General features: G+C 45.8%; 1 protein-coding gene across 1 annotated transcript; it reads left to right on the forward strand.

Moving 5' to 3' along the window:
- The first annotated feature begins 26956 nt into the window (after positions 1-26956).
- On the forward strand, positions 26957-116402 carry LOC127587579 (NACHT, LRR and PYD domains-containing protein 12-like). Its single transcript, XM_052045990.1, has 24 exons — positions 26957-27076; positions 28774-28936; positions 31381-31472; positions 34291-34457; positions 35559-35730; positions 35826-35891; positions 43345-44623; positions 44756-45079; positions 46040-46210; positions 48321-48477; positions 53409-53478; positions 74875-74955; positions 76696-76780; positions 77889-78061; positions 86378-86585; positions 88222-88308; positions 88466-88636; positions 88735-88745; positions 88829-88961; positions 93532-93702; positions 98203-98368; positions 100070-100152; positions 113092-113185; positions 116298-116402. Exons 3-24 carry the CDS (start codon positions 31463-31465, stop codon positions 116400-116402), a joined length of 3984 nt encoding a protein of 1327 aa, XP_051901950.1. The 5' UTR covers positions 26957-27076; positions 28774-28936; positions 31381-31462.
- The last annotated feature ends 27777 nt before the right edge of the window (positions 116403-144179 follow it).

A 144179-nucleotide genomic window follows, 5' to 3' on the forward strand; every position in this document is an offset into this window, starting at 1 on the left:
ACGTCTTTCTCCTGGGGGAGGAAACCACACTGATCCTGGTAAACTGATGATCTCCGCTGGGGCTCATGCAGTGGTGACCTGTGTAAATGTGTACAGAAAGGAAGGGCCTGAGGTGGGTTCATTATGAGCTGCCTTCATAGAATGACACACAACAATATTGTTGAACATCTGCTCATCTGGGATGTGCCCCTTGTTCAGTGCTCTCACGGCTTGCCATGATCCAGAGAATAGAACCCATCTTGAGAGTCCTGATGATGATGCACAAATTGGACAAACAGTCGGTGTTGTTTTTCTCCAGTGAAATCATTGACTGGAAATATTTGATGTGTACTCTGTCCCATCCATAGCGGAACTCACAGGTGTTGTCTGTCTGGGCCTTTTGAACGTATTTCACCACTCATCAAAGTCATGATTACTCTGCACTGTCCCCATAGTCCATCATTATTTTAAGATTAGAAGTCGATCAATCTCTGTGTGGAATGAACTCAATGTCTTGGCCCCAACAGCTATCTGGGGCAGAGATTTCCACAGATTTATCATTCTTTACATGGGAAGATTTTCCTTGTCTCTGGCCCACATGACCAACTCCTTATTCTGAGACTGACTTCTGAGTCCATCCTCTGCGGCCAAGACCACAGTCTGCTTGCGGTCTGCCTTTCAGTCCTGTAAGAATATTGTTTGTTTCTACAAGATCTCTCATTCAAACGTTTGATACTACAGGTGTAGTCAACTGAAATTCCTCATAATGCAAACCCACCATTCCTGGAACTTGTCTGGTGCATCTTTGCCGTATTCCCCCCATTGAAGGTATATCCTTAAAATTAAGGAAGAAGACCAATGTCACACACAATCCTCCAGGTGTGTTCTCTCAGCTTCTATAAAATTGCAGCAGGCCATCTTAACTCTGGTACTCAAATCATCTTGAAATAAATGCCAATATAGCACTTGGCTTCCTTGTGTACAAGGACTCGTGGGTTGCTCTCGATATCACATTATCAAGTCACACCATTTAAAAATCATGCCCTGATTTTCTGATTTGTAACAATGTGGCTCATCTCACATTTTTCCACATGATGTTCCATTTGCCTCACTTTTCCCACCTGACTCAAAGCCTCTTTACACTCTCCTCTCTCAGCTCAGCCCCAGTTAGTTTTGTATAATCGGCAAACATGGAAATATGACATAAGCTTAATCATTAATGTAGATCCTGAATGGCTGGGGCCCTAACTACTAACCCTGCAGGTCCCGTCAGTGACACAGTCAAAGTCGAGTGTATAGTGGCATGCACGACTGCATGAATGCACACGTGCAATGAAAATCACAGATGCAGCATTCACAAGAAAAAAAACATCAACATAAATTATCCACAAAATGCTGGAGGAGCTCAGCAGATCTCTGGAGGGCAACATCTATGGAGGGAAATGAACGGTCCATGTTTCGGCCCTGCATTTTGTGTGTTTGGCTCCAGCTTCCAGCATCTGCCGAATCCCTTGTATCATCATAAATTATACACAATTTTTACAAGAAAGAACACAAATTAAAACAAAAGCAAATACATTATAGTGCAAATTCATCATCGTGTTGCTAAACTGTAGTGATGAGGTTGTGCCAGTTGAATCAAGAGCCTGCCAACCTGAGACGTATCCTTCTGTTTTCAACTTTTGCGTTCTGTCCAGTGACTAATTTTCAATCCATGTAAGGAGAGAGTTAAATTTTTCCAGAAGTCATGTTTGATTCTTCTTAGTATGTGCAACAATGTATGAGGCAAAATGGTGTCAGCTCAGAATGTGGTGAATGTTTTGAGAACGTACCGGAGTCCTGGTACCCAACCTTGGGATGTAGATAATGTTGAATGGTGAAAAATATGTTTTTTCTGCAAAACCTGATGTCTCGATCTTTAAGTTATGTGCCCAGATATAAGAAGGTACCACCTGGTACCATGGCAAGGTACCAGGGTAAGGGGTTTTGAAGGGTATAAAAAAAGAAGCTGCCCCTTTTACTAAGCCGATTCTGCTTCAGGCTTGAGTTGAGACGAGTGCCGAGAGACTGACACCAGGAAGAGCGAGAGAACTGCAGAATAGTCTTCTAGATACCTGAGGTTCCCTCCTGCATTCCATCAGATCAATTCATTGACTGATGGATTGATAAGTATTCTTTCCTTCTGTATTGTCGTGAAATGGTTATTGAGTGGACTTTGTATAATCCAATAAAGTAGTTTATTTTTTACATGACGTTTAATGCGTGTACACTGCCTCCTTTGTTTCCGAATACCTCTTGCTGCTGAATAAGGTAATAACAAGGAAGGAATTTTAAAAATATTTCGTTACAAAACTGGCAAATTCCGTCGGATTCAGCAAAACTATTTGCAAACAGGAGGTACCCACTGGTGGGACTGAGTTTAGGTACCGGGGTGGACGGACAATACTCATGGTTTTATAGCAGTGGCCAATACATTGTCCGTGTGTTGCCTTCCCACGTATTGGAGAGCAGAGATGGAAAGCAGTCGTGATACATCCTGGGTACGGTAGTCACTCTGTTAAATAAGGCAGGGTTTCCCAAACAAAAGCGGAGTAAGGGTACGACCTCATGGATCTTGCTGTGCGCATGAATAAAGGAACAAACTGGTGTCAGTCGCCAGAGCAACGAGTGGCCACCCTTACGGGGAAAGTGGTAACCCTGGAACTGCAAAATGTCACTTTAACTGAATTGACTGTCGGTCCACGAACAGGCCGAAACCCAGCAAACTTCCCCAGCCTGAAAAACTCATTCAAGCATGCCAGGAACGTGGGAATGGCTGAGGGATCAGGATCCGGATGCAGTCAGATTAAGCGCCAAGGGTTGGGATCCCGATAGCCGGGATGGCAATATATGGTATCATCCCGACTCTTAGTGTGGCGATGGTCTCGAGGGTCTCCTGCCGAGGTATGAGCGGGGCACCACGGATGAGAAGCTGACCGTACAGGCTTATCCGATGACAATCCACAGGACTGAGACTGTGACCAGGGGCTGGACGCATGACGCAGGAAGAGAGACAGACGAGGGGGGTGGTGGTGGACAACTCAAGAAAAAGGGGCAATGTGGGTTAAATTTAAACTCAAACCCTTGTTTAAATTTACCCCACATTGAGTCCCTTGCCTTATGGTTAACACAGTTATGGGTTGTGGGTCATCGCTGGCGATGCAATAGCGTTCCTCAAACCGCCACACTACCGTGCCTTCCCTCATGATTCTAGGATGCAGAAAGCAGTCATTATGCGCATTGTGCCTGTGCGGGAAGGAAGGTTAAACAGCGGAATCGCACCTTCAGGGCGCAGCTCTACGTGTGTCGGTATTTCCCTCATTTGTCTGTTCAGGCAGAGCGGTGAAATCCGAAACTGTCATACGCTCTAGTTATGGGTGCGGGGGTGGGCAATTTGTTTCTTGATATCCTCTCCACTCCAACTAATTGCTGAAGTACAACCTATCATTCTTGGTATTTGAGCCCGTTCCTGCGGGAAATAGACCTTTTTGATTTACTGGGCACCTCGAAAAAAAATTGTACACTTCAATTTAGTCTCCGTCCAGGAGTTCCAAAGCAAGCAACCCAGGCTGTCTGCTCTTTCCACATAATTATTTTTTTTATGTTTGTTCTAGTCTTACTGTTTTAGGAGCTTTTTTTATATCGTAGTTATGTTCTAATATTCAGCATATGAATATTACTGGAAGGCTGACATTGATTGTCCTTGGGCTGGTTTTGTGAGCAGCCAATTCTAACCAGAACATATGGAAGCGATGTTGTTTAAGGAGGGAGTTTAAAACTTTGACCCAAAATGCAGAAGGAGTGGTGATATATTGCAGGTCTGGATAGTGTGCGACTTGAACAGCAGTGTGCCGATGGCGGCATCCCATGTAACTATTGCCATTGTCATCCCTGTAAATTTGTATCAAATCCTTTTTTTACTTTTATACTTCACATCCCTGAAATAGTGGCCAACGTTACATTAACCTTCCAAATTACTTGTTGTATGCACATGCCAGCTTTGTCTTTCGGTCACAGGAATCCTGGATATATTTGTACCGCAACATTGTACGCTTACTGCAAGTATAGACTTTCTCTTCCAAAGTGGATAACCTCACATTTTCCCACAGACTCTCCAACTTTCAATTTCTTGCCCTTTCACTTATCCCATCTGTAATCCCTCAGGCGGTTTTTGTCCTCACAAATTGCTCAGCCACCTATCGTACTGTTGTCAGCACATTTGGCAACAGTATATTCAGTCCCTTCATCCAAATCATGAACATAAATTCTAAGGTGCAGCAGTGATCCCTGTGGCACTCCACTAGTTACTGACAAATGATCCACAAAATGACCCATTTCTGCCATTGATGGGCTGCCAGTCAAGAGGTCTGCCTTGTTCTGGATTTGTGTTGAATTTAGCAGTTGTGAGAGCTGCACACATCAAGGCAAGTGGAGTGTCTTCCATTAGGTTCCTGACGTGTCCTTGTGCATGATAGAAAGCTTTGGAGGGTTTGGAGGTGAGTTCTTCATTGCAGAATGCCCAGCCTTTGTCCTATTCTTTTGATCGCAGCAACAATATATCTGGTTCAGTTTCTTTTCGAGGCTGAGCCCTAGCTGTTAATAGTGGGCAGCTTTGTGATGGTGTGCCACTGAATGGCAAGTGTTGGTGGTTTGACTCTTGTTGGAGATGGTCTTTATCTGAAACTTGTGTGAATGTTACTCACAGACGCCCGTGCCTGAATGTTACCTTGGTCTGGATATTACCGAGGGCTCCCATAGTTTCTCTCTCGTACCTGTTTACCACTGTGCTGCCACCACTGGTGGGTTTGTGGTTCGAGCCCCCAGAAGCCTGAGGGTAAGACTTAAATATGTCAAAGATGAAAAGACTGCAAATGCTGGAATCTGGACAATAAAAAACAGAACGCTTGGAAAACCCAGAAGCTCAAGGAGCATCTGTGGAGGTAAACGGTGCAAGATGAAGATTTGGGTCGTGGCCCTGCATCAGGATTGAGACAGGAGGAAAGTTTGCCAGCACATAGCTGTATGAAGGTGTGGGGCAGAGGCTACTAAGTGATAACTTGAACCAGATGGGGAGGGGATGATGGGCAGATGGCATCAGGTGGGAGAATGAAAAAGGAAACATCGAATTTTCCAGTTTCAGGTATCCCACACCCAGGTGTTCTCTTCCCACACTCACTCACCTGTTCACCTGGTATTCTTCTACCTTTGCTCACCTCTCCACCCCCTCCTTCACCCAGCTGGTCCCATCTTTCCATTCCTTGTCCACCTGTTTCCACCATCATCTTCCAGTCTCTTGTCCCACCACCCCACTGCTATATAACGGCGATCTTTCTTCTTCCCTTTGTCCTGATACAGGGTTTCAACTGAAATATTTACTTTAACCTTTTCCCCCTCTCTGATGCTTCTTGACTCACTGAGGTATTTCAGGTATTGGCCTTTATTGTCTGGAACTACCGGAGGATTCATTGAATCCATCGTGAGGCAGGGTAAAAACAATCATTGGAATTTTAGTTTCACCGTTACAAAATGCTGAATGTTATGTTTTAACCTTTATCATTAAGAAACTCGCAGCATGTGATGCTGAGTTTGTTATTTCCCTTTTTCAGTTATTTTTAGTGAGCCACTTCCCACATTACCAGGGTGACAGCCTGCAACAGCACATTTTTATCGTTCTCTGGTCACTGCCTCACAGTGGAGAGACAGTGGCCTCAGGAACAAGTGCAACAGAATTATAGCGGGAGGAAAGGATGTTTTGAGCAGTTGCAATGTGGAATGTATTTTGCCTGTATTCGAATGAACTGAGAACTTACGAATGGGTGGGAGTGGGGATGGCACTCACACAAATCTGTTGATAATTTCAGGATGTCCCAAACATTTTGCAATCAGTTAATATTAGTGCATCAAAAGAAAAAATGTGCTTTGATGACGTGTATCTGTGCCCTACAATGACCCACAGTCCGTTTTTCCAGCCTGAACCCTGACCCAGGTGGAGGATCATTAGGTTGCAGTTGCATCTTAGTTTGTGAACTGGAAATGGAAGGAACCCCGCAGAAAATTGCTGTCAGCAATGAGTCTTGGTGGTGTCTGTGTGAGAGATATAATTCTGGGGTGGTTCTTCCGAGAATACGGAACTGGCAGTTTACGGGTTTCAGTAATTATACAGCTGGGACTGGATACTCCTTCTTTCGCAATGAAGCAGAAGTCTCAGGCGGTTACACATTGATTGTGGGGAAATTACTGACTACAACACCATATGTGTAACACAGGTTAGCGGACAGTTTCTGACCCAGAGAGGATGGACCCCGGGGATCAGGCTGCCCGAATTGATGAGGTGCTGAGCGAACATTTTTTGGGGCTCAGATATTTGGGGCTGTAGTTTCTTTGGAAGCTATCAATGTTGCTGGGGGGAGCTCCCATCCCACCCTTCATTATGAGAGACCTTGAAGCGAATTGAGATGGGAAAATCCCCGGAGCCTGACCAAGTGCACCCCTGGGCCTTATGGGAGGCCAGGGTAGAAATCGTGGAGGACCTTGTGGACATACCGTATTTGCTTCGGCGTTAGCCACTGGTGAAGCTCCAGAAGACTGGATGGTGGGTAATGTTGTTCCATTGCTCAAGAAAGACAGCAAGGACAGGCCAGTGAGCCTGACCTCAGTTGTAGGGAAATTACTGGAGGGAAGTTTGACGGAAAAGAGCTACAATCACAAAGATAGTCAAGGCCTGATCAGGAACAGTCAGCATGATTTTGTTTGTGAGAGGTCATGTCTGACGAAGCATTTGGAGTTTTTCTTTCTTTTCCAATCTTTTTATTGAATTTAATTTTCAAATTAATAAACATAACAGTAGTAATTATACACATGATGCAAAGAGATCGGGATTACAATAATAACAGTTAACGTATACAGACACAAGGAGTAAGGGATATATTCTGAACCTCCCAATCTCTTGATAATTGAACATGAAAAAGGTTTTTAAAGAAATTTAATTCTATGAAAAAAATTAAATTAAACAAATGACAAAGCAAAAGAAAATAATGATAAACAAAAACTAACCAAGAACTAAACAAAAGCTGGGCTGTTGTATTCCTTTGGTTAAAAGCATTATTATGTCGTTAACTCCGCTCCCCTATTTTCAAATAAAAATATTGAAAAGTATTCGGATAACGTCTACTTTCATCATGTGAAAATTCTGGATAAATGGGCTCCAACTTTCTTCAAATTTAACCGAAGGATCAATAGTACTACTCTTTTTTTTCTAAGTCCAAACATGTTATAGTTGGAATGTAGCAGGAGGTTTAGGATCTTTCCATTTAAATAGAATGGATCTCCTGGCTATTAAAGTAACAAATTCAATCATACGACAAGCTGAGGCAGATAAATGGCCAGAATCCATCGTTGGTAATCCAAAAATTGTTGTAATAGGATGAGGTTGTAAATCAATAATTACCACTGAAATAATATCAAAAATGTCTTTCCAATATTTTCCAAAAAAAGGGCAGGACGAAAACATGTTTCAGGGAAGCCTCCTCCGAATTACATCTGTCACAGATAGGATTTATATGGTTATAAAAACGAGCTAACTGATCCTTATACATACGGGTCCTATGAACCACCTTAAACTGTATCAAAGAGTGTCTAGCACACATTAAACAGGTATTAACTAATTGCATAATTTTCTTCCATGTTCCTAAAAGTATCTGAAGTTCTCTTTACCATTTATTCTTAATTTTATCAGATGTCCCCAGACGCATTTTCATAATCATATTATAAATTATTGCTATCACGCCCTTCTGATAAGAGTTAAATCCTAATGTTTTTTTCTGTAATTTCAATTTGACGTGGTAACGGATAAGTAGGTAAAGTAACATTTAAAAATTTCTAATCTGTAAATGTCTAAAAAACATTGATCGAGGCAAATTGTATTTATTAGACAACTGTTCAAAAGACAAGGAAGTTAACAATTAATAGATCATGAAAACATGTTATTCATTTCGTTTGCCATATTAAAGCTAAATCAATTCTCGATGGTTGAAAAAAATGGATAGAATAGTACTTCATAATATATATTTATTCAATCCCAAAAAATTATGGAATTGAAATCATATTCGTATTGTATGTTTAGTTATTGGATTAATCACTTGTTTATTCCATTTATTAAGTGCAAAGGGAGCGAGGCCCCTCAAATTGAAGCCAATGAAAACCCTTTCACTCTCACGCTCGAGATTCACCAATAGTGCACATTAAATTACATCTAAATCTTGTTTTCAAAAAAAATTAATAGACTATTAATTGCCCAATAGTAAAATCTAAAGTTAGGCAAAGCCATACCGCCTTCCTTGTTTAATTTCTGTAAGTATTTCTTGATTAACCTTGGGATTTTATTCTGCCATATATATAAAATAATTTTAGAATCAACAATATCAAAAAAGGATTGATAGATAAAGGTTGCGGAGTTTTTCGAGAGGTAACTAAGTGGATAGATGAAGATAGAGCGATGGAAGTTGTCTATACGGACTTTAGTAAGGCCTTTGACAAGGTCCCGCATGGCAGGCTGATCTGACAAATGAGGTCGGAGAGAGCTAGTGAGGCGGATTCAGAATTGGCTCGATGATGGGAAGCAGAAGGTGATGGCTGAAGGTGGATTCTCCGACTGGAGGCCTGAGATGAGTGGGTTGCCTCGGGTCAGTGTAGGGACCTCTTATTAATTATTTATGTCAATGATTTGGATATGAATGTACATGGCACGATAAGCAAGTTTGTTGATGATACTAAATTGGGGGTCATAGAGAATGAAGCAGATAACAATGAATGTCAAAGAGATCTTGGTCAGTCAGGGACATGAGCTGAAGAATGGCAAATGGATTTCAACTTGGATTCGTGAGATGTGATGCATTTTGGATAGTCAAACCAGGGTAGGACTAGTACGATGAATGGTCAGAGTCTTTTCCCCAGGCTTGGGGAGTTCACAACTAGAGTGCACAGATACAAGAAAGAAGGGGAGAGATTTAGGAGGGTAGAGATTTAAGAGGGGAGAGATTTAAAGGAGACCTGAGTGGAAACTTCTTTACACGGAGCATAGTGAATCCCTGGAATCAGCTGTCAGAGGAAGTGGTCGAAGCGGGTACAATTAGAACATTTAAGAGGCATTTGGTTGGGTTTGATCATAGAATAATACAGTGTCACAAACCAGCAACAAAAGAAACACACTGAGCATGATTCAGTGTTAAAAACTATTTTATTAATCACTACTTATGATAATACGTAAAATAAAAGTAAAAATGTTAGTATGTTAGAATTCAAAAATGTTAAACCTCGAACGTTAACCCCAAAACTAAACTCTTCGTGTGTGTGTGTGACAAAGTCCAAAACTCCCAGTTCCTGAATGGTTCTTAAAGTTCAGTTCCGCAAGCCATAAGGTGAAACATGAGCAAGGGCTTCTTCAACAACCACCGTTGTCTGAAGATAAGATGTAGATGTAGAAAAACATAGAGAGAGAGTACATACGAAATCCAAATGTTCCACGATGGAACCCAAACGACACTTCAGTGTTTACTCGGTAGTGACTTCCTCACCCCGAAAAGCATCCGAACCGTGGTCGTCCACACACGAATACCTGTTTCCTTCTACAGGTCAGCAACAAAGTGAACTCCACCGGATTACTTCCAACTTCCATACATGGATTTCAGTGGCAAACACAGTTATTGTTTCTCATGCATCGATAGAGAAAACAAGCAGGCTGGTGTCTCTCTCCCTTCTCTCTCTCTCTTTCTTCTTCTTCTTCTTCTCCAACAACGTCATTACGTCCTTTATCTTCTATTGACGTAAGCACGCCCCACACACACATACACACACACTCTCTATCTTAAAGGGACTTTCACTGAGTCCGTAACACCTCCCACCTAAAAAAAAAATTTTCCCAAGAAAATTTTAACCGCGCATACAGTTAGTAATTTTAATAATTATCATGCTACACAACTACAGACTATCAGATGAATACAGATACATGTTTCCCATTTAACATCGGGAAAGACAATCAGCAATCACATTATCTTTGCCTTTAATGTGAGTTATCATGAGATCAAACTCTTGCAAAATTAAACTCCAGTTTAACAGCCTTCTGTTCTTGTTTTTGACTCGGCTCAGAAACACCAATGGGTTATGATCTGTATACACAGTCAATGGTTTCTGAGCGGTGCAAACATATACACTGAAATGTTGCAAGGCTAAAACAAGCGACAGTAATTCTTTCTCTATGGTGGAATAATTCTTTTGATGCTCATTAAATTTCTTTCAAAAGTAAGCTACAGGATGGTCAATATCATCAAGGTCACCCTTCTGCAACAACACAGCTCCTGCAGCTTCATCACTGGCATCTACTGCTAATGAAAATGGCTTTTCAAAGTCAGGTGTTCTGAGCACAGGATGGTAGCATAAAATGGCTTTCAGCTTCTTAAATGCTTCTTGACAAGAATCTGTCCAAACAAACTTTACTCCCTTCTTCAGAAGATTAGTTAGGGGAAGAGCAATATCAGCAGAATTTTTACAAAATTTTCGATAATATCCAACCATTCCCAAAAATATTCTAACAGTCCTCGTACCTGTGGGAATAGGGAACTCAGATATTGCTTGAACTTTTGCCTGAACAGGAGCTTGCTTGCCTTGACCTACAACATAACCAAGATACGTCACAGTGGCATGGCCAAATTCACTTTTAGCCAAGTTAACTGTAAGGTTAGCCTTGGAAAGTCTTTCAAACAACCTTTCTAACGCAGAGATGTGATCCTCCCATGTATCATTCCCAGTCACTAAGTCGTCAATGTAGGCATCTGTATGTTTTAACCCATGAATCAATGAATTAATCATTCTTTGAAATGTTGCCGGAGCATTTTTCATTCCAAATGGCAAAACATTGTATTCATACAATCCAGAAGGGGTTACAAAGGCTGAAATCTCCCTTCCTCTATCTGTTAATGGAACACACCAGTACCCTTTTAATAGGTCAATCTTTGTAAGAAATTTTGCCTTTCCCACTCTGTCTATGCAATCATCCACCCTAGGAATAGGGTAAGCATCTGACTTTGTTACAGCATTCACTTTCCTGTAATCTGTGCAAAATCTAACAGTTCCATCAGGTTTAGGTACAATAACACAGGGCGAACTCCAATTTGAAGTAGAATGTCTAATAATATCATTTTCCAACATGTATTTTATTTCCTGATCAACAAGTTTACTTTTTTCCACATTCATTCGATATGGGTGTTGTTTGATTGGTTTTGCATCCCCAACATCAACATCATGGGTAATTATCGATGTTCTGTTTGGAACATCTGGGAACAGATTTTTAAATTTTAAAATTAATTCTCTCATCTGTTGTTTTTGTGAAACTTATAAATGGTCCAACTTCGTTTCAAGGTTCTCCAGGATATTTTGTTTTTTTAGTTTCGATGGAACAATATTTGGTCTAAATTGGCCTTCCTCAACATCAACATCAGGCATTCTAGAAACAACCTTTACATCATCCACCAAGGCCACCACTGAATCCCTCTCATAATAAGGTTTTAGCATGTTTACATGACAGAGTTGTGTTTTCCTGCGTCTATCTGGTGTTTTGATTATATATGTTAGATCAGTCACTCGAGATTCAATAACATAGGGTCCAGAAAAACGAGCTTGCAAGGGATTATTTTGGCTAGGGAAAAATACCAACACCTTTTGCCCCACTGCGAATGTCCTAGGCCGAGCACACCTATCAAAATATGTCTTCATTCTTATCTGGCTTGTTTTCAGATTCTCTCTCGCTAGCTGGCAGACTCTCTCCAACCGAGTTTTAAATTTTTGGACATAGTCCAACAGACTCAAGTGAACTTCCTCATTAACCCATTGCTCTCTCAACAATTCTGTCAACTCAGGGTCTTTTGTCTGTTCCACCATAAACTCTTTCCTCGACAAAGACAAATCTTTAAATTCAGGCTCACTATAAGGATGTTGATCCTCCAGTGAAAACAGAAAAGTCTCAGATAAGGCATCATAATTTTCTTCCTGTTTAGGACTGTCACAAGGAACTACATCAGACTGCACCGGACTGTCTGTCTTGGCTAATTCTTTAGCTCTAGCTCGAGTCACCGCACATGATGGGTAAACATCTGGATCATCCTCAGACTCATCAATCCTTGGTTTGGTTGTTAACCGTACCACAGGATCACTTTCTCCATCTGCAAGGTCATTTCCCAATAACAAAGAAACTCCTTCCACTGGCAAACTAGGTCTTATCCCTATATCAACTGGTCCTTCTACGAACTTTGACTTTAAAATCACCCTGTGAAAGGGACAGACATGGTCTCACCTGTAACGCCTCGTATTAGATTTACTTCACCAGTGTCACTTTCTTCACCAAAATTTAAAACACTGTCCAGCAAGAGAGATTGACTAGCCCCAGTATCTCTAAGCATTTTCACTGGCACCTGGGGTGACTCATCATTCAGTGAAACAAAACCCTCTGATACATACGAACGGAATTCTTTTCTCACCTCCTCCAACTTTTCCGCTTTTACCTCTTGCAAGGACTGATCTTTAACAGCATCTCCTAAACCTTTTCGATTTTTAATTGCCTGAAAGCAAGCATTGGGCCCAGCTTCCTTCTTTTTCTTCAAAAGGGCACAATTTATATCACGTGGCCAGGTTTCCTACAGTAATAACAAGTACGCTCAACAGGTTTCTCCAGCCCTGGCTTCTTTTCATCCTTTCCTTTTTGATTACCTCCCAATTTACTCTCCGGTTTACCTGGATTGTCTTTGTAACTCTTTTGAAAGGTTTTAGGTTGTCCCCATTTGGATTTATGGGTTAAAGCATAATCATCTGCCAACCTAGCAGTTTCTTGTAAAGTTTCCACTGCCTTTTCATTTAAATATGTTGTTAATTCAGCTGGAACACATCTTTTAAAGTCTTCCACCAGTTTCAATTCTGTCAATTTATCGTAATCCCCATCTACATTTTTAGCCAGGCACCATCGTTCAAAACATATTCTCTTTCCATTGGCAAATTCCATATAAGTCTGATCTGCAGATTTCCTCAAGTCTCTGAATTTTTGTCTATAAGCCTCCGGGACCAATTCATAGGCCTTCAAAATAGCTTGTTTTACCTTGGTATAATCAGCTGCATCCTCAACAGACAAAGCAGAATAAGCTTTTTGAGCTTTACCTTTAATCACACTCTGTACCATAAGAGCCCATCCTTTCCTTGGCCAGTTTGAACTCACAGCAACCTTTTCAAAATGTTGGAAATACTGATCAACCTGATCTTCTTCAAACGGAGGGACTAATCGAACCTCCCTGCTGGCTGAAAGACCATCATCAGAATCAGATTCCGAACTCCTACGCTTCATTTGTAACTCATGCTGCCTCTTTTTCTCCTCGTTATCCAGCTCCATCTTCTTCAATTCCATCTGCTTCATTGCTAGATCAGCCTCTATCTTCATCTGAGTTAGCTTTTGTTCAGTCTCTAATTTCTTTTGTTCGGCCTCTAATCTCTTTTCCTCTCGTTCAGCTTCTATCTTTAACTGGGTTTGCTCTCGTTCGGCCTCTAATCTCTTTTGTTCTCGTTCAGCTTCTATCTTTAACTGGGTTTGCTCTCGTTCAGCTTCTATCTTTGCCAGCTGCACCTGTGCCTCAGAAATTGCTATTTCACTGCCAGGAAACTGTTTTAACACTTCCTTCTCAAACACCTTCTTTTCCACATAATGGCCAGCTATCAGTCTCTGAATATCTGCCTTTCTCATAGACTGCTTTACTTCTGTAAGGTTTAGCCTTATAGCAATCTTTATCAGATCATCCTTTTTCGCCACCTCCAATCCCTTTTGGGTTGGTGACTCCAAAAATGCCTTAATATCCATTGCTGCTGGTTTCCACACACACAAGCCAATTAAAAAGAATTTATCAGACCTCCCTCAAAAATCTTTGGATTGAATCCCGAACAAATCTCGTCAATCTGGGGAACGATCCCAGATGACACTCGTTAATCTTTGGATTGGATCCCATACGAATCTCGTTAACCTTGGGAACTATGCCGGACGAGCCCCCAATTTTGTCACAAACCAGCAACAAAAGAAACACACTGAGCATGATTCAGTGTTAAAAACTATTTTATTAATCACTACTTATGATAATACGTAAAATAAAAGTAAAAATGTTAGTATGTTAGAATTCAAAAATGTTAAACCTCGAACGTTAACCCCAAAACTAAACTCTTCGTGTGTGTGTGTGACAAAGTCCAAAACTCCCAGTTCCTGAATGGTTCTTAAAGTTCAGTTCCGCAAGCCATAAGGTGAAACATGAGCAAGGGCTTCTTCAACAACCACCGTTGTCTGAAGATAAGATGTAGATGTAGAAAAACATAGAGAGAGAGTACATACGAAATCCAAATGTTCCACGATGGAACCCAAACGACACTTCAGTGTTTACTCGGTAGTGACTTCCTCACCCCGAAAAGCATCCGAACCGTGGTCGTCCACACACAAATACCTGTTTCCTTCTACAGGTCAGCAACAAAGTGAACTCCACCGGATTACTTCCAACTTCCATACATGGATTTCAGTGGCAAACACAGTTATTGTTTCTCATGCATCGATAGAGAAAACAAGCAGGCTGGTGTCTCTCTCCCTTCTCTCTCTCTCTTTCTTCTTCTTCTTCTCCAACAACGTCATTACGTCCTTTATCTTCTATTGACGTAAGCACGCCCCACACACACATACACACACACTCTCTATCTTAAAGGGACTTTCACTGAGTCCGTAACATACAGCACGGATCCGTTGGACTGGAGGGTCTGTTTCCGTGCTATATTATTTTATTACTAATAAATGAGAAGTTTGGTGTTTGAACATTAGTTAGAGTATGTACCTGGGGTTCAGTTTTCTAACCGTGTTTGGAAAAAAAACCCTCACTGAAACCTGTGGTCGCAATGGATCTGTTCGGCCGAAGGGCCTGTTTCCATGTTGTATTCCATGACTAATCAATGAGCTGTTTAGTGTTTGCAACAGTAGTTAAGTACCTGGGGTTCAGTATCTAATTGTGTTTGAAAATTCCCCCTCACTGAAACCTGTCGGTGGAAGTCAAAGAACAACTCAGGATGCTGGAGATCTGAAATAAAATCAGAAATTGATTGGAGCCATTCTGACAAAGCGTCTTGGACCTGAAACATTAACTTTGTTCCCCTCTCCTCAGATGTTCTTTACCTGCTGAGCGTTTCTTGGATTTTTAGTTCTTTTTAATAGTTTTACCTTGGAATGGTTTGTCTCCTGAAAAATTGACGTGGAGACATACTCATTTCGTGATAGTTAATGGGGCAGTAAAGAAACCCATTTTTCATTGGGTTTTTACATTAAATTATCCTGCCTCCAGATTGCATGTTATTCCTGGAAATGTGCTCATTGTAATTCTTGCTTACAAGGTTCACAAGAATGAATCCAGGAATGAAAGACTTAACCTGCGGGGAGCGTTTGATGGCTGTGGGCCTGAACTCAGAGTTCAGAGGGATGGAAGAGGGGGGATCTTATTTAAACCTACCCAATACTGAGATGCCTGGATAGAGTGGACGTGGAGAGGATGTTTCCATTAGTGGGAGAGTCCAGGATCTGAGGGCAAAGCCTCAGTATATAGAACATAGAACACAGTACAGGTCCTTCAGCCCACGTTGTTGTGCCGACATATTATCCTGCTCTAAGAACGATCTAACCCTTCCCACCGACATAGCCCTCCATTTTTCTGTCATTAATGTGGCTATCTAAGAGTATATGTAATGTCCCTAATGTATCTGCCTCCACCACCTCTGCCGGCAGTGTGTTTCATGCATCCACTACTTACTGTATGGTGGTGGGGGGGGGGGGGGGGGTGGAGAAAAATTTGCCCCTGACGTTCCCTCTATACGTTCCTCCAATCACCTTAAAATTATACCCCCTCGTATAATAAGCCATTTTCGCCCTGGTAAAAAAAGTCTCTGACTGTCCACTCGACTTACGCCTCTTATCATCTTGTACACATCTACCAATTCGCCTCTCATCCTCCTTCGCTCCAAAGAGAAATCTCCTGGCTCGCTCAACCTATCCACATAAGACATGCTCTCCAATGCAGGCAGTATCCTGGTAAATCTCCTCTGCACCCTCTCTAAAGCTTTCACATCCTTCCTGTAATGAGGCGACCAGAACTGAACAATGCTCCAAGTGTGGTCTAACCAGAGTTTTAGAGCTGCAACATTACCTGGCAGCCCTTGAATTCAAAACCCCAGCGAATGAAGGCCAACACACTATATGCCTTCTTAACAACCCTATCACCCTGCGCGGCAACCTTGAGAGACCTATGGACGTAGAGCCCAAGATCCCTCTGTTCCTCATAACCGCTAAGAGTCCTAGCATAAACCTTGCATTCCGCCTTCAGATTCCATCTTCCAAAGTGTATCAGTTCACACTTTTATGGGTTGAAGTCCATCTGCCACTACTCAGCCCAGCTCTGCATCCTATCAATTCCCCTTGTAACCTAGAGCAACGTTTTACATGATCCTTAACACCACCAACCTTCGTGCCAGCTGCAGACTTACTCACCCACCGTATCACATCTTCATCCAAGTTATTTATAAAAGTCACAAAGGGCAGGGGTCCCAGAACAGATCCCTGCGGAACACCACTCGTCACCGACCTCCAGTCAGAATATGGTCCGTCTACAACCACCCTCTGTCTTCTAAGGGTGAGCCAATTCTGAATCCACAAAGCCAAGTTACTCTGGATCCCATGCCTCCTGACTTTGTGGATGAGCCTTCCATGAGGAACCTTATTCAAACACCTTACTGAAATCCATGTACACCACATCCAGTTCCTCCTTTATCAGTGTGCTTTGTCACATCCTCAAAGAATTCAATGAGGATCGTGATGCATGACCTGCCCCTCACAAAGCCATGCTGAGCATCCCTTATCAGCCTATGCTTCTCCAAATGCTCATAAACCCTGTCTCTGTGAATTTTCTCCAGTAATTTGCCAACCACTGAAGTAAGACTCAATGGTCTGTAATTTCCAGTGTTGTACCTACTCCGTTTCTTGAACAAAGGAACAACATTTGCCACCCTCCAATCATCTGGCACTACTGTGGCGAGTGACGAAGCAAAGTTAATCGCCAAACCCACAGCAATCTCCCCCTCCCCGCTTCCTGTAATAACCTTAGATATCTTCCGTCCGGCCCCGGTGACTTACCTATCCTAATGTTCTGCAAAAGTTGCACCACGTCCTCATTCTTCGCATTGACATCCCTAAGAGTATCAGCATATTTTAAGCCATCCTCAGAAACGTCGAGGTCCGTCTTAATGGTGAATACTGAAGCGAAGTATTCATTAAGGACCTCCCCTACCTCTTACGACTCCAGTACATGTTTCCTCTGTTATCCTTGATCGGTCCTACCTTCGCTCTTGTCGTCCTCCTGTTCGTCACATATGTGTGGAACGCCTTGGAGTTTACCTTAACCGTACCCGCCAAGGCCTCCTTCCAGCTCTCCCGTCTATTCTTAAGCTCCCTCCTGGCTACCTTGTAACTCTACAGGGCCCTGTCTGATCCTTGCTTTCTGAAATTTGGGTAAGCTTTTTTATTCCTCGTGACAAGATGTTCTCCGTCTCTTGTCAACCACGGTTCCTTCACTCGACCCTCATTATCCTGCCTCAATGGGATAAACCTATTGAGAACCCCATGGAAGTAATCCCTGAACAACATCCACATTTCCGTTGTGCACTTCACAAGAACATATGTTCCTAATTTACGCTCCCAAGGCCCTGCCTATTAGCATCATAATTCTCCCTCCCCCAATTAAATATCGTCGAATACTATCCTTCTCCAAGTCTATGGTAGAGGTTAAGGATTTATGGTCACTGTCTCCAAAATGCTCTCTCACCGACAGATCTGAAACCAGATTAGGCTCATAGCTTTGTACCAGGTCCAGTGTGGCCTCTCCTCCAGTCGGTCTGTCAGGAATCCTTCCTGGAAACAGCTAACCACTTTACGCTAAGGAGGTGCCAATTAATATTAGGGAAGTTGAAATAACCCATGAGAACACATCTGTTATTTTTGCATCTCTCCAAGGTCTGCCTTCAAATCTGCTCCTCAGTGTCTCTGCCGCTATTGTGGGTTCTGTAGAATACTCCAAATAGAGCGATCGCTCCCTTCCTGTTTCTGACTTCCACCCACACTGACTCAGTAGACGATTGCTCCAGGATTCAGTAGACGATTGCTCCCCCTTTCTACAGCTGTGACAACTGTCCCTTATCAGCAAAGCCCCTCCCCACCTCTTTTCCCTCCGTCACTGTCCCTTTTGAAGCATCTAATCCCCGGAAAATCCAGCAGCCATTCCTGCCCTTGTGACAGCCAATTCTCTGTCGTGGTCACAATGTTGTGGTTCTATGTAAAGGGACTTGCCTTTCAAAAACTGAGATGAGGAGGAATTTCTTCAGCCAAAGGGTTGTTAATGCGTGGAATTCGTTATCACAGCAGGTGGTGGAGGCCTACATCAGGTGTATTTATGGAAGAGATTGATAGGTTCTTGATTGTTAAGGAGCTTAAGGGTTACAGGAAGAAGGCGGGAGAATGGGGTTGAAATAAATATCAGCCAAGGTTGATTCTGCTTCTCCATTCATTGTGCCACATGGTCTAATTCTGCTCCTGTGTCTCATGGTCTTATTATGAACTGAACGATGACTCTGTGTCGTGAAGTGCAAACGACAATTGTACATTTGTTCACTTTGATCATTATATTTGTATTCAACATTTAAATTTCAGTGAATTTTGTTTTTAGGAACACTGACCAGAAAAAAGTTTTGTTTTCCTTTGTATTGTTCATTTGTCCCGTTAAAATTAGACCTACGGTGAGAAACTGATGGGAAAAAATACCACAGTTGGAAGTAAACAGCGGCTGAAGACTCGGGGACACCAAGGATTGAGAGCCAGTCCCAGAACTGATAGCGTCAACTGGACAGATACCTTTTGACTCAGGGTTTCCATTCTGTCAGCTGGGAGCAAGTGTGGTGAGTCTCGTTTACTCAAACACCTGGTCCTTTTTTGTTACATATCTGTAGAAAGGAAGGCTGAGTGTGCTGAGTGTGCTTGAGTGAAACTGAGTATGCCCAGAAGTGACACGTCATGCCTTTGGCAAACCCAGTTTCAATCGCTCCAGCTGTGGTTATGTGCTGTCAGCAGCCCACCCCTAAAATCACTCGCATTCCCTCCAAAAGTGTTTCCTCATTTCAACGCCTTGAGTGTTAAAGCAGATTTTGGTCAGTTGTTTTGATATTTCCTTGTGTGGAAGTGTTAAATCACAACCATATCAAGGTGCTTTGAAAATCCCCCATTTTAAGATGCCCCAAGTGCAGTAATCCTGTCGTTATTACCATGAGCTGCAACCACTTGTCATTGATTCCTGAGGCTACTGCAAGCTGCCAATAAATGCAGCTTGCAGTAAATTTTGCCCATTAGCAGTAGCTGTTTGCAATACATTCCACTGGAATTACCTCATGGCGCAGCATCATACATCCTTTCATCAAGGGCCCACTGATGTGTCACTGGGCTGTATTTCTGTGTGAGATGTTTGGACATAACTAACGCGAAAAAGTGGCAGCAGGTGGAGTCTTTTGATCACTTTCCTTTCCCAGGTTGTCTGTCATAGCCAGCTGGTACTCTTGATCATAACCATGACGGCCTTGCAGTGAAGGATAAATGACTGGGAAACAGACATACCTGAGGTGTAAACACTGGTGTAAGTTATTCGGTGCAAGCCCATCTGTGTGCAGATGGATAAAAAGGATCCCAGTGTTTTAGGGGAAGAAGACCTGGGGACAACACTATTTGTGGATTCACATTAAGAATTCATCAAAGAAAAATAGAACAATGTTAGTGCGCATCGCGTGTTAAATTTCTTCTGCCCAATCTTATACCCACAAGTTGATGAACGCTAAGCAGCGGAGCACGGGGGATGGGTGCAAGTCAATGGATCCCAGGTAAGCTTGTCAGCTGGCTCAGAAACAGAAGGTCTATGTACAGACTGCCTGTGGCTAATGGACAGAATGCCATCCGAAAAGTGTCCCCAATCTCCAGTGTGCACTGTCCACTGATCTATATCTCCCCACAGACTGTTTGTGCTTCCTGGGTAGACGCTCATGGGGAGAGTGTTCCCTGTACCCAGAGTGTTGTGTCTGCTGACCAGTCACCCCACAGACTACCAGTGGTTACCGGACATAATTCCACAGGTAGCATGTACTCAATCCCTAATGGAAGACTGGTAGTCTGCCTCCCCACAACCTTCCAGTGGTCAATGGAGAGAATATCACAGAGAAGGTACCTCCATCTGTAGTGTGGTGTCTGTCGGACGTTCTCCCTCAGGCAGACGCCTGAAAGAAGCTGACTTCATACTCACTGTAATATTAAGCTCTGGCATCTATGGACTGTTGCTGCACCGAGGACTCAAGGAAATGCGGTGTTGTGACCTTTTGTTCCAAATGGGTTTGTTTTCAGCTGAGGCTTGCACGGTGAAAGACTTGAAAGAAAGAGAGAAAGGCCTTTATTTATGCCCACGGAGCATCCGCAACTTTCTACAGGCAATGGAACATGGAATGTGGTCACTGTTGTCGTCTGGTAACAAAGAAGTTCAGTTGTTCTCAGTAGTATCCCATAGATCGGATTATCCCGATGTTACCACCCTGGTTCTTTGGCGCTGTCAGTAATTTCTAGTAGTTATTTAAGTTTCTGTCTTTATCGTCACTGGCGTGTCCTTAAGATGGGTGTGGCCTGCTACATTCATCACCTGCTGTGCATCTGGTAAAGCTGCTCTCACCGAGCTGCTGGGGAGGGAGTTCAGAAGTTAGACCATGTGATGGTGCAGAAATAGTGAAATAGTTCCAAATGACGTGTGAATTGGATGGGAACCTGCAGTTGATGATGTTGATATGGCAGCTGTGTTCTTTTTGGTCTTGGTGCTGGAGCTCTGGTGTTTGGCAGAAGTTGTCTGAGTATCCGGGACGAATAACTGCAGTGCATTTAATAGATGAGACGCACTGCATCCGCACTGTGTCAGTGGTGGATGGAGTGTGTGTTGTAGTTTTGGAAGGAGCACCGATAAAGTGGGCTGCTTTGTCCAGGGTGGTTGTCAGAGCAGTACACCCAGGTACGTGAGACTTTTCGATCACACTCCTGACTGTGCCTTGTAGATTATCCCAACATTTGTGGTGCCAGGATGAAAGTCACTCACCATATCTCTGATCTTCTCTTGTAGCCCCCATTGCAATGTTGCTATACCATTCGTGTTCATTGTCAGTGGTGACCACCCAGAATATTGATGGTGTGTTATTTGATGATAGTACCAGTGAATGTCCAAGTTAAACATTTCTCAGTTGTAGACGGTCATTACTTAACACTATTGTGGCAGAATGTTACTTGCGTCTTAGCCCATGCATGTAAGCTGTCTGAGTCATTCTGCAGGCATTGTATTCTGCCTTAGGGTTAGGGTTAGGGTTAGGCATCTAGTATTTTACATTTACACTCTGGGAATAAAGACTCTGACCATCCTGTCGATATCCCTCATAATTTCATGCACTGCTATTAGATCGTCCCTCAGCATCTGACTCTCTAGCGAAAATAATGCAGGCTGATACTTTTAAATGCAGGCAATATTCCGATACTCATCTTTGCAACGTCAACAAAGCCGCCAAATCCGTCCAGTAACTGACCAGAACTTCACAGAGTACCTCAAATGTGGCCTCACCGAAATTTTATGCAGCTGCAATATGACTTGCCAACTTGTACAATCAATGCGCTGACTGATGGAGGCAAGAACGCCGAACGTTGTCTTTACCATCACACGTTGTCTTTACCATCACACGTTGTCTTTACCACCCTATTCGCTTGTGTTGCCACTTTAAAGGAGTTTCACCACTGTATCTTTGCATCTCCCCCTCATTCCAATATCATTTCCTTTTCATTATTTGTCCTTCTTGCTTAGGTTCCGTTGGTTTTCCTTTTCTCCCACTCCCTTTCACTGTACCTTGGTCGATTACGTTTTTGAAAATGTGCCAAGCTTTCTCTTCCCTTAATTCTGTCCCATTTCCCACCTTCCCTCTTTTCATTCTCTCGATCTCGCTTCTGTTTTCTCATTCACTGACTCTCTCTGTTTTTGTGTTTTTAAATGTGAAAATGATGACGATCCTCTATGGCAGCATCAGATTCTGAACTGCAATCTCTTGTATTTGTTCTCTGAACCTTGTTAATGGTAGAAGTTGATTTCAGTGCAGATAATGGACGACGCCCACTGATAGTGTTTCCCATGGCACAATTACGGCGAGTGGCTGGATTGGGAACATGCCTTCCTTCCATTCCTACTTCTGCTTAATCGCAGGTTCATAGGTTCTGCAAATTTTCTTCGTAGAAAATAGAGGCCAGACTTTGCAAATATGATTTATCAGTTGGAAGACACATGACCTGCAAGTGGGGCTAATGCTCTGGGGGATGTGGGGGTAATTGGAGTTGGGGGAAAGGTTGGACTAGCTTTGATCTTATTGAATGGCAGGAAGGGCTGGATGGGCCAAGTTGCCTGCCCCTGTCTCTGGTGTCTGTGTGTTCAAGAGATCGAATAAACATGTCAAGAGAGTCAGGGTGATGTAGGCAAGGTGAGTGAGTGGGAACAACAGGTTAGCTCGAGTCCAGTGTGGAAAATGTGAGGTGACCCACATCTGCAGAAGGGAGAGCAGCGCTGAGTGTGTTTAAATGATGAGGGACTGGGGTGCAGCGGACAGTGAGGGAGGTCACATGTAAATTGTATATATTGCAAGAGTTATTGCGTATAAGAGTGAAAATGACCTCGCACATTATTTAGAGCTTTGTTGAGACTGCATCTGGAATATTGTGTAAATATTGGTCTGCTTGCCTAACAAGGGTTTTTTGTTCAAAGAACAACCTGCTGGAGGAACTCAGTGGGTCTTGCAGCAGCTGTGGTAGGAAATGTACACCCTTCATCTGGTATGAAAGAACAGAGGGGAGATAATCAGTGTAAGGAGGAAAATAGAAGGGGTGGGGCAAGATCTGGGAAGCGATAGGTGGGTCCAGGTGAGGAGAGGTGATAGGCAGAGGCAGGAGAGAAGGGTGGAAATGGTTTCAGGAGCTGGGAGGTGACAGGTGGGGGCAACACTAGGCTGCAGAAGATGGTAATTAATTGCGTAGTAATGCTGCAAAAATGTTTGAGTATTTATTATATAGAGTGCAGTGAAAACTCACCATACTGATCTGTGGAGTGGTGGGGTCGCCCTATGAAGAAAAGGTACATGCGATAACCCTTTCATTTCGTGTTTAGAAGACCAAGAGGTGAATTCATTAAGATGCACAACATCATTAACGGGTTTGACAGGTTGAACCAGCGGACACAGACTCAGAAAACCGGGTGGACTGTTGGGGACTGAGATGAGGGAAAATGTCTTCAGTCCGAGGCTGGTGAATCTTTGGAAATCCCCACCACAGAGGGCTGTGAATTCTCGGTCATCCTAAAAGCGATATCGTTAGCTCTGTGCAGACTGAAGGAAATGAGGATCGGGCAGAAACTTGCGACTGAGATGGGAGAGAAGCCGGCATCTTCTTGGTAGTTCGATGTTAGAGGGCCCACTGTCTGCGGGACCGGGACTGGGAGAAGACCCACTATCTGCGGGGCGAGGACGACAATTTTCAACCGGTTATTTATGTTCTACCGCTGCGGGGCGGACGAGGTTGATGGTGGGCTGGCGAAGACTGGGACCACAGTCATTCATTCAGTTGTATCTGGGTGCCTTTACCTCCATCACCATGTCCGGCAGCAGGATCCGAACTTCGCCTGAATCGATGCCTGGGGTCGACCATGGTTTTTACATGATTGCAGGAAGCGGCCATTCGGCTCATTGTGTCCACGAAGGAAGAAAAGTTTAAACAGAGTAATCGCACTTCGGGACACAGCTCCATGTGCATGACTATCTTCCTCCACCTGTTCAAGCAAGGCAGTGAGATTCAGATCTGTCGCATCCTCTCGTTATGCATGCGAGGGGGGCCAAGTCAGTTTTTTTTTATTATCCTCTCCACTCCTACCAACTGCCGAAGTATAACCTATAATTACTGGTATTGTACACTATTACTTCGCGAAATTGGCCTTTCCATTTATCTGGGCCCCTCAAAAATGTGTACACTTCAATTAAGTCTCCCTTCAGGAGTTCCAAAGCAAGCAGCCAGGCTGGTCTAATCTTTCCAAGTGATTATTTTTATTTTTTGTTCGAGCCTTGTGTTTTGGGAGCTTTTCATATAGTAGTTATGTACTAATATTTCAGCATTTGTGTATTGAGGGAAGATATCAGAGATTACTCCTCTGAGCATGTTTTATGAGCTTCCAATTCCAACCATGTGGTAATGGTGCTGCTTAAGGGGGAGTTCAAAACTCTGACCCAAAAATGCAGAAGGAACAGCAATATTCCTGGATGGTGCGCGATCCGGAGAGAAATGTGCAGGTGATAACATTCCATGTACCTGCTGCCGTTGTCATCACTGTAAAGTTGTATCAAAACGTTTCTACGTCCATACTCTATACCCTTGTAATAGTGGCCAAAGTTATATGAACCTTCCTAATTACTTGTTGAATACACATGCCAGCTTTGTCTTTCAGTCACAAGGATCCTGGGTACACTGCAACATTTTACTCTCACAGCATATAGTGACTTTCTCTTCCAAAGTAGATAACCGACTTTTCCCAGAGTATATTCCAACTGTCAATGTCTTGACCCATCACTTAACTTACCCATTTTCCTTTACAGGTTCTTTCTATCCTCCTCAAAAACTGTTAAACAATATTTCTTTTTGTTGTCAGCAAATCTATCCACAGTGCGTTCAGTCCCTTCATACAACTGATGAACATAGATTGTAAGTACCTGAGGTCTAACACTGATCTCAGCTAGTTACTTTCGGGTAATCGAAACATGACTTGTTTATCCCATTGGCTGATGGGCTGCCAGTCAAGAGGGATACCTTGTCCTCGGTATGTTTTGAACTTGGGGGTTGTTGGAGCTGCACTTATCCAGGCAAGTGGGATATCTTACATAAGGTTCCTGGCTTGTGTCCTGGTGGACGATGGGAAGATTTTGGTGCGTTTGGAGGCGAGTTATTCGTTGCAGTGATGCCCAACCCTCGAACTATTCGTGTAATCTCAACAACAATATGTCTGGTTCAGTTTCTCTTCTTCAATGCTGGTCCCTAGTTGTTGATTGTGGGCAGCTTTTTTGATGGCAGTGCCATGAATGGCAAGTGTGGTGGTTTGGCTCTTGTTGGAGATGGTCATTATCTGAAACTTGTGTGAACGTTACTCTCTGATACCTGTGCCTAAGTGTTACCTTGCTCTGGGCTCATTGTTGAGGACGCCCATCTTTTCTCCCTCGTAACCCTGTACCACTCTGCTGCCACCGCTGGTGGCTTCGTGGCTGGAGCCCCCAGATGCCTGAAGGGAAGATTTTAAAGGATAGAACATGAGGGAAACTGCATATGTTGGAATCCGCAGCAACAAAAAAGAACGCTGGGAAAATCCAGCAGGTCAAGGAGCATCTGTGGAGGCAAACTGTGTAAGTTGACGAGTTAGGTCGTGGCACTGCATCAGTACTGAGGGGGAAGAGGAAAATTTACCAGGACATAGCAGTATGAGATTGTGGGATGGAGGCTGGTTGGTGATGGGTGGAATGTGGAGGGGATGGTGGCTAAATGGAACTAGGCAGGGGAGGCAATGTAAAAAGAAACATTGAAACTCCAGTTACAGGAAGCCCACACCCCAGTGTTCTCTTCCCACACTCACTCACCTCCTTCACGTAGTTTTCTTCTACCTTCGTTCACTTTCCCAACCCCTTTCTTCCCACCAAACCTCGTTCCACCTGGCCTATTCTATGCCCATACGGTTCCAGCCTGTGTCCCACCACCCCCACTGCTGTATATCAGTGATCTTTCTTCTTCCTCTTGTGCTGATATAGCGTTTAACCTGAAATATTGAACTTGCACCTTTTGCCTCCGCAGATGCTCTTGACCCAGAGTCCTTTGAAGAATCGTTTTTTTTGTTACAAGACGACGGTGTGGAGCTAATTAGGACAATTTATTTCTTTGTTTAAAAATATTTTAAAAGCATTTTTAATGTTAGTTGGACAAAAAAGGAAACTTCATGGGTTTCTCTCCTGAATTCCTTGTGTGATTTTTAAATATACCCCATTGAGCATTCGGAACAGACAAGTCATTTCCAGCAATGTGTTTTGATGTTAGATCAGTTTCTGTAGAAATTGCACTTCTGAATGTTCATTGAAGCTGGAACTACCAGAAGATTTATTGAATGCACTGAGGGGCAGGTTAAATGCAACCACTGGAATTTTAGCTTTACTGTTGCAAAATGGCTGAATGTTCTGTGTTAATCTTTGTCACAATGAAACTCGGAGCATGTGATGATGAGATGTTATTTCCATTTTCATTTATTTTTGGTGAGCCACTTCCTCTATTACCAGGGTTACAGACCGCCAGAGCTGCAAGTAATGTTGTAATATGTTTGGGACGTCCTGAAATATTCAAACTGATTTGCGTAAATGCAATCACCCCCCCACCCCCCCCCCCCCCCGCACCTGTTCATTAGTTCTCATTTCATTCCAGCACAGGCATCATGCATTCCACAGGATTTTTGGTGAGCCACTTCCTCCATCACCGGGGTAACATCGCTTTCTGCTCATTGCCCCTCAGCAGAGAGGACAGCGGCCTCAGGAGCAGGTGAAACAGAATGATGGTGGGAAGAAATGATGCTTTTGGTCTTCTCCTGTGTGGAATGCATGATGCCTATGTTCGAATGAAGTGAGAACTGACGAACGGGGGGGGGGGGGGCTGGGGGTGAGGATGGCATTTGCACAAATTTGTTGATTATTTCAGGATGTCCGAAACATTTTGCAATTAATATTTGTGCATGAAAAAAATACTGCAGTTGCAGGACAGTTAAAATGAAGAGAAAATGCTGGAAACGCTTAGAAGGTCAGATAGCATCGTTGACGGTCCCCGTTCTGATATTAGGTCTCCCTGAATTTCTCTGAGTTTACTGAGTTTCTACTGAGTTTCCAGCGTTTTATGCTTTTAATTTGATATTGAATACATTTTGTTCCTATTACATTGCAATAAGTGTGGCAGCCAACTATATTTGTCAAGATCCCACTCAACAATAAGACAATGATCAAATTTGCTCAGTTTAGCTGCTGAAATTGAGTTGAAATTTATCTACGCCCTCCAGTGACCATGAGTTGAATTTCCAACCTAACCCTCGGTCCAGTTTGAGGACCATTAGGTTACAGTTCTGTCAGGGCGTGGTTTTTGTGGTGTTAGTTTGTGAACCAGGAATGATGGAGACACTGCAGCAGCTTTCCGGCAGCAAATATTCCTGGAAGAGTTTGTGCCTGGGGTATAATCCTGGGATGGAGACTTCGGGAATATGGAACTGAAAGTGTTCGGGCTACGGCCCAGGTCGGTGGTTCTACATTCGGACTGGATGTTCCTCCTTCCGCAATGAAGCAGAAGTTTCAGGGTTTCACATTGGCTGTGGGCAAGTCACTGACTACACCATACTGTGTGAGAAATGGAGACGACGTGTGATGCTATCGGGGTGGGTGAGTGGCAGGTCAGATTGTGTGTCCTGGGGAGGATGGGGCCCAGGGTATCAGACACTTTGTAACCCGGGGAGGATGGGCCCCCGGGGATCAGGTACCCCGGATTATATGAGGTGTTTGAGCGAACATTTCTGTTCTGGGCTCAGATGTTTGTGTCTGGCATTCTTTTGGAAGTTGTCAGTGTTACTATGTGGAGAGAATTAATTCCCATTCTATCCCTCACAGAGATAGGCCGTGAAGAACTGAGCAGTACCGCATTTGCAACATGAGAAATGGACCTGTTGTTCAGAATTTGAACGGTGTTTGGAAAGTCCCCCTCACTGTCACCTGTGAGCCGGTGGAAATCAAAGAAAATGTAAAGATGCTGTAAATCTGCAGTGAAACAGGAATTGTTTGAAGCTATTCTGACAAAGGGTCCTAGGACCTGAAACATTAACTTTGTTCCTCTCTCCATTATTGATCTTTACCTACTGAGAGTTCAGAAGGATTGGGGGAGGGATTTTATTTAAACCCACAGAATACTGAGAACCCCAGATTGTTTGGACGTGGAGGGGACGTTACCATCAGTAGAAGAGCCTGGGGCCTGAGGGCACAGCTCAGAATAAAGGAACTTCCCTTGAAAACTGGGATGAGGGGAATTTCTTAAGCCAAGGGGTGGTTAATTTGTGGAAACTGTTGCCACAGAGTGCCGTGCAGGCCGTAATTGTTGTATGTATGGCAGAGATTGATAGGTAATTGACTGCTAAGGAGCTTAATCTTTCCTAGGCAGGAAAATGGGGTTGGAAATAAAATCAGTCATGATTGAATGGCGGACTAGACTCAATGGGCTGAATGGCCTAATTCTGCTCGTATGTCTGATGATGTTATTCTGAATTTAATGATCATTCCATCATATTCCATGCCGAGAGTTGTGAAGTGAGAGGAGCAATTGTATATTAGTTAATTGAGATCATTATATTTGTATTCAACATTTAAATTTCAATGACTTTTGTTTTTAGGAACACTGACCAGAAATGTTTTGTTCTCCTTTGTATCGCTAACCTGCTTCGTTATTTGTCCTGTTAAATTTAGTCCAGCAGTGAGAGACTGATAGGAAAAATCTCCCAGCTGGAAGTGAACAGCAGCTGAAAACTCAGGAACAGCCACAAGTGAACAAGCCACAGAACTGAGGGAAGCAGCTGGAGAGAATCCTTCTGATCCGGAGTTTCAATCAATTATGTTGGGTGAAATCTTGGTGAGTCTCATTTACTCAGACACTGGCCTTTGGACGTTACAGATATGTACAAAGGAAGGCAGGAGATGGTTGGAGTGAGACTGAATGTGCCCAGAAGTGCCAAGTTACGGCTTGGCAGACCCTGTTTCAGTCGCTCCAAGTGACGGTAGCAGCCCAGCTCTTTAAAACGTTTACAACAGTGTTTCCTTATTTCAATGCCTTGCATATTTTCAAGTAGTCTTGTTCAGTTGTTCTGAAATTTGCTCATGTGGCTGTGTTACGTTGTAACTATCTCAAAGTGCATTGAAAATTCTTCCCAATTTGAGATGCCCCAAGTGCAGTCATACTGCAGTAATTTCAAAAATGGAGAATTGCTATGAAGTGCAACAAATTATCTTTTATTCTATGGCTGCTGGAAGTGTATGCTATGGCAATGTTGGTAATTAGCTGTGGCAGTTTCCAATATATTCCACAGGAAATACCTCCTGGTGCAGTATCATGCATCCTTTCAATAAGGGCCCACTGACGTGGCACTGAACTGTATTTGTGTGAGCGACGGTTGGAAATAACCGGCATTTGGAAGTGAAAGCAGGCAGAGTCTGCTGGTCACTTTATTTTCCCAGGTTGTCTGTCACAGACCGGTTCTATTCTGACCGCTGACCATGATGTCTTTGGGCCTTTTAGTGAGGGGGCGAGGGATAACTGAGGGGTAGAAGCCCTTCCTGAGGTACAAACACTGGTGTAAGTGATTCGGTGTTACACCATCTCTGTATCGAGCTGGAGCAGAAGGATCCCAGTGTTTTAATGGAGGAAAGTCTGGTTGCAAAACTGTGACTGGATTTGCATTGAGAACTCTTCAAAGGGAAGTGGAACAATGTTAGTGGTGACCTCAAGTTAATGTTTACAAGCCCAGTTTTATACCCCCAAGTTGAGGAATGCTGAGCAGCAGAGCAAAGGGAATGGATCAAGTTAATGGATCCCAGATAAAATTGTCGGCTGGCTCAGAAGCACTCTGTGCACAGTTTGTCTCTGGGTAATGAACAGAATGCCATACGAAAAGTATCCACAATCTCCAGGGTGCATTATCCCCTGATCTATCTCTCCCCATTGACTATCTGTGGTTACTGGACAGAATCCCACAGTGAGAGTGCCCAGTCGCAATAGTGCAGTGTCTGCTGACCTGTCTCTCCACAGACTACAGTGATAATATCACAGGGAAAGTCTCTCCATCTGCAGTGTGGAGGGCCAAAGAGCAGAGAGTGTCCATGGCGTGGCATACTTGTCAAGTGTATCAGTATTGCAGGTTGTGAAACATTGAGCAAACACCGTGCTCAGTGTGGGCTGAACCAGCACACAAGGAGTTGAGCTGGGGCCAACAGCCTGTTCGTAAAATGAAAAAGAGAGCATCAGCACCCAGCATACTCCAGAGACTAACCATGCCATATGGAGAGAGCTCAGAAGCTGGTAGCAAAAGACTAACTGTGGGAGAAAACCCTGGCCAGCTAAAACTCCTGGCAACAGTTGAAGAGTAGTCTAGTGCCGTTTGCTCCACATCGGTAACATTTATAGTATCTACTGGAGGCACTGCCTCAAAAAGACAACATTCGTAATCAAAGATACCCGACCATTCGGGCCGTGCCATCTTCTCGCAGTTACCATCGGGAAAAAGCCTGAAGGTCCACCCTCCAGTTTCTCTTCATCCATTCTGTGCTTGATTCAATCGTCACAACGCTAAACACCACAGTTTAGCAACACGATGAACACATTGGTCATTTTGCACTAAAATGTTGTTTGTTTTTTTTGTTCTAATTGGGTCCTTTCTTGTAAATATTGCGGATGATTTATGTTTAATTTTTGCTTTTCTTCTGAATGCTGATTACGCAATGCCACGTGCCTCTGCTGCTGCTGCTGCTGCAAGTAAGTTTTTCATTGCACCTGTGCATACATGGACTTGTGCATATGACAATGAACACACCTCTGACTGACTACTACAGGGACTGCAGGTCTTTCATTGACTCATTTATTGAGTGTGGACCTACTGGCAATTCCCATTTACGTTGGGGGAACCATTTCAATCGCACAGCACTGAATTCAGTGCTGAAAACTTGTTACCTATATGGTTGGACGAAGGAGGAAAGTAAAACCATGTTTATCCAACTCCTAAACAAAGAGACCATGCACTGACCGAAGCTTCTCCAAAACAGACTGTCTGTAAAGACTTCCCCAGAAACACTTGGGGATTTGTGACCCAACCCGAGACAAACACCCGAGTGAACATAATCTCCTCAATGTCACAGGGCTCGATGGATCAGATGGATCAGAGTTAATTTGAAGAGTGAACAGTTGTCCTCGCGATCATCTCTGCTCTCATAGGTTGTACCATTGGACAAGGAGGAATTGATTTCACGCCGTTTTCGGTGTATTCTGTTCTGGTAATCTTCCCATGAATACTGTCTTTTCTACAGAGTGCCAGGACCGGCGATCGCTTTTCGCAACAAAGATTGAAGGTGTGAACAGCGGGAAGACCCAACAATTTCAGGATTAAACATGGCCACAGGTATGTTCATTCACTTCTTCATATGTGATGATGTCCTGATTTAGGGTTCAACAATTCTTCAGGAAACTGCAATTCAGGTCGGAAGATGCAGCAAAAAATAAACTGTAGCCAGATCGGAGTGAAGGACGACCCAGAGGGTGTTCGCTGGACAGAGTACCGAAACCTCCTAATAACTCCTTGGGTTGAGGAAACGACAGTCAGCGGGTGGTCGTGCCGAGCAACAGTTTTGATGATGAAGCAGTTGGTCACGCCAAATGCCGTGTGCAGAGAATATGCCCTCTCATTTGTCAAAAACACAGGAGGGCTGGAGTAAGTGTGCCAACTTCTGGGTAGGGCAGAAAATAACGCTGATCCTGACAGGTAACACCGATAGATATTATATTCGGTGGGCTTTTCATTGTTGAGGTCCAGCACCAGAAATCGGTGCTTTCCGAAGATAACCGTCTCATTGCAGTGCACGGCATAGCTTCAGGAGAGGGGGCAGGAAGCAGAACAAGTTGCGTCTGCAATTTCCTGGAGACAGCTCATAGATCCGGTTCGCCCTATCAGGGAAAACTAACTTACACCACACAGACTTCGAGGCAAAGTGGTTTTATTCGTCATATCACTGAGAGTCCAACAGGCCGAAATCGAATTTACCGGGGACTCCGAGGAGCTCTCAAAGTCGATCTCATTTATACAGAGAGACAAACAAGATTTTGTGCAAAGCATATGTACATAGATAAACCTTATGGTTACAAAGGATGCTTAAACAACGCTTTTCGTAAAACTGTCAGCATAATCGTGACGGACAACAGATTCAAGACTTGCCGCTATTGACCAAGTATGCTCTTGTGAAGTCAGTCCTTGAGGCTTATTTTAGTCATGCAACTGCTAGGATCATTTCCCTTGCTCTTTTATTCTCATCAGACTTCAGCCGACTTAACTCTTTAAATGTCAAATTCTTCCGCAACCTGGTCGGGCGGTGATCTCACTGAACCATAGAGGATGTTGATGGGATTGGGAGGGGGGTTACTGAGATAATTTTCCACCTCGTGAGTAAATAAGAACACAGGAAGCTTAGTTTTAGAATAAGGCCACACATTTATGCCTGGAATGTGGTAATACAGTCTTCTCTCGGGCTGTGAAATGTTGGAGATCTCTGGGAGTTTCCAAGGATTTGTCATTGCAGAGATTCAAGACTGAGATAGAAACGTGTTTGGAGTACAGAGAATTCTGTTACAAATTCGCGCAGATCCGCACTTGTAAACACTTGGCCCGACGTATCCCAGCACGACCGCGACATGTGTCAACCCTTGTTCAATGAGGACCGCAGAAGAGCATGTCGGCAACAGTACCTGGGAAACCGAAAGGGGGTGGGGTGACGGTGGAGCTGGAATAACGGACCTGAAGGACGGCACAGTGGCTCAGCTAGTAAAGCAGGGTTCAGTCCTAAATTAAGGTGCCGTATGGGTAGAAATTGTCTGTTCTCTCTTCGAATCTGTGGACTTCTCCCAGTGCTCCTCTCCCACTCCAAATCCCAAAGAAGTGAGGGCGGTAGGTTATTTCGACTGTGATATTGCCCCTGGTGTGTTAATGAGTGATAGAATAAAAAACGGCGCGGAATCGATAGATCAAAAGACCTATTTCCGCTTGTCTCACTCTGTGACTCTGTGATGATGCGCGCAAGAGTAAAACCAATTAGCAATGGCCAGAGTTAAGTGATCACGCATCCTCGGATCAGAGCGAATTCTGTAGTCCTATCACATCTGATTATGAATAGAGCTCTACAGTTAAACTGGCACCGGGAAGGGGAGACCATCAGAACACCCCCAAACTTAACGATGGTGGGACACAGTAAGTGAACGTCAAATAAAGGTGGAATGATCGCCCCTCCCTAACCGGTGACCTCCGCGACCAAGGAGAGTTGCAGCAAGTGGGAGGGGAAACTGCCAACTCCTTTTATGTCAGCACTGACATGGAAATGACTTACCCGAGAGCCTGCTGGAGTAGAAATGTCCAGTTTCTACAGCCCGAGAGAAGAGGTCAGTACCATAATTCTGACTTGAAACCAAAGAACTAATTCTTCATCATCTGCGTCACAATTATGGAACTCGCAACCTAACCGCACTGTGGGAGCACGTTCACCAGAGGGACGTTACGGGTTCAAAGCGGTGGCTTTTGACCAGATACTCAAGGGTAATAAGAGCTGGAGAATAAATGCTGGTCTTGACGGGGCATCTTCCAGATCCCGCAAATGAATCAATGTAAACACACATTTTGAAGTATAATATAACATGTTTTCGTCACTTACCAAAAATAATGATCGGGCTGCAAGTGAAGGAGGGTGCGAGATAGGTTGGTGAACTATAGTTGGAGATTTTTATGGGAAAGGATTTGGAGCCTAGGGAAATACCCACATTTGCTGGGCGTGTTTAAATAACGAGATGAGAAGGGGACTGGTAATAATACATCAATCCAGCATAAAAAGAAAACAAAGGTAATAAAAAGACATCCGAGGAAAGTGGTTGTTGCCAGAGTGACGAATAACCATCCTGAGTGTCAGAGAACAATGCTTTCCTTTTCCGAAGAATATGAGAAAATGCGGCTGGGTAGAGCGGTAGTAAGTTTGGACCGGAGATGATTGACTGTAGACGGTCATATTTCAGATAGTTGGCTAACGAGAAAGAGATACAATACATGTTATAGATAGGTATTTATGAAAACTGTCTATTACCATGGTAATGTGAAGCTCTCATGGCTCGACATCAACGACAGAGTAATATCCTGATTAGGAAGTTAAAGATATATTTGGTGTTCTTTCCCATTCACTTCTCAGACTCAAAGACTGCAGTCACCGAGCTTTTGTCAAAGTGGGACGATTATCAACTGTTCCAGTTGTCAAAGTTCCACGGGGCGAGACTGCAAGAGGCGATTGAAGAAGAGGTGGAAGGAGTCAGCTTCCTGCTAACTTACAAGGGACACATCAGTGTACAAGATCACCAGGTGAGTGGGAGAGGAATGTGTAGTTGGAGTGACACACCTAGCAGCGATATATCACTGACGTGCAAGTACAACAGATGTTGGAAGGATGAAATATTATAGGAAGACAATGGCACAAGTGAGGAAGAAACAGATAAACACATGTACTGTGATTATGGTAATAATGATCCGGCTGGTGGGCTAGAAGTCCACCCGTTTGTGTTCAAGGGCTGGGAAGGGATTGACTATAACTCCTAATTGGCTGAAATAAAATATTCACTCCTTTGGTGGAGCAAAGGAAAAAGAGAGACGAGAGACAGTCGCAGCAAGGAGAGAAAAAATGTTGAACAGCATCGGGACGCAGAACTTAAGAGAGGTTGGCTAATCGGTACATCCAATCGAGAACGGCATGACTGTTTATATCGTTGCCACAGTTCAATAATCCAGCCTGGCCCATCAACCTGTAACCCCATTTTTATCAAATATCGAACCACTCCTGACTTGCAAGCATCCAAAGTCTCTGTTTCCACCATCCTTCAGGAAACAGATGCACGTTTCTCTGGAAGGAAACACCTCGGATCTATCTTAAATGGGACAGACCTCATTTTAAAGTGAACAAAAATATTAAGTTTTGCCACAAAAGGGAACTCCCTCTTTACATTCACCAAGTTTAAATCCCTCAGAATATAGAATCTTCAATCGCCACTTCTCGTTATTCAGAATCCAAGGGATACAGGCCTGGACGATCCAATATTTCATTATAGAGTCACGGAGTCAAAGAACAACACAGTACGGATACAGGTCTTTCGGCCCAACAAGTCAATTCCGACCACTGTGCCCACCCAGCTAGTCCCAATTTCCTGCGTTCAGTCCATTTCTGTCTAAGCCCCGCCCCTCCCTGAATCTATTATGAAAACAGAACTTGTGAATATAAATGTGCAAACTGATGAGTAGCGAAAATATTTGAAGTAAATTACAAGCATCTGAAGAAAATAAAACAATAACAAAAATGGTTAAATTCACCATTCCCAAACACTGGATATTCCCATCACTGAACATGCCCAGTCATTGAATGTGTGAATCTTTCACTCTGCTTCTAATTATACTTATTGCTATTCTTTACAGGAAGTCGTTAAGCTCAAGGAGAAGGGAAACCGGGTGGATGGTTCCAAACGTCTCCTCAGCCTTGTGGTTGAGAAGGACCCTCACGTCCACAGGCTGATATGGAAATCCTATTTGAAAATGCACCATGTTGTACCGAAGTTGGACGCATTGCGCAAAGAGATGGAAGAACTCGGTACGGTAAAAACAGAGTTCAATATTAGATCCAAAATCTGCATCTTTCATCAGGATGTCTCACGACCTGATTTGTTTTTGTCTTGATTTCAAAAGCTTCTGATTCGACTGAACGTTTGAAGTTCATGGAAAGGTTATCTGAACTACCTGCGCAGCTCAGAGGTAAGGCATGAAATATAATTGCGTATTTCTCCTTTCGGAATCGTAATAATTGCTCGTTGTAGCCGGTGAGTAAGCAAAAGAGAAAAGAAACGGGGGCAGCTTGGCAGATAGGTAACGGAGCTGGGGTGGATATTAACGATGGTGGGTGATTGTTCAGTCTCAGTGCTGTATGTTCTTTGTATTCTGACGTAAAGTTCAACTACATTCATCCATAAACTGTAAGAAATACAAGTAGTACGACGCCTTTAACCCATTTCATACTTGAATACAATGAGTGATCTTCCAGTTCGACAACTTGCTATTCTTTCCCATATTTCTTCACGTTATGAGTCTCCATGAAATCAATAACCTGCTAGCTTGAACGCATTCAATAACTATTCAAAAACAACACAGATCACGGTATCTCGGCGATTACGTTGTTCTGTTACTAGTGTTGGAAATTGGTGATGCCTAGTTGTGGCTCTCCAGCCAGATCAAATAGCCATAGTGTCGGCAAAAACATTGTTCGAATCTTCTTATTTTATTCTGTAATAACTAGAATGTATAAGGTCATTCTATGCATCCCTTTCCGTATCAATACTCACATTCCTGGGATGAATAGGATGACATGCCACTGAGGCAAGCATAATCCTTCCTCCAGCAATCAAAACTGCACCTACCATGGTGAATAAATCCGTTCTTAGATAAGGAGACCGAAACTATAGCAACCTCAACAAGTCCCTCTGTATTTGCAACGAAAATCCCTTACTCCAGTTTTGCAATCCTCTTGGAAAGAAAAGGATGACATTCGGTTTCTGTTCCCATTTGCCCTCTTCAGGCTCTTAGTGACTTGTGCAGACAAATAAGGTTCCTTTCAATATCAGTGCTACCCAGACTCTCACCATTTAACACATATTCTGTTTTCCTACTGCAGGTATCAAAGTGGATGACCTCAAATTTTCCAAACTATGTTCCAACCGCTACTTCTCACCCATTTCTTCAGCATCTCTATCTTCGCTTTAAGCCTGTTTGCGTTCACCTGTGTCCTCACAATCCAACTGAGTTCAGTGTCGTCAGAAAGCGGGGAAATGAGACATTTCTTCCCCTCAGCCAATTCGTTGACGTAGACAACAAATCTCTGGGGCTCAGCATCGATCCCTACTGTAAGCCGATCAATAAGCCTCACAAGCTGAGAAGGATCTGTTTATTCTCACACTTAGTACCAAATTAAATGAACAACCTTCCATGCACTTCTGTATATGACCCACAACTACGCGTTAATCAACCTTCTCTGTGGGATCTTGTCGAAAGCCACCGTCAATTAAAATGCACCATATGGGCTGGTGCTACAATCTCTATTCCAACGTCACATCCACGGGTGCTCTCCCATCTATTGTAATAGTCAGATCCACAAAAAACTCCAACTCAACAGTCAAACCTGATGATAATTTCGTGAAACATTCATCCGTGCAATGCTATTATGTTTTACATTCCAACAGCAGCCGAAATATGCATGTTAACTTCATGTAGCTTGTGTGGAAGGGTAAACAAATTGTCTGAAAGTAGACTCCGATATTTTGGTTTTTCATAAATAGTTTTTCTATTCATTCTACAAGAGCAGTACACTTCACATTTTTAACGCCTGGTACTTGATATATAACTTTCTTGGACATTCATGAACAGTTACAGTCTCTTCCCTTTCTCTCGCTTGTGCTCTGTTATAACAATTCATGTTTAGGTCCCTTTCCACAGCACCACTTACATTTGCATACAAAGATTATTGTGATCTGACACCTTCCATCGCTCTGAATGCACCACCAACCACCCACCTCCGCCCCGCCGTTCACACACCACTTTCCACACTTTGCCAATTAACGCCTTTTTTCAGTTTCACTCACTGATCGTTCAATTTTCCCCTGAACAAATATTATCCTTCAATTCCATGTGTTTTAACTTCAGTTGTCTGTTTATGATGTTGAACGTTGTGGAACGTCTTCTGGGTGTCTGTGTGAAAGTCTCCATAGATTTTACTTTCTATCTCTGAAAACATCTTATGAGAATGTCCTACTATAGCGATTAAGGAGACAGTGTTGCAGGGTGAACAGTACTGAGTGCTCAATATTCCAGACTGAGCAATGGTCAAAAGAGAAAAGAGGTAAAATAAATGTTAAGCAAGGTATCACGGCGGTGTTAGGTAGTTAGATAGAGGTCGTAGACAGTGATACAAAATTGGTTGAATGATGTATAACAGCGAAAAGAAGACACGGTCGGAGTAGTCTAATAGATCCAAAGTCAATGGGGTGAACGTAAATTGGAAAATATCTTGGGCGTGTTTGAAGGGAACACAATTAGCCTGGTAGATTTTCATCAACACTTTGAACAGACGAACCAAACTGGTAAAACTATCGTAGAATAACATTATGACATTTAGAATGCGTCAGGTTACTTCTTGAGGAAATATGTTAAGAGACCTATCCGGGACAAAAACAAGGTTGCATTAGTTTTGCTTCTCTCTGTGTATCGATGAAGAATACACAACAGATCTTGTGAGTAAAGATCCGCCAGGAGGTGGTTATCATAATGTGACAGAATTCCAGTCGCAGTTTCCAGGTGGAAACCACAGGACAAAAGCCGGAATCTTGAACTTAAATCAGGACAACTATAAAGGTCTTCAGGTGGAATTCCGTCAAGCGAACATGATAAAAAAGCTGAGAGACAATGGGTGGATGAAAGGATACAAACCCGGTGAGGCTGACCTTATATCAGAGAACTGAATAGGATCCAGCAGGTGAAAAAGCTCATAAAAAGGGAAATTATTGATTTTGAGGGATAACTTGCGTGTTATATCAAAACAAACAGTACGAGCTCTTTTGTGTATAGGAAACAGACAGCAAAGGTAAGTGTAGGTCTCTGGAGAACAGTGCTCTCTAATTATTAACAAGAAGAAACTCGTCGACAAAATAAATCATTTCTGAGCCAGTAAATTTGATTACCATGAAATTGGTTGAACAACTGTGAGGAAAAAAATGACAAAGCAGGGTGTGAAAGATAAACGGTGGGCGAATTTCAAATAACAGAGAATAACAGAGAAAAACTCCCAACCACGAGAAATAGTGTCAGAGAAACTCATGGGGCTAAAGACAAAGAAACCGCGGGGAACAGATACCCTGCACAGAAGGGTTTCAAAGGAAATGGCTGAAGAGACAGAGGACCGATTGTTTGACTGTTTTCAAAATTCGGTAAATTCCGGGAGGGTGTCAGATTGTAAAATAGTTCAAAAATAGGGGAAGACCGAAGCCGGGGAACTACAGGAGAGTTAGCTTCAGTTGCAGCAGGATTTGGAGCGGGAGATTTGTAAAGAGGCGAGTCTCTGTGCGTGTTCTCGTGAGTATCACCTTGCAGGAGTCTCAAAGAGGCACATTTGGAAATTGCTATTTGTTGATGGCTAATTAACAGCAGCGAATAGGAGGAAAGTAGGTATAAGCGGAACACCCATTATGTGAGTGGACCAGATTTATAGTGGAGCACTTGAAGCTTTGGCTCAATAAGAGGCAAAGGTTAAAGTAAGTCTCTGGTAAGTTTCTGTCTTTGACTTTTCCTTTAGTGCCAGGCTAGAGTATTTAGAATGGCTCCGAGCTTAGTGGTGTGTTCATCGTTTGAGATGTGGGAGTTCTAGGAGACATCCAGTCTCCCTGATAACTACATCTGCACGACGTGCATCCAGCTGTATTTCCTTACGGACCGTGTTAGGGGACTGGAGCTGTAGCTGGATGACCTTCTGCTCCTACGAGAACGTGAAGTCCATAGAAAAGAGCTACAAGGCACAACCTGTACAAAAGGGACGGCTTACGCCTTAACTGAAGGGAAACCACTATTCTTGCGGGCAGGTTTGCTAGAACCGTCAGCAAGGATTTAAACTACTTTGAGTCACAGGTCACAGGTTGGTGCATTTAGTGTACAAGTAGATGCAGCGTATGCATAGACCGTAAGGAAGTATAGTCAGTTGGATGGGCTGAAGTGTGTCTACTTTAATGCGAGAAGTTTCAGGAACAAGTCTGATGAACAGAGCGTGGGTAACTACATGGAACAACGACACTGCAGCCATTACGGAGACTTGGCTGTCACGAGGTCAGGGATGGCTGCAGGATATTCCGGGGTTTAGATGCTTCAAAGGGGACAAGGACGAAGTGAAAATAGGTGGGGAGTGGCTTTACTGATCAGGTACAGTATCACAGCTGTAGAAAAGGAGGATGTTCTGGAGAAATCGTCTACTGAGTCCGTATGGATGAAAGTCAGAAACAGGAAGGGAGGATCACACTTTTGGGCGAGGTCTACAGACCCCCCAATAGCAGCAGAGACACTGACAAGCAGATCGTGAGGCAGATTTTGGAGGTGCAAAAATAACCGGGTTGTTGTCATGGGTGATTTCAACTTCCCGAATATTGATTTGCACCTCCTTAGTGTAAAGGGAATAGATGGGGTACAGTTTCTTAGGTGTGTACAGGAAGTATTCCTGCCACGGTATGTGGACAGGCCGACTGGAGGAGAGGCCATTTTGGACCTGGTACTAGGCCATGAGCCTGATGAGGTTTCAGATCTCTCGGTGCGAGAGCGTCTTGGAGGCAGTGACCATTTCCTTGACCTTTCCCATCTCTTTTGAGAAGGATGGGAGCAGACGATATGCGAAAGTATTTAATTGGGCGAAGGGGAATTATCATGCTATTCTGCAGGAACTTGGAAGCGTAAATTGGGGAAATATGTTCTTGGGGAGGTTCACAACGAAATGTGGAGGCTGTTTAGCGCGCACTTGCATGGGTTTGTCCCACTGAAGCAGGGTAAGGATGGTAAAGTGAAGGAACAATTGTTGACAAGAGACAACGAACATATTTCCAGAGTAAGAAAGGAAATTACTTAAGGTTTATTCAGAAAGGTTCAGAGGGCCTCGTCGTGTTACAAGGAAGCCAGGAGGGAGCTAAAGAATGGATTTAGCAGAGCTAGAAGGGGAATGAGAAAGCCTTGACGTGTAGGATTAAGGAAAACCAAAGGCAATCCACACGTAGAGGAAGAATAGGAGGATGACTAGAGTGAGGGTAGGATCGATCAGTGATTAAAAGGGAGACATGTGCCTGGAGTCGGAAGAGGGAAGAGAGGTCCTTAATAAATACTTTTCTTCAGTAGTTCCCAATGAGTGAGGTCTTTACGTCTGTGAGGATGGCGTAAAACAGGTTGATACGCTAGGGAATGCGATTTGAGGAAAGAGGATGTGCTGTAACTTCTGGGAAAACATTAGGACAGGTATGTCACTGGGGCCGGACGGGATATATCCAAGGTCCAGGAAGTGGGGGAAGAGATCGTTGCGCCTTAGCAATGATCTTTTCATCCTCACTCACCATAGGAGTAGTGGCAGGTGACTGGATGGTGGCACCTGTTGTCCCTTTGTTCATGAAATGGAGTAGGGACAACTCTGAGAATTACAGGTCTGTGAGTCTTACTTCAGCGGTGGGCAAATTACTGGAGAAGATTCTCAGAGACAGGGTTTATGGGCATTTGGAGGAACATAGGCTGATTCGGGTAAGTCAGCATGGCTTTGAGAGGGGCAGGTCATGCCTCAGGAGCCTGATTGAATTCATTGAGGATGTGACAAAGCACATTGATAAAGGTCGAGCAGTGGATGTGGTGTACATGGATTTCAGCAAGGTGTCTGAATAAGGTTCCTCATGGAAGGCTCATTCAGAAAGTCAGGAAACATAGGATCCAGTTTAACTTGGCTATGTGGATTCGGAATTGGCTCACCCATAGAGGACAGAGGGTGGTTGTAGACGGATCATATTCTGACTGGATGTCGGTGACGAGTGGTGTTCCGCAGGGATCTGTTCTGGGAACTCTGCTCTTTGTGATTTTTATAAATTACTTGAATGAGGATGTGGAAGGGTGGTTTAGTAAGATTGCAGATGACACGAAGGTTGGTGGTGTTGTGGATGGTGTTGAAGGTTGCTGTTGGTTACAAAAGGAAATTGACAGGAAGCAGAGCTGGGCTGAGAAGTGGCAGATGGAGTTCAACCCGGAAAATTGTGAAGTGATACACTTTGGAAGATTGAAGTTGAAGGCAGAATACAAGGTTAATGGCAGGATTCTTAGCAGTGTGGAGGAACAGAGGTATCTTGGGGACCACGTCCATAGATCCCTCAAGATTGCCGCGCAGGTTGATAGGGTTGTTAAGAAGGCGTGTGGTCTGTTGGTCTTCATTAGTCGGGGGATTGAGTTCAGGAGCTGCCAGGTAATGTTGCAGCTCTATAAAACTCTGGTTCGACCACACTTGTAGTATTGTGTGCAGTTCTGGTCGCCTCATTATAGGAAGGATGTAATGGCTTTAGAGAGGGTGCAGAAAATATCTACCAGGATGCCACCTGGATTGGAAAGCATGTCGTATATGAGGATAGGTTGAACGGGCTTTTCTCTTTGGTGTTATGGAAGATGAGAGGTGTCTAGATAGAGGTGTGCAAGCTGATAAGAGACATAGATCAAGTGGACAGTCAGACATTTTCCCAGGGCGAAAACGGCTAACACAAGTGGCATAATTTTAAGGTGATTGGAGAAAAGTGTTGGGGGATGTCATAGGTAAGTTTTGTTTGTACACGGTGATGTGTGCGTGGACTGCACTGCAGGCAGATGTGGTGGAGACAGATACATTAGGGACATTTAAGACACTCGTCCATAGCCACATGAATGATAGAAAAATGGAAAGCTATTTGGGAGGAAAGTATAGGTTATATCTCAGAGCTGGATAAAATGTCAGCACAACATCGTGGGCCGAAGGTCCTGTACTGTAATGTTCTGTGTTCTACTATCTGTTGTCAGAATGCTAGATTCAGTACTGCAATGGGAAATAATCATTTAGGAAATATAAATATAATCAAGCATTGTTTTAGGAAAGGTGAATCATTAATACATTCCTCGAATTCTGAGGAAGAGATGTGGGACTTAAAACAGGAGCTCATGACATATAGACCCAGATGCCCGTGTGTATAAATCACAAGAACTTACCAGGCAGGTCAAACATGTCATGAAAAAGGCAAACAGCATTTAGCCTTTAGTGCAAAGGGCCACAATACACAATTCCCCATTACACACCTCTGCTCAACAGATTAATATGGGTTTACAAACTTCAGTATTCTGGGAAAATTATCTGTTTGTGAACACTGTTAATCCCGCGTTGAAGAATATAAAGGACATCGGGATCAAAGTTGAACTTTCACAATTGAGTCCGTATCAGAATAAAGGGAGATATGAAATGTATATTTGCAACTGGTCGTGTCGGGCGGGCTGGCACTGACTGAAATTCACCCTCTGCAACAAAGCTTATGTGTGCAATTAATTAAATCATTTAAAAGAAATCTGAGAAGTGAGCTCGATATTTCATCATTTTCTTGAAAAAACAAACATTGTTTTCATTTTCTGTCTGTTCCCATGGAAGATGTTCAACAGAAACACAAGGAGACCCTGCGGACACAGACTGAAACACTGAGAGTGAACACCATCCTGATGAGGGAGAAGGTGAAGGTTTTCCAGCTGGTTGATCGATACGCTGAGCTCACGGTCACTTCCACTGTTCGAGATCGGAGACTTGTGGAACATGAGCTGCTGGCAAGAGGCCGGGACCATGAGGAATGGAGAGAGAAACATCTCCGGGGAGAGCTTAGAAAAATCCGGAATGATCAGTTGTTCAAAAGTTGCTTTTCCCAGAGTAAATCCAAATCTGGGAGTTCGGCAGCAGTGCCCGGAGTCCCGGGGATTGGAAAAACAACAATGGTGCAAAAGATTGTTTATGACTGGGCCACGGGGAAAATATACCATAATTTCCAAATTGTCTTCAGTTTCAAATTCCGAGATTTGAACTCCATTAACTGCAGAACAATCTTTATGGAAGTGATTCTGGATCAGCATCCTTACTTTGGGAATATCCTGGGAGATGTCTGGAAGAATCCTGAGAGGTTGTTATTTATATTCCATGGTTTAGATGAATTCAAGCACAGAATCGATTTTGCTGACAGCCGGAGAGACACAGAACCTCAACACATGTGTCCAAATCCCGAGTGGTGGTGTGAAGTGTCTGACATTGTGTACAGTTTAATCCAGCACAAGCTGCTGCCAGGGTGTTCAGTGCTGGTGACCACTCGTCCAACTGCGTTACATTCATTAGAAAAGGCGGAGATCAGTGTCTGGGCTGAAATCTTGGGATTTGTTGGTGAGGAACGGAAGGAATATTTCAACAAGTATTTTGAAGATCAGACGGTGGCAGCAGCTGTTTTGAAATATGTGGAGGAGAACGTGATCCTGTACACCATGAGCTACAACACCTCCTACTGCTCGATCCTCGGTCTGGCACTGGGCCCCTTCTTCACACAAAGACACAGGGACCCGCAGCGAGTTCCCAAGATCATCACCCAACTATATTCCTCCTATATTTACAATATCCTGAAAAAACACGGCCGTGAGATTGAAAGTTCCCGTGATGTGTTACTGAGAGTTGGTCAAGTGGCCTTCACAGGAGTGTCCGAGAAGAAGATTGTGTTCACAGATGGAGATTTGATCAACTACAGTCTGCAGCCTTCCCCGTTCCTGTCTGGGTTCCTGGTAGAACTTTTGGAAAGAGAAGTTTCTGGCCGGAGCGTGGTGTACAATTTCCCACACCTCACCATCCAAGAGTTTGTAGCCGCACTCGCACAATTCCTGAGTCGGCATCCCGGGGATATGCTGAACCTCCTCACTGAAGCCCACAGATAGGATGGGAGATTTGAGGTATTTCTCCGTTTTGTTGCTGGTCTCTCCTCCCCAGCGTCATCCCGGGCGCTGGAGGAGTTCCTGGGTCCATTTCCCCATCAAAGAATCTGTCGAGTGATTGACTGGGTGAAGGAGGAGGTGAAACGTCAGAGTGGATACGCAGGGAGTGAAGCTGGTAAAAGGAGCCTCTTGAACACACTGCACTACCTGTTTGAATCTCAGAACCGTGGACTGGCTCAGGTCACACTGGAATCTGTAGAAATACTTTCATTCATTGGCTTGCGACTGACCCCGATTGACTGCGCCGTCCTGTCTCATGGCATTGGGTTCTGTGATATAATAAAACACCTCGATCTCTGGCGCTGCTACATTCAGTGTGAAGGGCTCCAGCGGCTGGTACCCGGGCTGCACATATGTCGGGTATTGGGGTAACTTGTGGTAATTTGTTTCTATTTTTAAATTTTAAAACTTTCCCGATTTGTATTTCTTCTGTGCGACTCCCTGCCCCACCTCACCCTCCCGGTGCAAATCTTTCTTTCATCTGTTCCCTCGGCGGGACTCTCTCCCCTACACTCACCCTTGGCCCGGCCAATCTCTCTCAACCCGCATACCTGGCGGGTCCACATTCCTCCCGGTCATCCCCGGCCCATCTACTCCTCCTCCACCCCTGGCCCGTCCACACTCCCTCTCCAAATGCCGGCCCGGCCACTGTCCCTCACTGCCCCGGCCCGGCAACTCTCCCTCCCCCCACCCACCCCCTGACTGGCAAATCTCACACCCTCTATCCCCGTCGCAGACCCCCTCCCTCCCCCTCAGTGTGACTCTCCCTCTCCCTTCCTCAGTTTAGGTTTTGTTCTTCCCTCCTAACGCTCTGCGTGTGTGTGACTTACCCCTCTACCCAGCCCAGTCTCTCTCGCTCGCTCTCACTAACGCTCTGAGACTGAAGGGGTGGAATTTACACAGCACTTTATTGGATAAATTACTGACATTTTTGAGGGACCAAGAGCTGGGCACTGAGGGCTGTAATTAGTAATTAATTTCCTGAAGCGTCTCATGTAATATCCGAGTTATATCCTGTTATGTCAGACTCTGACTGGACCCCAGGTGTGAATCAGTTTGTTCCTCACTCTGTCTGTCTGTGTTTTGACTGGGGGAGAATGACCTGGGAGATTCGGGAGTGAAACTGGTGTCTGCGGCTCTGAGGGACCCAGAGTGTAAAATACAGGAACTGCGGTAAGTCCCAGACTGTGAGAGATTGTGTTTACAGTCACTGGGTGCCTGACTCTGAATATTAATGTGGGCGGTAATTGTGTAGCTGATAAACCCTGGGCATTTGCACCGTCTCCTGTCTACGTGTGTCCCTAACCCTCACTCTCTCTCATCTCCAGGTGTGAGGTGAACCGGCTCACAGATTCTGTTGCCGAGGATCTCGCCTCAGCACTCAGTACAAACCGCTCACTGAAGGAGCTGGACCTGACTGGTAATAACCTGGGAGATTCGGAAGTGAAACTGGTGTCTTCAGCTCTGGGGAACCCAGAGTGTAAAATACAGAAACTGCGGTAATTCCCAGACTGTGAGAGATTGTGTTTACCGTCACTAGGTGTCTGACACTGAACATGAATGTGGTCAGTAATTGTGTTACTGATAAACCCTGGGGGTTTGCACCGTCTCCTGTCTCTCTGTGTCCCTCACTCCCACTCTCTCTCTCTCTCATCTCTCAGCTGAGGACGAACAGTCTGACAGATTCTGGTGCCGAGGATCTCGTCTCCGCTCTCAGTACAAACTGTTCACTGACAGGGCTGGACCTGGGATTAAACTTCCTCAGAGACTGATCTGTCCCCGCTCTACGCCGCCTCATCCTGACCCTCCCGGGTCTGCAGTGGATCGGGTGAGTGTTTGTTTTCATGTTTAATGTGATAGAATATCAGTGGATCTGCGGGCTTTTCCGATGACATCTGTCTGCAAGTGTTGTTGGAACATTAACCCCAGTCCCCAGTTACTGTCGGATGTGGAATCTGTTTATTCCCTCTTTATTCTTCACTCTGTTTCAGGCTGGGGGAGAATCAGTTCAGTTCAGTTTAAATGGATGGATTCAGCTGAAGTCGCTGGAGGGAACCAGAACCGGACTGACGGTGGAGCTGTGAACGTCCCAGTGTACAGATATGCCCGCCCCTTGGCCGCCTTCCACTTTAAACGCGCGTTCTCCTGGTTTAAATCCCAACGGCCGTAACGGTTCCCAGGTGGAGCGCAGCGCGCCCCTTTCCGCTGTAACGTCAGGGGGAGTCCCGCTGTTACGGATTTGATTACTATTCGGGAATGTGCCTTTGAGTCATAGCACAGTGGTGTGTGTGTGTGTCTGTGTCTGTGTCTGTGTGGCGTGCTTACGTCAACAGAAGATAAGGACGTAATGTCGTTTTTGGAGCAGTCAGTCAGTCAGGAGAGAGAGAGAGAGGGACCAGCCAGCTGGTCTCCATCGATGGATGGTAAAATAATAACTGTGTCTGTCACTACAATCCACGTATCGACTTTTGAAATAATCCAGTGGAGTCCACTTGTTCGTTAAACTGTCGAAGGAAACAGGTATTTGTGTGGACGGCCACGTCTCGGATGACTTTCGGTCTGGCAGATACTTCAGAACAAAGGACTGGAGATAATAAGTGATTGAGGTGTCGTATGAGTTCCAAAGTGGAACATTTGCATTTCGTAATTACTCTTTATTTTCTATGTACATTTCCTCTTCATTCAACGGTGGTTTTACAGAAGCCTTTGCTCACGTTTCACCTTACGGCTTGCTGAACTGAACTTTCAGAAGTATTCCTGGACTTGGAGTTTGGGTTCTTTGCCACACACACACTTCGAGTTTAGTATTTGGGTTTAATGTTTAAGATCTAACATTTTTACTTCTAATATTCTAACATTTTTACTTCTGTTTCTTATTATCATAAGTAATTATTATAAAATAGCTTTTAACACTTACACATGTGTTTCTTTTGTTGCTGGTACGTGACACCGCTGACAAGTGACCCGGCCGCTGACATGGATATCCGGGGCTGTATGCCCCCTAACGGGGCCCTGGGGATTACAGAGGTATGAAGGCCCAGGCCAGACGAGGACACGAGTGATCGCATTCAGTATCCTGGGTAGGGCTCACTCTGGGACACCACTGATGGCATTCAGAGTCCCCGGTGGGGCTCAATATGGGAACAGCAGTAATACCATTGAGTGAGACAGGGGGCAAATAGCCGCGTTTGGAACATCTGTGGCTACGTTGCTGAGGGGATAGGGGTGGAAATTTTACTTCATTCAGCAGCCTGTGTATACAGCAGTGATAATTTGTAGAATACCTCAATAGATAACCATAGACCTGCAGCGTTCTCGGACACGGTCCTGAGGTGTGATTTGTAACCGTGCTGTTAATTTGAGTGAAGATCGAGAGCATCCTGCAACTCCTTCTGATGCAAAATGACGTTGATAAAAGGGACTGATTATTCAACCTGCCGCTCATTGCCGCTTGTGTGTTAATTGAGCGCGGTAGGCACTTAATTGCAAGCAGCTTATTTTACCCGAAAGTCAGAAAGTTACTCAGTGTTTAATTTGTAATCGGCTAAGTGAACTCAATAAACCTTGGTCAGTTCGGTTCTGAGTTCCTGTCTTGGTGTCTGTCTTGAGAAAAATGGGCGACAGGACACCAGAGCGGCACAGAGCGCCTGTTTTTGCGGAACAGACCCAATGCTTCAACAGTGGCATCGAGAGCCCAACACTGCCAGAACAGCGGAGTGTAGCGCAACGTGAGCCCGGAGCGTCCCTCACCGACAGAAAACTAGCGGTACACTGCAACTTCAGCCCACAACTTCCCTCACCGATAGAACACCAGTGGTACACTGCAACATCAGCCCACAGCGTCCCTCACCGACAGAACACCAGCGGTACACTCTAACATTAGCCCACAGTGTCCCTCACCGACAGAACACCAACGGTACACTGCAACATCAGCCCACAACATCCATCACCGACAGTACACCAGCGCGTACACTGTAACCAGCCCACAGCGTCCCTCACCGACAGAACACCAGCGGTACACTGTAACATTAGCCCGCAGCGTCCCTCACCGACAGAACACCAGCGGTACACTGTAGCATCAGCTCACGGCGTTCCTCACCGACAGTACACCAGCCGTACACTGTAACATCAGCCCACAGCCCCACTCACCGACAGGGCAGTTGCATTATATGATTTGATGGAGAAGGGAGCAGACCCAGAAAGAGGGATCGAAACTGGGAGAGAAGAATGGGTGAGACGGGGTGTAGAAAGAGATGGGAGAAAGGTTTGGGGAGGAGTTGGAGAGGGCGTGAGGAAGCGGCGAGAGAGGGTTTGGGAAACTGGTCGTGGGGCATCTTACAGAGCGGGGTGGGGAAGAGCAGGGAGAGGTCGGGAACAGGATGGGGAAAGTCGTTGGAGACGTGTGGGGAAACGGCGAGAGTGTTTGGGTAAAGGGAGGACCGTGGTTTGGAAAGGAGGGGGAGTGGTTGGGGACAGAGGGGAAATGGGATGGGGAAGAGGAGGGTGGGGAAAGTTGGTGGAGGGGTGTTGAGAGATAGGGTAGCGAAATCCGGAGAGAAGTGTGGGGAAAGAGGGTTTGAGGAAGGGAAGAGCTGGGAAAAATGTGATTGGGAAGAGGGGGGTTGGGAAAATGAGTGTAGGGCATGGGGGAGTGGAGCTGAGGAAGGGGGTAGTTGTGTGGAAAGGCTGAGACGGAGAGAATGATTGAGGAAGATGAGAGGTGTGAGACAGCGTCAGAGAGAGAACAAGTGGTAGAGAGCGAAAGGGGGAGAACGAGGGGACAGAAAGAATGGAGACGGCAGGAGGGAAAGGAGATGAGGGAGAGTTAAATAGAGATGAGGGGAAGAGGTGAGAGGGGGAGCGAAATGGGGAGATAATGGAGTGCGTGGGAGAGAAGGGTGAGAGAGCTATGAGAGAGAGGGGAAGCGGAGGGTGGGGGAGCAAGTGAGGGGAGGGTACAAAAGCAGGAAAGAGGGGAGTAGAATGTGAGAAATCGAGGGGGTGAGCGACGGACAGATGGAAGGAGAGGCGAATGAAAAGGGGATAATGAGGGGTGAGAGGTGACCGAAGGCAGATGAGGAGGCAGCAGGGGTGTGACGGGTGCGGGGAGAGAGGTGACAGAGATCGAAAACAGGAGAGAGAGAGAGAGAGGAGAAGCTGAAAGGGGAGAGGTAGCAGAGAGAGCCGCGAGGGGGGGAGAGCTGGAGAGGCGGATGGAGTCGTGGAGAGACAGGTGTCGGGGCCGGGTGAGTCCAGAGACGGATACGAGTGGAGGGGAGGTGGTATCATAGAGACGGGAAGGGGTTACAGATACGGCAGGGGTGCAGGGCCCGAATGGGAACACGGAGGCGGGGGTAGCTGCTCAGGCCGGAGTGTGTCACAGTGACGGGGAGGGGTGTAGGGATTGGAGGGGATCACGGAGACAGCGAGAGGTGCAGGGTCCGGTGTTGGCCACAGACAGAGGTAGACGTATGTGCGGGAGGGGGTTACAGAGATAGGGACGGTTATAGGGGTTGGAGTGCGTTACGGTAATAGGGAGATTTATGGGGCTTGAGGGTGTGGTTACAGAAATAGTGAGGGGTGTTGGATACGGAAAGTTTACAGAGTTAAAGAGGGGTGCCGAGGCTCGAGGGGATTATATCGATAGGGTGACTTATGGAACGATGGGTTTACAGAGATCGGGAGGGATATCGTAGAGGAGGGGGTCACAGGCAGACGAAGGGTCGTGGGTGCCGAAGGGGATTACAGATACAGGGAGGGGTGTAAGATCTGGAGGGAGGATCACAAAGACGTCGGGGGTGTAGGGGCCGGTGAGGCAGTCACAGAGATGTCGAGGGGTGTCGGGGCCGGTGGGGGATCAGAGAGACGTGGAGGGGTGTAGGGGCCGGAGGGTCTCACAGACATGGGAGGGGTGTAGGGGCCGGAGGGATTACAGAAATAGCAAGGCGTGTAAGGGCCAAAAATGCCTGAGTCTTGGCAGTGTGACTGACTGGGGTTCTGAATGTGAAAGCTGACATTAACTGCCTTCGTGCATCAGGGTGTTTTCCAATCATCCTCGGACCCAACAAGCAATCAGACAATCCTGCTCAGGATGCAGTCGGAGCAGCTTCTACAAGTCCGGAGCTTCCCCCTCCTTCCCCCATAAACACAAATGAAACGGTCGGTGCAAACGCTGGGAATCTGAAATGGAAACAGAAAATGCTGGATCCATTTATCAGGTCGAGCCGCACCCGTGGAGGGAGAAACTGAGGAAACTGAGTGAGTGCGGGCGGTTGTGTAAACACTCAGGAGATCGGGCAGACTCTGTGTGGATAGATGGAATTTAACTCGGACAAGTGCAAAGTGATGCGTGTGAAATGTGAAACAAGTGCAGGACACACACAGTGAATATCAGGGCCATTTGTTGTAGGACAGAGAGAACCGGGGTACAGGTACATCGTTCCCTGTTAGAGCCACGGGTAGACAGGGCAGTGAAGAATGCGTACGGCACGTTGGATGCATTGCGGCTTTGGACGGCATCTGCTCTGCCCGTGACCGCAATAAACTGCAGAGAGTCGTGGACACAGCTCAGCACATCATAGAAACCAGCCTCCCATCTATGGACTCTCTCTACGCTTCTCGCTGCCTCTGTAAAGCAGCCAACATTATCACCGACCTCTCCCACCACAGAAATTCTCTCTTCTCCATCCTCCCGTACGGAAGAAGATGCAGAAGACTGAAAGCACGTTCCACCAAGCCCAAGGTCAGCTTCCATCTGTTATAAGACGATTGAACGGTCCCTCAATACAAAAAGAATGACACCAGACCTTATAATCTACCTCGTTCTGGCCTTGCACCTTATTGTCTGCCTGCACTGCACTTTCTCTGTAACTGTAACACTTAATTCTACATTCTGTTATTGTTTTCCTTTGTACTGCTTCGGTGAACTGATGTGATGAAATAACCTGTATGGATGTACTTCGGTATATGTGACAGTAATAAACCAATTTACCAACTTACTGTAGCAAAGGAGACTGAGGGGTGACCTTATAAAGGTTTATAAATCCATGAGGGACATAGATATTGTGGAGGTTCACAGTCTCTGTCCCCAGGCTGGGGAGTCGACAACTGGAGGGCAGAGTTTTAAGGTAAAAGGGTACAGATTTCAAAAGCACCTGAGGCGCATGTTTTCCACACAGACGATGGTGGGTATATGGAACGTCTGCCTGGGGAAGTCGCATAGGCGGGTACATTCACAGCGTTTGAAAGACACCTGAACAGGTACATGGATAGGAAAGGTTGAGAGGGATATGGGTCAAAGGCAGGCGAATATGATGAGAGCTCAGGTAGATCAGCATGGACAGGTTGTGCCGAAGGGCCTGTTTCCGTGTTGTGTACCTCTCTGACTGTAAACAGAGGTAACGTCCGATCACGTTAGTTTATTGTCATATACGCCAGGGTGCAATGCTCGCCTTTTCCAGTATTTCCTCTTCTTTTATTTTCGACATGAAACACTCCCCCTGTTTCTCCCTCCACACACGCTGCCCGACCGAATGATAATATCGTGTTTTTTTTATATATTAAGGGAAAGCAAGTGCACTAACGTTTGAGAATCCGATATTCAGTCCAGCAGCCTGTAACCTGCCTGGGATAAAACTGAGGTGATGTTCCTCCGGCTCACTGTTGTAACAGTGCAGGAGGCTAATGCTCCTGTTTTATCCCACTCCGCTTGTGAAGCAGTGCGTATGTCCCTTGAGAGGGAGCATTCTGTGTGCATCACCCGCCCACAGTGGGCACCGCAGGGGTAGGGTGGTTATGGAGAGAGTGGTACCTCTTGTGGGGGAATCTAGATATGCCGGTCTCTGTTTCAAAGCAAGGACGCGAAGAGCTGTAGATGCCCACTCGTACTCCACCAGCATGTTTCTATTTCAGGCATCAATGCTTTTTTCGCTTCGTTGGTTTGCAGCGTTTGGAACTCATTTCTTCAAAGGCAGGTGCACTATTTGATTATGTTCATGGCAGAACTGCAGAAACGCTTGACAAGAAATAGGGAGAAGTGTTACGGAGGAATGGAAGTTATTATCAATCAGCCGTGCTCTTGTGAACCAGTCTCAAGGGGACAATTGGCCTACGTGCAAAAACCTGCTAATATTTGCCTTGATATGGCCTTTTGATGTCTGTAAATATCCGAACAGCAAAATTTACTTTTACATTAATTAAAGATGCTTATATCCAGCATTGTTTATGATTTTTTTTGTCAGGTCTCGGTTGGAATCGAACCTCTGACCGGGGCCGCGCAGCATCTGCCGCACGTGGGGAGCTGGGGAGGGGCTGTCCCGTTGGCAATAGACCCGACCCTGTTCCTGTCAGTTAACGATCAGACCTCCCAACGCTCCCCTGAACCATCCCTCGCCGCTCCCGCGGACCTGACGTCACACACGTGCTGCCCGGCTCGCGCAGAGATGGTTTAACGGCTGAGCGCGCGCCCACCGACAGTCACCTGACCCTACAACTGTCGACAGAGAAAGCAAGGGATACTTTGTTCCCATTGGCACAAGGGGACGTCAATCACTGGTTATAACCAATAGAGAAAGAGGACCCGCCAAGGGGTCATTACCCCCGCAGATCCCGCCATCAGCTCCCTGACTCCCATGTCCAACCCGAACAAACCTCATAACAAATGTTCCGCTTTTTTTATTTATTCCCATTTCCCTCCAGGGAAAGTTGGGGCCGTTTGTGAACCAGTTTCCCCACCGACGGGTGAAGCGGCTTCCTGCGGCCGGAGCCGGTGAGTCGTCTGATTTATCTGTGAGAGGCAGGATGAGGCCGCTCGGCCCATCGACTCCATGACGGCCCCGGGGGAAGGGATTACCGCATGCCCCTCCCCCTCTTTATTCCCCTCCGGAGCCGCCACCTTCATGGTCTGGATCATTCTAGCATGAAGGGGCCTTATCGACAGCTTCAGGAAACCACATGTATGGTCCGTCCACTGCCCGACCCCCATCAGTCGTCATCATCCCCTCCTGACAAAACTCCATCATGAGTTGACCTCCCCCGCACCGCCCTGCTCATTGCCCCCAATGTCTGTGCTTTTCCGGTGGATCCTGTCCTTCAGGATCTTATCCCACAATTTCCCAACCACGGATGTAAACCGCACCGGCCTGGAATTTCCAGATTTGTCTCTATTTCCCTTGTGAAACAGAAGAACAACATTATTGATTCCAACAGAGACAGTGAAAAATATAACCGCACTGGCGGCAGGATGTCACATCGAGCTGCAGGTCACGGGGTTTGTGCTGAAGCGCAGAAGGAGGGGTTATTGGGATCATTGTCGTTGTCACCGAGTAACAGCGGGAAAACAGTAACTTGTTACAGCAGTTCTGTTTGTACAGAACATCGTGTGATTCAGAAGAAGCCTTTAGCAAGGAACAGGACAGGGACTCATCCACTGATAAAGCTGTGGTTTTAGTTAATAATTATCACCAGAAGCTGACCTGTAACCAGAGTGTGTTCATTTCCCTGCAGAACCCAGAACGCAGCCTCACTGGGACTCGCTGGGCACAGAAGCTGGAGCCTCGGTATAAGGTAGGACCCAGGATATACTGTTCACAACAACTTTTGAGATTTAACATGGAATCGCACTTCGTACTTTATGAGCTCATTGATTGAGAAATTATCGGATTATTGAATAGTGGATCTGTAACAATCTCGCTCTTGAAAAATTTGACGATTTTCTCTGGCTAACTGAGCAAAATTCCTGACCACCTCCAGCGGGAACCTGGTGCTATTGGAAGTGTTACTGAAAATGTCGCGCTTTCCGTCCAGTTATAATTCAAAATCAAAATCTGAGTGCGTGGGGGTTCCCGCAGCGCCGAACCGTCCCCACCCCCGTGCTTCCAGCAGCAGAACGCTGACCCATCCACACTCTGGGGTTTACTGATCCCGGACTGGGTGAGCCGGGGCTTCGCTTGATTTCTTTTGCTGGCGAGATCTGCAACAATGTCTGCGCATCACCGATTACCCTTCAGTGGGTACGTACCTTCGGCCCACGATATTGTAACAAAATGCCAAACTAAACTAATCTCTTCTCCCTACACAACATCGATATCCCTCCTTTCTCTGCATATTCATGTGCCTATCTAAGAGCCCTTTAACCCCTCTATCACATTTTCCTCCATAACCACCCCTGGCTGCACATTCCAGGCACTCACGACTCTGTGTAATCCAACTTTCCCCGCACTTCTCCCTTGGACTTACCCCTCACCTGAAACGCACGCCTGCTAGCATTAGATATTTAAACGGTGGGAAAAAGATACCGCTGTCTATTCTCTCTACACCTTTTATAATATTATAAACCCCTATCAGGTTTCCCTCTGCCGACCCACAGAGAAAACAACCCAAGATTGTCTAACCTCTCCTTACAGCACATGCCCTCAGCCTAGTCAAATTCTTTTGCACCCTCTCCAAAGTCTCCACATCCTTCCTAATTGGGCGACCAGAATTGAATGCAATGCTCGAGATGAAACATGACTACAGTTTTAGAAAACTGAAAAACTTCCCGCCTCTTGTACTCATTGCCTTGACCATGAAAGGCAAACACGCCATACGCCTTCTTTATCACCCTATCAACCTCTGCAGCCACTTTCAGGGAGGTGTGAACTTGGACCCCAAGATCCCTCTGTACATCAGCACTGTTAAGGGTCTTGTCATTAACTGTGTACTGTCCAGTTACATTATATTTTTCCGAAGTGCGAAAAAACTCAGATTTGACCGGATTAAGCTCCATCAGCCATTTCTCCGCCCGTATCTGGAACTTATCTATATTCCACTGTCCCCATTGGCAATCTACTATACTATCCACAACACCACCAATATTTCTCTCGTCTGCTAACTTACTACCCTACCCATCCACATTTACATCTAGACAACCAGAATAAGTTCCATCGACCTCTGTCCTCTGTCTTCTATGGACAAGCCAATTCTGAATCCAAATGGTCGGGTCACCGTATATCCCAAGCATCTAAATCTTCTTGATCAGCCTCCGCGTTGCACCTTGTCAAACGCCTTATTAAAATACATAAAGGCAACATCCACAACTCTGCATTCATCAAGCAACTTCGAAAAGCTCGAATCAACAGTAAGAAGCGACTTGCCCTGCCACAGCCATGCTGACTGTCACTAAATAGAGCATGGTTTTCCAAATGCTCATAACTCCTATCCCTCAGAATCATCTCCAACAGCACTCTTACCACTGTCTGCGACTCACCGGTTTAAAGTTGCCGGATAATGGAACAACATTGGCTACTCTCCAGACCTCTGGGACCTCGCCTGCACTCAGTGAGGACACAAAGGTCTTGATCAGAGCCCCAGGAATCTCATCACTTGATTTTCTCTGTAACCTGGGGTATATCCCACCAGGCCCCGAGGGCTTATCCACCTTAATGTTGCTGAATAACTCCACACAACTTACTTCCATATCTCAAAATGCCCTGGCGTATTTGCAGACTCCACACTAATCTCACTATCCCGCACGGCCTTCTCAGAGAATACTAATAAAAAGTACTCAATTAGGACCTTGCCAATTTCTTTCAAGCACATGTTCCGTTATTTATTCATATTTATTCATATTTATTCTACCCTTTCCCTAGTTATCGTTTTGCTCTTGACATGTGCATGGAAACTCCACACAAACCACATGTGCCCTAATCCACCGATCCATAGAGTATGGTACAAACATACTTGTCTGCCGTGAATCTATTCCAGCCCGTTCTGAATCATCTTTTGTGACACTCAAGTGTCAGTAATTCCAATGGGAATTACACAGGTCAATAATTTTCTTACAACGCACGGAGACTGTAGATCTCCTGAGCAACAAACTGCTCGAGGAACTCAGCGGGTCAAGCAGGATCTGTGGGAGGAAAGGAATGTCGAAGTTTCGGTGGAAACCCTGCATCATGACACGTTCAATGGGGCTTTAGAAGATCAGACAGTTGCAGCAGCTGTTCTCAGGTATCTGAAGGAGAACGAGATCCTATAACATGGTGACCAAAACTATACACAGTGCTCCAAGTGCTGCCTCACCAACGACTTATACAACTGCAACATAATGTCCCAACCCCTATTCTCAATGCCCTGACTGATGAAGGTCAGCATGCTAAACAGCTTTTCACCAACCTGTCTATCTGTTTCGCCGTTTTCAATGAACTGTGCATTTGTAATCCTCAGTCCTTCTGTTCCATTACGCTCCCTATTGCCCTTCCAGTCATAGCATAAGTACTACGCTGATTTGATTTTCCAAAATACCTCACCTCACACTTATCTGCATTTAAATACATTTGCCATTACTCGGCCCTCTTTCCTAACTGAACAAGATCCCACTGTAATCTGCGAGAACCTTCTTCACTATCAACAACACCTACAAATTTGTATCATCCGCAAACTTACTGAACACGCCTTGTACATTCACATCCAAATAATTTACATAAATAACAAATAACAAGCGTTGCAACACCGACCCCTGCGGCACACCATTGGTCACCAGTGTCTATTCACAGAATCAACCTTCAACCACCACCCTCTGCTCCCTACCTCCGATTTCATTTTGAATCCCCCTAACCAGCTCTCCCTGGATTCCATGTGACCTAACCTTCCAGTACAGCCTGCTATGTGGAACTTTGTCAAAGACCTTACTGAAGTCCAAATACACAACATCCACTGCACCACCCTCATCTGACGCTTTGGTAACCGCTTCAAAATCTCTAAATGATTCGTCAAACTAGAATTGCCATGCACAAAACTATGCTGATTCTTCATGATTAGACTCTGTCCATCCAAATTCTGATAGATTGGTATCTCTCAGAATTTCCTCCAGCCACTTCCCGACTACTAATGTCAGCCTGACGGGCCTGTGGTTCTATGGCTTGTCTTTGATACCCTTCTTAATCAACGGAAAGACATTAGCCACCTTCCAGTCTTCGCAACCTTCACCAGTGGCTAACGATGAAGCAAATATCTCTGCAAGGGCTTCCGCAATTTCTTCTCTAGCCTGCCACAAAGACGAAGCATGTACTCGTCCAGGTCTTAATGTAAAGCTGCAAGTAGATCCTCCCTGGTAATACAAATGTCCTCCAAAATATCTCCACCTGTTTCCCTTATCTCTTGAGCAACCATGATTTTCTCCTCAGTAAACACCGATGAGAAATATTCGTTTAAATACCACCTACAGTATTTCCTTGGTTCGAAACATACGCGGACCTGCTGGTCTCTAAGGGGAACAACTCTGTCACTGATCATCCTTTTACTCTTATATATCTATCGAACCTCTTGGGATTTTCCTTAAGCTTGCCTACCAGATCCATCTCATACACTCTCTTTTCCCTTCTGATGTAATTCTTAGGTATATTCTGAATCTTCTTATATTCATCAAGGAATTCACTCGTTGTGCTTCCTTCTTTTGCTTGACCAGAGTCTCAAAATCTGTCGTTCAACAGGGTTCCCTAAACGTGTCAGATTTAGTCTTCACCCTAACAGGAACAAGCTGCCCCTGGACTCTTGATATGTCACTATTAAATGTCATTCTTTCATTTTCCTTCAAACAGGCTCTCGCAATACAGCCCAACAGGATTGAACTTCCCCTTCTTATTTCTAAGTTCTATTCACATGGTCTCATTGGACGATCCCCCAATAATATCGACACTGAGCCTCTAGTCCTGCCTTTCTCTCAGTCATGTTTCTCTTACGGCTATAACATCTCAGTCCCCAAAGCCAATCCATGCTCTGAGTTCATCCGCCTTGTCTGTTAATCCTCGTGCATTGCATTAACCGCAGTTTTACTGGGTATTCTTTTTCCCTCCGTTTGCTGTGCCCATGATGCTGATTACTAAACTTTATCTCGCTGGCTGGTGCTTTATCCCAATCTATTTTAAAACCTCCCATGTAGCACTGGCAAACTTTCCTGCAAGGATATCCGTCCATCTCCAGTTCAAGTGCAGCTACTCCCTCTTGTACAGGTCAACTGTACTCGAGAAGAGATCCCAATGGCCCAAGAGCCCGACTCCCTGTCCCTGCCCTAGCTCCGCAGCAACGCATTCTTCTGGCCTACCTTTCTATTTCTAACCTCACTAGTACGTGGAACCGACAGTAATCCGGAGATCACTGTTTTAGAGGTCCAGCTTCTTCACTTCTTACCTTATTCCCGATGCTCATTCTGCAGGACCTCATCGCTTGTTCTACCAATGTTGCTTGTACCAACGTGTACAACGACCTCTGGCTCTTCGTGCTTCCTCCAGGGTATATTCAGAATTCACCTGCTCAGAGATATCCTTGACCTTGGCGCCCGGGAGGCAACACATCCTGGCGTCTCCTCTGTGGACACAGAATTTCCTATTTGTCCCCGTAGCCATCGAGCTCGGATCACTATCGTCCTGTCTGACTGAAGATGAAAACAGCTGCTGGCATGGGTGTACTTTATAGTCTTTGGAAGTGCATATTGATGGACCGAGCATAATTTAACGACTGTAGCCTTACACTGAATTAATAAGCAGCAATTTTGTTTATCAATCGAACATTTCTCTGGAGCATAGTAACCTTTATGAGACAGTGTGATTCTACATAATGTCTACAGCGGAGAACAGGCTGCGTAAAGAAATCGCTGATGCTTCTAAAGTTCAGGTTTCTGACTGTGATATGAACTGCACTTCACCAAGTTGTGTTGGATTCAAAGACTGAACTTAGAAAAATGAATAACTCGGCTTCGGAAGGGAAGGTAAAATGTTCAGGTTGTTTATCTTTCAGCCGAGTGATTTGATTATGCATATTCTTCTAAGCCTTGACCCCAGTAAACTGTATGTTCCAGGGTTTATAATCGCCGAGGGTAACAATCGAGTTGCATATTCAACAATGAAATACAAATATGGACACAGCTGCTGTGAGGTGAGTGTTTATTTTTTGCTCTTTGGACGTGCAGGTAGAGGTGCAGAATAGAGATATTCGGTGCAAGGTAAAGACACAGAATGTACTGAGCAGCATAATGGAATTTTATTAGAGAGACGCTTTCAGTGTAGTATAACTGCGCAGCCGTTAAATTAACTGGACAAATTTGTGGATCACTAATAGACCTGTAAAGGACAGGGTTGCAATTTGATTTAAAGAATGCTTACGTTACTTTCAATAAACCTTCCAAAATCTGCTTCCCAGGCTGTTGGAGAAAGTAACTAAATGTATTTCTAATTGCTTTTCGGATGTATCTAATATGCCGGATAAGGGAGATCACTGGATATTGACTACTTCGACGTTATGAAGCGATTCGATGAGGGTCCTGCATAAGTGGCTCGTGCATGAAAATAAAACATTACGATTGGGGGCGATGTAATGAGGGGGACAGAGAATTTATTAAATGATAAGAAACAGTGAGTGCACTTTTATCACATGGCACAATATAACTAGTGGCGTGCCATTGAATCAGCACTTGACCAGTAGGCAGCAATGGCTAAGATGAAGGAATTAGCTGTTACATCGTTTGGACTGCAATCCGGTCCGCCAATATGAGTGGGAAGAATGATGCGGCAAGCATTCAAAAAAGGGAAAATGCAGAGTAGGTCCAGTATTGCTTGGAAGACTTGGAGAAACAAAACGACGCCTAGAGAGCCATAATTGTCCTCTTTGACCCTTCTCTGAATGTCAGTGTTCAATTACAGTGAAGTGAAATATTCCGGAGTGCCTTTTTCAGCACAGGGTCACGAATGCGCTGTTCCTGCTCTAAAAGGGACTTGGTAAAATAAAATCTGGAGATTTATGTGCAGCTTTAGTCTCCTCAGGAGAAGCAGATGGTTCTTTCCCTGGCCGTACTGCAACGAAAGTTTAATGTACTTATTGCCGGGCTGTCAGACTTGATATATGAATGAAGATTCGCTCGATTAGGGCTATGTTCACAAGACCTTAGACAAATAAGTGGAGATCTCACAGAAACCTGAAATGAATTCGGAGAGTACTGGACAAGCTGGATGGAAGGATTATGTTCCTGATGACCAGACATTTTAACAGAGAACATAGAACTTAGAACAGTACAGCACAAGGACAGGCCTTCTGCCCGCAATGTTGTGCTGAACCAATTAAATTAGTAATCAAATGCCCAACTAAACTAATCCCTTCTGCCCAAATAATGTCCATCCCCTTCAATTTCCCTCACATTCCTGTGCCTATCTGAGAGCTTCTTGAATGTCTCCATGGTATCTGCCTCCAGCACCACATCATTCAGCGCATTCCAGGCACCCACCATTCTGTGTAAAAACTTACCCCGCACAACTCCTTTTGGACTTATCCCCTCTTACCTTAAATGCATTCCCTCTGGTATTAGACACTTCAACCCTGTGGGAAAAAGATTACTGACTATCTACTCTATCTATGTCTCTCATAATCTTATAAAACTCGATCAAATCTCCCCTCAGCTTCCGCCGCTCCAGGGAAAACAACCCAACTTTGTCCAACCTCTCCTCATTAGAACATGCCCTGTAACCCAGGCAGCATCCTTGTAAATCTCTCCTGCACCGTCTCCAAAGCCTCGACATTTTTCCTCTATGGGGCGACCAGAACTGAATGCAATACTCCAGATGCGTCCTTCCTAAAGTTTGACAAGGTTGCAGCATAACTTCCTGACTCTTGAACTCAATGTCTCGACTAATGAAGACAAGCATGCCATATGCCTTTTTTACCACCCTGTGAACCTATGGATCCACCTTCAGGGAGCTATGAACTTGGACCCCAAGATCCCTCTGCTCATCAACACCGTTAAGGATCTTGCCATTAACAGTGTATTGTCTCTTTACATCTGAGCGCTCAAGGTGTAAGTCTTCACATCTGGCCGGATTAAACTCCATCTGTCATTTCTCTGCCCATATCCGCAACTGATATATATCCCATTGTGTTGTTTTCCAGTATTCTACGCTATTCACAACACTATTAATCTTCGTATCATCTGTAAATTTACTATCAACCCCCACCCCTCCCCATGTACATTTTCATCCAGGTCGTTTATATACATCACATACAGCGGAGGTCCCAGTAGGGATCCCTGAGGAACATCAATCGTCACAGACCTCTATCTAGAACAAGTTCCATCGAACATTACACTCTGTCTTCCACGGCAAGCCAGTTCTTAATTCCAGGAGTTATCACTTTGGGAGAAAATTGAGCCACCTTAGTTTAAAAAGGCGGTGAAAAAGTCAAAGGAAGAGGATTATTACTCAGAATGAATTTAGACGAAGGGCATTGTAAAATAGCAAGCCTGCACAGGACCGACATGCAGGGCAGAGAGCCGTACCGTCCTTTGTGCCATATGTACGAAGGAAGCTTACGAGAAACAACGAACTTGTTTCGGGAAAATACATTTGACCGGTGAATTCAAAATTTTATCGTGGCTCAGATTAACACTCGGTAGTGAGAAACTATGTCCGGGGGATATTCATGCTCTTGTGCTTCTGTGCTCATCGCTCTTGTGTAATGTTGCTTGTATAAACAACGACGCTTACGTGGGCAAATTATTGGAAGGCATTCTGAGGGACAGGATATATAAGTATTTGGATAGACAGCGCTGATTAGGGATAATCCACATGGCTTTGTGCGTGCGAGGTCATGTCTAACCAATCTTACCGAGTTCTTCGAGGAGGTTACCGAGATGGTCGGTGATGGAATGGTGGTGGATATTGTCTATATGGACTTTAGCAAGACCTTTGACAGAGTCTCTCATGGGAGGCTGCTCCAGAAGATTATGTCGTTTGGCATTCAGAATGAGGAAGCCAATTGATTTTCAACATTGGCAATAGCGGGAGAAGCCAGAGAGAGGAAGTAGATGAATGTCTCTCTGACTGGAGGACTGTGAATAGTGGTGTGCCGTAGGGATCGGTACATGGTCCTTTGTTGTTTATCACCTATATTAAGGAGGTAGATGATAATGTGGTAAACTGGATCAACACATTTGCGCATGCCACCAAGATTGGGTGCGTAGTGGACAGCGAGGAAGGCGATGAAAGCTTGCAACGTGATCTTAGCCAGCTAGGAAAATGGCCTGACAAGTGGCAGATGGAATTTAATTCAGGGAAGTGTGAGGTGTTGCACTTTTGAAGGACAAACGTATCCAGTGAATGGCAGGGCTATGAGGTGTGCGATATAACAATGGGACGTGCGAATACAGGTTAATAGTTCCTTGAAAATACCATCGCAGGTAGATAGGGTCGTAAAGAGACGTTTTGGCACTTTGATCTTCACGAATCAGGACATTAGGTACAGCAGTTGGGATGTTATGTTGAAGTTGTAGAAAATGTTGGTGAGGCCGAATTTGGGGTTTTGTGTGCATTCTGGTCACCTACCTATGGGAAAGATATCAATGAGCTTGAAAGAGTGCAGAGAAAATTTACACGGATGTTTCGGGTACTTGAGGACCTGCGTTACAGGGATAGGTTGAATAGGTTGGGAATTTATATCCTGGAACTCAGGAGAATGAAGGAAGCTCTTATAGAAGTATACCAAATTATGAGGGGTAGAGATAGGGTGAATACATACAGGCATTTTTCCCCTGAGGTTGGGTGATACTAGATGAGAGAACATAGGTTTAGGGTCAAAGTGAAATATGTAACGGGAATCTGAGGGGAATTTCTTCACTCAGAGAGTGGTGCGAGTGCAGAATGAACTGCCAGCGGAAGTGGTAGATGCAGGTTCAATTGTCACATTTAAGAGAGGTTTGGATAGGTACGTAGATGGAAGGGGTTTGGAGCGATATAGCCCTGATGCAGGTAGATGGGACTGGGCTGAATATCAGGTCTGCATGTGGCCCAAGGGCCTGTTTTTGTGCTGTATTACTCGATAAGGGTCTGTACTCACAGGGGCTTAGAGGAAAGAGTAGGTACCTCATTTAATCCTAAGAAGTATTCCAAGTGGAATGGACATACTAGATATAGGGCGTATATTACTGATCCAAGAGTCACAACATCAGGATGCAAGTTATGCCATCTAGAATCAAATGAACGCTAAGTTTCGTCAGCAAGAGCCCATTGACTCTCTGGAATTCTCTTCCGCAGAATGTAGGAACGCCACGACATTAAATCCGGTGAAAATCTCCCTGATTTGGGGGAAAAGGATATGTAAAAAACGAGGATAACATTATTGATTTTGATGGACAGCCAATATCACATTGAGTCATTTAGCAGAACAGGCCGGGAGCTCTGCAAACCAATAGCATGAATTCTTTTTTCCCTGCACCCTTTCCCAGTCTCTTTATGATCCTCCGCCAGTCCTCCTATTTTTGTCCCCATGCATCCATCATCGTATCTCTCCCCATCCAGGTTGCATCCACCCACTACACGCCAAGTTTCCTCCCATATTTCCCCAATTGCCGCTCACCTATCCCCTAATGGTTCCCATCCTCACTCCTTAACTGATCAGAGTCCACTACCGGCAGCCGTTTGTGTTCCTGCTTATCTCCCTCCAGCAGTTGGCTCCAAACTACACACTCCTCTTCACCGATCTTGTTCCATCTTCTTTTTCAACTTCTCTCTCTCTCTCTCTCTCTCTCTCTATATATATATATCTATCTATCTATCTATCTATCTATCTATCTATCTATCTATCTATCTATCTATCTATCTATCTATCTATCTATCTATCTATCTATCTATCTATCTATCTATCTATCTATCTATCTATCTATCTATCTATCTATCTATCTATCTATCTATCTATCTATCTATCTATCTGCTTCCATCTATTATTCACCTTACACACTCTTCCAACTCCACCCCCGTTCACCTCCCATACCTGGTTTTACCTGTCTGTCATCTTACGTCCCTCCTCATATAGAATATATAGAAAATAGAGACTGTAGATTTTTTATTCATAGTCTACTCTGTGTTTAAGATGGCTGCTGATCTCCTTAAGACGGCCGCTGGGCCTCCTTCTTCTTCAGCTCGAGCGCGGGAAACTCTTAGTGCGGGAAACATATAGCTAATTAAAGAAATAGCCCATTCCTAGGAAGACACTGTTGATCTATTGTGTAGCCAACGGCTAGTGCGACTAATGATTTTGTAGCAGATAGTTTTCATAACTGATAAGCCTAGTGCCAGCGAGCCTCAGAACTCAAAGGTAATAGGGGCACATTGTGATGTTTTATAACTGATAGCCTTGTTGCTAATAAGTCTAATATTGTTTTATAACTGATAGTTCTGTAGCCTAGTACCAGTACTCCCCATGCCCATAAATAATTGGGTCACCCTGTGACTGAGTCAGGAAATGACTGTGGCGAAAGACACAGGAGCCAGGAGACAACTGTGAAAGGAGGAAAATGGTGAAGAATGAAACTGTGACGATAAGAGAGAACATGATGGATTGTAACAATGTAATTGAGCTATGAAAAAAGGTGCAAAAAAGGCCCGGGAGCTTTGCTCGGGGGCAGTCAGAGCGACCAGTAGTCAGAGGGTCACTGGTGGGCTGAAGGGCCTGTTTTGTGCTGTATGGTTCTATGGTTCTATGGTTCGATGGTAACTGACTGTCTGGCTGTCACAACTTTTGTTTGCAAATAAAGGTTTAACTTTTTGAGGAATCTTCTGCTTCTCCTGGTCATCGATTTATTGCGGGTAACCCCGACACTCAGTCCACCAATCGCCTTGGAATCCTTTCTTACCACTCCTCTTCTTAATACTGGACATCTCGCCTTTCCACTCTCAATCCTGATACAGGGGTTTGACCGGAAAAGTCAACAATTCCATTCCTCCCGCAAATGCTGCGCGACCGAGGTATTCCAACAAATTATTTGTTGCTCCAGATGTCAGCATCTGCAGTCTCTTGAGTCTCCATAATGGTTGCGTCTATGCAATCTATCTTCTGAGAACAACTGTCAAATTCCTAATAATTGGAGCAATTTTGCATTATAGAATGCTAGGTTTTGATGTACAGAGGGATCTTGGGGTCCATAGATCTCTGAAAGTGGTCACGCAAGCAGATAGGGTGATAAAGAAAGCATATGGCATGCCTTCATTGGTCGGGGCATTGAGTATCATGGTCAGGAAGTAATGTTGTAGTTACTGTCTTATAAAACTTCGATTAGGCCATACTTAGTGTATTGTGCCGCTCCATTTAAGGAAAGATGGGAAAGCTTTGGAAAGGTTGCAGAAGAGGTTTACCAGAATGCTGCCTGGATTACATGGTATGAGCTATAAAGAGGTTGGACGAACTTGGGTTCTCTTGTGCGTCGGAGGCTGGGGGGGGGGGGGGAGACCTGATAGAAGTTTTTAAGACTATGAGGGGAATAAATCGGATAGATATTCATAATTTTTTTACCCAGAATAAAAATGTAAGAACCAGAGGACATGCACTTACGGTGAGTGGAGTAAAGTTTAAAGGAGATGTGTAGGGCAAGCCCATTACACAGAAAGTGGCGGGTGCCTGAAATGGGCTGCCATGGTGAGTGGCGGAAGCTGATACGACAGTGGCGTTTAATAGGTTGTTATATCGACACATGAATATTCAGGAAATGGAGGTATATGGATCACATACAGGCAGAAGATAATTAGTTCACTTCAACACCGTGTTCGGCGCAACCATTGTGGGCGGAATGGCCTGTTCTTCTGTTGTATTGTTCTGTTTCTTCGTACTTTGGAGCAGATAAGTTTTTCTTTATATTTTATTAGGGTTTTAAGTATAAGGCTTAGTTTTTTTTTTAATAGGGTTTTGATTCATTAGGGTTAGTGTTTTTATAAGGTGTTTTTATGAGGGTTGTAAAAGTTGTAAGTGGCAGAGTGGGGGCTGGACTGCGCAGGCACGGCGCGGGCAGCTTAAAAAACCAACCGCCGTATCCAGCGGGCAGCGTAGGAGCGGGCAGTAGAGTGAGAGGTAGCAGAATGTTCTGGGATTTGGCTCAAAGGGTTTCGGCGTAAAGGGCGAGGAAAGGTAGGTGACTTGAGTTAAGGAAGGAGTATGAGTGCAGTTTCCTCTACTCAGTGTCAGATGTGGGAGTTTGCCGGAGTCTCCCTGTCTCCGGGACGGCTTCCTCTGCGCCCGGTGTGTCGATCTGCAGCTCCTAAGGGACCGTGTTGGGGAACTGGAGATGCGGCTCGATTACCTTCGTCTGGTCAGGGAGAGTGAGGAGGTGATAGAGAGGAGTTATAGGCAGGTGGTCATGCCAGGACCATCGGAATCAGGCTGTTGGGTCACAGTCAGCGGGGGAATTGGAAGGGGAAGAGACAGGTACTAGAGAGTACACCTGTGGCTGTACCCCTTGACAATAAGTACTCCTGCTTCAGTACTGTTGGGGCAGATAGCCTACCTGAGGGAAGCAACAGTGGCAGTGTCTCCGGCACAGAGCCCGGCGCTGTCGCTCATGTGGATAGAGAAGGAGTGAGGAGGGCACTAATGATACGGGACTCCATAGTTAGGTGGGCAGAGAAGCGATTCTGTGGACGCAGGAAAGAAACTCGGAAGGTGCCTCCCAGGTGCCAGGGTCCGGGATGTTTCTGATCGCGTCCAAGATATCCTCATGGGGGAGGGAGAACAGCCAGAGGTAGTGGTACATATTGGTACCAACGACATAGGTAGGGAAAGGAATTAGGTCCTGAAAAGAGACTATAGAGAATTAGGAAGGAAGTTGAGAAGCAGGACCTCAAAGGTAGTAACTTCCGGATTACTGCCTGTGCTAAGCGACAGTGGGTATAGGAACAGAATGAGGAGGAAGTTAAATTCGTGGCTGAGGGATTGGAGTAAGGAGCAGGGATTCAGTTTTTACTGGACCATTGGGGCCTCTTTTGGGGCAGGTATGACATGTTCAAAGAGGTCGGGTTGCACTTGAATCCCAGGGGTACCAAAATATTGGCTGGGAGGTTTGCTAAGGCTAGTGGGAAGAGTTTAAACTAGAATTGTAGGGGGGTGCGAACCGTATTGGAGAGACTGGGTAGGAGGTGTTTGGCTCTCAAATAGAGTAGGCTAGAAGTGGGAGCCGTGGGCAGGTAATAGAGAAGGGACGTGTTCTGACAGGCTTGAGATGTGTCTATATTAACGCAAGGGGTGTTGTGAACAAGGTGGATGAGCTTAGAGCTTGGATCGATACTTGGAGCTATGATGTGATGGCCATTACGGAGACTTGGATGGCTCCGGGGCTGGAATTGCCTTTCAAGTGCTGGGTTTTAGATGTATCAGGAAGGACAGGGAGGGAGGCAACAGAGGTGGGGAAGTGGCACTGTTGATCAGAGATAGTGTCACAGCAGCTAAAAAGGTGGACGTTGTGGAGGGATTGTCTACGGAGTCTCTGTGGGTGGAGGTTAGGAACAGAAAGGGGTCGATAACGGTGCTGGGTGTTTTTTTTATAGGCCGCGCAATAGTGGCAGGGTTATTAAGGAGCAGATAGGGAATCATATCCTGGAAAGGTGTGAGAATAACAGAGTTGTGGTGATGGGGGATTTTAATTTCCCAAACATCGATTGGCATCTCCAGACGGTGGGGGGTTTAGATGGGGTGGAGTTTGTTAGGGTTATTCAGGAAGGGTACTTGACACAGTTTGTAGATAGACCTACAAGAGGAGAGGCTGTGCTTGATTTGATATTGGGAAATGAACCTGGTCAAGTATCAGATCTCTCGGTGGATGAACATTTTGGTGATAGTGATCATAATTCTATCCCCTTTACGTTAGCACTGGAGAGGCATAGGAACAGACAGGCTGGAAAGGTGTTTACTTGGAGTAAAGGGTATTATGAGGCTCTCAGGCAGGATATTGGAAGATTAAAATGGAACAGATGACTCTGGGAAAAGTACAGAAGATATGTGGCAAATATTCAGGGGATATTTGTGTGGAGCTCTGAACAGACATGTTCCGATGAGACATGGGAGTCGTATAGGATACAGGAACTATGGTGTACGAAGGCTATAATAAATGTGGTCAAAAGGAAAAGAAAAGCATACAAAAGGTACAGATAGCTAGGTAATGTTAGAGATTTGGTGGAGTACAAGGCTAAAAGGAAGGAACTTAAGAAAGAGATTAGGAGAGCCAGAAGGGGGCATTTGAAGTCCTTGGCGGGCAGGATCATGGAAAACGCCAAGGCGTCCTACAAGTATGTGAAGAGTAAGAGGATGAAATGCGAAAGGATAGGACCTATCAAGTGCAGCAGTGGGAACGTGTGTTATGGATCCGGAAGAAATAGCGGAGGTACTTAATGAATATTTTACGTTAGTATTCAGCACAGAAAAAGATCCGGGGGATTGTAGTGGGGACTTGCAGCGGCCTGAAAAGCTTGAGCTTATAGATATTAGAAAAGAGGTGGTGCTGAAACATTTGGAAAGCATCAAGTTAGATAAGTCGCCGGGACCAGATGAGATTTACACCAGGTTGCTGTGGGAGGTGAGGGAGGAGATTGCGGAACCTCTGACGATGATCTTTGTGTCGTCCATGGAGACGGGAGAGGTTCCGGAAGATTGGAGGGTTGCGGATGTTGTTCCCTTATTCAAGAAGGGGAGTAGGGATAGCCCAGGAAATTATATACCGGTGAGTCTTACCTCAGTGGTTGGTAAGCTGATGGAGAAGATCTTGAGAGGCAGGATTTATGAACATTTCGAGAAGTATAATATGATTAGGAATAGTCAGCATGGCTTTGTTAAGAACAGATCCTACCTTACGAGCCTGACTGAATTTTTGAGGATGTGACTATGCACATCGATGAAGGGAGAACAGTAGATGTAGTGTATCTGGATTTCAGCAAGGCGTTTGATAAGGTACCCCATGCGAGGCTTATGGAGAAGATGAGGAGATATAGGATCCAAGGAGACATTGCAGTGTGGATTCAGAACTGGCTGGCCCACAGAAGGCAAAGAGTGGTTGTTGAAGGGTCGTATTCTGAGTGGAGGTCGGTGAATAGTGGTGTAACTCAGGGATCTGTACTGGGACCCTTACTATTTGTGATTTTTATAACTGACCTGGATGAGGAAGTGGAGGGGTGTGTTAGTCAGTTTACGGATGACACGAAGGTTGGGGACGTTGTAGATAGTTTGTAGGACTGTCAGAGGTTACGGAGGGATATAGATAGGATGCAGAGTTGGGCTGAAAAGTGACAGATGCAGTTCAACCCAGATAAGTGTGAAGTGGTTAATTTTGGTAGGTCAAATATGTTGGAGGGATATAGTCTTAATTTTATAACTCTTGGCAGTGTGGAGGATCAGAGGGATAGAACCATAGAACCATAGAACCATACAGCACAAAACAGGCCCTTCGGCCCACCGTGTCGTGCCGTCCATCAGACCACCCTCACACTACCTAACCCCTTCCTCCCGCACATCCCTCTATCTCACGTTCCTCCATATGCCTATCCAACAAGCTCTTGAACCTGTTCAATGTATCTGCCTCCACCACCACCCCAGGCAGTGCATTCCATGCACCAACCACTCTTTGGGTGAAAAACCTCCCTCTGACATCTCCCCTGAACCTCCCACCCATAACGTTAAAGCCATGACCTCTCTTCTTGAGCATTGGTGCCCTGGGAAGGAGGCGCTAACTGTCTACTCTATCTATTCCTCTCAATATTTTATATACCTCCTCTCATGTCTCCTCTCATCCTCCTCCTTTCCAGTGAATAAAGCCCTAGCACCTTAAGCCTCTCCTCATATTCAATACTCTCCAATCCAGGCAGCATCCTGGTAAATCTCCTCTGCACCATCTCCAATGCCTCCACATCCTTCCTATAATGAGGCGACCAGAACTGAACAGAGTACTCTAAGTGTGGCCTAACTAGAGTTTTGTAAAGCTGCATCATAACCTCGCGGCTCGTAAACTCAATCCCACGGCTTATGAAAGCCATCATCCCATTGGCCTTCTTAACTGCTCTTTCCACCTGTGAGGCAACTTTCAACGAACTGTGAATATGAACCCCCAGATCCCTCTGCTCCTCCACACTGCCAAGTACCTTGCCGTTTACCCTGTACTCTGCCCTGCAGTTGTCCTTCCAAAGTGTACCACCTCACACTTCTCCGGATTGAATTCCATCTGCCACTTGTCAGCCCAGCTCTGCATCCTATCAATATCCCTCTGTAAGCTCCGACATCTCTCCACACTATCCACAACACCATCTATCTTAGTGTCATCCGCAAACTTACTAACCCAGCCTTCCACACCCTCATCTAAGTCATCTATAAATATCACAAAAAGTAGAGGTCCCAGAACCGATCCCTGCGGTACACCACTAGTCACTGCCTTCCAATCCGAGGGCACTCCTTCCACCACAACCCTCTGCTTTCGACATGCAAGCCAATTCCTAATCCACACAGCCAAGCTTCCTTGGATCCCTCGACCTCTGACCTTCTGAAGAAGCCTACCATGAGGAACCTTATCAAATGCCTTACTAAAATCCATGTAAACCACATCCACCACACTGCCCTCATCAATCTTCCTGGTCACCTCCTCAAAGAACTCTATCAGGCTTGTGAGGCAAGATCTTCCCTTCACAAAGCCATGCTGGCTGTCCCTAATCAGTCCATGATTCTCTAGGTGTTCATAAATCCTATCCCTTAGAATCCTTTCTAACAGCTTACCCACCACAGACGTGAGACTCACCGGTTTATAATTCCCTGGCCTATCCCTATTACCTTTTGTGAACAAGGGGACCACATTCGTAACCCTCCAATCCTCCGGCACCACCTCCGTAGACAAAGAGGACTCAAAGATCCTTACCAGCGGTTCAGCAATCTCCTCCCTAGCCTCTCGAAGCAGCCTGGGGAAAATCCCGTCAGGCCCCGGGGATTTATCTGTCTTAATATAATTTAACAACTTCAACACATCCTCTCTCTAGATATCAACAACCTCAAGAACATTACCCCTACCAACATTCCCTTCCGCATCATCAAGACCCCTCTCCCTGGTGAATACCGAAGAGAAGTACTCATTCAGAACTTCTCCCACTTCCGCCGCCTCCAGGCAAATTCTCCCACCTTTGTCCTTAATCGGACCTACCTTCACCCTAGCCATCCTCCTACCCCTCACGTACTTGAAAAAGGCCTTGGGATTTTCCTTAACCCTACCAGCCAAAGCCTTTTCATGTCCCCTTCTAGCTCTCCTCAGCCCTTTCTTAAGTTCCTTCCTCGCTACCCTATATTCCTCATGGGCCCTGTCTGAACCTTGCTGCTTATACCTCACGTATGCTACCTTCTTCTCCCTAACAAGTCGTTCCACCTCTCTCGTCACCCACGGTTCCTTCACCCTGCCATTCCTTCTGTGCCTCACCGGGACATATTTATCCCTAACATCCTGCATAAGATCCTTGAATATTGACCACATCCCCATGGTATATTTCCTTCAAAAAGCACATCCCAATTTACACTCCCAAGTTCTCTCCTTATAGCCTCGTAGTTAGCCCTTCCCCAATTGAAAAACCTCTTGTCCTCTCTGCACCTGTCCCTGTCCATGACAATTTTAAAGGTTATGGAGCAATGGTCACTGTCCCCCAAATGCTTACCCACCAATAGATCCTTCACCTGTCCCGTATCATTTCCTAAAACTAGATCTAACATGGCATTCCCTCTAGTCGGCCTGTCAACATACTGCGTCAGGAATCCCTCCTGGACACATTTAACAAATTCTGTCCCATCTAAACCTTTGGCACTAAGCAGGTTCCAGTCTATATTTGGTACGTTGAAGTCTCCCATTATAACAACCGTGTTATTTCTGCTTCTCTCCAACCACTGCCTGCCAATCTGCTCCTCTACATCTCTACTGCTACCGGGGGGCCTATAGAATACTCCAAGTAGAGTAACTGCTCCTTTCTTGTTCCTTAACTCCACCCATACGGACTCTAGAGATGATCCTTATACAACATCCATCTTCTCCACAGCCGTAACAGTGTCCCTGACCAGAATCTCCACCCCTCCACCTCTTCTCCCCCTTCCCTATCCCTCTTAAAACACCGTAAACCAGAAATATTCAATATCCACTCCTCTCCTGACGTCAGCCACGTCTCAGTAATAGCCACGATATCAGAGTCCCCCATACTTATCCAAGCCCTCAGTTCATCCCCCTTATTCCTGACACTTCTTGCATTTAAGTAAACACACTTCAGTCCATCTACCTTACTACTTTTACAGCCTGTATTCTGCTTCTCCTTCCCCAAAGCCTCTCTACCTGTTTGATCTAACTTTTCCCCATTCCCTTCTTCCTCTGACCTACTCCTACGGTTCCCTTCCCCCTCACAAATTAGTTTAAACCCTCCTGTACCACCCTAGCAAATCTCTCCGTAAGGATATGGGCCCCCTTCTGGTTCGGGTGTAACCCGTCCTCTCTGTACAGGTCCCACCTTCCCGAGAAGAGATCCCAATGATCCAGAAATCTAAAACCCTCCCTCCTGCACCAACTTCTCAGCCACACATTTAACTGCCACCTCCTCCTATTCCTACCTTCACTATCACGTGGCACTGGCAGCAATCCCGAGATTGCTACCCTTGAGGTCCTGTTCCTCAATTTTCTGCCTAGCTCCCTGAACTCACTCTTCAGGACCTCATCCCCCTTCCTACCTATGTCATTGGTGCCAATATGGACCACAACTTCTGGCTGCTCTCCCTCCCACTCAAGAATTCTGTGGACCGAGTCAATAGGACGCCCAAAGTGCCGGCCCAGGTTGACTGTGGTTAAGAAGGCATATGGTGCATTGTCCTTCATCAATCGGGAATTGAATTTAGGAGCCGGGAGGTATTGTTGTAGCTATATAGGTCCCTGTTCAGACCCCACTTGGAGTACTGTGCTCAGTTCTGTTCGTCTTACTACAGGAAAGATGTAGAAGCCGCAGAGAGGGTGCAGAGAAGATTTACAAGGATTCTGCCAGGGATGCGGAGCATGACTTATGAAAGCAGGTTGAGGGAACTCGGCTTTTTCTCCTTTGAGAGACGTAGGATGAGGTGGGACCTGACTGAGGTGTATAAGATGATGAGAGGTATTGATAGAGTAGATAGTCAGAGGCTTTTCCCCAGGCCTGAATTGGTGGCCACGAGAGGACATAGGTTTAACGTGCTGGAGAGTAGATATAGAGGAGATGTTAGGGGTACGTTTTTTACTCAGAGAGTGGTGAGTGCGTGGAATGGGCTGCCGGAAATGGTGGTGGAGGCTGATACGATAGGGTCTTTCAAGAGGATGTTAGATAGGTACATGGAACTGAGTAAAATAGAGGGCTATGTGTAAGCCTCGTTATTTCTAGGGTAGGGACATTTTCAGCACAGATTTTTGGACAAAAGGGCCTGAATTGTGCTGTAATTGTTCTATGTTCTATGTTTTTGCGATTAACACAATTGCAGTTTGTATGGGCAGCGTTAGAACACACACACGAACACACAGAAAGGCAGAGAGGAAGAGTGAGCGAGAGAAGGAGAGAAACAGTTCGTGTTCAAAATAAAGTATTATTCCAGCTTTTTCCGTGAATGATATTCACTGCGCTACTCCTTCTGCAGTCTGAATCCATTTTGGTAAAGGAAATAATTGTACCTTAGTCTCTGGATTAGATAGTCCGATATTTATCAACTCATATCTTAAATCGTGAGCCTTAATGGAAGAAGGAAAACCGCATCCCCGGGCCTTCACATTCGCAGATGGCAAACCTACCTTTAACTCCCTCGGATGGCTTTATCTGCCCCTTCCATTCTCGACTGTGCTCTAAATTAGATTAGAAACATAGAAACATATCAAACCAACAGCACAGTTCTTTTTATTTTCGGGTCATCTTCGTCTTTTACTTCGTCTCCTTCTTTCTGCAGCATCAGCCCCTCAATTTGTTTCTCCTTTAAGGGTACGCTGAAATCATAATGTGAAACGAACTTGTGGTGTGAAGTCTTCCGGAGGATGAAAGCTTTAATGCAGTGAAATAAAACAGGAGATCTCTTGCAGACGAGGCGGGTACAGATCTCTCTCTGCTTGTCACACGTGAGAAGGCTGATAGAAAAGACTTGTTTTCACTCTTGCTCACTACGAACGCACAGTATCGCATCTCAAAATTCCCACAGGACAGTCCTGCTCGCTGATGTTATTCCGGGGTTCGCAGTGAAGGATAATTTGGAGAACTGGAAGGGTAACAGAGAGGAGTGGAATGATTACGGGAAATGATTGACTGTATATCAAGGATCACAGAGTAATATTTCCTTATCGTGTTAATTATTGAATTATCTTCACATCAATATTTATTTATTCCAGTGCACAAGAATTTGGGAACGCCGGTCATCATGATTGATGAAGGTGCAAACAGGGAGGACTACTCAGTGACGTCTACAACAAGTAAGGACATGGGTGTGTTATAGAATCCTGTCAAATATAAATATTTTTACAGCTGGTCTGGATGTGGTGCACAGACCTGCATTTCACAAAGTAAAATGGAGTAAGGAAGACGGTGGCCAGAGAGAGTGTGTGAGTTACTTCCAGAGTTGAAGTTTACCCACAGATTTAGGGGTGTGTAAGAAGTGTCTGATAGATCTACTTTTTTGGCATTATACTGGCCATAAAGGCAATGACCGAGGAGAGGAGCGTCCTGAGGAACAGAGTGAGAGGGGTTCAGTAGACCACCCAGACTGGAGCGGGCGCAATAGACAGGTCCGAGACAATAAAAGAACAACGATGATGGTGGGGTTTCAATTGCTGCGGAAATTAACACTGTCTTCTTCAGGGAGACTGCAGGAATAAAGCTGCTGCCTCCCTCACGGAAGTGAAGTTGTGGAGAAAGCAGCCGTGGTTTGAGGCAACAGGTGTTTGGGATTGACTGCCCGACTTACCTCCCTGTTGTATCCATGGACGTGATTGTAATAAACATTTCAAACATATTTGGAACTTGGGAAGCAGGAGAGATGTGATTCTACATGCAGAGACCAGAGCTTTTCAGATTATTGACGAGATGGTTTCGAGATGGTGAGGGCATCGTTTAGTAACCCGATTCACATAAAGCTACGGAAGCTGCAAATTTGAACAAGTGAAGCGTCAATATGTATAGAACATTGTCGCACGTTGTCACATGCAAGTAGATCTAAGAAGAGTATTTACCAAGAACTTGGCCATAGGAGGGAAATGTATCTTTTTTCAATAATTAGTTCGATGTGCTGCGTTTATAGCAAATAGAGGAAGCAGCTTGGAAGTTTATGTACAGGCGATCCAGAGCCTTGACTCATGATCCGATGAAATGCGGAGAGTGTGCTGCATTGTTGATCATGGAGAACATTGTAGGAGTACTTAGGAAGGATATCCTGGAAAGGATGAGCCAAAGAGGGAGCAAGAAAGGATTGGTTACATTGATGGTGATTTACTATACGTGTCATAGCGGTTTGGTGTCAAATGAAATACCGTGCAGCTGGATGGAAGGCATCTCCCTGGTTTAAACCGGAGAGACACATTTTCATTCGTTTATGGGATGTGGGTGCATCTGAAAAGTCCAAGATTTGCAGACCTTTTCGATTAGTGGGTAAGCTCAGTTGCATTGTGGGCCACTTCATCGGGCACCTCAGATTTAACTGCATTGCTGAACCGAATACGTGTAAATAAGATTTGATAAGGATTGAAGATAACTTTTCCAGAAAGTCACAATTTCATTAACGATAGCCCGCTGGCATCATGATCACAATTGTTGCTGCGAATTTATGCCCCGAATTCTTCAAGAACAGTAATTTTAATTCATGCTATCATAATAGTAAATCGGGAACCAAGATTTTCCGTCTATTCTTGGAAAATTGTTGAACAGGTAATTCAATGAGAAAACGTTGAATTTGAAGGACACGGATATGATCCAGGAAAGACTGGCATGGGTTTGCTGCCAACAAGTCCCACAGGACGCATTTTGTGCTCCTTTTTTTTGGGAACGGAACATGTCCAGCAGTGGAATGCTGCAAATGCAGTTCGTTGGTGTTACCATTGTGTTTATCTATGTGGCTTGCTGTTACTATTTCACTTTGTCCTGGGGTAGGGTGAGAGCTGTTATCGTCCAATGGGAAGGAGACATTTTTTATTTAAATTTGTCTCTATTTTCATTCACAGATCCTAATTCCGCAATCACTGAGCTCTTGGCAAGTTACGACGATGTCGATCTGTTCCTGTTGACGAAGTTCTACAGGAACAGGCGGTAACAGGCGATGGAAGGAACGGTTCACAGAGTCAGTTCGGCATTAACGTACGAGAGACAGTTCAAGGGACGGGAACAATTGGTGAGTAGGGGGGAAGAATGACCGAGTTCTCTTATGCAGCACAGACGACCGATGGGGAAGTCTGAGCGAATCATTGCATGTTCATAAAGATACCCTTACAAGGAAAAATAAGAAGATAAACAAATTTGGTCTGAATCTCAAACAATGATACAATTCAGTGAAAACATCCAGCACGGTAGCATAGTGGTTAGCGCGACGCTATTGCAGCGCCAGCGAGTTGGTTCGATTCCCGTCGCTGTCTGTAAGGAGTCTGTACGTATTCCCGTGTCTGCGCGGGTTTCCTCCGGGTGCCCCGGTTTCCTCCCACATTGCAAAGACGTACGGGTAGGTTAATGTGGGTTTAAAATGGGCGCGGACTCGTTGGGCCGGAAGGGCCTGTCACCACGCTGTAAATAAAATTTAGAAAATTTAATTTAGATTGGTTGGTTTCTGACAAATAGTTTTGGGGTGGGTGAGCAGGTAACGTTTGTATGTTCAGAATAAAGAGGCATAAGTTGGTGTTGGACAACTGAGGATCTTTCTTTCTGGGAATGTTGGAGACTTGGCAGCAGAAAGTCAGAGTGAGAGACACTGGAGCACGAAGTTAGTCAGTAATCCACTGTCATGTTGGACATGGACAGACAGAGATAAATAACATCGGCACTTTCACAACTTCTCAGCAGCGTTTTCCTCTCCCAGCCATACCGCCGTGATTCCCGTATTAGTCTCATATCATTACTTTCTGATTGCATAATTCAGTCATGATCCTTTTCCATGACTTGGAGATTTGATGCTAAGACAGAGATGAAGTTTCGTCACAGAGCAGCCAGAATCCTATTGACTGGTGTAACAGGCTCGAGGGGAACGTCGCTCCCTCTGTTCTGCTCCCACAATGTACAGCCAATTTTCAGACAGGAATCACAACCACCCTGCTCACTGTGTCCATATCAACACGGAGATCCTGTCACAGAACAGGTTATTTACTTCTCATTCTCTGCGTGAATCCTTCAGTCCCCTCCTCAATATCTTCACTGTTAATTTTCACAGGAAAATTACTAAACTCGCCGATAAGGGAGAGCGAGCAGAGAGTTCCAAACTCCTCCTGAACCTGGTGATGGAAAAAGGTTGCGTCGCCCAGAGGGTGATATGGGAATCCTTTGTGAAATTGCGGAATGGTATCCCAAAGTTTGACAAAATACTGAAGCAAATCCAGCAACAACGTGAGAAAATATCACAAATAGAAATCAATTGTCGATAAAAACGTACATATTTTGCTATAAATTTACGCATTCAGGATTTCATTAAGTTGAAATGATTTGAACAGGTTTTGTTCCGTTTGATAATACAAACATCGGATGAAGATTACCCGAAATCTCCAGTCAACGAAAAGGTAAAAGATGATGTTGCTCTTTCTAAATGCAAAACTGTGATATTTCTGTACCATTTTTAATCTAGCGAGATCCAAATTATTACATCAATCTGGGGTTTATGTCAGTTAATTCATGAACTCACATAACAATTTAATCCAGGGATCCATAAAAGGCGGTATAGGGAGGAGGGCGGCCTTGAATACACCGCCATTCGTAACCCACACTCCCCCTCAAGGAAATGCCAATACATTCTTGGCAGGGTCAGCATCTGCTATTCTTCGCATAGCTGTTTTACACTAGTCAAAGGCAGAGGTAACAAAGGAGAGCAAGAAATCTGAGTTGAGCAGGCGCTTCGGCCCACGGTATCTGCACCGAACGCGATGCCGAAATAAATTTATGTCTGTATGTGAGCCATATCCTTCTATTCCCTGCATATTTACGTGTCTATCTAACAACATTTTAAACAGTACTATAGTATCTCCTTCCATCACTTCCGCTGGCAGCCCGTCCAGGCACAAAAAGAGAGGAAGGAATACCGTGGAACCACATACGGCGCTGGAGGATCCCGATACACTGTGAAGAGCCATGCAAACACTGGCACGGTCCTGATGTATTCTGAAGCCCAATACAGTTCTGACAGGGTCACAGAACAAAGAAAATACGACATGGATAGTACAGCCACAGTAACAGGCCCTTCAGCCCACCAAGTTGTGTCGAACAAATTAAGCTAATGAAACCTAATCATTTCTGCCTGCACATGGTCAATCTCCCTCCATTCTCCACAAGTTCATGTGCCTATCTAAAAGCATCTGAAAAGACTTTATCTCATACACCTCCACCACCACACCAGACAGCGCATTCCGGGAACCCACTATCCTCTGTGCAAATGTGATCTCCTTTGAACCCACACACACACACACATTAAATGCACGTCCTGTAGTATTAGATATTTCGCTCCGTGAAAAATATACCAGCAGTCTACCCTATCTATGACTCTCATCGTTTTATAAACAGCTATCACGTCTTCCCTCAGATTCCGGAATTCAGAGAAAACAACCCAAGTTTGTCCAACTTCTCCTTGGAGCATTTGTCCTCTAATCCAGGCAGCATCCTGGTAAACCTATTCTGCATCTTCTCCATAGCCTCCATAACGAGGCGACCAGAATTGAATGTAATACTCCAGATGCTGCCTAACCAAAGTTTTATAACGTTGCACGTACGTTCCTTACAGTTGAACTCAATGAATCGACTAATAAAGGCATCAGAACAGAAGAAGCAGGAGCAGAAGTCGGCCATCTGGCCCGACCAGCCTGCTTCACATTCAATAAATCATGGCTGATCTGGCCGTATACTTAGCGCCACCTACCTGCCTTTTCCCTATAACACTTATTCCACTCAGAATGCTTCGCTGGGCAGAGAATTCCATAGATTCACTGCTCTCTGGGAAAAGCAGTTCCTTCTCATCTCCATCCTAAATCTACCCTCGATTCTTGAGGCTCTGTCCCCTAGTTCGAGTCTCACTTATCAGTGGAAACAACTTTCCTGTCTCTATCTTATCTATCCCTTTCATGATTTTCTATGTTTCTGTAAGATACCCTCTCATTCTTATGAATTCCAGCGAGTTCCAGGTGACTCAATTTCTGCTCATAAGGGAATACCACTCCATTCCTCTCATCCCCGGGGTTCAACCTGGTGAACTTCCTCTGCAGCGCCACGGAGGTCAACATAGAACATATAACAGTAAAACACAGCACAGACCCCTTCGGCCCATGATATTCTGCCGACATATATTAACCTTATCCACATTCATCCATCTCTATTTCTACTTCATCAATAACCTTATATTTTTCTTTCATCCATGTGCCTATCTAAGAGTCTCTTAAATGACCCTATCATATCATCCCCTACCACCTCCAACGGCGGTGCATTCAAGGTACCCACCACTCTCTGTGTAAAAAAAAAACCTAGCTCTGACATCTTCCCAGAATTTCCTCTACGCACCTTTAACGCGTGACATCTGTATTGGTCATTACCATCCTGGGGAAAAGATGCTGGCTGTCCACTCTGTCTATGCCTCTCTTAATCTTATATACCTCCATCAAGTCTCCTCTCATCCGTCGGAGCTCCAAAGAGAAAATTTTAATTTTTTAAGTTTAATTTACAGCGTGGGTAACAGGTGCTTCCGGCCCAACGAGTCCGCGCCGCCCAATTTTTAAACCCAAATTCACCTACCCGTACGTCTTTGCAATGTGGGAGGAAACCGGAGCACCCGGAGGAAACCCACGCAGACACGGGAGAATGTACAAAACTCCTTACAGACAGCGACGGGAATCGAACCATAATCGCTGTCGCTGTGATAGCGTCGCGCTAACCGCCTACTCTACCGTGCCGCCTCGCTCAAACTCTCCTCATTAGACGTTATACAATACAAGCAGAATTCTTGTAAATCTCAATAGCACCCTTTCCAAAGCTTCCACATCCTTCCTATGATGTGGCGATCAGAGCTGTACACAATACTCCAAGTGTGGTCCAACCAGGTTCTTATATGTTTGCAACATTACCTGTCTTCTCCTGAACTCAATCCCCGGGCTAATGAAGGCCACCACTCCAAATACATTTTTAACCACCGTATGAATTTGCGCGGCAAATTTGAGGAACTGGAATTCTTTCTGTTCTTCCACACTGCTAAAAATCCAGTCATTAACCATGTGTTCTGCCTTCAAGTTAGATCACCAACGTGTATCACCTCACACTTCTCCGGGTTGATCTCCATCTGCCACTTCGCTGCCAGCTCTGCATTCTGTCAATATCCCTTGCAAACTACGACAAACCACTATCTACTTCACCGCCAGATTTCTGAAAGGTCCATAAACCCGTGAACACGACCTTGTCATTCCTCTTTTGCACTACCTATTTGTTTTACCGACATATGTCGTGAAATCTCTGGTTTGCGGTAGCGTGCAAGAGATTGCAAATAACTACGTTACGAAAAGAAATAAATAGTGCAAGAGGAGAATAATGAGATGATGTTCGTAGACCTTGAGAACTCCGATGGCAGATGGGAAGAAGCTGTTCCTGAGTAGTTGAGTGTGGGTCTCCAGGCTCCTGCACCTCCTCCCCGATGGTACTAACGGAAGAGGGCACGTCCGAGATGGCGAGGATCCTGAGTGATGGACGCCGCCTTCTTTAGGTACCACTCCATTTCTTGAGGATTCCCTCTGTTGCGGGAGGGAGAGCTGTGCCCGGATGGAGCCGGTTTATGAGTATGGGCCAAAATTGGGCTGATGGGAGAGCTCAGGTCGGGATGGACGTGTTTCCCTTCTGCGCGATCCCACGTCTCTGTCTTACAAACATCCGACCAACTGGGTGAACCCTCCCCCAGACCCAGTGCAATCCAAACCTCCTGTTGGAAGGAGCGGAAGCCCAGGAACGTAAGGAACAGGAGCAGGAGGAGACCATCTTGCCCGACGAGCCTGCTCCGCCATTCAATGAGATCATGACTGATCTGGCCGATCCAGCTAGCTGCCTTTTCCCCAAAAACCCTTAATATCCCGACTATGAAAAATCTTTCTTACTGTGTCTTCAATATATTTAAAGAGGTTGCCTCTACTGCTTCCCTGGGCAGAGAATTCCACAAGTTCACTACTCCCTGGGAAAAGCAGTTTCTCCTCATCTCCGTTCTAAATCTATCCCCCCGAATCTTCAGGCTCTTTATCCTGGTTCTAGTCTCACCTACCAGTGGAAACAACCTTCCTGTCTATATCTCATCTCTGCTTTTCATAACGTCTTATGTTTCTATCAGATCCCCTCTCATTCTTTTGGATTCCAGCGAGTATAGTCCCGGGCAACTCAATCTCTTCTCATAGGATAAACCCCCCCATCTCCGGAATCAAGCTCCTCTGCACCGCCTCCAAAGCCAGTAAATCCTTCCTCAAGTAAGGAAACCAAAAATGCACTCAGTACTCCAGGTGCGGCCTCACCAGTACTCTGTACTGTTGAAGCATAACCTCCCTGCTCTTAAATTCAATCCCTCCAGCAATGACGGCCAACATTCCATTTGTCTTCTTGATAACCTGATGCAGCTTCAAACCATCCTCTTGGATTCGTGCTCAAACACTCCCAAGTCCCTCTGCACAACAACATGCTGCAATATTTCACCCTTTTAATGATCATCTGATCTTCTATTTTCCTTCCAAAGTGGGTGACCTCGCATTTACCAACGTTGTACTCGATCTGCCTATATCTCTATGCACACTCACCACATCCACTGCACAATTTGTTTTCCACTCAATTTAGCATCATCAGCATATTTAGACACGCTCACTGGGTCCACTCTTCCAAATTGATAAGGTATATCGTGAACAAATGTGGTCCCCGCACCGACCCCTGAGGCACTCTGCTCTCAACTGATTTCCAACCAGCGAAACACCCGTTTATCACAATTCTATGCCTTCTACTGGTTAACCAATCCTCTATCCATGCCAATACATTACCCCTAACTCCTGCATCCCTGGCTTATGGATGTCTTTTACGCGGCACCTAATCGAACGCATTCTGGAAATCCAAGTTTACAACATCCACTTGTTCCCCTCTGTCCACTGCGCTGAATATATCCTCAAAGAACAAGTAAGCATACGATACGCCTTCTTTAACACCCTGTTGAATTGTACGATTACTTTCAGGGAGCTATGGACTCGGAACCCAAGATTCCTCTGAACTTCAACACGTAAGGGTCCCACCCCTCACTGTGAACTTTCCCTTTACATTTGATTTCTCAAAGTGTAACACCTTGTACTTGTCCGGATTTAACAGCACCTACCATTTCTCCGCCCATATCTGCTACTAATCTATATCTTGCCATATCTTTTATCAACCGTCTATACTATCCTCAAGGACACCAATGTTGGTGTCATCTGCAAACTTACTCAAACACATATCCATGTTTACATATACAGGCACACACACACAGACACACACATATAGTCCGCAGCGATCCATGATGGGACCTTTGTTGTGTATTATATATTCTCTGCGTAATACCACTTGTGACAGATCGCAGCCAAAAAACGATCCATCGACCGCTACCGTCTGTCTTCCATGGGATAACTGATATAAAACCAAACGGCCAAGTCACCATGGATCCCATGTATTTTCGTCTCCTGTATGAGTCCACCATGAGGGAAGATGTGGATTTACAGAAGACATTCAACATGGTGGTGCAGCAGTTAGAGCTGACTGCTCTCATTTCGAAGAAATCGAGTTCCACTCCACTCCACCCTTATGTCAGTGTGGAGTTTCTCTCTGTGATCGCGTCAGTTTCTTTCGAATGCTCCGATTTCCACACACATCCAATCTACGTGCTGCTAGGATAATTGGTGACGATAACTAACTCCAGTTCAGATTAGAGACCAAAGAACTAGCAGTGTTTGATGGATAAATCGAAGAGGGGGATAATATCCAGGGAATAACGAGAATACAAATGGAATCAAGGACTGCTGTGCTGTAAACCAGCATGAACCTGATTGGCTGAATATCCTTCTTAGATGCCTCAATAAGTTTATTGTGTCAGGTGAGAGTGCTCGGGGTTTGGGTAATGTATCGGCATGGAGACGAGGTGGTCAACCGACAAAAGATAGGGAATTGGAAAACTGGTTCATTTTTCGATTAACAATCAGTCAATGTTGGGTTGTTGCTTCAACTTTTCACGATCAATATTTATGACTTTGGTGAAGGGAACAACTCTACTTGGCGAATTTCTGATGATACAAAGATCGTTCGGTGATGAGCACAGCATGTGGCTGCAAGATGTTATAGACAGATTAAATAAGTGGGAAAGAATTGGCAGAGGGAGCCCTATGAGGTAAATATGAAATAATCTATCGTGGAAGCAAGAGGAGAAAACAAATTACCATGTAAACAGAAATATGCTGCAACATTAGTCCAAATGGATCTTGCTGTACGGGTGCGTGAAACATAAAGAAATGAGAGTGCAGAAAATAATCGTGAAAGATTATGGAGAAAAAAATGTTTAAATGCAACTGTAACGAACGCTGGTAAGATCATAACTGAAGCATTGCTAATGTTTTTCGTCCCTAACATTTAAGGAGGGATATCGTTGATTGTAGGAAGTTAAAAGAAAAATTCACTTGTTTGTTTCTTGGGATGAAGACATGAACATATGAGAAGTTGTAAGGTTGTGATGAAACACATTGGAGCTTTAAATAATGAAAGCGACGTACTGTAACATAAAACTCTCATGCAGACCGATATGTAGATGTGAGAAACTGTTTCATCGAGCGGTGTTGTGCAGAAGGAGGGGACAAAGTTTCGAAATAAGGGGATGCACGGTTAAGATGCTACAGAGGTTGAAATTCTACTGTTATGGAATCCCGAATTTAGAAAATCTCTGTGCTGGAGAACGATAGATATAGTTTAATTTCAAACAAAAAATCAGATCGACGGATATTTAAAATTCAATAGAGTTAATAACAAAGTGGCAGATTCGAGAAGTGTCACGGAGACCAAATTTGGTCAGCAACACGGCTCGAGGGGTCAATTGATGTACAACCGGTCCTTAAAAAGGGAGCGGAAGAGGTAAATGATCTGGTGTAACACTTTCATAGCTAAGTGACTACAACCGAGGTAATACAATGGTCTACTGCAGAGCAGAGAGGATAGCTTAAATAATCAGGAGGTATATTCAGATATTCACAAGTCAGCTAATGTCAGAATGTGTGAGTAACTGGTGTTTTCTTTGGTCCTTTTATTTTTTTTTCACTTGATGCTGATCATACATAATAGCATAATATAAAATCTTGTAATCATGAATGCTGATCATTTAACTGAAGATTTATATTTGTTTTTCAGTTGAGCTGTCTAACTGTCTGTTCCCATGGAAGATGTTCAGCGGAAACACAAGGAGACCCTCCGGGCACAAACTGAAACACTGAGAGTGAACACGATCCTGATGAGGGAGAAGGTGAAGGTTTTGCAGCTGGTTGATCGATACGCTGAGCTCACGGTCACTTCAACTGTTCGAGATCGGAGACTTGCGGAACATGAGCTGCTGGCAAGAGGCCGGGACCATGAGTAGTGGAGAAAGAAACATCTCCGGAAGGAACTGGAAAAAAAATCCGGAGTGATCAATTGTTCCAGAGCAGTTTTCTTGGATTAAATTCAAATCTGGGAGTTCAGCAGCAGTGGCTGGAGTCCCGGGGATCGGAAAAACAACAATGGTGCAAAAGATTGCATATGACTGGACCACGGGGAAAATGTACCAACACTTCCAATTTGTCTTCAGTTTCAAATTCCGGGATTTAAACACAATTGGTAATACGATAAACCTGTCGAACATGATATTAATATTCTATCCTTACCTGAGACATGTTCTGGAGGATCTGTGGAAGAGCCCAGAAGGATTGCTGTTTATTTTTGATGGTTTGGATCAATTCAAGGACAGAATTGATTTTGCTGACAGTCGTAGAGAAACAGATCCCAAAGCACATGTGCACAGATCCCCAATTCCGGTGTAAAGTGTCTGACATTATATACAGTTTAATACAGCACAAGCTGCTCCCAGGGTGTTCAGTGATGGTGACCACCCGCCCCACTGTATTGCATTTATTGGAAAAGGCGGAGATCAGTATCTGGGCAGAAATCCTGGGATTTGTTGGTGAGGAACGGAAGGAATATTTCCACAGACATTTTGATGATCAGACAGTGGCAGCATCTGTTTTCAAACACGTGGAGGAGAACGAGATCCTGTACATCATGAGCTACAACCCCTCTTACTGCTGGATCCTCCGTCTGGCACTGGGCCCCTTCTTCACACAAAGACACAGAGACGCACAGCGAGTTCCCAAGACCATCACCCAACTATATTCTCACTATATTTACAACATCCTGAAAAACCACGGCCGTGAGATTGAAAGACCCCGTGATGTTTTACTGAGGGTTGGTCAGATGGCCTTCACAGGAGTGTCCGAGAAGCAGATTGTGTTTACAGATGGCGATTTGATCAAGTACAATCTGCAGCCTTCCCAGTTCCTGCCGGGTTCCTAATGGAACTTTTGGAGAGAGAGGATTGTGCCCGGAGCGTGGTGTACACATTCCCACACCTCACCATCCAAGAGTTTGTAGCCGCACTCGCACAATTCCTGACTCCAGATCCCGGGGATATCCTGAAACTTCTCACTGAAGCCCACAGCATTACAGATGGGCGGTTTGAGGTATTTCTCCGTTTAGTTGCTGGTCTCTCCTCCCGAGTGTCAGCTCGGGGCCTGGGGGAGTTTCTGGGTCCATTTCGTCATCAAACAATCTGCCGAGTGATTGACTGGGTGAAGGAGGAGGTGAAACGTCAGAGTGGGAACACAGGGTGTGAAGCTGGTAGAAGGAGCCTCCTGAACACACTGCACTACCTGTTTGAGTCTCAGAACCATGGACTGGCTCAGGCCGCACTGGGATCTGTGGAAACCCTATCATTCAGTGGATTACGACTGACCTAGATTGACTGTGCCGTCCTGGCCCATGTCATTGGCGTCTGTGATGCAGTGCAACATCTCAATCTGTGGAGCTGATCCATTCGCTGTGAAGGGCTCCAGCGACTGGGATCCGGTCTGCACACGTGCAAGTTTTGGGGTAATTATCAATTTATATCAGACGCTAATTTATAAATTCTGTCATTTGTTTTGTTTTAAAATGAATGAATATAAAATATTCACGAAATCTATTAATTTGCGATAGAAAACTTACATGTCATCGGAATGTCGGTCATTAATTTCGCAACCACAAGAGGGGCCAAAATTGTTCCTTTTGAAAGGCTGCTGGAAAAATGAACAGATCAATAAATAATGACCTTTGATTTAATTTTAGTAAATTATATTTATTGTTCTGTTTTTTCAATGCCCGTGGCACGGTTATTGACAAGGTTCCTTCTGCTTCTTCATTTTACACATGGCGACATTAACTGAGGAGGAGGGACAAATGGCCATCACCGGACTCTCATTAGAGCACGAGGGGAAACACCAAAAATATCACAGCAAAACGCAAATCCAGTGGTAAAACTGAGAACATTCCCCAACACCCCCCCCCCCCCCCGCCCACCACTACCACACCCATCGACGTCGGACGGTATCTTAGCTCAATAAAGACACAACCCTTCACAATCTCCAACCAACCAATAGCATATTTTTACCCAGAAGAGAGGTCTGGGCCCTCTTGGTCAGACTCCCGTGGTTTTGGACACCTCATACAAAATTCAGTTCGATAATCTGGACCTGAAATCTGCTCGAAAATATATTCAATTCACTTGGTCGTGCGGTTTCCTGAGACTCAGACAGTGGGGCCTTCCTCGTAATACGACACACCCGACTTTTCCTTGGCAATGAATCAAATATCCCTGTGCGTGAGGCCCCGTTAGCGCAGGGGACGTAGGAAAATCCCGCAAAACTCTCTGAACATGAAATACGCGTTGAGAGAGTCGTATCCAGAAAATCCCACAGCACAGAGGCATGTTCAATGGAAGCGCCGTGGGACAGAATAATACATTTGTCCAATCAAATCTTGGGGAATTTTTAATTGCTGCAGTGTGTGCCATTTCATTACATAAATCGGCTGAGATGTGAGATCCATTAATATTTTGCAAACCATGCGGAATTATATTGTAATCATTTAATTGTAATAAAACTGCAATATTCCTTAAACGTGCAGTCGAACTGGGACGAATTCCCAAACGTGAAGGTCTGATCAATGAACTCCAGCTGGTTAATTCTAAATAATACAGTATGAGGCTGAATGAGGTTATAAGCTTTCACACTGGCGGGACTTCTTTTAATTCATCATTGGAAACACGTGAATACCTCGGAACTGGGCAATGAGCGTCATTTACAGTGAGGAGAAATCTCAATTGTTCGTTTCCTCAACTATTGCTGTGTTCACTGAATTACCTGGATGATTTTCATCAAGCCTTTAGTTTGATCAGTTTGTTTCTCACTTTCCGTCATTATGCTTAGACTGGGTCGCAATGAACTGGGGGATTCAGGAGTGAAACTGTTGTCTGCGGCTCTGAGGAACTCGGACTGTAAAATACAGAAGCTGGGGTAAGTATCAGACTATGAGAGTGTGTGGTTGCAGTCACCGGGTGTCTAACACGGAATTGTAATATGATCATTAATTCCATTGCTGATAAACACTGACGGTTTGAACAGTCTCCTCTCTCTCCCTCTGTCCTTTACGCTCAATCTTTCTCATCTCCAGGTTTTACAATAACGGCCTCACAGGTTCTTGCATTAAGGATCTAGTCTCTTCTCTCAATACAAACCGCTCACTGACGGAATTGGACCTCGGTGATAATGAACTGGGAGATTATGGAGTGAAACTGATATCTGCGGCTCTGCGGAAACCGGAATGTAAAATAAAGAAACTGGAGTAAGTCCCAGACTGTGAGAGATCGTGTTTACAGTCACTGGGTGTCTGACACTGAACATTAATGTGGTCAGTAATTGTGTTACTGATATGCACTGCAGAATTTCTGCGTGTTTCCCCTTCCTATTACTTTTACATCTCCCTTTTTCATTTGCAGCTTCTATTCTAACAGTCTCACGTATTATGGTGCCTGAGATCTCGCCTCCGCTCTCAGTACGAACCGCTCCCTGACGGAGCTGGACATGGGTGGTAATGATCTGGGTGATTCGGGAGTGAAACTGGTGTCCGCGGCTCTGAGGAACCCGGAAAGTAAAATACAGAAACTGTGGTAAGTCCTAGACTGTGAGACCTCAGGGAATGCCACCATTCCACAAGCAGTCGTTTTGTTTCAAAGTCCGAATAATATACCCTTCTGAAGAACCAGGGTGATTACAGAACAGCTTATTCAAAGCAGATCACAACATCTGTCTGGGCAATATGTCCAATGTAGAATCATCTCTTCTGGCACAACTGTTAAGACCGTGCGTAAAATTAGATTGTCACGATCTTCTTCCCACTTGGGTACATATTTATGGTGGACACTGCTAGTCCTAATTCGCAGCCAGATAGAGGAAACGATAAGGGAACATAAAGTTGGACCAGAAACATTTACATGCCAAATTCTGCGTGGAACATCTCGTTGAAGCTATATCTAATGTTATTGTACGATTATTTCTCCAGCATATCATTTCTGTCCTCCGAAATGGTTATTGCTAATTTATTTATTATTGTCACATGCAGAATAACAGCGAAAGTTTTTGTTTTTTTTTCTTGTCGTATAGGGAGATCATTCCAAACGTAAGTTCATTCGAGGTCGGACAAGAAGAAAAAAACTGAATGCAGAATATAGTGTCAAAGTTACAGAAGAAGTGCAGTGCAGGTGTATCATTATTGTATGAGAGGCCAGTTCAGGAATCTTCGAACAGCGGGAGAGAAACGGTCCTCGAGAAATCCTCAGCTGAAAGTCTGATGTTGGGGAATAGTTGGGTAACAGTAAAATTAATTTTTAGTTTCGGTGTTTTCTTGAGGTAAAAATTTATCACTTTGGTATCTGGATTGGTAAGGAGATTTGGTGAACAGAATCCCGTCTGGTCTGTTTCAATTAGAAGGAAACCTCTTGATTGAATGAGACAGGTGCTATATTTAGGTGTAAAGGCTAGCTCTGGGAATTAACTGAAAATCTAGTTACTTCCAGGATTTGTCAGGTACAGAATTTATTGTTCATGTTTAATTTCTCCGAAGAAGTCGCCGGCCTGAACTTCTGCAGATCTTCCAGTGAAGGTAATCTCACAATATTGCGATTCTGATCAGCTTACGATGCCAGAATGCTGATGTATTTTCAACTAAAAATGCCATATGACTGGGAGAGGAGTTGTAAAGTGGTTCATTTTCATGTACTTCTTGCCCTTGTTTGAGGGTGCATGCAGGTAGCGTGGGAAAGAAACTGCAGTGCATTATGTGAATGAAACAAAATGGCTTCTGCTATTTAAGCCATTGTTGTTGGCAATAGGGTGCCCGCCAAACGGGATTCTTTATAGTGAATCGTGTCGCGCACGTTCAAAGTTGTTGAAGGTGCGGTTGTCCAGAGGAGTAGAGAGTATTCCACCTGCCTCCAAGTTCCTGTCTTCTAACTGCTGAAAGTTGGTATTGGTATTGGTTTATTATTGTCACTTGCACCGAGGTACAGAGAACAGCTTGTCTTACAAACTGATCGTACAGGTCAATTCATTACACATAGCAGTTACATTGGGTTAGTACAGAGTGCATTGTGGTAATGCAGGTACAAACAATAACAGTACAGCGTAAAGTGTCACAGCTACGGAGAAAGTGCAGTGCAATTGGGTGCAAGGTCACAACAAGGTAGATCGTGAGGTCATAGTCGATCTCATTGTATAAAAGAACCGTTCAATAGTCTTATCACAGTGGGGTAGAAGCTGTCCTTAAGTCTGGTGGTACGTGCCCTCAGGCTCCTATATCTTCTTCCCGATGGAAGAGGAGAGAAGCGAGAATGTCCCAGGTGGGTGGGGTCTCTGATTATGTCTGCTTCGCCAAGACAACGAGAGGTAAATGCAGAGTCCAATAAGGGGAGGCTGGTGTCTGTGATGTGCTAGGCTGTGTCCACAACTCTCTGCAGTTTCTTGCGGTCCTGTACAGAGCAGTTGCCGTACCAAGCCGTGATACATCCAGATAGGATGCTTTCTATGGTGCATCGGTAAAAGTTGGTGAGAGTCAAAGGGGACAAACCAAATTTCTTTAGCCTACTGACGAAGTAAAGGCGCTGGTGAGCTTTATTGGTCGTGGCATCGACGTGATTTTAACAGGACAGGCTGTTGGTGATGTTCACTCCCAGGAACTTGAAGCTTTCAACCGTCTCGACCTCAGCACGGTTGATGCAGACAGGTGCATGTACACCGCCCCCTTTCCTGAAGTCAATGACTTCTTCTTTTGTTTTGTTGACATTGAGGGAAAGGTTGTTGTCATGACACCATTCCACTAAGCTCTCGATCTCCTTCCTATGCTCCGACTCATCGCTGTTTGAGATACGGCCAACAACGGTGGTATCATTTGCAAACTTGTAGATGGAGTTAGAGCAGAATCTGGCCACACAGTCATGAGTGTATAGGGAGTAGATTAGAGGGCTGAGGACGCAGCCTTGTGGGGCACCGATGTTGAGAATAATCGTGCCGGAGGTATTGCTGCCTATCCTCACTGATTGTGGTCTGTTTGTTAGAAATTCAAGGATCCAGCTACAGAGGGAAGTGTTAAGTCCAAGTTCTTGGAGTTTGGTGACAAGATTGCTTGGGATTATTGTATTGAAGTCTGATTGTATTGTATTGTATTGAATATTGTATTGAATAAACAATAGTCTCACGCAAGTGTCCTTACTGTCCAGATGCTTCAGAGCTGAGTGTCAAATGTTTTTGAGATATCAGGAAGTGAATTCTTCCCTGCATGACACCCATCCTCTTTGTTCTTCCTTCGTTGTGGTATTCATGGAACTGGTGCAGATCAGTTCGTGACAGTCGTGATTCCAAAGATGTTGATAGTTTTGCATTTGGCTATTGTAATGCCATTGAATGTCAAGACCATGTGGTTAAGATTGAGACGTTGCAGATCGTCGTTTTCTATCACAGCTGTGACACGAATGTTGCTTTCCTTTTATCAACTTAAGCCAGAATGTGTCCAATCCTTGTTGCATTCGGGCATAGACAGCGTCGTTTGCGAGGATGTGTAAATGGAATGCAATTCAATCAACAGTGACCATCACTTCCCACCGAAAGAAGGTAATCGATGAAGCAGTCATCGACGGTTGGGACCAGGACACTACCCAGAGGAACTGCTGGGATGACTGATCACTGAAAACTACGTCACTTATCTTTTCCGCTGAGTGATTTCCACTTTATATCCATTGTCTTGGATTTGTGCCACTTGTGATCACATATTGGCTTGTATTCAAGGACAGTCACTCTCAGCTAAACCCTTAAATTCACGCCAGCCTTTGTTGGGTGAGGCTGTCATGAGGTCCAGGGTGAAGCAGTGCTGGTGAAACCTGAACTTGGATTTGGTTCTAAGGAGGGCAATACTGTTTCAAAGTTTTGTCGATGACAATACCCATCGATTTGTTGATGATTGAGTTTAGTTTGATTTGCTGTAATTAACAAGTTGTGCCTGTCCTGCTTTCGTGAATGGGGCATACATAAGAAAGTTTCCACATTTTCAGTGTGGCAAATCAAAACGAAGCTGGTCTTCCTATAGCCCGGATGGTGTCCGCATCTGGTGCCCTCGGTTACTTCATGAAAATGCGCGGAGTGAATTCAATTGGCTGAAGATTGGCTTCTGAAAATAAGCATATTCTTTAATTGTCCACCACCACTCACGACTATATGTGGCAGAACTATAAAGATTCTACCTGACACGTTGGCTGCGGAATCATCATGGTCCATTCCATGCAGATTTGATTGTTTTGTATACATTTAGTCCTTATTTCAGACTAAACAGATTGGCACAGAGATTCACACTCGCATTTTAAGAAGGGATGACAGAAGTTCAAAGGAAGGCGAAGATGTTTTGCTGCCGTTCTGAAATCGAGCGTGGCGCTGCAAGATTCAGAATGGCGGTGCATCGGGAGGCGAAAGCTGAACTGTCCGATGTGTGAGCAAATGTACAAAATGCACCAGAGAGATCCGATCTCTTTCAGGCGGAAGGCTTAGTATTGTTTATAATCTTTGGGTATCTTTTGCATTGGCAATGGATGTGTTAACGGTAAATGAAAATAAAAAAAAACTGTAGTTTTGTAGTTGCTGGGAATTGGAAATTTTGCAAACATTCAGCGGGTCAGACGGCATCTAGCTCTGGAGGAATACTCAGTTTATGTTCGGGGGGAATAATCGGGCAAAGCTCTATTTTGAGTACAAGTAAAAATCTAATTATGAAATGGTGGGATTGCCCTGAGCTGATTCTATCATCTGTCCCCTATCCTCAGTCTGTGGGGTCCCCCCGTCTCACAGATTCTTGTGCCGACGATCTCTCCTCCGTTCTCGGTACAAGCCATTCACTGACGGAACTGGATCTGGGTTACAACAAACTGAAAGATTCAGGCGTGAAGCTATTGTCTGCGGCTCTGAAGAATCCGGACTGTAAAATACAGAAACTGCGGTATATACCAGACTGTGAGAGATTGTTTTCATAAACACAAAACATTTAATATCAAACATTATTCAATGGAATGGTTAAGTGCTAATGGCTGCTACTATTGTCTTTATAATGTCAAATTACAGCATTAATTTGCGTTTTACACTGAAAATTACTTGGTTTTCTGGCCTTCCTTGTCCTTCTTTTGTAAAATCTCTCATCTTCAGGATGGATAAGAATTATCTCACAGATTCTTGTGCCGAGGATCTCGCCTCAGTTCTCGTTACAAACCACTCACTGACGGAGCTGGACCTGGGATATAACGAACTCGGAGATTCAGGAATGAAACTGCTGTCTGCAGCTATAAAGAACCAGAACTGTAAAATACAGAAACTCGGGTAAGCAGCAAACTGTGAGACACTGTGTTGACATATCCTTAGTGTCTGACACACTGGGGCAGGTTTACTGTCGTAACACCAGCACGTCTGTTGCATTATCACATGTGATTACGGTCGTGTTGCGATTTGCGTAACGCGATTACAGCGCCAGCGTCCCGGGTTCAATTCCACCGCGGTCTGTAAGGAACTTGTACGTTCTCGCCGAGTCTGTGTGGGTTTCCTCCGGGTGCTCCAGTTTCTGCCCACATTTCAAAATACGTACATGTCACGAAGTAGTGGGCATGCTATGTTGGCGCCGGAAGCGTGGTAACACTTGAGGGCTGCCCCATAACTCTCTACGCAAAGATGTATTTCGCTGTGTGGTTCGCTGTACATGTGACTGATAAAAATATCTTATCGTAAGATATCGTCTTCGTATTTTCCAATGTTACGCTATGGTTGGGTTATGCCGCCTGCGCCACCTTCTCCTTTGATGCCTGTATTTCCAGTTGCCTCTGTGTCGTCACAGTAAAGGATCAGCGCAGACTCCATGGATTTCACAGCTCAAATGGTTAGGTATCTGCAGGCAAAGCCTGAAGAATGGTAAGCCTGGTACAAGTCTAGTGGACCTGGTGATAGCAATGGGCCTGAGCGTTTAATGGGAGAACCGTCAGAGGAACTTTACACTGGAGTTCATTCAGCTCAATTCTCTTTCAATATGACTTATTAAATATTTTCTAAAATAATATTATTCATATTTCTTTACGTCCTAACGGACTTGAAGACTTTGATTGTTTGACTTACCGGTTGTAAGAAAGAAACACGCACAGTAGGACAATTGGCTCTTAGACCACGCAGCACCAGTCAATGAGATGATGCCTAATACAATCCTGATCTCAACAGCGATTTCCAAAGTTGCCCCATACCACTTGATTCCCTTTGCTGTTTAAGTATCTCTCTTCCTGAATATATGTTTATTACATCCGCCGACACAGTTCTCTGGGATAGAGAATTCCATATGTTCAGAGATTTTTTAAAAATCCTCGTTTTCATTTTAACTGGGTTATCCCATATTCTGAAACTGTATCAATAATTCTAAATAACATCACCATTTAATTTATTCGATCGGTAGCTATTTCTATTAAGGTATGTTTGTATAAAATTCTGACATTGCTTTGCTCTCCAAATTCAAATCACATTTTCCGCCTGCTCGAACGAGATTCTACGAGCTGGCATAGATTCAACAAGCCTCGCCTTTCAGCATTCGGAAGGAATTGCTCCCTTCACAATACCCTGGCCCCTTCGCCCCTCTACTCTGCTCTTGTGGCACCCCCATTAAAACATAGCAGATGCAGAAACAGTCTTGCCAGGTGAAGCAGCCACCCTTTCGCATTTCTTCCACTGTATTTGGCGATCACAATATGGCATCCTCTCCAATGCAGACAGCTGAAGTTCAGCCGGTTATTTCTTGGAGCACCCACTTTCAATCCATAGAAGTGACCTTGGGCTTCCACTTTCCCGCCACTTTAATTCATTATCCGACACCTACTCTGATATTTCTGTCAAATCCTGATATTCCTGCACTAGCAAACGAAAGTCAACGAAAATTTTAGGATGAAAACATCAATTTCGTCTGGGCTCATTGAAGCCTTCCAGACTGCAATTTTAGGTAGCTCGCTCCTTCGTTCTGTCTATGTCATAAAAAGCCACTTCTGAAAATCATCCCTCTGTGATCGTGGCTCAAGTATATTTCTCTCTCTGTCCATCAGTGTAGCTTGCCCTGCTGGGTATGTCCTACCGCGGTACTATTCGCACGGACAAGACAGACAACATGCTTCAGTTGCTACATTAACCCATCTGTAATCATCCTCTCAAAGATATTTCCTGAGTTCTGACCTTTTCACTCTTCCTGTATCTCTGCGACTGGAAACGAAGTTCTTTTCACTCTTTCCCAACCCAAGCTGTTCAGTCTCATTTCATCACCAAGAATCGTTCAAACCAAGAATCAACTTACTAAACTGCACTGCTTCCAATTGAAATGGAGACCAAAACTGCAGTCCGTACCCCGGTGTGGCCTTACCGCGTCCTGTAAACTTGTATTACAGAAGTTTCCTCATTTTGTGACGCATTCCCATCGCAATAAATGGAACATCCCATTAGCCGCTGAATTACTCGCTTCACCTACATGCTACCTTTGTTGTTTTGTGTACAAGGGACCCTGGAACACATTGTTTCAAATTATATGCTTCCAGTTAAGCCTCTTAATTTTTCTTTCCAAAGTAGGGTGAACACAAAGTATTTCCCATTATATCCCATCTTTCATTTCTCGTCGGTCACTTTTCCTATCTACATCCCCGAGGCTCGATCTGTCCTCGTCGCATCTGAAAAGACAATTTCTACGTTTATTATCAACTACCATGGCTGCAGACACCTCGGTAGATTCATCCGGAAGACAAATATATATTTTAATAGTTGAAATCGCTTTCGCACCGAACTAGCTACTGATTCCCAATCCGAAAACCATCCATTTATCCTGACTGTTACCCAGCGTTTCCTTTATGCCAATATATTTCTCTGAACCCATGTTTCCTTGGCGTGCAATCGATCACATGGAATCTTGTTGAAGGACTTCTGGATATCCTGAATTTGGATTGCTGATTCCACTTATCCCACATTACTTGCTGCATCCACAATGATTTCCAATAAATACATTAAATTCGATGTACCAAATGTAAACTAAATGTATCAAACGAGATGATCATCGACTTCAGGAAGGGGGGCGGTGAACATGATCCAGTTTACATCAATGGTGCTGAGGTCCAGAGGGGTGAGAGCTTCAAATTCTTTGGAACGCCCATCACTAATAATTTGTCCTGGTCCAACAACGTAGACCACTCCATGGCCAAGGAAGCTCACAGAGCCACCACTTCCTCATGAGGCTGAAGGAATTTGCTATGTCCTGCTTTACCATCACCAAATTTTATCGATGTACCATAAAAAGCATCCTCTCCGGATACATCGCGGCTTGGTATGGCAACTGCTCTACCTGTGATCGCAAGAAAACTACAGAGATTTGTGGACACAACTCATCGCATCGCGGAAGCCAGACTCCCCTCCGTGAACTCTGCCTTTACTTCTCGCTGCTTCGGTAAAGCGGCCAGCATAATCAAAGACCCCTCTCAATACACTGTTGCGATGAATTGATCTGTATAAACAGTATGCAAAACAAGCTTTTCACTATACCTGGTACATGTGAAAATAATAAACCAATTACAATTCCAAACGCAATTGTAGTTCCATATAACTGAGATGATTCTTCTTGGTTTCTTCATAATTTTCGATAAAAACTTGCTTCTACCTTATTCGAATTCATTCAAGCATCTTCTCAATGACAGGTGTTGGTCAAACTGTCCTATGGTTTCCAGTTTTCTTTACAGTCCGTTATTAACTTTAATGTTACATTTGCAGTTTTCCAATTCCCTGCAGAATATAGGGAGCTTTGTTAGATAGCCACCAAACACATAACATATCTGTCACTACTTGGTTCCCGTCGTGCAGGCCATGAATTCATTGATTTGTCTGTCTTGTACTTTTTATGCAGAGAGATGGAGACAGTTCTACGTTCATACCTCCGTATGGCCCCTTGATTATCGATTATTTTGGTGATTTTTTTTTCTGATGCCTTCCACTGTGAAGATCAATACTAAATTATTGCTTTGAACCTCTGCATCTGTTCTACTTCCTTCATTAAATCCCTCGCGTCATCTTCTAAGAAACATCTTCGTATCACAATGCATGTGATATTTCTTTTTAGCATTGTTTGTTCTCATATATTCTCCCAATTTATGATATGTTTCGAAACATGGAGACAAACAGCACGAAAGCAAAGCCTACAGTCCACCGAGTTCGTGCCAACAATTAACAATTTGTTTGCGAAAATCCTACATTAATGCCATCCTTTTCATTCTTCTGCATTCTTTTCAACTCCCCCGATATTTCTCCACTCACCTTCATACCAGGAGTTATTGACAATAACCAATTGACCGAACAACAAATATTTCTTCGGGATGTGGGAAGATACCAGAACACTAGGAAGACACACATACGTCTACTGGCATAATACAGACAGAACTGGCGATGATGATTTTCTGTACTGTTTTAGGACATTTACGAAAGCCCTGGACTATCTTCAATCTTTGCAAAATGGCTTTTTATTATCATTCATTTTCTGTGGTAATTTTGACAGAAGTGACCAAAGGGCCATCACCCATTAACTACCAAAACTCTTCTGTCAGAAACACCAGGCAATCTTGTTCATACGCTCTCCACTGTAGAACAGATGAGAGCCGCCTCATGGTGAAATACTACGCTCAGCACCAGGTTCAATTTAATACGGTCATTCCAAGGGTGGTGAAGTCGGGGTCAGGTGGAGACCTGACTTATCACTAGTGTCAGTGTCAATGGGATTACCAGTCGCTTAAAATTCCTTCTTCCTATTATTTCTTTTTCTTTAATTCGCAGTCTGGAAGCCGTTGGTCTCACAGATCTTTTCACACGATCTCGTCTCGGCTCTGAGCACAATTCGCTCTCTGACCGACTTGAATGTGGGATCAAACTCCTTCACAGACCGATCTGTCCCCGCTTTCCTCCGTTTCTGTTCGACTCACGGGAGTCTGGAGAGGATTTGGTGAGTGTGTAAGTTAATGTATCATGTAATAAAGTTTAAGTGGATTTGCGGGCTTACCTGGGAATATTTTGATATGTAAGTGCTGTTGAAATATTCACCCTAGTCCCCTGTTACTGACACTATTGCGCAATCAGCTTTTGTTTCTATTTATTGTTCAATCTCTTTCAGGATGGAGAGGAACTTCTTCAATTTGAACGGGCACAATGTACAGGAGTGGCTGCAGCGAATAAAGCCCGGTCCAAATGTAGCGTTCTGGAGACCCCACAGCATTGACAATCCAGCAAAACTGCGTAACTTCATTCCCACCATTCAGAGAAAACCGAGCACAGTGAAACATGTCCCTCCTGTCCTAACCCCTCAGATAAAACAGCGCACAGTCACGCATGACCCTCCACCTATTGCTGTTTTGATTTTTCGATCTATACCAGCTTTTCCAACCAGCGAAACTTTATATAGACTCGAAAGAAAAAGCTGCGGCTATCATCGACATAAATTTAATTGATCACTTCTCAGCCAACATTTGGCCCCATTACTCCACCCCACCCCCTCCATCCCCAACTCTGTGGGTCTATCTCATTAACATCTGCACTACACTTCGGAGATGACATTTCTCTCTCTGGCTCCGCAATGCATGATCCAGTTTCCTTTCGCCTGATTTTTCAAACAAAATATCTAATTCTTCTTCCAATACTCCAGCCTCCAGAACTGTCCAGGGAAGATAATTCAGATGAGTATTCCTGTCCTGGACAATAAGACCCAATGCAGAACAGTTTTATATTACGGACCGAGACTTGTAACTGCATCCCCACGTTAGGAATTCTCCCAATAGTGGGAACACGTCTGTCATGCTCCCTATTGAGCTTATGTGCTGCAGAAATATCAGACCTCATTCTTCCAAACTCAAAAAAAAGATCTAATTTCTATAGATGCTGGGACAGGGCAATCCTTTCATCCCAGAATTTAGCCTGTTCTGTACTGTCCCGGATGCCAGCATAACTTATTAAGCAGACCAAAACTCCAGGTTTGGATTAAGCAGTATCCTGTGCAATAGTAATAATACTTCCCTACTTATGAACTGCAATCCTCTTGTAATGAGTACCGATACGACATTTACCTTTCCAACGACTTTCTGCATTTGCGGAGTAGTTTTTGTGATCAAGAACACCTAGTTTCCTCTCGACATCGCTCAGTTTCAGTCTTTCTCCATTTATGTAACAGTATGTCTTTAAATTCCGCCGACCCGTGTGTTTAACATTTCCCTTCCCGGACAACCGTCCCCGCCTCTGTAACCAGCTCCGGTCGCAGCACCGCTCCCTACCTTTGCAGCACCCTCCGAACCTCACCAATCTTTGCTTCTGTAATCCCCTCCAGCATCTATACCCTTCCCTGTCACTCCCTCCGGCCCCTACACCCCTCCCTATCCCTGTAAACCCTCGACCCCAATGCCCCTCCCTGCCTCTGGAAACACCTTCGGCCCATTTAAAAAAACTTACTAATAGTGGATGACAGAACTCTCTGACTTTACTTTCCTGACATTTCCCATTTCCCTCGAATCCTGTAATATTCAGAAATCACTGAAATCGGTGATTTCTTCCGGGGAAGATTCCAGAGATTTTCCATTATCTGGGTGAAGGCATTTGGTTGCATCGCTCTCCTGAACGGCTGACCCCATATTCTGGTACTTATAAAATTTTCTAACAGGTTCTTTGTATAACACAATTCATGAAACGCGTAGTGACTACAAATAACATCTCTGGGTACAGCTCTATCGGTTACAAGCACAAGTAAGTATTCAGCAGGTTGTGTCCAGTAAAATGAAGCAATATTTATCAATCCGATTTCCACACTGAACTGTCTGTTTGTTGCCTCCCGCACTGTTACAATGAGACACGACGTAAGCCTAAGGACAAACACCTCATCTTCCACTTGGTACAATGTAGCCTGCGGGGCTCAGTGTCGAATTTTCACAATGTAGACCACATGGCTCTTTCTGACTATCGGGACCTGAAGTGGCCACTTCTCCTCTAAGTCATCCACTTGCGATGTCGGCTTAGTTTTCCCCTCTGCATTAGTACAGTCAGTTCAACTGGGAATACCTCACAGCAACACAAAACACGAAGGGCACAATTCCCCTCTGACCGCCCCTATCAGCCACCGACCGGAGGAGCTCAACTTCTTATCCAACTGCAACTCTGGCCTTATCCTCTTCACACAGATTCCCTCTACAGACTCCCACCTTCCAAGCCCTCTCCGCAGCTTCACAGTTACTCGTCAAGACAAAAGCCCGGGACGCTGGAACAGTACGGCAGCAAACACTAACCGCTAAAACTCGTATCTCTGATAATTGTCAGTTGAACAGTTCTCAGTTTAAATCATTAAAAGTTGATGAAAACTGAAGTGATGTTCGTAATTTGTTAAAACATTATTTAAGTCATTGGCATCAATTGCAAATAGGGACGTTCACTTTTGCAATCCCGGCAGATACTCCCATGGCAAAGAATGAGGTCGGCTAGCGACGCCAAACGTCCCTGAGGTAAGTCTGAGTGGCCAGATGTGAAGCACCTCCAGTTCCTCAGCTCGGGACGATGGTACTGAACTCCTGGATCAGTAATGAGTTTTATACACTAGACTCCTGAAGAGATGCCGAGGGTAACAAACAGGGAGTTCGGGTCCAACCTGTATACAACACAGTTAAGGGCACACAGTTCAATTCTTTTGACCCCAAGTTGGATCAAAATCCCATGTTATCTAATCGAAACACGAGAGAGAGTGAGAGAGGAGTATCCCAAAATAGCTGTAATATAGAATATTAGACTATGAACAGAGGTGGTATTGGAGAACAATGCAATCACAAGGGTAGGTTTAACGGAGCAAAACATAGAATTTGCATCTGACATGTGTCTGGTCCCTATTGTCTTCATCCTACTGTCTAAATGGAAGTGGCCCCGTTATAAAGTTCAGGCATTGATTTTAGATTACCCAACCCACCGGATTTGAAAAAGGCCCTATAATATCAGGGATCTTGGAACTCTGAGATGCACAGGGATCTGAGCTCTGAGATGCACAGGAATCTAGGATCTCCGAGATGTACAGAGATCTGGGAGCTCTGAGATGTACAGGGATCTGGGAGCTCCGAGGCGTGCGGAGATCTGTGTATAACAGAGGATGTTAATATGTTGCACGTAATATTTTGTCAACGAATACCTGGAATAGCATTTGAGCAAAGTCTGTACAGGGCAGGCTTGTATTAGCGGGAGTTTAGAAGTGTGACAGGATATTTGGTTGAAATATAACGATATGAAGGACGATGAGAGAATGAATGCTGGAAATATATCCTCTTGTGGGGGGAAATAGAACCAGACAACACTGTTTAAAGATAAAGGGCCGCCCTTTTAAGAATAGACAATATGATTTTTTCTTGGAGGGATGTCAGTCTTTTTCTCGGAGTTGAAGGCAGAGTCTTTTAGTGTTTTAATGCAGAGATGGGCAGATTACTGCTGGGGTACAATGATCACAGATCGAGTGCGAACTGATCAATCTGCATTGTTTCCAATTCATGAGGAGGTATACAAGCACAGCTGAGCTAAATTTTCATGAATGAACCGGGATCAGGAATATGGAAAATAGGGAACGACCAAGCGAAGGAGATGTGATGCGGGGGGAGGGGGGGAGGTGTGGTGTGGTGTGGAGTGTGCCAGTTTCACCATTCCTTAAGACATTGAATAATTTAATTCGATAGTAACATCAGTTTCACCCTCCTCCTGAATCCTGGGTCACTGGTATCAGGAAATTTGTCTTGTATGTTTCCAATCACATGTCATCCATAATTTACCAGGGAAGAGATTTCCAAAGAGTCATATACTTGGAGTCATATCCAATTCCTGTTCACATCAATCTAATGAGGATGACATTAAACTATGAGAGTATGCCTCCCGGTAGGTCCAATGCGAGGTGAAATAGCCTCACATCATTTTCTCCGTCAATCACTCTCAATAATCGTACGGCGAAATAATGTTATACATATTTTCTTCTAACATATGAGTTGAGTCCTCATCTGCTAAATACCACTTCAAAATTATGTCTCTAACTCGACCGAATGCACTACATCTTCTTTGTGGTACGTATACAGCGAATTCTGCGTAAACTTCCTTGAAGGATATCAGAACAACAGGCAGTGCTCTGTGATGCGTCGCCACAGACCTGCTGCAGTAAAACTGCTCGACGTTTTCTCCATTCCCATTTCAAGAGAGACTTTTTAATTTATTCTTTTCAGATGCTCGTTGTTCCAGTATACCGATTGTTTTCGTTTATGCAAGGGCACCTAGATCTCTCTGAACACCAACAGTCAATAATCTCAACTCTTTCAAATAATAGTTACCTTTCGGTTGTTCTTATGAAAACTCATAGCCTCGCATTTTCCCACTTGCATGCCAACTATCTTTTGCAGTATCACAGCAGAGGGTAGGGCGCACAGCCATTTTCTTTTTCTTCAGCTTTATGTGACTCCATGATCTGGTGTGTTTTACATTTAACACGTTATGACATATAATATGGATGGATCAACCGTCAGGTTCAATAACTAGCCGAGAGGCAGCAACGTCCAGAAGATGCAGGGCAGATACGAATTTAAATAAAAAAACGAAATGAAACGCTGTGAGAATGTGAGGAAATGGATACCAGCGAACGTGAAAAGGAACGATAAGGAGTATGAATAACAAGTAGGGAATGAAAAGACAGCAAAGCGAAAGTAAGGCTGATTATGATCCAGAGCAGTGATGGTGTTGCACAGTTGCAGTAAGTAGGGGTCTGTTGTCGCAGAGGAATGTTCTAAGTCCGCCTTCATTATGGGAGGGGCTCCACAGATAACGAATACGTCACGCACAGAAAACAAAACAAAAGTCTCCCGTCTATGGTCAGTTTACACACGTCCCATTTGCTTTATTCGCCCTTTTGTGTCTTCCTCGAACGCCCATTTGATTCCAGCAGGTATGTTCTCATGTCGGGTGATGCAAGGAATCCGCGCCCGGGCTCGGACCATGACTGGATGCCGTGCATCACATCACACAGCGGAGTCCTGCTCTCCACTCATCACACACAGACACCTCTGAAGAAAACTCCTGGGACCGAAAGTGCGAATATGAGACCTGCGAAGCACACAAAAGCAACCGTTATTTCAGCTAGATGACAGAATTGAATTGTGCTGTTCAGAGAGATCTGGGTGTCCAGCGACCCTTTAACCACTCTCAGGTTTACATATGAGCAGCTGGGATGAGAACCTGCTCCTGACTCATTCCACAGCATGCCAGCAGCTCGTTGACGTGCGTTAATGATAAGCACAAGTTGTTGGAACCGACGGAAATTAGGAACGTCAGGTCAGACTGAATTTACCGTTTGTCCGTGATCGTTTAAATCTGTAACTCTGTCGAGCAGTTTAATATCCACACCTGGTTCCCTGAGTTTGGACTGAAAGCGATCCAGTGGGAAAAGTGATTCTTCCAGGGATAAACTATCTATTGTTTATTTATGACGTGGTTACTGTTTAACGATGCCCTCTTGGCTTATCTCAAATGGTGAAGATGCGTAATATTATTCTGATTTAATTCGCCAGGAAGCCTTGATAAAGACCATATGCACCTCCTTATGAAATGAACAGGGATCCAATGGGAAGTTTCACCGTAAGTTCTCGATGCAGTTACAAACCAATGGAACGGCCCCGTCACTAAAAACGGTATAAATAATAACCGACTGGTTGTAGTGGGAGTGGGGTTGCGGGAGTTTTAGCGAAGAATGTCCCAGTTGAAATTTATCAAGACGTTCCTGAAGACGACTTTGGAGTTTGTGGTGTTGGATTATTGTAGCACTTGAGGTACTTCCTGTCCTCTTTCTTTCCAGTCCTGATGAAGGGCCTCGGGCCGAACTATCGACTCTTCATTTCCCTCCAAAGATGACGCCTGAACTGCTGAGTTCCTACAACACATATTGTGTTGGTTACAATATTGTGTCACTGTGCAATGGGAAATATGCCATTATGTTTAAAAGAGTGCAGATTATATTTACAAGTATGTGTCCAGGACTCGAGGGATTAGGTTATATGGAGAGTTCAGGAAGACACCGGGATTTTATCCTTTGGAGCATAGGAGACTGCGGTGTGATCTTTCAGAAGTGTATACAATCACGAGAGGAATAGCTAAGGTCAATGCACTCAGTCTTTTTTCCTAGAGTTGGGAAATCGAGGAGAGAGAGGGCACGGGTTTAAGGTAAGAAGGGAAGGATATAATGCAATGCGAGGTGCAATTTTTTCACACAGGGCGGTACGTACATGGAAGGAGCTGCCAGAGGAAATGGTTGAGACACGTACAATAACAATATGTGAAAAGAATTTGACAGGTACATTTGCAAAGGAACGTTTTAAAGGGATATGGGTCGAAGGTAGGCACGTGGGAGCTTAGACCGGCTTCTTGGTCGGCATGGACGAGTTGGGCCGAAGGGCCTGTCTCCGTGCTGTATTTATCGATGATTATATGACTCTATGGAACTATAAAAATATCTCTACATATCAGGTTTCATGTAACGAGGTATGATAAACAAATGTTGAACAGAAAATAATCTAATGACTTTGGTGCGAGTTCAGAGGGAAGAATGGTCTCTTTGTTCTGAGGAATGTTTAAGCTGCAGTTCCTCCTTTCCTTGGCAGCACAGCTGACGCAGAGGGCTGAGCTCACAGAGCAAGGATCAGATCATATTCACAGCTTAGAATGATCTCCCCGTTGGTTGCAATGGAATATCACAGAAATAATTTGCACAATGTACCAGGAAATCCAGACAGAAAACCTTTTCCATTGTAAGGTAAAGTTAACGCAACCTCCGAAGTCCCTCTCTGTATTTGCTCCATTTCACCACTCCCAATTATCCCGTACTCTGTCCAGTTCCGGGCCTGGGTCAGGCCGTTCTTGTGTGGGGCCCAGATCCAGGAGTGCGGCTGTGCATCGTTCTCCGGGTCAGAGGATGTCACTGCTCACCCAGCTCCGGATTTTCCAGTCTCCATTAAGTTCATTTTAAGATCAGTCACTAGGCAGAAATCAAGATCTCGACTTCGGGTTATTGAACCCATTGCAGTTCAGAGGCTTTTTGTTCTTTTGCTATTCCCTGTCGTTCCATGGCTGATCTGCCCCAGTTTCCACCGTCGTTGCCCATTACTCATTTTTCAAATATGTGTCGAGCTCTTCTTCGGAAATTCCTCACCTTCTTTGAAAGGAAGTTCCACTGTGGCTGAGTTTTAAATGGCCGCCACTTGTCCTGTGACGGTGAACTTTGTCCCAAATTCTCTCGTTATTGAAAACATCTCGGCGTTAACCTTGTGACACCGCACAGGATTTGAATGTGTCAGTAAGATTTCCCCTCATTCTTCTGAACTCCAAGGAAAATAGATGTAAGTTCTTTAGCGCCTCTTGACAGGCAACCGTCTCGTCCCTGAATTCGTGCAGTGAATATATTCCCCACTGCCTCCGATGCCGCTATGTCAGTTATTGTGTCAGTAAGGGGACCAAAGCCATGCACAGTGTTCCAGGTCTGTCTTCACCAATACAGTGTAGAATTGTAACAATACTTGATGTTTCTAACCACCGACCCTCTTGCATTAAAAAAATCATTTGACTCGCAAACAAATACCTGCCACTGCGTGCACACGACTGATGGAATATACAGTATTGACGGAGAATGGATAACGCTGTCAATCTGCCGAGCATCCAAAATATCGTACCTGGTTCCCCAAGGACGGACTGAACCCGCTCGGGTGAAAGGAATGAATTGCTCTGGGACGTGTCACATTTCCACAGTTGGTTATGGTAAGTGTATGCATTGAAAAACATATAATGATTAGAGATAGGCAGCACGGCGTTGTGTGTGTGTGTTGGGGGTGGGGGTGGTGTGGCGGCGTGTGTTCTGGTATCGTCTCAGATGGAATGAGCTTCCAAAGGAAGAGATTGAGGCAGGTAAGTTGACAACATTGAAAAGAAAGTTGGACGAGCACATGGACAGGCGCGGGTTGGAGGGATATGTGTCAAACGCGGGCAACTGGGACGACTTTAGATGAATATATTGGTCCGCATGGAGCATGGGCCGAAGGTCCTGTTTCTGTGGCCCATGGCTCAATGTAACTGCCGTTTAATATGATCAAGGTATCTTATCTCACATGGGGCAAAAGTGCGGCGGAAGGATTCGCCAAACAAATTATACATATAATACTGCTGGTACTTACACGGTCCAACCTTGATATGAAGTCCAGGACGATTCTCTTTTAAAAGACAAATTCCACAAACGTTTCAGGCGGAGTGTGGATCAATAACCCTGGCTGTAAAACAACATCTGCTCTTAAGTGCCGCCAAGGGTTTGCCGGGCTTGGCGCCCCAATGGCCCAGATGGAAATGTAACAATCTCTTAAGATTAGTGTTAATGAACTCCCTCGAAACGAGAGGAAAGAGTGTGACCAGACTTGTTCAGAATTGAAGTGGGACTAAATTGCCGAAGGGTGTTGGTTTGATTTTTGCAGAAAGGCAGCTCCCTGTCCCGAGACAGGTGAGGAATGTTGTGCAATTCGGCCTGCGCCAGGCAGCACCGTTCACACACATAGCGTAGCTCAGGACCTCCTGGAACCAGGGGTGGATAAAATTCAAGGTTTGGGACTCGCTTAATAAAGCAGAGAACATCCGCCCCATTGGTTAGGATGGAACAACATGGAGGTGATTTGTGAGATCTGCGCGGAAATCCAGGCAGAAACTACCTGCGGCCGTGAGTGAGGTTCCCGCAGCCTCTGATGTTCCCGTCTGTGTTTCCTCTATTTTCCCCGCTCCCGCAACACCCCCCCCCCTTTCCCGGGCCGGGGATCTGGTCGTTCACAGAGGGTGAGTGGAATCGCTGCACCCGCAGTCTGCCTGTACCCCGGTCCGGGGACTCTTCCATCTGTAATGTGCGACGGACTTATTCATTCACGGAATATTTACGGATGTAACCGAGCGGCTTCGGGACCAGCAGCTCAGACTGAACTCTCCGTGCAGGTTGGGCACACAGGTACGGGTCAATTCAGACAGTGGTTACCCGGGACCGCACTTGTGCCGTCCGCTTACAACGTGAGAGGGTGGTTTATACTGAGTCCGTCTGAAAAGCATTTCTCACATGGTCGGAACATTTGGAACCCCCCACTGGGGAGGGTCCCGTCACCAATTCAATCTCTATCATAAAGTAACTACCCAGAATAACAGGAAGACCTTGGGGTATTATTGTAAGGAATATCACAGTTGTGAATGCCACAGATTGATTTCTGTAACGGAATCCTCAAAATAATTAAAGAAAAACTGCTGATGATGGCAGTCTGAGGTGTAAACAAAATGGCAGCAAGTCGGGCAGCAACTGTAACAGGTAGCCGTTCAGGTTCTAGACCACAGGAAATGTTATTTGTGTCTCGTTATGTACAATATTAAACCAACTTTGTTCACAGTTGCGTGTGAGGGTGGATTGTCGAACCGCTTGGACTTGTTTTCAGCAGAAAAGCTGCTCCCTGTTCTGAGGAATGTGTGGGTTGCAATCCGTCCTGTGGACAGCCAGCTGCTTACACACAGACACTGAGCTCTGAGCAACAACTCCACCTCCCAAGCCACTCAGTGATGCCACACCTGAAGGGCTGAAATGAAATAAGAAGGACATGGCTGGCATATATATCCACAGAGATACAGAGCATTCTTGGGGATCTAATCTGAGAATCATTCAGCTTCCGATATTTATTTCCATACAACCCGTGGTCAGCGTTTTGGATCGGAGATCCAGGAGTCATCAGCTCTGTTTTCAGCCTCTTCTGGCAGTGCTGATGTTTGTGTTCCTGCTGTTTCCTGTTTGCACGGTTGAGATTTTCAGATTCAGAATCAGGTTTATTATCACTGAGAGTTGTGGTGAAATTGTTGTTTTCTACAACTTACGTCAGGATTAAGAACAGTTCGATAACCAGGGGTTACTGCTTCAACGTAAGGGCGCGAACAGCTGCACAGCCAACACTGGCTCCTTTTTTCAAACTGTCTTACTTAAGATGAATACTCACACGTTTTCTTTCTGTCTGGGTTGATTGTGGGTGTTTGGAACTCCTCTCCTCGATGGCCAGTAGCAGCAAAGTCTTTGATTTTGTTGAACGCCTCAATTCTTGATAAGCAAAGGAGGCCAAGGGTTACAGGGAGGGGAAGGTGGGAGTGTGGACTGAAAGTTTAAATCAGATCAGGCATGGTCTCACTGTCTGGAGCAGCAGGCTGCAGGGGCCGAGCGGCCCACTTTTGCGTATTAGTATGTTCACAGGAATAGACCTGACAATTGAATTAGTATAAACTAATCCAATGACCGCAGACAAGGGCACATGTGAATTGTGTGTTAGCCGAATAGAAAATAAATATTAAATTAATTAAGTATTTACATCCTGCTTTGGATGTCCATTCTGTGCCGCAGCTGGGGGTTGAGGATCAAACCTGTGACGCACTCGGTGAGCCGGGCAGAATCGCTCCCCGTTCCCTGTCACTCACCCCACACACTCCCCATCGCTGTCGTGCACCAACGTACGGCCCCGCCCATCGCCCTCCCCCCCGCTCCAGGCGGATCTTACGTGACACACGCGCTACCCGGCTTGAGCGGAGACAGTTGAAACGCCGAGCCTCATCCCACTAACTGTCCACTCTAACCTGCCACTCTGACTGTCAACAGGGAGAGCAAGGGATACTTTATACCCACTGGTACGAGGGGATGTCAATCACTGGTTATAACCAGTAGCAGAGGGGGACCCGCCGAGGGGGCGTTACACCCTCAGACCCCGCCTCCAGTTGCCTTTACAAATTCGCGGTCAAACCCGAACAAACCTCAGAGCAGATGTCCCGCTTATTTATTTATTCCCCTTTCCCTTTGGGGGAAGATAGGGTCTTTTCTGAACCGGTTTCCACACCGACAAGTGAAGCGACTTCCTGCGGCCGGAGTCGGTGAGTTACCTGATTTATCGGTGAGAGGCAGGAAGAGGCCGCTCGTCCATCGGCTCCATTCCGGCCCCAGGGGTAGTGATCCCCGCAGGTCAGTCCCCCTCCTTACTTCCCTCCGGAGCCCCCACCTCCTCCCCACAGGCCGGATCTGCTCCCCTGGTGAAGCCCTTTCCCCGCTCCCCCGTCTCGCAATTAAGTTCTCACTTCTGTCCGCTGTAAAGTAACACAGCGCCACGAGGTCGCTTCGATAAAACGCATTTACTAGCAGTGCAGCACTCGTTAAGGGTCGTTTCCAGAGGTTTCCCCGTACAAAGGAGCAGACAAAAATGTATACAGATATTGTTACGGACACTTAATGCATGCGGCGCCGCGAGTTTCGGTCAAGCCACAGAGATCCCGAGACAGACATCGCAACTATTGTCCAGCATAATTGAGTTATAATCAAAACATTCAAAGACAGGTATCAACCTCATTGTTTAGGACAAGCTTCCACCTCGTTGTTTATTGCACCCAGTACTCTTATTGTCTAGCATAACGGGACCGACCAAGGTCCCGGACAAAGTAATTAACACCTTATCCATTGAGTCAGCAGTTTGCGTGCTCTTGCTTGCGAGGTATTTTTTTCTATGAGCTCTCAGTATATTTACAGTTTTTTTACCCTTTACTTCCTTACCCCTACCACAGCCCCATTTGCAGCCGCCGGTTCAGCCCCGAGCGCCCGTCCCTGGAGTGTACGAGGGACCCGAGGTCATTGCGGGTGTCTCTGTGTACCTCTGTCTGTCTCCCAGCTGTCTCTGTCTGCATGTTGGTCTCCCGATCCATCTGTGTCTCCCTCTCTCCCTCTCTCTCTCTTTCTCTCTCTCTCTCTCTATCTCTCTGTCATTCTCTCCCTCTGCCACTCTGTTTCTCTCACTTCCTCTATTACCGTGCTGTACAAATAAAAGGTAGCTTTAATCTACTCCTCTCCCCCTGCCGCAGTGCCACCTCCATCCCAAACCGTTGCCTCTCCCCGGCAGCTTATGTGCCTCAATGAGTCCCGTGCCCTTCAGGGAAGGACGGGACCGCCCGGGTCAGGCTTCGACCCCGTGTGGGCAGGACAGAGGTCCGGTGCAGGGGAGGCGTAGCCCGGGATGGGCTCAAGCTCCCACATTCCGAGACAAGGTCCGGTCCCCACAGCCGCCGGGCTGTCTGGCCAGCAGGATGGGGGCCGTTCGGCCAAGCCATAGGGGTCACTCGCTGATCTCAGGACCACAGCTGTGGTCAGTGGGGAGTGAAGTGGTAGTAGACCGTTCTCAACTCCATACTGAGCCCACCTCGGAGTGGGGGTTGTGCACTGTGTGCCCTGACCAGTGGATGGGTACTGAGGACATCGTTTGGGAAATCTCCGGGTCAAAGGGGTGGTGCTGTGGGGAGATGGATCTCGGAGGGTGGTAGGGGGTCACCTTGTTCACTGTGGGTTCAGTTCCGGATTGAAAATTGGGCTCACTCTAGGGACTGATCCGTCTGCCACAACATTAAACAGTTGGTAGGTGGTGATAATGTTAAATTATATGTAAAATATGTGGAAAAGTCATTGACTAACACAGTATCATTTCACGGTCGCTGCTCTGAAAACAGTGACCATTAAACTGATGAAATTCAGCAGCAAGTTGTAGGCTCCTGCTGTTGCTCACTGGCCGAGTCCTGAGCCCAGGAGCTGGCGCCCCGGGGCTGCTGGAGCACCGGCCACACCGCAAGAGTCCGCTCAGGGCAGTGTGCTCGGGGCAGCTTTAGAAAAGGTCGGATGACCCTGTTTTCAAAGTCCCAGGCTGGCAGTGCTCAGAGTCCGGCTCTGGGGGAAGGAAGCAGCGGTGGAAAGGAGATGGGATGGTTTCCCATCACTGGGGAGTGGGGAAGCGGCATCATTGCCCAACTGGTGCTGGGTCCCACTGCTCTCTGACCATCTCTCTCCGGGCTTTGTTGTCGGGGAACATGGAACATAGGACAGTGCAAGGACAGCTTCTTCAGCCCACCATGTCTGTGCTGTACCATGATGCCCATCTGCACTAATGTCATCGACCGGCACTTGGTCAACATCCCTCTATTCTTGTCTGTTCATGTGGCTGACTGAATGGTTCTGAAACGTTGTTGTCGGAGCTGCTTCCACTACTTCCCCCGGCAGCGCGTCCGAGCCACCGACCTCCCTTTGTGTCCAAAACCTGCCTCGCACATCTCCTTTAAACTTTCCGCCCTCACATAAAACCTTTGTCCTCTGGTATTTGAATTTTCCACCCTGGGAAAGTGACTCTGACCATCTACTCTATCCACACTTCTCATGACTGTATAGACTTGTCACGTTGTCCTCCTCCTCTATCGCTCCAGAGAAAACAACCCAAGTCTTCCAACCCCTCCCTCTGACGAACACTCTCTGATCCAGACAACATCCCGGTGAACCGCTTCTGCACCCTCTCCAAAACCCCCACACCCTTCCTGTAATGATGCGACCAGAACTGCACACAGTGCTCCAGATGTGGTCTGACTGAAGTTTTATACAGCTGCAGTTTGACTTCCCGACATTTATACTCACCACCCGACCGATGTCGGCAGGTGTGCCGTGCTCCTCCTTCACCACATTGCCAACCTGTCTTGCCACATTCTTGAAGCTAAGGACTTGCACCCCTCTGTACATCAGCGTTCCTCAGGGCCCTACCATTTCCTCTGTACAGTTTTCTTACATTGACTTCCAAAAGTGCACACCTCACATTTGTCCGGGTTAAACTCGACCTGATATCTCTCTGCCCACATTCCCAACCGGTCGATATCCCGTGGAATTCTTTGACAACCTCACTCACTATCCACAACTCCGCCAAATTGTGTGTCGGCTACAACTTAATTAGCCCACTAAATGACATGTCACACACAACAGGACCCGGCCCTGATCCCTGTGGGACACCTCGAGTCACAGAACTCCGGTCAGAGTAACACCTTCCACCACTGCCATATGTCTTCCGTGGACAAGCCACTTTGGAAACCAAACTACCAATTTCCCTTCCAACCCATGAGGGACCTTGTCGACAGCTCCAGGAAACCCCATGTAAGGCCGTCCATTGCCCGACCCCCATCAGTCATCATCGTCCCATCCTAAAAAATCTCAATCATGACATGACATCCCCCGCACAATCCTGCACACTATCCCGAAAGTCTGTGATTTTTGTGGATCCTATTCTTCAGCATATTATCCCACAATTTCCCAACTACTTATGTATATCGCACCGGCCTGGAATTTCCAGAGTTGTCTCTATTTCCCTTCTGAAGCAGAAGAACAACATTGTTGATTCGAACTGAGACAGTGAAAAATGTAACCACACTGGCGGCAGGCTTTCACATTGGGCTACAGGTCAGTGCTCAACTGCAGGATCTTTAGCTCCAGAATAATAACTCCTCACTTCCCTGAACGTTCCCAAGGGGAAGGCTGATGTTGTTGTGAACTGTACATAGTCCCAGACAGGAGACACATCCGATCTGGAGATTGGGGCATCAGCAGCCTATCCAGGGGTGGGCTGCAGCGATAAGTGGGATGCCCCAGATATCACTGGGCAGGCGTGATGTGGACAGTTGATGGCAACACCCGGGGAACGCTGGGTCACTGAGCCGACAACTGCTTCTCTGATACAAGGCAAATACTGTTATATCCGCAAAGTAGGCATATGTCTGTTACTCATTCTCTGCTTGTGTGTAATTCAGATTATTGGATGCAGGAGGAGCTCTAGTCCGCCGGGAGCAAAGTATAAACAAGAAGAAGATCGACCATCGTCCGTCTGAATCAGAATGGACACAGGTATGTTCACTGAGCTCCTTCTAATTAAACTGCTGCCCTTTATGAGAATCACACGGCATTTTCTACATTCATTATAACAAGATGGTAACTGGAGATAGTGTAGAACCGCTTATTGGAAAAGGAGGCAAATTTATTCCAGGAGTCACAGCACATGGACGAGGTAGAACATGAATACTTCACGGCAGTATTCGCTAAGGAGAAGAAATAGAGGATACCTTGATGAGGAAAGGGTTTGCTGATATTCCAGGGCACGTGTTGGAGCTCTTCAAGAAGAGGATCTTGGATAAGTCCCCAGTGTCTGATGTAATATATATCTGGTTATTACGAGAGGCAAGAGGGGAGATTTCTGGCACCTCGACAGAGATCATTACATCCTCTTCCGCCACAGTTGACGTCCCAGAGGATTGGAGAACAGCCAGTGCTGTTCCTAGGATTGAGAAGGGAAATGGAGACATTCCAGGAAATTGTATATCAGTGGCAGGGACAATATTGGAGAGAATTATTTGGAATAGATTCCATTTGCATCTTCAAAAGTACAGACTTCGAGCTAGTCAGCATGGGTTCCTGCAGGCAGGGTCATGTCTTGTAAACGATTGAGTTTCGGGAGGAGGATTGACGAGGGTAGAGCAGTGCTTGTTGTATATGTGGACTTCAGTAAAGTTTTCGACAAGGTCCCTTGTGGTAGGTTGATCCGGAACAGTATAGGCACACCGGATCCATGAAGACTTGGTAGACTGAATTCAAAACTGGCTTGGACATAGATAGTGGTGGAGGAATGTTCTTCTGACTGGAGGTCTGTGACAAGTGGTGCTCCGCAAGGATCAATGTTGAGACTTCTGTTGTATGAAATATATGAATGATATGGACGAAACCCTAAGTGGGCTGATTCGCAGATCTACAGACGATACAAATATTGGCGGAGTTGTGGAACATGGGGACCGTTGTCAAAGGATTAAGCAGAATATTCAGCAGTTAAACATATGGCCAGAGTGCCAGCAGGATGAGTTTAATCCGGGAAAGTGTGAGGAGTTGCACTTTGGGAGGTCAAATAAAAGAGGAACGTTTTCAGTAAATGGCAGGACACTTCGGAGTATTCATGCACAGAGGTATATTGGGGTGCAAGGGTGCAAGTCCATCTCTCCCTGAACGTGATAAACCGTGGAGATAAGGTAGTAAAGGAGGCGTCCGGCATAATTTCCTTCATTGGACGTGGCGTTGACTCCAACAGCCGGGAAGTTGCTGCTGTATATAAATTTGGTCAGGCCACGACTGGAACATTGTGTGCAGTTCTGGTTGCTGCATTGCAAGACTGATGCGGAGGCTTTGAAGAGGGAGCAGAAGAACTTTACTGGATTACAGAGCATGAGATACAAGGAGTGGCTGGACAAGCTTGGATGGCTTTTATGGAGTGTCGAAGGCTGAAGGGAGATAAAGAAGTACGTAAAATTACGAGAGGCACGGAGTCTTTTATCCAGGGTGAAAATGTCGAATACTGGAGGACAAACGTGTAAGGTGAAAGGGCAACAATTTAAAGGAGACTTACGATGCATTTGTTCCACGGTAGAGTGATCGGTGCCTGGAACGCGCCGCAAAGGGCGGTGGTGGCAGCAGATACGATAGCAGCGTCTGAGAGGAATTTAGACACATGAGCAAGCAGGGAATGCAGGGATATTGACCAGGCGCACACATGATGGGCCGAAGGGCCTGTTCCTGTGTTGTATTCTTGCAGGTTCTATGGCGTTCACAGATCTGAACTCCGCGATCTCCGCTCTCTTGTCAAACTGTGAGGAACACCAGCTGTTCCTGTTGACCAGATTCGCCCGGGACCGACTGGACCAGGCGATTGAAGAGGGTGTTAGAGGGACTCGGTCTCATGTTAACAGGGGCGGATCACTTCACTGGGCGGGAGCATCACGTAAGTGGAAGAGACACTGATAGAGTGTGCATTCTTCTTAAATGTATCTCAGACTGAGAGAAACGGTGTAAAGGAACCGCTGGACAATGAAAAGGCCGAGGTCCGTTTGGATCAATGGCCACAAATGATTCCGTGGATGCAGCCACACTGAAGCTTATTCGACAGGCACAGGCTCTAACAGGACTCACTCCAAATATCTGAACACATTCATTTTTCGAAAGATTTGGACATAAGCAATGATTGACGACTGACTGTTGATGATGTGACGATTGATGGGTACTGCGAGTGGACAGGGAATCACTTTATCCCACTCTGTCTGTCTTCCCATCATGTTCCCAATCCTTAGCCTTAATGGCCACGGAACAGTCTGTGTCCTCTTGGTGACTTCTGGTTCCAGCACTTCGGATACTTTGTGACATGTTTCTCAGCCCATCTCTCGCGTTTAACTTCACCCATCATGTGTGGGACCCTGCATCACTTGAACATGCACTGCTTGACTCGTGTCTCTCCTTTGGACTATTGAACGTCTTCCATTTGATCACGCATCACATTGTAGCTCATGGTTCAGTTACATTCGATTCCTTATGACTGTTCCATTTACATTTATAATTAGTACCACGTATAATGTTAACACTGAGACTTGCAGAGTTAGTATCATTAAAAATATTTTAAACAGGCGCAGTTAACACAACATGAAGTCGAGACAGCTTTTCATGGTCTTGTGTTCCTGGGACACATCTCCAATTGCCACTCAGTCTGAATGGTGGTACAGAACCACAAACTAGACCTGACCCTAACATTGCCCATTTACGATTGACAGTTCACTCCAAGCTCTTTACTTCGCGTTACTGCGTTAGGCATCGGACTCCCTCGCTTGCGCAGAAGTCCAGAAATCACCGGCTGCTCCTCGCTGCCGGTTCCCCAGTTGTAGTTTGACAATGGACCCTCATGGAGTTAACCTGCAGTTCACCTGCATTTCACCTGCATTTACCCTGGTGAATTCCGACGCTGATCCTGTAATATTTAGACCGGGAGCTGTGTCAGTCCGGGTTCGGGTTCATGGTTGGTAAGTACCCGCCCAGTGACTCCACTATGTGCTCAGAGCCTCTGGGAATCCTGTCCCGGCGCCGATCCTTTCCTCTCGTTCGCTAACTTCCTCCCTCCACTCGTGAATATATTCACTATTGCTCATTACAGAGTGTGGATGAGCTCACGGAGAAGGGAAACCGAGCGGGCTCTTCCAAGCTCCTCCTGGATCTGAGAATGGAGAAGGGCTCCGGGGCCCGAAGGATGATGTGGTAATCCTTTGTGAAAATACGTCACACATTACCGAAGCTGAGCAGAATATTGAAAGAAATACAGGACCGTGGGACGGTGAACAACAACACTGTGTGCTATATTTCAAATGTAAGGGAAGCTGGTTGCACAATGTTACACAAAACTAACTTCATGTAAGTTAATACATTTGAACAGGTTATGACCAGTTCGCCTACATGGACGAAGAGCAGGATTTATCTGAAATGCCCACTCACCTGAAGGGTAAGCGATGGACTGGAAATCCCAAAGTCTTTATTTCACTCTGAGAATGTGAACGCCTGTCTTCAGCCGCCTGTTTAGAGTCTTTCAGAATCGGAAATCAGGCTTTTGTTGTTGGGGCGAGCACATAGGAAACCATTTTGTGCGCCTCCATGTGCTTTATACGCAGACGCCCCATCTGCTAGTCAACAAGCCTCGGAGTTCTGCGTAACCCAGCTCCGGCTGAAAACCCCGGGAATTGCCAAAACTGCAACAGCTGAATCCAGACGGTCCCAATTGGAACCGCCAACGCCAGCCCAGGAAGTCTCGCACCTCAGAGTCCAACAGTGTAGCCCATATTGGCTGATTACTCAGCATTGCACTGGGGAATTGCCTGAGTTCATGCAGCAGTTCCCGGAGCAGAGGAGACTGCAGAGGTGTAAAGTGGGTGTGTCAGTCCACGACTGGCACAGCCTGGAGAAGGACACAGAAGTTGTGTTCATTGAATGTGGCTCGGTAGTAAGAGCGTAAACCGGAAGGGAAGGTCAAGGGCACCAGGTACAACAGGAGGAAAGTGAAAGTAATCGAAGGGTTGGAATCTCCCATATTCCCCGCTGGTTTGATGGATACGTACTGGAGAGTGGTCCCAAAAGGTTTTGGGAGAAGAATATAGAATTAAATCTGACTGGAAAACGGCAAAGTGTCAGAGTGGTTCGGGTCGAGGGCGGTCTGGGGTGGAGTGCGTGTAAGACCGTTCTTGAGAAGCAAGATCTATCCAATCCATCCCACTGCATTGATATTCCAGGGAATGGGTTGGAAACACCGTTAAATGTCCAGGGAGTTGTCAATTAAAACAAGTCCATTCAAAAACTGTCCCACTCCCAATGCTGACAATATCCCAGTGAATCTCAGTCACCGAACTAATACTGCAGCCGTGAGAACCCTGACCATTTGCAGTTTCCTGTCTCCCACGGTATCCACTGTAGTGTTCCCCAGTTCAGCAGACGTTGAGCAGTGAAGACAGTGTCCATCACCCGGCCAGTACACGTACAGGAGTTACTTCTCTAGAACTGCATGGGAATTGGTGCCCACTGGAGATCCGGATAAGCTGCAAACGATGAACAGAGGGGAGTGTGTGTTCGGCAGCAGGGGCCAGAGTCCCGAGGATCCGGAAAAACAACAATGGTGTAAAATATTGTTCATAACTGGGCCACGGGGAAGATATACCGACACTTCCAGTTTGTCTTCAGTTTCAAAATCCGGGATTTAAACCCCATTAACTGTAGAATAAACATGAGGGAATTAATTCTGGATCAGTATCCTTACTTTGGGAATATCCTGGAAGAGGGCTGGAAGAATTCCAAGGGATTGATGTTTATATTCGATAGTTTAGAAGAATTCAAGCACAGAATTGATTTCACTGACAGTAGAGAGAAACAGAACCGCAGCAAAGGTGCTGAGAAAAGAATGAGAATCAAGATGTTTGAAATGTTTCTGAGCCATTGTTCATTTTTTAGCAATGTAACTCTGAGATCCCTATTTCAGTCAATGTCTTAACTTTAACAAGAGTTTTATTAAAGAAAATACGATGGGTGTTCCATGTTCATCAGAACAGAGATTGACAACCAACTTCTGTACGTCCACAGATGTTCAGCAGAAACACAAAGAGATTCTGCGGGCACAAACTGAAACACTGAGAGTGAACACGATCCTGATGAGGGAGAAGGTGAAGGTTTTCCAGCTGGTTGATCGATACGCTGAGCTCACGGTCATTTCTACTGTTCGAGATCGGAGACTCGTGGAAGACGAGCTGCTGGCAAGAGGCCGGGACCATCAGGAGGGGAGAGATAAATATCTTCGGGGAAAGCTGGAGAAGATCCGGACTGATCAAATTTTTAAGATACTTTTTTCTGAAGAAATTGACGGGATCTATCTTTGGGAAGAAATCTGGGAGCTCGGCAGCAGTGGCCGGAGTCCCGGGGATCGTGAAAACAACAATGGTGCAAAAGGTTGTTTATGACTGGGCCACGGGGAAAATATACCAACACTTCCAGTTTGTCTTCAGTTTCAGATTCCGGGATTTAAACTCCATTAACTGTATAATAAACCTGAGGGAACTGGTTCTAGATCAGTATCCTTACTTGATAAAATCCTGGGAGAGGTCTGGAAGAATCCTGAAGGATTGCTGGTTTGGATGAATTCAAGCACAGAATCGATTTTGCTGACAGTCGGAGAGACACAGAACCTCAGCGCAAGTGCCCAGAATCCGAGTGGTGGTGTGAAGTGTCTGACATTGTGTACAGTTTAATCCAGCACAAGCTGCTCCCAGGGTGTTCAGTGCTGGTGACCACCCGTCCCACTGCGTTACATTCATTGGAAAAGGAGGATATCCTGGGCTGAAATCCTGGGATTTGTTGGTGAGGAACGGAAGGAATATTTCCACAAGTATTTTGAGGATCAGACGGTGGCAGCAGCTGTTTTCAAACACGTGGAGGAGAAAGAGATCCTGTACACCGTGAGCTACAACCCCTCCTACTGCTGGATCCTCGGTCTGGCACTCGGCCCCTTCTTCACGCAAAGACACAGGGACCAGCAGAGAGTTCCCAAGACCATCACCCAACTCTATTCCTACTATATTTCCAACATCCTGAAAAACCATGGCCGTGAGATTGAAAGCTCCCGTGATGTGTTACTGAGGGTTGATCAGATGGCCTTCACAGGAGTGTCCGAGAAGAATATTGTGTTTATAGATGGAGATTTGATCAACTACGATCTTCAGCCTTCCGAGTTCCTGTCCGCGTTCCTGATGGAACTTTTGGAGAGAGGGGATTGTGCCCGGACCGTAGTTTACATATTCCCACACCTCACCATCCAAGAGCTTGTCGCCGCACTCGCACAATTCCTGACTTCGCATCCCGAGGATATCCTGAAACTCCTCACTGAAGCCCACAGCACGACAGACGGGCGATTTGAGGTATTTCTGCATTTTGTTGCTGGTCTCTGCTCCCCAGTGGCAACTTGGGGGCTGGAGGAGTTTCTGGGTCCATTTCGCCATCAAACAACCTGCCGAGTGATTGACTGAGTGAAGGAGGAGGTGACACGTGAGATTTGAAACACAGGGAGTGAAGCTGGTAAAAGGAGCCTCCTGAACACACTGCACTACCTATTTGAGTCTCAGAACCGTGGACTGGCTCAGGCCGCACTGGGATCTGTGGAAACACTTTCATTCCGTGAATTACGACTGACCCCGTTTGACTGCGCTGTCTTGTATCATGTCATTGAGCTCTGTGATACAATAAAGCACCTCGATCTGCAGGGCTGCCGCATTCAATGTGAATGGCTCCAGCGGCTGGGACCCTGTCTGCACAAATGCCGGGAGTTGGGGTAACTGTTAATTTGTTTCTATTTTTTAAATTATAAAGCTTTCCCGATCTGTGTTACTTCTGTGTGACTCCCTCCCCCACCCCGAAGCAACTCTATCCTTCATCTGTTGCCTTGGCGGGACTCTCCCCCACAACTCTCGGCGCGTCTACTCTTCACTCCCCAACCCTGGCGCGTCCACTCTCCCACCTCCCACCAACGGCTCATCCACGCTCACTACTCCAACCCCCGGCGCGCGACTACACCCCCACCACCAAAGCGTCGACTCTTCCTCCTCCACCCCGGCGCGTACACACCAACCACACCCCCGGAGCGTCCACTCTCCACAACCCACCACCGGTGCTTTCACTTACACCCCACCACCGGCGTGTCCGCTCTCCACCAACACCTGCTGCATCCACTCTCCCTCCCACACCCCCGTCGTATCCACTCTGCCCCCCACTCCGGCGCGTCCACTTCACCCCCGACCAGTCCACTCTGATCCCCTACCACCAAGAATCCACTCTCCCACAAACCCCCGGCGTGCCCATGCCCCTATCATCGGAGTGGCCACCGTCCCTCCTCCTCCGAACTCCCCAGTGAGGCCACTCTCGCACACCCCAGCCTGGCTACTCTCATCCCCCACCTCTTGCTCCTCTACTCACCCCTCCTCCCAGCCCCAACCCGGCCACTCTGCCTCCCTCTCAGAGTAAGTCTCCCTGTCACTTTCTCAGCTGTAGTTCTGTTCTACCCTCCTAACGTGCTGGCAGTGGGTGACATCCACCTCCCCCTCCCAGTCTCTCTCGCTCTCTCTCACACACACTGGGACTGAAGGGGAGAGTTTACACAGCACTTTATTGGATAAATTGCTGACATTCCATGAGTGACCAGGAGCTGGGCACTGAGGGGTCTAATTTTGAATTAATTTCCTGAAGTGTCTTGTGTAATATCAGAGCTTTATCCTGTTATGTCAGACTCTGACTGTACCCCGGGTGTGAATCCGTTTGTTCCTCACTCTGCCTGTTTTTAGACTGGGACGCAGTGACCTGGGAGATTCGGGAGTGAAACTGGTGTCTGCGTCTCTGAGGGACCCAGGGTGTCAAATACAGGAACTGCGGTAAGTCCCAGACTGTGACAGATTCTGTTTACAGTCACTGGGTGTCTGACTCTGAATGTTAATGTGGTCAGTAATTAAGTTGCTGATGAACCCCGCGGATTTGCATCGCTCCTGTCTCTCTGTGTCCTTCACCCTCACTCTCTCTATCTCCAGGCTGGTGGGGACAGTCTCACAGATGCTGCTGCCGAGGATCTCGCCTCTGCTCTCATAACAAACTACTCACTGACGGAGTTGGACCTGAGTGGTAAATATCTGGGGGATTCGGGAGTTAAACAGGTGTCTGCGACACTGCGGGACCAGGAGTGTAAAATAGAGAGACTGGGGTAAGCACAGACTGTGAGAGATTGTGTTTACAGTCACTGGGTGTCTGACACTGAACATAAATGTGGTCAGTAATTGTGTTACTGATAAACACTGGGATTTGCACCGTCTTCTGTCTTTCTGTGTCCCTCATCCTCACTCGCTCTTTTCTCCAGGCTGCAGGGTGTCTGTCTCACAGATTCTGGTGCCGAAGTTCTCGCCTCCGCTCTCAGGACAAACCGCTCACTGACGCAGCTGGACTTCAGTTATAATAAACTGAGATATTAGGGAGTGAAACTGATGTTTGCGGCTATGAGTGATTCGGGGAGTAAAATACAGAAACTACGGTAAGTCTCATACTGTGAGAGATTGTGTTTACAGTCACTGTGTGTCTGACACTGACCATTAATCTGGTCAGTAATTGTGTTACTGATAACCCTAGGGATTTGCACCGACTCCTGTCTCTCTGTGTCCTCACCCTCACCCTCACACGCTCTCTCATCTCCAGACTTGCAGGAGAACCTTCTCACAGATCTGGTGCCGAGGATCTCGCCTCCTCTCTCAGTACCAACCGCTCACTGACGGATTTAACTCCCTCACAGACCAATTTGTCCCCACTGTCTGCCACCTCATCCTGACACTCCCGAGTATTCAGAGGATCGGGTGAGTGTTTGTGTTCATGTTTAATGTGACAAAATATCAGTGGATCCAGGGGATTTTCTGGTGACAGTTTTATGCAGGTGTTGTTGAAACATTAAACCCAGTCCCCAGTTACTGACACTGATGTGGAATCTGTTTATTCACTCTTTATTCTTCACTCTGTTTTAGGTTGCGGGGGTATCAGTTCGGTTCAGATGGACGGAATCAGCTGAAGTCGCTGCAGGGAAACAGACGCGGACTGAGTGTGGACCTGTGATCATCCCAATGTACAGACATCCCCGCCCACTCGATAGGAATATTTTTCGGCCGGTTTCCCACCCTCCCCTTTAATCGCGCGCGCTCCCGGTTTAAATCCCAACGGTCCTAACGGTTCCCAGCTGGAGTGGAGCGCGCGCCCCTTCCGGCTGTGACGTCAGGGGGCTGTCCCGCTGACACGTGACCCGACCTCTGCCACGGATATCCGGGGTTGGATGCCCCCAAGTGGGCCCTGGGTGATTACAGAGACAGGAAGGTCCCAGGACAGAATGAGACACGAATGATTTAATTTAGTGTCCGGGGTTCGGCTGAGTCCGGGACACCAGCAATGGCATTCAGTGTCCGGGATGGGGCTGTGTCCGGGACACTAGTACTGGCATTCAGTGCCCTGGGGTGTTGCTCAATCTGGGACACTAGTATTGTCATTGAGTGAGACGGTGGGCAATTATCCCGGTCAGGAACCTTCCTGATCACGTCGGTGAGGGGGTAGGGATGGAATTCTTCCTTCATTCAGCAGCCTGTGTATATGGCAGTAATAATTTGTAAAATACCTCAATAGATAACCCTAGACCTGCAGCGGCCCTGAAGTGTGATTTATAATCATTGTGCTGTTAATTTGAGTGAGGAGAGAGAGCATCCATCAACTCTTTCTGGTGCGGAATGACGTTGATAAAAAGGGACGGATCGTTCAACCTGCCGCTCATTGTCGCTTGTCTGTTAATAATGGGCCAATGGCACTGAATTATGAGCAGCTTATTTTACCCGAAATTCGAAAAGTTAATCAGTGTTTAATTTATAATCGGCAAAATGAACTCAGTAAACCGTGGTCAGTTCAGTTCTGAGTTCCTGTCTTGGTGTCTGACTTGTGTCTGTCTTGAGAAAAATGAGCGATCGGACACCACAGCGGCACAGAGCGCCCGCCTTTGCGGAACAGTCCCAGTGCTCCAACAGCGGCCTCGGGCGCCCAACACTGCCAGAACAGCAGAGAGCACCGCACCGTGAACGGAGACCTTCCCTCACCGACAGAACACCAAAGGTATACTGTAACATCAGCCCACAGCCCCACTCACCGACAGGACAGTTGCATTATCTAATGACTTGGGGTGAAGGGGGCAGACGGAGAAAGAGGGAGCGGAATTGGGAGAGAAGAATGGGTGAGACGGGGTGTGGAAAGAGATGGGAGAAAGGTTTGGGGAGGAGTTGGAGAGGGCGTGGGGAAGCGGCGGAAAAGGGTTTGGGGAAGTGGTCGTGCAGAATCTTGCGGAGCGGGGTGGGGAATCGGTGGGAGAGGTCGGTAAGAGGATGGATAAAGTCGTGGCAGAGGTGTAGGTAAAGGGGGAGAGCGTTTGTGGGAAGGGAGTGTGGTTGGGGAAAGAGAGGGAGAGTGGTTGGGGACAGGGGAAAGGGGAAGAGAAGAGGGTGGGGCAAAGGGGTGGAGGGCGAGAATGGACGCGCCGGGGATGTTGAGAGCGGACGCGCCGGGGGTGGGGGAAGAGAGAAGCGCCGGGGGTGGGTGTGGAGAGTGGACGTCCCTGGGGTTGGGGAGTGTGAGTAGATGCGCTGGGGTTGGGGGAGAGAGTGGACGCGCCGGGGGTGGGGGGGAAGAGCAGAATCTCCTGTGGTGGGAGCGATAGCGGACGCGCCGGGTTGGGTGGGTTGAGAATTGTCGCGTCGGTGGTGGGGTTGGGGGGAGTGCGGACGCTACAGCGGTGGGTGTGAGAGTGAACTCTCCGGGGGTGGGGGGGTGGGAGACTGGACGCCCCGGGTGTGGGGGGGGGGAGAGTGGAAGCTCTGGGGGTGAGGTGTGCAGAGTGGAAGCACAGGGGGCGAGGGGAGAATGGGCGCGCCGTTTGTTGGGGAGGAGAGTGGACGCGCCGGGGTTAGGGAGATAGTGGTACGGGGAGAAGTGTGGGGAAAGAGCGGGTTTGAGGAAAGGGGAAGAGGTGGCTGAAAATGTGATTGGGAAGAGAAGGGGTTGGGGAAGGGAGTAGAGGGGGTGGGGAGTGGAGGTGAGGAAGAGGGGTGTAGTTGTGTGGAAAGGTTGAGAGGGAGAGAATGATTGAGGAAGATGAGAGGTGTGTCAGAGAGTGTCAGACAGAGAACACGTGGGCGAGAGTGAAATGGAGAGAAAGAAGTGACAGAAAGAAGGGAGAGAGGGAAGGAGAGAGGAGAGGAGGGAGAGTGGAAATGGAGGTGAGGGGGAAGTGGGAGAGAGGGGCGAGAGAGCTGTGAGAGAGGGGGGAAGCGGAGGGGAAGGGGAGGAAGTGAGGGGAGGGCAGGAAAGCGGGAAAGAGAGGGTTAGAATGTGAGAAACCGAGGGGTGAGAGATGGACAGATGGAGGTAGAAGCGAGTGTAAATGAGGCAATAAGGGAACAGAGGTGAGGACTGGGGGCAGATGAAAGGCAGAAGGAGTGAGACGGGAGTGGAGGAGTGAGAGGTGAGAGAGAGAGGAGACAGAAGTAGCTGAAAGTGGACAGGGAACAGCGAGATCCAGGAGAGGGGAGATCTGAAGAGAGAGGGATGGAGTCGTGGAGAGACAGGTGTCGGGCGGGAAGGAGTACAGAGACGGAGACGGGTGGAGGCGAGGGTAGTTACAGAGACGGGGAGGGGTGTAGGGATTGGAGGGGAGCACGCAGAAAGCGAGGGCTGCAGAGGACGATGTTGGCCACAGAGTTACGGAGGGGTGAGGAGGGGATTATAGCGATAGGGTGATTATGGGGCTTGATGGGTTTGAAGAGATCGGGAGGGATGTCGCTGGAAATCTGAAATGGAAAGAGAAAATGCTGCATCCACTCATCAGGTCGAGCCGCGCCCGTGGAGCGTTCTGTTCTGAAATAAAAGTTGGTGCGGGAAGTTGTGGAAACACTCAGGAGATCGGGCAGCCTCTGTGGGGAGAGATGGAATTTAACTCGGGCAAGGGCAAAGTGATGCATGTCGGGAAGTTAACCCAGGACAGGGCACACACACACCATTTGTTGTGGGACAGAGAGAACCAGGGGTACAGGTACATCGTTCCCTGTTAGAGCCACAGGTAGACAGGGCAGTGAAGGTGTACGGCGCGCTGGTCTTCATTAGTTAGGGCATTGACTACAAGAGTTGTGACATCATGTGACAGCTGTACAAGACGTCGGTGAGACCGGACTTGGAGAGTTGTGTGCAGTTCTGGTCGCCTAGCCACAGGAAGGGTGTGATTAAGCTGGAGAGGGCGCAGGAAACATTCACGGGAATGTTGCCGGGACTGGAGGGCTCAAGTTATAAGGGGAGGCTGGAGAGGCTGGGATTGCTCACATGCTCCTGCTAACATCTACGGAGCTGAGGTCGATAGGGTTGAGAGCTTCAAGTTCTGAGGAGTAAACATCACCAAGTGACTGTCCTTGCCCAACCACCGCCTAGAAATCTCACCAGCGCCCCTACTTCCTCGGGAGCTAAATAAATTTGGCATGTCCCCTTTACAGATGCACCATAGAAAGCATCCTATCCGGATACATCGCGGCTTGTTACGGAAACTGCTCTGTCCGTGACCGCAAGAAACTGCAGAGTAGTAGACACAGCTCAGCACAACATGGACTCCACAGCCTCCCCTCCATGGACTCTGTTTACACTTCTCGCTGCCTCTGTGAAGCAGCGAATGTAATCAAAAAGACCCCTCCCACTCCGGACATTCTCTCTTCTCCCCCCTCTCATCGGACAGAAGACACAAAAGCCCGATAGCATGTACCACCAGCCTCAAGGACAACTTCTATCCCGCTGTTATAAAACTATTGAACGGTCCTCTGGTACGAAAAGATGGACCTCTGACCTCACAATTGACTTCCTTATGGCCTTGCAGCTTATTGTCTGCCTGCACTGCACTTACTCTGTACTGTAACACTTTATTCAGCATTCTGTTATTGTTTTCCTTTGCACTGCCTCGGTGACCTGATGTGATGAAATAACCTGTGTGAATGGCTTATAGAACAAAGTTTTTCACTGTATCTCGGTACATGTGACAATAATAAACTAATTTACCAACTTACTGGAGCAAAGGAGACTGAGGGGTGACCTTATGAAGGTTTATAAATCCATGAGGGACATAGATATGGTGGAGGGTCACAGCCTTTGTCCCCAGGCTGGGGAGTCGACAACTGGAAGACAGAGGTTTAAGGTAAAAGGGTAAAGATTTCAAAGGGACGAGGCGCATGTTTTCCACACAGAGGGTAGTGGGGATATGGAACGTCTGCCTGTGGAAGCCGCAGAGTGGGGTACTTGCACGTTGAAAAGACAACTGGACAGGTACATGGATAGGAAAGGTTGAGAGGGCAAAAACAGGCAAATATTATGAGAGCTCAAGTAGGCATCTTTGTCAGGATGGACAAGTTGGGCCGAAGGGCCTGTTTCCATGCTGTATAACTCTGAATGTAAACAGAGCTAATGTCTGATCAGATTAGTTTATTGTTGTATACGCCAGGGTGAAATGTGATTCCTTGCTCGCGTTTTCACAGCATTTCCGCCTTTAATTTTAGACATGCAACATTCACCCTGTTTATCCCTCCACACGAGCTGCCCGACCGACTGAAAATATCGTGTTCCTTTTCGGATTTTCCGAGGAAGCAAGTGCCCTAAAGTTTGAGAATTTGATATTCAGTCCTGTTGCCTGTAGCCTCCCTGGACAGAAACTGATGTGATATTCCTCCGGCTCACTGTTGTAACAGTGCAGGAGGCTAATTCTACTGTCCCATCCCACTCCGCTCGTGAAGCAGTGCGTGTGTACCTGGAGAGGGAGCATTCTGTGTCCACTGTCCTGCCTTCAATGGGCACAGCAGGGGGTGAGGTACGCCCTGGATACTGAGCTCAACGCTCGGATTTGAACCTGTACTTTATACCATATGCCTTCCTCTCTGCCATATCCACCTCTATTGACAATTCAGGGAACAATGGACTTGGACACCGATATTTCTCTGTTCATTAACATTCTTTCGTGTCCAGTCATTTACTATTCCATGATCCCGCAATCATATTCTCCGCGTCCTTGATTTCACAAAAAATATTTTTTCCATTTAGGTTCATTCAGGTCAGATCCCAACCTCCTCTGTTTTTGAGATGCAGACTGTCCCTCGCTTTATACCCGACTCCCTGCGTCCTTGCAACAATACAATATGGAGGCTTTACTTGTTCCGGCTCGGACGTCATCAGAAACTCCTCCATCAACCCAGTGGGGAGGGCCTTCGCAACTTAGCCTTGCGGTGTTGGGGAAGGTGCTGAAAATTAAACATAAAACTGGCCACCTTCGCCAACCTCAGCAGAATTTGTCTACATCTGTGCTAAAAGTTAAATATAATGAAGTCGGTTTGCTCTTGATGATTCATTTAATTTGCAGACGAATGGCAAATTATGTCAATATTGGGAACTACTCCCCCACTGGTTTCTGTGAATCAGTCCGATTCATCCCAAGGTGCTGGGAACAGGACTCCGCCATTGCAGTGGAGTGGTGTATTTGGTCGTAATTTTAAACCATGCGGACGTTTCGCGAATGGAAATTAAATATTCCACAGATTCTTTCTGCTGAGTACAAAATCCAGCAGTTGAAACGTGACAGCGCACATTCTGATCAGGGAGTCTGCAGATTGTGTCCAAACCGAGAGAGGCGCACCCCTAAAAGCTGCCAGGTGTTGATGTCCGGGCTTTGGGGACTGTGCCCCAGGGGCTGGAGAATTGAGGGGAGTGGTCAGCTGAAAATGGTCAGAGACGAGAGTGAAATGTACAGCAACGGCAGAATAAAGAAATAAACACGGAATATTACATAGCAGAACATTTCCGGCTGGCTTGGGGGCACAGCTGGTCTTTGAGAACCGAGTTGGTGGACAGTGGGAATGTGGCGCACCCCACCTCCGCACTCCTCCTCCCAGTGTGAGCGGCATCATGTCACGTGACAAGGCCGGAGCCGGGGCACAGGCGTCATTCTGTGGGCGGTGGCCAGAGGAGGACGGGGTGGTCATGCGCTCCGGCCAGTTGTGCGTGGGGCCTGGACTGTGGCCTGGTCGGGATTTCAGGGTGTAGAGAGGAACAGGGGTGGGCGGCGTCCCCACGGTCACGTGACTTCCCTTCAGCCGCGGCGACATTTCACTTATCCTGGTTGGCATCTTTTTCCCGTCAAAGTTGCAAATCTGACCGGATTTGGGGAATTCCTTTCTTTTCCAATCGTTTTATTGAATTTCAAATGGATTCAATTGATAAACATAACATTAATAATTATACATATGATACAAACAGATCGGGATAACAATAATAACAGTTAATATTTACACTGACAAGGAGAAAAATATGTAATCTAGACCTTCCGCACTCTTGTTAAGTGTACATGATGTTAAAAAAAGAAAAGAAATTTAATTATATGAAGAGAAAACCCCCAAGTCAAACAAGTATAATATTAAACAAAAGCAAACTAAAAATTTCAAAGAAAAAAACTGATATACCTTCGATTAAAAAAAACAGTCATGTTTTCAGCTCCACTCCTCTATATTCAAAGGTTATCGAAAGGGATTCGAAAAAAGTCTGCTTATATCGTATGGAAACATTGAATAAATGGATTCCAACCTTCCTCAAATTTAAGCGAAGGATCAACAGTACCACTCCTAATTGTTTCTAAGTTTAATCATGTTATAGTTTGAAAAAAAACATTGAAATGTAGTAGGGGGCATAGGGTCCTTCCGTTTAAATATAATGGATCTCTTGGCCATTAAGGTAACAAAAGCAATCATACGACAAGCAGAATCGGATAAATGGCCAGAATGCACCACTGGTAACCCAAAAACTGCAGCAATAGAATGGGGTTGGAGATCAATATTCAATCCAGTTGAAATAATATTAAAAATATATTTCCAATATTTTTTCCAAAAGAGGACAGGACCAAAACATATGTGTCAGAGAAGCCACCTCCGAATTACGGCTGTCGCATATTGGGTTTATATGGTGATAAAAACGAGCTAACTTGTCCTTCGACATATGGGTCCTGTGGAACATCCTAAACTGTATCAAAGAGTGTCTAGCACACATTGAAGCTGCATTAACTAATTGGAGAATTTTCTTCCATGTTTCTGTAGGTAAGAGTATCTGTAGTTCTCTTTACCATTCATTCTTAATATTGTCAAGTTTCTCTAGACGTATTTTTATGATCAGATCATAAATGATTGCTTACAAGCCCTTCTGATAAGGATTAAAACCTAAGATTTTTCCCGTAAATTCAGTTTTATATAGTATCGGAAAAGAAGGTAAAGTAACTTTTAAAAAGTTTCTAATCTGCAGGTATCAAAAAAGAACGTGATCTAGGCAAATTGTATTTATCAGACAACTATTCAAAGGACATGAAACAGTTATCAACTATTGGGTTCGTCATTTGTTTGCTCAATTTAGTAAGTGCAAAAGGGAGTGCCTCGACTGAGACCCTCGAAGCTCCTTGTAATACCCAGCACGATTTTAAACTATCCACAGCCACAGTTTCATTGAGCGGGTAAGGAGGGTACAGCACTTTTAGTTCAAGTACCTAATGAATCGTAGAATCAGTCAGGCTTGATGTCCCCTCACATTACCCTGTCATTTAATGAGGTACATAAACCGAAGGGGCTGGGATTACTAGCCCACCAACTTGAGACACAGTCAGACAAAGTCCTTTACGGAGTTCCCCAGATACTGCCAGAAGGGATCTTGACTTATTACCACACCCCTTTTTCGGTGACAGGCTGTTTACGCTACCATAAGCCCCACCGACTCCCTTCGTATGAGCCAACCCCCGATTCATGGGTCGCTTCGAAAGCTGAGGTAGCGTTCACCACAGTGACCCCAGTCCGGGAGCAATTGCCTTCCGTCCCACAGTATCCCCTCCGGAGAGAGGCTGTTGACGGAATAACCCATTTTCTAGATTCATTCTGCAAACAAGGCATCCTCGTTCCTTGCCAATCACCTTGGAACAGTCAGTGGTTGTTTATTCCTCCCAGACCGTAACGGCACCCCTGACCTCCCATCAGACTCAACACCTTACCCAGGCCCGCTTAAACCGATGAGGTAGCGCTACCGAATAACCCACTCCTCGTTTATGTAAAGAACCTCCTCCAAGCCAGCCATCCTCCTCCTTACAAATTGACAATCATTAGATGCTCGGCTCACCTCTCAGACGCCTCCCTAGTAACAAAGGGCAATAACAGGGCAGACATTGAGGCTAAATTTTCAGAACATCAGGGGTCTAAAATCATTTCAACTGCGGAAAAGCAGGCAGTTGCTTGCAAGCCAAAGATAACAACGCAGGGCACCCCAGACATGGTCACTGTGCAGCACTTACAGGGGGATGCCCCGACTCAGAAAAACAAATGTCGAAGGCGCACGGGTGTACGCGCTCTGTGCCACACGGCCTCCGGACTACTCCAGTCGGTCAAATATGTATACCTAATACTATGTTACCGATAGTTATTGACTGCCTGCATTCTGACACCCACCTTGGCAAGGAGGGAATGAGTAACATTTTACTACGTACCTGGTGGCACCCCAGACCGGAGGAAGCAGCACAAGGCAAAATACGATCGTGTATAATATGCCAACAAACCAATGCTGGGAAAAAGGGTGAGGTGCACCCCCAGGCAAAACCCCTTGCCAGGTGGTCCTTTTGAATGTATACAACTTGATTTTGTTGAATTACCGTGCGTCCATTGTTATAAGTACTGGCTCGTTATCGTTGATGTATTTCGTAGATGGATTGAAGCTTTTCCAACCACCAACAATAAGGTTTCAACGGTGGTGAGGTTATTGCCTTCAGAGATTATACCAAGGTTTGGGGTACCCCGACAGATTTCAGGCAATGGTCCCCGCTTCATAAGGAAAATAAATAAGGAGTTGTGCGTGGCACTGCATATCGAACAGCAGTTCCACTGCACCTACAACCCTCAAGTAGCGGGTATAGTAGAACGAGCCAACAGTACCCTGAAGAATAAATTAGTATGAGACACGGGTCTAAATTGGCTGAAGGTTCTCACCTTAGCATTATACCACATAAGAATTACCCCTAACTTGGCCACCGGAGTGTCGGCTGCTGAAATTGTCTATGGAAGTCCGGGAAGAACCCCATGGGACGCTGTCACCCAGCTCCCCACCCAGGTTGACCTTAATATCATGCGGGATAAACTACAAAGGTATTTCAGACAACTGACGTCCTCTTTAAAGTTTCCTCATTCACAGTTGGAGAGTGCCTATAAAACATTAGAAGGACAGAATGCGGAACTGCCTGACGGGGGGATCGGAGATGCGGTACTGAAACGAGATTGGGAGAGCCCTAAACTCGGACCTCGGTGAAGGTCACTCTCCAGATACTACCCCAAACTCCTACAGCCGTGGAAGTGCAGGGCCACGAACGCTGGACTCATCTGAATGACTGGAAACTATGGGGGCGGAAGAAAGATGATATTTCTTAGGTTCGGACTCCTTACCATTACTAGTACTCTTGCGTGGGCATTAGAGGATAATTTGTTTTACAAAGTACACATGCAGCTGCATGGGAATCGCACCGTTTGCTACCCCTTGGCAGAGTCAGTGGAAGGTCTTTTTGTAGCCACACCAAGCTGGAGCCCCAGGGCCCTCTTAAAGTATGAACACTCAAAAACAAAGTGTATTGGGCAGACGGAAACTTACGGGAGGGAGCTGCCCGGTAAATACTTGCAAAGAACAGTAACAGGTCCCAGTAGTACAACCAACCACCAGTCCCTCTCCCGTCACTTCACCGGTAAAGGATGAGGTTGTGGGATCCATCGTACAGTACACGATATCATGTGCCACCACTACTTGTACAGAGAGAAAATGGGGATTTAGATGTGAGTGCGCTGCCACTCGGTGTGTTACGTTACTTGCAGTGGGGAAGGGAACGGAACCCATGTGAAGTTGTCTAATGTCTCCTTAGAATGGCAAACCAGGGAATAATTACCTAAGAGAGCATGGGAGAAATGTTGTTGGAATCTCTTGGTATTCTCAGATGCCCGGTCCACAGCAATCGGGTAATGTAACCTGTTACCGGGCCAAGGAAGGGTATGTGTTCCAATTTAATGGTACTTACACTACCGCCACTCCAACTCTGCCAGCCTGCTTTGCAATGGGAAGGATAGGGCCGGTCACGATCCCCTGTCCCCAGAAGGCTCATGTCCGATGAAGACGTAGTGTGGTCAGTTAGTGAGGATTTCTGTGAGGACTGAGGGATCCTATAACGTTGAAATCTCCCTTATTGTCGTTAGGCTATGGATTTCTGAGTACTCTGTCTCTGGGGCGTTCGGCAGGAACTATAGCCGCAAAAAACCGGAACTACCTTATCTGTGGACTGGCCGCGCTGGGTAACAGTACTATGAAGGGCCTGGAGGCAGTGAACCGGGAACTGGTGGAGCTTCGACTTTATGCCCAGCAAACTCGGTATGCTACGGACTACCAGTTGGCACAGAAATGAGGAATATGTGCCATAGTATGTAACAAATGTGTTATCAATGGGAGAGATGAGTCCTACAACACCTCCCATGCCATTCAGGACATTCAGAAGCATGTAGATAGCTTTAGGCAGGGGCACTACAGGATGAACGGGTTGGTTGGGGTGGCTTCTAGGAGGATCGTTGGCATCATACCTGTTGCATGGAGCAGTGGGTCTAATCGGTCTTATAATAGTATGCTGTGTGGTGCTGGCCTGTCTAAATACCTTTTGCAAGGTCCTTATTAACAAACTCTCGGCCCCGTTCTCGGCGCCACTCTAGGTTATCATGTAATGAGAAAAAGGAAGGAATGAGGAAGTAAAGGGTTAAAAACTGTAACCATACCTATAGCTGATAGAAAAAAAACCTCGCAAGCAACAGCACGCAAGCTGCTGACTCAATGGATAAGGTTTTCATTACTTTGTCCGGGACCTTGGTTAGTCCCGTTATGCTAGACAATAGGAATACTGGGTGCAATAAACAACGAGGTGGAAGCTTGTCCTAAATAATGAGGGTGATACCTGTCTTGGAATGTCTTGATTATAGCTCAGTTATGCTGGACAATAGGTGCGATGTCTGTCTCGGGATTTCTGTGGCTTGACGGAAACTCGCGGCGCCGCATGCATTAACTGTGCGTGACAATATCGGTATCAATTTCTGTTTGCTCCTTTGTACGGGGAGACCTCGGGAAACGACTCTTAACGAGTGCTGAAAAGACCTCTCCTTAGCGGTGCACTGCTAATAAACGCGTTTTACCGAAGCGACCTCGTGGCACTGTGTTATTTTACAGCGGACAGAAGTGAGAACTTAATTTCGAGACAACAGTAGAAGATAATTGACTGCCAGTTTTATGCTTATGGACTTGCCACCTGTCAGCCCATGCTTGAATGTTGTCCAGCATGTAGGCATTGGTTGCTTCTTTTTTTTAGGACACAGAATGGAATTGAATATAGTGGAATCACCAGCTACCATCCTTCTTCTGACCCAATGATGGGAGGAAGGTGATTGATTGACTGAGGAAGATGGTTGGGCACAGGTGACCCGCCTGGGATGTCCCGGGGCTGTGATCGTTGACCTCTGACACCCAGAACTGTTTCCTTTATGCGAGATGTGACATCAACGTATGGAGTGTTTCACCTTGATCCCCAATGAATGAATTTCAACAAGGCTGCCTGATGTTCGGCTGGCTCAGAAGCTACCAAGATATTAACGGCAATTACTCGCACCTCACTGCTATAACGAACTCTCTTGCCCTAATTTAACAAATCTCTGACGAGGTCTGGTGCCGAACATTCGGCATCAGTCAGTGTATTATTAGTGAAGAAAGGCAGACAAATAGCGAAGTCATTAACCAATTGGATTATTATTTCTGGCCACTGCCAGTCCCACCTCAGGCCAGAGCTGGTACGGAGATACTGGTTGAATCCTGGGAACCACCATTGGGTAATTTCTCCCCGCGTGTCATTCCTCCAAACAGTACAATGAGTGGTTGAACCCGGACACCCCACCAGTCACATGGCGAAAGATTGGTCCCTGCCACTCTCTCCTCTAGACAGTCCTGATGCAGACTGAGCGTGTGAATCAAGGCACTCCGTCAGTCTCACCATGAGCACTGAATGTCTGCAATTCACCTGTCAGAGGCAATGAACCTGTGAACGCAATCTATCGCCGGCAATGGAATGGCAGAGCTGACTTGTTTAGCAACTGTTTCTCCTTCGTATTGCAGTCAGTATTTCTGTAAGCCCGTCAGAGACCCGTCTTCAATTGACCGACCTGGAGTGTGTTTTGTTATCTCCAAGTTTAAGCGGAATTACAAGAAGCCTTTTAAGTCAATAATTATTTGAAGTTGACGGGGAGCTTGGAATTGCAAGTTTTGATTTCATTAACTGGGCCCAGGAAAGGCGAGACATCCAACCAGGAGTTTTGCATTCTGCACTTGTTTACAAACTTACTCAGCTAATCAGTAGCTCAACGTCATTCGATGCGACAATTATGATCTCCATTTCCATTTGTGTTCTGTTTTACTTTTAAAAGCATCAGGTGTTTAGGTTCTAATTTACACCAATTTACCAACAAAAATAAAGCAGTTCAGCATAGACAATTGTTCAAGAAACCGTGCTAATCCACGAAACATTGGAATCCGCAACCGATCATAAAAGTCGATTGTTATTTGTTCACCAGCATAGATGCAAACAGCGCAGATTCGGTACAGGATTGGTTCAGCACCTCGACCAAAACACTCCTGCAGTGCCTCCTCACCGCCACCAGATGGTGCACGATATCTTATAAACTGTTGCAGTCTCTGGCTGCGAGGAGACGAGCTGCAGCCGACGACACCATTCTCTGTTAACATATTCTTGTGCAACATGGACCATCTTCAGACTGAATGGTCATTTTTAAACTACGTGAGAACAATGCTCTATATTCTGAACACATTTGCACAGGATCCAAATGCATTTAGTTGGAAAGAACATTCATAAGAAAGATTTAATTCCTTTACAGCTGATATGAGGTGTTTCGAAACACTTGTCTCAGTACCAGTTGCAGGGACCCACTCTCACTTCAGTCCGTTCTCGGGTGAATAATTCTAGGGTGTTGTCTAATTCCGACCTGTTGAAGGATGGCTGTCAACTTGGCAGAACAGGAATTGTAGTAGGGCAAGGAATATCCGAATATTCAATACTTTGTGGCATACGTTTAATCAACATTTCCATAACGTTATGTTATTTGAAAGATCTGAGTCTTATTGGAAATACGGAAAACTAAAGTAATGTTCTGTCTCTTATTTAGTGATTACCGGTGAGTGTCTTTGCTCACTGTGCACTTCACCTCGGTTCCTTTCCCGGCCAATGCAGCTTGCAATATCTTGATATCCTTAAGCAGATACGATCTGTGTCCCCTCATTTTCTCAAAAAATAGGTGTTTTATTTCAGAGCATAATTTATGGAAGTATTAAAATGCAATCGATAAACACGGTCAGCGGTGTGTGTGAGTGAGATTCAGCCGTCACTTCATTCATTGTAATTCACTGTAATCCGGTTTATGAATCAGGGAGAGAATTCCCGCTCCCACCTTTTTCCTAACAGATCGATGAAGGCAACAGTGCGGCTTATTACTTCCTCCCTCTATTTGAACAGGTTTAAAATATTTTTGTTTAAAAGATAATACTGTGTAATTTCCCTTGAGAGGCCAAATTTGTTGCACAGTGAAATAAAGATTAAAATAGTTGACGTTAGTGTTTGTTCAGTGGTCCTGTTGTGATTGAGGAGATGGTCACAATAATTGTCTCAGTGCCCTTTCCCTCTCTTGTATAATAGTTTGTCGAACCACTCACCAGTACATATAGGCAGCTGATACTTTCTGTACAACTGATCGCTGGTTCACATGTAAAATGGGATATCCAGCAATTTACTACATAGTGAGCATTTATTATCCAGTACTTGCAGCGGTCGGTAACCCGAGTAAGATATTGGAACTGGATCGATGTGTCTGGTTCCCTTTTCTTGCTGCACTCTAGAATAGTCACTTTGATATCCAGCGCAGATGCTACTTCACCTGATGAGGGTTTCCAGAATGTTCAGGATTAAAAATCTGTTATGTTTGTGTGCAGTGTTCTATCTTTTTGATGTTCGGTTCTTTTGTCAATTACACTAATTGAGTCAGTGCTAATACTGGTGTTGGTATTGGTTTATTCTTTTCACTCGTACCGAGGTGCAGTGAAACACTTGTCTTGCATACCGATCGTACAGGCCAATTCATTACACGGTGCAGTTACATTGATATTGTTCCAGCATTTTAGTTTTCTCACCTTTCCGAATTGCTACTGGTCTATATTGTTTTGCGTCTTAGTGTGCTTCACCAGAGAAACTTGGATCTTTACAACAACAAGCAGACTGTGTTCGCCTTTGTCATAACTCTTTCAATGAACCTTCCAGTTTATTTCCAACTCCCAGGCCCTTTGTACCGGAAGGCATATATCTGCCTAAATGCCGATTCAATTGCTAAAGTAACGTGAACAATCTCCTTGTTTCCTCTTTTGCGTTTTTTATCAGTTTTCTTTGAAATTTATGATTCCAGTTGGCAAATATGCTCCGCCAGAAGTACAGTGTCCGTGCATTCATTTTACCACCACCACCAATGTTACCTTCAGCATTTTGTGCCGCAATATCGCAATGACTGACGCGATCAGCCACACACCAGTGAGTATGTCGTGAACGTCAAAGACCCGCCGCTCTTATAGTTGGAAAGTTGCGGTGCAACTGTCACTAGGGTCGGCCGTTGTTATCCGGAGCTTAAACGTACTGGATTTTCACTCTCCGATTCGAAACCAATCCTGACCCGACATAATCGCAGAAGAATGGGAACAACTGCGCTCGGCACAGCCGGTTTTCTGAATGTAAATCAAACAAATCGGATCAGATTTTGCGCTCTTGAAACTAACTCCGTTTTTTCCCATCCTTGCAGTTAATTTAATGGCGATCGTGACCATGTGTCGAGGAAAATGCGGACTGTCCAAAGGCATCTCCCGTTACCTGGTGGGAATGGCAACAGCTGATTTACTGCTAGTTGTCATTGCTGTTGCAGTGGATCAGGTCAATAATATTTATGTTTATGCCCGTCCTTTACTCATTACTCCGAGTTCCGCTGTGACACTTGTCCTGAGGCTCGCCACCATGGACTGTTCTGTTTGGTTCACGGTGGCTTTCACGTTCGATCGTTGTATCGCAATTTGTAGTCAAAAGCTGCGAGAACGATACTGCACTGAGAGAACAGCGACTGTGGTGATAACAATTATTGCTGTAGGGCGTTCCATGTTACTTCGCAGTACAGCCTCACGTTATTATTGACAACGTACCCTGGCGTTGCTTGCGCAAAGCTGTGCATGCAACTTCTCCAGTGTGGAAAGCATACCAGTTGTTCAACAGTATCATTACACCTTTGCTGCCAATCTTTTTAATTGTATTGTTCAATGTTTTAACAGTCAGACATATCATTGCGGCTAACAGAGTCCGCCAGGGACTCCGGAACAGCAGCGAGAATCAGAAAGATCCAGAGTTGGGGAACCGGAGAAAATCAATGATTTTGTTGTTCTCTCTGTCAGCCAATTTTTTATTGTTGTGGATGCCTCATGTCGTACATTTCACTAACTGGAAGGTTCAAAATTATTTTTACCAAGACAGATATTTGAATGCCCCAACATATATCCTGCAACAGTTTGGGTTTATGTTGCAATTCCTCTGTACCTGCATCAACACGTGTGTCTGCATACTGTCACAGAGGAAATTCAGAGAGTAGCTGAAGAATGGAGTGAAACGTCTGGTTACATTAAATGGGCGGCTTTGTAGATAAAACGCATCCAATTACAACTTCTGTTGAGAGCTTAAATAAAATTTCTGAAAGATTCGTAAGTTTGGTAAATGTTTCAAAAATCTATTTTGCCAGATGCAATAAATCAATAACCTGCTCGTGCCCGCAAAGGCAACGAGAATACTTTTCTGCTTAAATTTATGACAGGAAAGATTCTTCAATCGCCAGTCGGACGAATCCTGTATTTTCACATGTAACGGGGAGAACAGTGTGACGGTACATCATGTTTCTTTCAGATAAAATAACAGGTAGTTGTATTTTTGCACAACCGCTGGAGGTTGGGTTTCTGTGTCCACCCTGTCAAACACATTCATCGACACCTTTGATGGATATTCTCTTGGAAGGGATCGGGGGTTTGTGTTTGTGTCAACAATGGAAACTGATTGCGGAGTTCATGGCAGGGTGGCTGTGGTCACTTGTCGGAACATCTTGTATTAGCAGACACTGGTTAAATGCATCTTTGCAATGAAAAATGTCTGGAAGTATTTTCCCCGTATTTGTGTCTTTGCTTCACGTAACAAGTTAATGCACGTCCTAGTGTAAGTCTATTATAAAGTAGAAGGCCTTGATAGCGATGTGCAAACTAAATTGGAACAATGGGTATAGAGTGGAAAGTTACTTAGAAGAAGGTGTTCATGATCGGGTAAGATTGAATATGCCCTGGGTCTCATTAAATTATAAACGCTTTGGCAAGTCCTTGGAAAGTAGGATTAAAGAAAATCCCAAAGCATTCTATACATTCACCAAGAGCAAAAGGATAACTGGGGAGAAGGTAAGACAGCTCAAAGATAAAGGAGGGGGCACGTGTTGGGAGGCGGAGGATGAAGACGAGGACCTAAATGCGTACTTTGCGTCAGTGTTTACCAAAAAGCAGGATATGAAAGATACTGAGGTGAGTGTGTAGCGTACTTATATGCTGGGGCATTTTGCGATAAAGAAAGAGGTGGCTTTGCGTATTTTGAAGAACGTTAAGGTGGATACTTCCCCAGAGCCTGATGGGATCTACCCCTGGTTAATAAGAGATGGAAGATGTGAGATTGTGGGGCCCCTGACCATGATATTCCTATTCTATCTTGCAAGAGGGGATCTTGGAGGACTGACAAGAGGCTGATTTTCTTCCATTATTCAAAGAGGGAAGTAGGAAAAATCATGGAAACTATAGACTGGTGAATCTTTGGTCAATAGTCAGGATGCTATTGGAGATGATTATTGGGGATAGAATATGTGAGCAGTTGGAAAATCATGGCCTGATTAGGGACAGTCAGCATGGCTTTGTGTGAGGTAAATCATGTCTTACTAACTTGACTGAGTTTTTCGAGGTGATGACGAAGGTAGAGAGTGGATGCTGTAGAATTGGAGTTTATTGAGGCGTTTGACAAGGCAGGCCCTTCCACAGAATGAAAGTGCATTGGATACACCGTGACCTGAAGGTTTGTATTCAGAATTGGCTCGTCGATTCAAGGCAGAAGGTAGTGGTGGATGGCATTATTCTGGATGGAGGTCCGTGACCACTGGTGTTCATCAAGGATCAGTGCTGGTCGATCGGATCTATTTGGGATGGAGGCCCGTGACTTGTGGTGTTCTACAGGGTAGTGTACTGCGTTCTCTGATGTTTGTCATACATATAAATGACTTCGATGAAACCGTGGATGGATGTATTCGTAAGTTTACAGACGATAGATTGGTGGCGTTGTACACTGTGTAGACGACAGCCAAATTATACAAAGGGACAGCGATCTGTTGCAGATATGGGGCGAGAAATGGCAGGTAGAATTTTATCCGCCCAAGTGTGAGGTGTTGCTCGTTAGCGATCAAATGTAAAGGGACAGTACATAGTTAATGGCAGAGTAACAGTGTTGATGTACAGAGGAATCTTTAGCTCCAAGTACAAAGCTCCCTGAAAGCTTCTGCATAGGTTGGTAAAGAAGGCACATGACATGCATACATTTATTCTTCGAGGCACTGAGTGCAAGAGTCAGGATGTTATGTTGCAGATTTGTTAAACTCTGCTTTGACAGCATCTGGAGAAGAGCATTCAATTCTGGTCACCACGTTATAGGTAGGATGTGGAGGTTTTGGAGAGGTTAGAGAAGAGATTTACCAGGCTTCGGCCTCTATTGGGGGCATGTGCTACCCGGAGAGAGGCGACAAACTTGGATTGTTATCTCTGGAGCGGCGCAAGGCTAAGGTGAGGCCTGACAGAAGGTTATAAGATTATGAGAGACATAGGTAGAGCAGACAGCCGTTGTTGTTTCCACAGGGTCAAGATGTCTAGTACAAGAAGGCATGCATTTGAGTTGAGCAGACTAAGTTGAAAGGAGACGTGCTGGGCAACTTTACTCACACAGAGAGATGGTGAGAGAGTAAGGAGGGTGTCGGAGATACAGATAGAGACCAGAGTTCCACTTAACACTGAGGTTGTGAGATCGCGGGACAATGGGGCATCTGTGAACCGGGAGAGATCCAACTGGCTCATTCTCAGGGATATTCCACACGCTCTGCGTCACGTTGTCCTCACTCTGCTGCTGGAACCTCCTTCCTTACTGACTGTACTTTCCATGCAGCACAGGGGGGTGGAGTGTTATTCCCAGAGTTCAACACTTCGAACTGTGCCAAAGCTTACATCTGCCCGACAGCTTTACAGCACAAACATAAAACGTTGGTTCTTTCACAAGTGGAATATTCGCAACACGATATTCCAGATTGACCGATCCAACGTTTTATGTGGATCACATTCCTCTCTCTGAATCGACAAAACTCCAGATTCTGCAAATTTTAATCACAAACAGAAAAAAATACGGTAAAGGCAGCATCAGTGAAACGGGAAGCTGACTTGGCTTTGGAGAGATCGCTGAAAAGATTTACTGGACTGATTGACTGTAGAATCCGGGGAACACTGGATCTATGTTCTTCTATGGAAGGTCCCCGGATTGTGGGAACAGATGTGGGAACGGGTGTTACAGTCCCTGCAGATGCAAGGGTGAAGATGATGTGGAGGAGGAGGGATGGGCGAGGAGGGATGAGCGAACCAGGGAATCAGGGAGAGAGTGATCCCTGCGGAAAGCAGAAGTGTCGAAGGATGACGTGCTGGATGTGAAGGCTGGTGAGGTGAAAGGCAACGACTAAGGGAACCCGATCTCTGTCCTGTCCGGGGAAGCTGGGATAAGGGCAAAAACATGGGAAATAGAGATAATGGTGGGGGCTCCATCTGCGAGTGAAACAGTGATCTGAAAACGGAGGACAGCTCAGAGTCTTTCCTTCACTGCTCTCTCTCTCTCTGTGGGTTGTACCTGCAATGTAAGCACTCTCCACCCAGAGAAATTGGGCAAAACAGAATTTTGGTGTTGCCCGTGCCAGCACCAACCTCACTGCTTGACAATTCCTGCCTCTGTCCGTGAGTGTCCCTGCTTCTGTTTCTGAATGTATCTGCCTTTGTCAGTGAGTGCCCCTGCCTCTGTCTGTGGGTGTTCCTGCCTCTGTCTGTGGGTGTCCCTCCCTCTGTCTCTGAATGTATCCACCTCTCTCTGTGAGTGTCCCTGCCTCTGTCTGAGATTGTCCCTGCATAGTGTCTCTGAATGTCCCTACCTCTGTCTGTGAGCGTCCCTGCCTCTCTGTGAGTGTCCCTGCCTCTGTCTGTAAGTGTCCCTGCCTCTCAGTGGGTGTCCCTGCCTCTGTCTGTGAGTTATCCTGCCTCTGTCTGTGAGTGTCCCTGCCTCTATCAGTGAGTATCGCTGCCTCTGTCCATGAGTGTCCCTGCATCTGTCCATGATTGTCCCTGCCTCTCTGTAAGTGTCGCTGCCTCTGCCTGTGGGTGTTCCTGCCTCTGTCTGTGGGTGTCCCTGCATCTGTCTCTGAATGTCCCTGCCTCTGTCTGTGAGTGTCCCTGCCTCTGTCAGTGGGTGCCGCTGCCTCTGTCAGTGAGTGCCCCAGTCTCTGTCTGTGAGTGTCCCTGCCTCTGTGAGTGAGTGCTGCCTCTCTGTGAGTGTTCCTGCCTCTGTCTATGAGTGTCCCTGCCTCTGTCAGTGGGTGTCGCTGCCTCTGTCTGTGAGTGTCCCTGCCTCTGTCTGTGAGTTCTCCTGCCTCAGTCTGACGGTTCCTGCCTCTGTGTCTCCGCCCTCCTCATTCTTTGACTACCTTTGATTGTGCTCCGGCCTCAGCACATGAGTGTGCCAGCCTCTCTCCCTGTGTGTAACTTTTTTAATCTTCCTTTTCTCTCTCTCTCCTTTGGCCAATATGACTCCGCTGTCCGTGTGCGTGCCTGTCTGTTTTTGAGTCTGCTTGACTCTGTGTGTGAGTGAACCTGTCTGCGTGTGTGTCAAATTGTCTCCCTCTCTCAGTGTGCATGACTTCCATATGTGTGTCCCTGCATCTGTCTTTGGGTCTCTCTCTCTCTCTTTATCTCTCTCTCTCTCTCTCTCTCTCTTTCTCCCTCTCTCGCTCTTGCTCTCTCGCTCTGGCTCTCTCACTATCTCTCCTTTTGTCTGTCTCTATCAATTTCTGGAGCAACGGACATGCATTTTTCGATCTGACTGCAAATATCTCTGGGTGTATCGCCTCGCACGTATCTGTGAGTGCACGTTTATTAGTCTGCAAATGTGCCTGCATCTCTCCTCGAGTTACACACATTGGAATCAGCCCCTCCGGCCCACCATGTCCATGCCGACCATCAGGTGATCATCTGCACACTGATCAGTTTTCCCCTTCAGCAACCCTCGCAGTCCCTTGAAATCCAGGGCTGTTTGGACCTACTGAAGATTTTACCTTTGAACATGCAGGCAGACCTCGAACTCCGCGCTACGTCACGCATCAGCTCCCCCGCAAGATCCGCGCTCCGCCCCACGTCACGTGTCAGGTGGACCGCGAACAGCTGTTACGTCATGCGTCAAGTGGACAGCGAGCAGCGGCTTACGTCACACATCAGGGAACTCGCGAACAGCGCGAGGAGAATGGTTGAACGGTGGAAGAGTGAGGGAGCGGCGGCCGCGGTGAGGGAGCGGCGGCCGCGGTGAGGGAGCGGGGCGGCGGTGAGGGAGCGACGCCGCGGGGAGGGACGGAGCAGTTGGGGATATGGATGTGAACTTCACTGGTCACCTCACAACCGGGTGGGATCAGCACGTAACTCTGCCATCCCGGGGACCCGCCCGCGGTGTCTTCCCCCTCCTCACCGTCCGCTGGGACCGTCCACCCAATCCTGTTCCCTCCCGTCTCCCCGCCTCCCGCTCCGTCCCCTCCGCCTACCCCTCGGCCTCCCACTCCCCCTTCACCATATCGCCCACTCCGCTTCCCCCTTCTCCCACCCACCATCCTCCCCCTTCCCCCTCCTCCTCCTCCTCCCCCTCCCTGTACCCCTTCTCTCCACACCCACCTCCCGCCACTCCCTCTCCCCCACTTCCGCTGCCCCTTCTCCCCAAACCCTGCCCCCACTCCCTCCTCCCTCTCTCCCACTACCCCACTCTCCTGACCCCTCCCTACACCTTCCCCATCCTCTCCCCTAACCCCTCTCATTCCTCAACACTCACGCCCAATCCCCTCTCCTCCACTTCCTTATCCCCTCCTCCCACTCTGCTAACCCACTACCCCTCCCCGCCTCCCACTCCGCCCTCCCACTCCCCCTCCCCGCTCTTCCTCTCCCCTCTCACCCCCAATGCCCTCTCACCCCAACACCTTCCCAACCCCTCCATCCCATCGCCCTCTCCCCATTCTCCCCCTTCTCCCACACTTCCCCCTCCCCACCCCCACTACACCCTCTCAACCATCCCCCAACCCACAACCCCATCCCCTCCTCCCACTCCCCCTCCCCTACCACCCACTCCCCCAACACCCTCCCCCGAACCCCACACCCCTAACCCCACTCTACCTATCCCCTCCTCCCACGCCACACACCCTGCTCCTTCCTGTTCCTATCCTACCCCTCTCCTCCTCCTTCTCCACCCCCCACTCACCCTATACTCTCCATCCGCTCCACCCATCTAATCCACGCACTCCTCCCCCCACTCACCCTATCCCCTCCACCCTCTGCCCACCACTTTTTCCCTACT

This window comes from Pristis pectinata, chromosome 41 (assembly GCF_009764475.1).
Source record: "Pristis pectinata isolate sPriPec2 chromosome 41, sPriPec2.1.pri, whole genome shotgun sequence".
In the NCBI taxonomy this organism is placed as follows: domain Eukaryota; kingdom Metazoa; phylum Chordata; class Chondrichthyes; order Rhinopristiformes; family Pristidae; genus Pristis; species Pristis pectinata.

Coding starts and splice junctions, on each gene's coding strand:
- LOC127587579 (XM_052045990.1), top strand. Junction 48,478..53,408: donor TCACCGACAGAAAACTAGCG/GTACACTGCAAC, acceptor ATTTCCCTCCAG/GGAAAGTTGGGGCCGTTTGT. Junction 93,703..98,202: donor TGTAAAATACAGAAACTCGG/GTAAGCAGCAAA, acceptor TTTAATTCGCAG/TCTGGAAGCCGTTGGTCTCA.